At 39.0% G+C, this 139,532-nt stretch overlaps 2 protein-coding genes across 5 annotated transcripts; both read left to right on the top strand.

Annotated features, from left to right (window-relative positions):
- The first annotated feature begins 3,308 nt into the window (after window positions 1–3,308).
- LOC306983575 (alpha-2-macroglobulin-like) lies at window positions 3,309–15,930 on the top strand. Its single transcript, XM_079584094.1, has 34 exons — window positions 3,309–3,691; window positions 4,983–5,166; window positions 5,233–5,389; window positions 5,481–5,533; window positions 5,694–5,714; window positions 5,794–5,959; window positions 6,031–6,115; window positions 6,182–6,296; window positions 6,380–6,500; window positions 7,346–7,455; window positions 7,530–7,700; window positions 7,790–8,017; window positions 8,094–8,306; window positions 8,384–8,533; window positions 8,778–8,909; window positions 9,001–9,079; window positions 9,280–9,439; window positions 9,585–9,810; window positions 9,902–10,025; window positions 10,098–10,219; window positions 10,300–10,351; window positions 10,714–10,797; window positions 10,887–11,063; window positions 11,766–11,841; window positions 11,925–12,081; window positions 12,168–12,242; window positions 12,318–12,480; window positions 12,559–12,737; window positions 13,570–13,791; window positions 13,878–13,999; window positions 14,160–14,241; window positions 14,328–14,411; window positions 15,643–15,748; window positions 15,834–15,930. The coding sequence occupies exons 1-34, from the start codon at window positions 3,612–3,614 to the stop codon at window positions 15,875–15,877; spliced, it is 4,320 nt and encodes a 1,439-aa protein (XP_079440220.1). The 5' UTR covers window positions 3,309–3,611; the 3' UTR covers window positions 15,878–15,930.
- Window positions 15,931–35,108: 19,178 nt separating this feature from the next.
- Window positions 35,109–139,189, top strand: gphnb (gephyrin b). 4 transcript variants are annotated; one of them, XM_079584716.1, is made up of 24 exons: window positions 35,109–35,256; window positions 78,092–78,170; window positions 85,401–85,458; window positions 85,617–85,709; window positions 87,377–87,471; window positions 88,259–88,325; window positions 90,937–91,209; window positions 94,404–94,538; window positions 111,000–111,074; window positions 118,090–118,152; window positions 121,712–121,754; window positions 123,851–123,988; window positions 126,166–126,258; window positions 129,200–129,255; window positions 129,343–129,462; window positions 130,390–130,448; window positions 130,519–130,672; window positions 131,492–131,613; window positions 132,814–132,901; window positions 133,403–133,476; window positions 134,701–134,765; window positions 134,902–135,005; window positions 135,644–135,740; window positions 138,654–139,189. In XM_079584716.1, the coding sequence occupies exons 1-24, from the start codon at window positions 35,193–35,195 to the stop codon at window positions 138,785–138,787; spliced, it is 2,349 nt and encodes a 782-aa protein (XP_079440842.1). In that variant the 5' UTR covers window positions 35,109–35,192; the 3' UTR covers window positions 138,788–139,189. The 4 variants fall into 4 exon arrangements, with proteins under 4 accessions (XP_079440842.1, XP_079440841.1, XP_079440844.1 ...); XM_079584715.1 differs by having other exon boundaries at window positions 134,701–134,774; window positions 138,654–138,965; XM_079584718.1 differs by lacking the exons at window positions 111,000–111,074; window positions 118,090–118,152.
- Window positions 139,190–139,532: the final 343 nt, after the last annotated feature.

Below are 139,532 nucleotides of genomic sequence, written 5' to 3'. Positions count from 1 at the left end.
ACACAGTTTCTGCAGATTTGTCCATAATGTGAATCTCTCGTTCCTCCACATCTCAAAGCGGATCTACTGGACTGAGATCTGGAGACTGTGGATGGACATGATCAGCAACAATACTCAGGTCGGCTGTGGCGTTTAAACTACACACTAAGAGTCCCGAAGTGTGTCAATAAACACACATTACAGCATCAGCACCTGAACCGCTGATACAAGACAGACTCATCCATGCTTTCATGTTGTTTTCACCAAATTCTGACCCGAACATCTGAACGACGCAGAAATCCAGACTCATCAGACCAGGCAACGCTTCTCCAGTCTTCTATAGTCCAGTTTTAGAGAGTCTGTGAATTATAGCCTCAGTTTTCTGTTCTGAGCTGACAGGAGTGACACCGGTGTGTGTCTTCTGCTGCTGGAGATCTTCTGCTTCACGGTTGGACGTGTTCAGAGATGCTCTTCTGCAGACCTCGCTTGAGACGAGTGTTTATTGGGTTACTGTTGACTTTCTACCAGCTAAACCAGTCTGGCCGTTCTCCTCTCTGACCTCTGGTTTCTAATTTTCTGACCATCATGTAAACCCTACATTGTAAAAAAAAAATTTGCCCTGTTAAGCTAGATTTAGGCTACCTGTAGAATGCTGTAATTGTACAGTGTACCTACTGTAATCTGCAACAACAGTTTATTACTGTTAAAAAACATTATTATACACTGTACAGCCTATATTTTCTACAGCACAGTACTGTACTGTCAGGTGGTTGCCATTTTACTGTTATTTTAATGTTCCTAATGTAATCTCCATAAAACTATTTATTACTATAAAATGTATTAAAGTACGGTACTGTAATCACTGCTATTCTAAAATGAAAACGACTAAAAATTACTTGCAAACAAATGACTCCAACAAGAGATGTCTTTAAAACATTATGCTTATAATGTATCAAATGCATTCATTAAATAACGCTATTTCCACTTTACCAGTGACTTAACATGAGCACCTGGTTGTAGTGTTGGGTCCGAGTCCACCTTTGTCGAGTCCGAGTCGAGTCCAAGTCCTTAACAACCGAGTACAAGTCCAAGTCCGAGTCCAAAGAGGGTCGAGTCGGACTTGAGTCCGAGTCCTTAACATCCGAGTCCGAGTCGAGTCCGGCCGAGTCCACAAAGATTTAAATGATTTGAAATTGACCTTTCACAAAGACCCGCCCCTCTTGGTTACTGTTGCTACGTCCGACAAGCCATTCCTCTCTCACTCCACATGTTCTCGGTCGGAGCAAAGAGGACACTAACAATGTGCCAACAGACAGAGCAGGGTACTTTTGGTTTGAAATAAAGTCTCAGCTTTCAATTTTTTTAATTTTTATGAAATTCAAACGATAAATACTGTTTTGTGGTGCTTTAATGTGTAGGCCTCAGTTCAAGCAGCACGTGAACTGATAATCTCTTCTAGTTATAGCACAAATTTCTAAAAAAGAAATCAATACACACTATTTTTCAAGTTCAAGTCCACTGCCTTTAATCTACTAACTGATTTGGTTTGTTTGTCGAACAAAAATGGCGTGTATCTGCATTATAATTGGTCAGATCACCTGCCAATCAAATCCCGGCGAAAGGTCTCAACACTGAGCTCTTAAATTAATATTTTAAACCTTACAAAATGATTGCAATGTATAGTTACAGTCATACGTTTACCTATTGTACATCTTTTAGAATCTGCAAGGTTATGCTTAATAATGCAACACGATGCATTAAGAGCCAGGGGTAAACTTTTGAGCAAGATGATGATGTTTAAATTTTTCTTATTGTGTTGTACATGCTAATATCTTATTTAGCCTCTGAAGGGTTGGACTAAATTAATGAATGCATTTTTAAACAAATAAGACCAATTTACACCAATGATCCAGTTCAAAAGTTTACACAATTGGCTCTTAACGGATGCTTCCTTCTTGTGCATCACTAAATGTTTGCAGGGTTTGTAATAGTTGTGTATGAGTCCCTCAGTTGTCACCAGTGTGAAAGTATGGATCTTACAATCATAGTCACTGCTAGTAAGGAGTCAAATATGCAGAAGATGCTGGAAAAGCAAAGAATGTGCAGGAGCTGGATGATTTTTCCTCAACCATTAAAAAAAAAAGAAAAAGAAAAAAAAGTTGTGGATCATTCAGGTAATGACACAATATTAAAATCGAGCCTATGTAATTGGTCTTTATTTTGTGTTTGTATTTTATTTAGGCTATTAAACATCTGTCATGTGAAAAAGATTTTTCAGGGCAGTAGGCTACTAAATAGAAACAATGTGTATGATCCGTCTTATTAAAAAACATATAAAAATAACATTTTGGAGATTCTGCAAGGAGTATGTAAACTTATGACTAAAGTATAAATGCAACAAAAATGATAACATTATTAGACGCCAAAATGTTGCTATGGTTATCACGTTCTTATGTTGCTATGTGTCAAATCATCGCAATTTCATGACTCAAAGGACAAAAATTAAGTGGATTCAATCCCACATTTAAATGCAGTTATCACTCTTTATAATTTACAGTGTGAATGTAACCACTGCTCCTCTAGAAGTATGAAAAACAAAACTATTTAGATTGTCAACAGCGCTCCCTTTAAGCCATCACTTACCGCGTTCGGCACTCTCCCTAAAACTCTCGTCATAAACACTGACTGAAGTTGTCCGCACTGCACAGTGAATATCTTATTTATATTGCGTCTAGATCTCGAGAGACTTTGTTGTTTATGAGGGGATTTGCGAAAGGATAAAGCTCGTGCTGATTCTAAACATACATTTTGAGCGAATTATTCGCATGCGGACTCTAAAACGCCTCTGATTTGCCACTGATTTTATGCACTTAACTGTGATTGGCTACAATGCTCAACGCTGAAACAACGTTGTTTCGTTTCGTTTTTAAATAAAAAAAATTCACAAAATTTCGTTTTGTGTCATCCAGTGCCCGGACTCGACTGGACTCGGACATTTTTCCGAGTCTAAAATGTCCCGAGTCCGTGTCAAGTCCGAGTACAAATTCATTCGAGTGCGTGACAAGTCCGAGTCCATTCAAAATTGGACTCGAGACCGGACTCGAGTCCGAGTCCGAGTTCGAGTACCCCAACTCTACCTGGTTGTAGAACAATGCTGTGACTTCAGATGATTAAATAAAGCTCCATTAAAAGTCTATGAGGTTTTTTTTTATATAATGGTGTCCACATGAGCGTAGCCTTAGTAATCCTGACTACATTGATTCGCTTGCTCAGGTGTGTTTGATTAAGGTTGGAGAGGCAGGAGAGCCTTGTGGAAGAGTCTCGTATCTGGCGCGAGATTTTGTTGGCATTGTAAAAGCGTGTGTTTCACGACAGATGCGTGAGAGTTGGCAACCCTGTGGTTAATTAGCGATGCTCCGCCCTAAAGACGTTCCGATTGCCTGAAGATAAAGTGTTAAATCAACCTGGTGTGAATTATCAGGAGCGTCTCAATAACGCTGGTATCAGTGCAGCGGATTGAGAGGAACTGTAGAGTAGTTGGACTGCGTGGATCTTGACAGAAGTGTTGCAGGGTTTGTTTGTTTTTATAAAGAGACGCTCGATTTCTGTGTAGCATTGGATGATTGCTCTCCATGGCTGTGAGAGAGATTTGTGTTTGGAAAGGGCTCATTTTAGCCCTTTTCCTCTTTGCCGTTGATGGACAGAAAAGGCCGTAAGTATATGGGCTTTGAGGTGAACAGGGGCCTAATCTATGCTGATGCCGTTTTAAAGATGGCAAAATGAAGCACTAAAGCTTTGACCATATGGTAAAAGTTTACTAAACACGTTGTACTTTGTGGCCACCTAATGGTCAAATGATGAATATGACCCACCAAACTGCTGTTCATTGGCACTTAAAGTCCCCCTATAGTCAAAATTGGATCCTTTAAAACTCACTTTTGATCACCAAAATGACATTTAACCGTTTGTTTGTTTGTTTGTTTTTGTCATTGGAAAAAATGTATCCATTCCTTAAAATGGCTTGATTTTCACCAAAAGGGGACTTAAGGTTAACACTTCATTGACAGTAACACTTAAAAAAAAAAAAAGTTGTTGAAGTTTTTTTTTTTTTTTGTGCTGTTAGTTTCTTGTTTTCTCATCGTTTATGTATTTCTGAACAAAATGGCTGTCTTGTGCTCTTATTTTTGACCATGGCAGCCCAGTGTGGCAAAGTCTGTGGTTTTCCTGTGGGTTTTTCCTTCCCAAGGTTTGTCCCACCCAGAAAACCAACACAGTACAGTACGAACAAATTTGGCGCTCCAACACACCACCCCACCTGCCACCTCCAATCCACTCATTTTGGGCTATTTTTGATTGGCAATTGACCGTTCTCAAAAACCCGCCCCCCCCCTTAGTTACTGTCGCTATGTCCGACAAGCTACGCCGCTCTCACGCCACACCATGTTCTCACGCAGTGAAAAATACATTGCGGAGCAGAGAGGACACTGACAACACACTGACCGACAGGACAGACCAGTTTACTTCTCGGTTTCTTTTGATATTAAACAAAGTCTCACCTTTCAAATTTGGTCATTTTAAAAAATACATTTCAACAATAAATATTGTTCTGTGTGAGACAGATCGCTGTAGAGCCTCAGTTAAAGCTGCTCGTGAACTGATCATCTCTTCCGTCTAGTTCATTTATAGCATCAAATAAACATGAATGAACATAAGGAGGAATGTTTTTAACCGCGGAAAGGCATCTGTACACACTGTTTTTCAAGTTCAAATCCTCCCATGTTAATCTACTAACTCTCCTGACTGCTTTGTCGGACAAAATGGCGGATGGTGAAGTATGATTGGTCAGATCACCTGTCAATCAAGCTCCCTGCGAAGGGTCAATTAGGCTAGTTTTGATTAGCAATCCTGTGGCTGCCAGTTTCTGTGAATGTTCAACCAACTTGTACATGTTCTGCCCTGATTCCTTATGGTTTCTGAACCTAAACTTCATGATGTCAACACAGGTTATTCATGGTGATGTTCCCTGCAGTGATTGAGTCTGGATCAGACGCCAAACTATGCATAACTCTTCTGAAATCCCAAGAGAGTCTCACGATGACCGTTTCTCTGCTTGATGACACAACTGGGACAACTCAACTCGTGCAGCAGGTTTTTTCGAAGCCGTTTCACCGCTGCTTTGGTTTCCAGGTCAGTCATTAGTCGCATGTGGCTTTTTCGTCTGGTTTGGTGTATGTTAACGGAGTTTCTCTGCAGGCTCCTCAAGTAGATGGAGAATCGGTGCAGAAGCTAAAGGTGGAAGTTCAAGGGAGGGTCTTCAGAGCGACCGAAGAGAGGAAAGTCATGTTCAGACGTTACCTGCCTTTAACCTTCATCCAAACAGACAAACCCATCTACAATCCAGGACAAACGGGTGAGCTGTGAATGACCCTTGGTTGAATATTATAGAAAGTTATGATCGCCTTCAAGTGCATTAATGTGAGCGTTTATTGCTTTCTTTGTAGTGAATTTTAGAGTCGTCACCATGGATGCCAAACTTGTACCTCTTGATCAAATGGTAAGACCTGATCTGATCATTCACCATATTGGGTGATGTGACCATCAACAAATTGCAAATTTAATGCAGATTATTTCTACATGCAGAGTTTTGCACTTTGCTGCAAAAGTGTGTTTGTGCTTTTAAATGCCTAATATTCTGTCGTCTTTGTGTTTTACAGTACAATCTGGTGGTGGTGGAGGTGAGAATTTGCTCCGGTTCAAGTCTTTGAATGGAGCTGACGCAGCTTTTTGAGCTTTGTTTACTAATTGTTTTAATAGGACAATCATAATAACCGGATTGGTCAGTGGACAAACGTTTCCTCAACGGAGTGGATATTGCAACTTTCACACAAGTTAAACCCAGAGGCTCAGATAGGGATGTACACATTGAAAGCTTTTATTGGTGACGGAACAGTCTCCCAAGTTTTTGAGGTGAAAAAATATGGTAAGTCGTTGTGAAAGATGTGTAATTGTAGATCTGAGGACTTGATCTAAAGCGTTTTGTTTCTGGTTTAGTTTTGCCCAAGTTTGATGTGACCGTAAACACACCACAGACGTACAGCGTTGCAGATGTGGGTCTGAAAGTTGAGGCTTGTGCCAAGTGAGTGACGCATTTTATTTTCTTGCCTTGTGGTTGGTCAGTTCTTGATCTTGTGATGTTTTCCAGATACACACATGGCCAACCTGTGCTTGGTCAAGCGTTTGTGGAAGTATGCCGTGATCCTTTTCCATACTCTGTGGTTCCTGTGCCTACCCCTCCGTGTCTGAATCAAACCGCTAAGGTGTGTGGGTCCTGCCTTACAGCTAAGGGTTTTTCTTCTGCTTGGACTTGACTTAAATGTGCCTATCTCTGTTCTCTTACCAGATGAATGCCACGGGCTGTGCCTCCCTTACCTTAGATACATCAGCGTTTTTCAACCCCAAATTTGAGAAGGGTCTTCAAGATTTGTTTTTTGTTACTGTGAACGTCAGCGAGGTGGGAACAGGTGAGCTATTGGCTGGTCTGAACCAACGGCATGTTTCTGGAGGAAGTTGATTTGGTGCGTAATCGCACATCCCTATATATACTGATGGATAAAAATCTGAGGATCATCTGCATTTGTAATCAACCATCAAAAAAAAGAGGAAAATCCATCCCTAAACATGGCATTTTCTTTGGCTGTAAAAATTGAGCTATCATGTTGGCACTACATAGTCTATGCAACAGAAATGTTCTTTGTACAGATGCGAAGTCATGTCTCCAAGCAATCTCATCCCTTAAAAATGATCACCCAACACTTGTAATGATTCTTTCTAAACTGTCATCAATTTAATATCTGGTTTTGTTTGGTACCTGGACACTGTGGAATCAAAGAAAAGGACGCAAAAGAGGCGTTATCAGCAGCGTCAATTTGCACTACCTCCTATGGATCTAAAATGTCCATATGAATAACAAATGGTAAACAGAATGGACTTTATATACTATGAACAAACTTCATTACATCAGCCCCAATGTTGGAAGGAGTTTCTATCAAATCTCAAACCGATGGGACCAGATTGTTTATGCCGTTTGCAGAATTGGCCTTTCCAGGATTTTTAATACTAGAAGATCCACCAAAATGTTCTTTCAGTCAAAACTCTTTATCATTGAAGCATGTTTTATTAGATTGAGCTGGTTTTAAACCTGTGAGAAACCTTTTGAAGAAGTTTAACCAAAATAGTTTAATATAACAGCTGATATAGTTTTACCATATTTGTTTTATTTTTTTCTTGCCATGAAAATATCCACAGAAGCTGGCATGGTGTTAAAAACAAACAAAAATTATTCGGTTTGATGTTGTTTTTTCCCCAGATGTGGTTATGTCAAAATATGCAACCGTGTCCATTACATTTGAAATCGGCAAGGTCTCGTTTTTGGACCTCCCGGATAATTTTGAACGTGGATCAACGATTAATGCAAAGGCAAGTAAAAGTTCATCCATTGTCATAGAAGCCTTCTCATTGGTTCCCTTTCCTAACCTAATCTTTCCCAACAGGTCTCAGTGTCTCGTTTCGATGATACTCCAATTGCAAACAAAACGGTGTATCTCCTGGACAGTAACAGCTGGCCCAACAAACTGCTGTTGAATCTAACCACAAACCAAAACGGACTGGCCACGTTCTCCCTCAAAACCTCTAAACTGACTAAAGCTGCTCTATATCTGCTGGTACGATTTGCTCTTTTGTATTTTGTGAAATGAAGACACCTCTCTCTCTCTCGCTCTCGCATGCAATGACTCCATTCGTTGTTCCCCAGGCAAGTGCGACTCCAGCAGTTATTTATGGTTACAAATTGCCATACTTCACTATAGATACAAGGGTTGTTCAGCTTCTCCAACCTGTTTCTCCTGATATTCCATCAATTAGTCAACTGACTATAGTGAATCTTGAGCAGCCACTCAAATGTGGTGCTGCGTTCCCAGTGACGGTGAAATATTCTTTTGTTGGAGAGGCTGGTAGCTACAGCGCTGACATTATCTATATGGTAAGTGGAGATCCGTTTTGTAGTGATTTCGATGACTGCTGGTCGGTTTGTCCAGCACCTGTTTGTCTTCTGCCAGGTCTTGTCCAGAGGAGTGATTGTTCTCCATGGAAGTCTGAAGGTCACAGCAATGGCTGGTGATACAGTCACAAGTGGCTCCATGTCGTTCAAGCTGTCCGTCAATGTCAATATGGCTCCCGTGGTGCAGATTCTGGTCTACTGCGTTCTGCCCAGTGAGAATGTACTTGCTGTTAGTGAGTCTTTTGACACTGAAACGTGTTTAAAAAACCAGGTAGGTTGTCCACTAGCATCTTTTGGCTTCAAATGGGGAACAGTGTGTCATACAGCATGTGTTGGTCCTTGTTCCAGGTGTCTCTGCAATTCTCTCCTGCTACGGCTGTTCCTAGAGAGGGAAATGTTTTGACGGTCTCTGCTCAAGCAGGATCCCTGTGTGGCCTCAGCATTGTAGATCAAAGCATCTGGATCTCGGATCCCGGAAGACGTCTGAGTCCTAAAATGGTATCCATGTTGATTTAAATGCTTGTTAGACTAGATTGACATTTATGTCCAGATTTATAATTTGAGTGTAATGCTGATGAATCAATTTGACAAACGTATGCTATTATGATTATTGCAGTTTTAGTGTACGTTTAACACCCAACATTATAAACTCTGTGACATAACATACCAAACATAAATGCATTTAGTTCAAGAATTTTCCAAAAACAAGCGACACACCAACTCTATTGTTTCATGGTCCCAGGTGTTTGACTTGCTCCCGGTGAGATTGCTATCAGGTTACCCAAACAGCGTTGAGGATGAACCAGGGTGTGTAGGTGTTCGACCATTAGTCCGCCGAGATACTCCTATAGATATTGCCTATGCAGCCTTCAAGGTAGAAAACCATTCATTACCATCTAGTCACTGAATAATATGGAGTCATTGACTTTACATCTGTCTTGTGTTTTGACTTGTTACTCTGACAGAGCGTGGGAATGAAGATCGCAACAAATCTCGCTTTACAAACCCTTTTTTGCCAGCAGTTTCATCCCATCATCTCTGAAAGTAGGTCTATGTGGATGAAATGAACACATTCTCCATGATGTGGTGAACTTTCCTTGAGTTATGGGAGGTTATTCATCTGTGTATTGGCATTGGGTGTTTTTAATCTTATTTTTATAAATGCAAAAAGAGGGGCGATTGAGATCCTTGGTACTAAAGTGCATGCAGAAAGCAAGAACTAGTCTTTTCTTGTCTTATTTCAGCAACCTTACCTGCTCCTTTACCCATTAAAACAACTGATGTGGTTAACTTGGCTACTGCTGCCGCTCCTCCAGAAGCAGAAAATGCTGGAAAGCACTCTTTTAAAGTGACCGTCAGGAGTTACTTTCCAGAAACATGGCTCTGGCAGCTTGCTCAAGTGGGGTTAGTGAAGCATCTTGCAATAATAAATAATAATTTGTTACATTTATAGAGCGCTTTTCTGGGTACTCAAAGCACTTCACATGGGAATCTCCTCCAGTTTTTACTTCTCCAGTTCTCATTATTTCTCTCTTCTGCTGTCCTTCAGAGACACTGGCTCCATTAAAGTTCCTCTCAAGGTTCCCGACACCATCACCACATGGGAGACGGAGGCGCTTTGCCTGTCCTCCAATGGTTTTGGTCTGGCCCCTCCTGCTGTCCTGACGGTCTTCCAGCCCTTCTTCCTGGAGCTCTCCCTGCCACACTCCATTGTCCGTGGGGAGTCTTTTAATCTGAAGGCCACGGTCTACAACTCTCTGTCCAAGTGCATCATGGTGTGTCATTGTTTATTTTCCTTCATACAATGGATCTGTATAGAAAAGTTCCCATGTCTTTGCTCTATATGCCCTGATGTTTCATTGGCAGGTTAAAGTAACTCCAGCTTCATCCACGGCCTTCACTCTTAAGCCTCTTACTGATCCGTATTTGTCCTGTCTCTGTGCCAATGAGAGAAAGTCCTTTAAATGGGTTCTCACAGCTTCTGTTCTCGGTCAGTTTTGGACTGTCTATCTCTAAATTGACTGTATAGTAGGTGTTGCTCATTTTCTGTCTGTCACTTCAGGAGCTGTCAATGTGACTGTCAATGCTTCAGCTGAAGCGTCCCGGACTCGATGTGGCACTGAGGTCGTGACAGTACCGACGAGAGGACGCATTGATGTAGTTTCTCGAAGTCTACTTGTCCTGGTGAGTGTTAACCAGTCTTCTGGAGTTTGATCATGGAGCTCATGCTGCTTTACTGATGTGGTGTTTTATTGCTTTTATAGCCCGAAGGACTTGAAAAGACAAACACCCAGAGTTGGTTACGGTGTCCAAAGGGTTTGTTTGCACTCAATGGCCCGGTTTCACAGAAAGGGCTTAAATTAAGCCAGGATTAGGCCTTAATTCAATTAATTCAATTCACATTTATTAGGACGTTTAGGTTACATTTATAAACATGCCTTAGAAAAAAAAAAACATTACTGATGTGCATCTTGAGACAAAACAATGGCACTGACTTAATTTTAAGATATGTCAGTGCAAATTGCTTTCAGTTAATGCGCCTCAAGCTTGCTTTTTAGTCTGGGACTAGGCTTAAGCTGTGTTTGTGAAACTAGGGGTATGATCCCCTAACACATTCTCCCCGTGCAGCCAAGCAATAGCCTAGCGCTCAATGCTGATCCATTCTGTTCTGTCCCAAGGAAACGTTCTTTCTGAAGACGTGACTCTGACGTTTCCAAAAAACGTGGTTCAGGAATCAGCCAGATGCTCAGTTTCACTTCTTGGTAAAGTATTTCATGGAGTAGAAACAGACAGGTGATGTTTGGCAGAATAACTTTGTTTCTGATGTGGGTTTATGCTTGACCTCTCGTAGGGGACATAATGGGTCGTGCGCTGAAGAATCTGGATAGGTTGTTACAGATGCCATCTGGCTGTGGAGAACAGAATATGATCATTCTTGCTCCCAATATTTACATCCTGCTGTACCTGGAAGTCACAGGGCAACTCACGGCAGCCATCCGAGAGACCGCTACGGGCTACCTTCAGAGCGGTATGGGTGACCAAATCCACTAAATATGGGTGCTTCTCATTTCTTATTTGGGCATCCTCGTTTCCTTTTACTCCCTTTCTTTCCTCGCGTCTCAGCTCCACCCCCTGTAGGATACGAGGAAAGGCTGCAGGGAAAGAAAATGAGGATGGAGGAATCAAAGGAAAGCTTATTTGTATATTGGAATATTCTTTATCTCTCGAGCGTCACTTCAACGCGTCATCAGCTGTGCTCAAAGTATCTGCCCATATGTTGTTAATGTTTGGTTATTTAAGAAATTCATAAATAATAAAGATAAAGCAGGATGCCCTGTTAATATACGAGTGATTTATGGTTTATTTAAACTGCAAAAGTAAAGCATACATTTAAATTATTGTGACCGATGGGAAGGGAGAGGAGAATTTATACGTGCGTCCGGTTTCTCGACAAGACTTCTGCATAGGATAAACCTGTGCATCTTTGCTCATGACTCCTCTGGACGCTTCCTCACCGTGCAATTAGAGAATTGAGATGTCATTCAATATGGCTGAATTCGATTGCTTTCTGGGTCACAGGCTGGAGGAGCGAGGAAACAAGGAAGCATTCATTTTAATATTGAGAAGCACCCTACGTAGTAGACTAAGTTCCTGGTCTAGTCCTGCTCTTCCCTTTTGAGTCAGGAACTTCCTTCCTGACCAATTTACATGTGGCTTTTGACTTGATTAGGATACCAAGGACAACTGAACTACAGACATAACGATGGTTCATACAGCACATTTGGTTATGATGAATCGAATGCATGGTGAGTTTCACACTGTTCTACTGTGGTGTATAATCTGTTGTGGCACTAGCAGTTTGTAAGTTTAGTTTGTACTCCACTGCCAGGTTGACCGCCTATGTCCTGAGGTCCTTTGGTCTAGCGAGGCAATTTATTTCCATTGATCCACATGTCCTGCAGAGTGCAAAGGATTGGTTGACCAGAAAGCAGGGTTCAGATGGCTGTTTCATGCAGAAGGGAACTCTGTACCACAACGACATGAAGGTGCATTACATTTTTCTTAAAATGCGCTCTAACCAATAGACTTGGTGTGACCGTTCTTCTAAATCAAATGTGCTGGTGTGATTTAGGGTGGAGTTAGTGACGGCGTGACCATGACTGCCTACATTGTTTCATCGCTGCTTGAACTAGGCGTCCCTGTCAAGGTAAAAGCGGGAGTTGTATGAGCTTATTGGAGATGACCTTGTTCTGGGTGTCTGATATATGCTTTAATTTTTCAGAATCCGGTCATTACCAAAGCTCTGTCGTGCTTGAGGCCTGTTGTTGGGAACCTGGGAAACACTTACACCATGGCTTTGCTGGCCTACACCTTCAGTCTGGCTGGAGAGACCACCACTCGATCACAGCTTTTTACTGCCTTGAACAACCGTGCCATTTCTAATGGTGAGCTTTACCAGCCTCTTGAGATGTTGGCACATCAGGTTTTTTGGCATCCACATAAACCCTGCGTCTCATCCTAAGGCACTAAGCTCCATTGGTCTCAGACGACATCTGGTGATACTCTGGCGGTGGAGATCAGCTCGTACGTGCTGCTAGCGGTTCTCAATGTAAAGCCGAAGCCTGCTCTGGGCTATGCTAACCGTATTGTCAACTGGCTGGTGGCCCAGCAGAATCCATATGGAGGCTTTTCCTCCACCCAGGTGCCTCTACCAAACATGAGTGCAATCACTTGGGCTGTGTCCACCAAAGCGTTTTTTCAATGATTTCAATGGGAGTGTCGCTTTGTTTTTTTAAACGCCACGAGCGTAACGAGGTGCTGGATGTTTTTTTTTCACGCTGAGCGCTTGTCATTTTTTACACGTCGCTGAGAGTTGAAGAATGTTCAACTTTGGGTAAAACGCAGCGCTTATCAGTGTCACGTTTTACCCAACTGTCCAATCACAGTGGAGGACAGGCGGGACTAATACCATACCGACCAACTGTTACAACATTCGTTCTGTACAACGACATCAACCAGCAGAGCTAACCGAACAAAAACGGTGCCACGGATATTCTGTATCATAGCAACGTAGCGTCTCAACTGAAAAAACGCTGCGCTGCCAAAACGCTGTCAAGCGCCCACAGCTAGGTGTTTTCAGCTGGCTAAAAACGCTTTGGTGACACACGGCCTTAGGCTAAGTTCAGACTGTCGGTCCAAATCCGATTTTTGTGCATATCTGATTGAAATCCGATTTAGCAAGTGTGAACAGCAGAAAAATCACATGAGAATTTTTACAAATCAGTTTCAGTCTGACTCTTTTTTTTCTTTTTCTTTTTTTTTTAAAGCATATTCCTACCAATGCAACGGCATTGCCATAGAAACCAATGCAGCTATTCTGAAAAAATTGAAAGAGTTGCATGGACCCAAAAATCGGATCTGAACCGTTGCTATACTGTGTAGACGTCTAATTTGACTGGATTCCAATCAGATTTGGACTAACAGTGTGAACGTAGCCTTCTAGAGTGGAGTTGTTAATCTGATGCTTGTTTTAGGACACGGTGGTGGCTCTTCATGCCCTATCTGTGTACGCTACGCAAGTGTTCAGCTTGAAAGGCTCCAGCACTGTTACCGTACAGTCCTCAGTGGTAGGAGGAGACTCTTATAGCTTTAGCGTGAATCAAGACAACAAGCTGATGTTTCAGGAGAAGCCGCTGAAGAACGTTCCTGGCAAATATAGTGTTAAAGCCACAGGATCCACTTGTGTGTCTGTGCAGGTCTGTATATTCACCCCATCTATTCCTGTTTCTGTTGTGCACGTCCTAATTCTCCTTGTTTTGTTTGCTCTGCACTCATACTGTAGGTTGCGTGTTTCTACAACATCCCAACACCCATTGATGCCAACGGGACGCTGAGCGTTGAGGCGAAGGTGACTGGAGACTGCAAACCGCTAGGAGCCAATCTCATGTTGAACTTCACAGTGAAGTAAGAATAGCTTTGGCTTTGTGGCATTATTTTCCTGTTATCACTGTAAAGCTGCATTGAAACAATCTGTATTGTAAAAAGCGCTATATAAATAAAGGTGACAGCTCATGCTTTCTTGATCCTGTTGATTAAACCTACATTTCTCATCGCACTCATTCAGATACAACGGCGCAAAAGCAAGCACTAACATGGTTCTAGTGGACATTAAGCTCTTGTCTGGCTTCACGGCAGATACGTCACCGGTACGCACGCAGATTAAGATGATTTAGAAAGTCTCAAGATGCTTCAGATGTAATTGTGTTTGTAAACGATGGTCTCTCGCCCTCAGCTTGGTTCTCCACCCCACTCGTTCGCCCGGTTAGTGGAGCGGGTTGATTCTGGAGATGATCGTGTCCTGGTGTATCTGAAAGAGGTGAGACTGGGAATATTCACTAGCTGCCATCTTCATGAGTGCTTTACAGCTAGTCTCTCCCCTGTGAAGGCCTCCTTCCCTTCACAGATAAAACGTTGTCGGGATGATTTCGGCTCACGTGGCTACGCGCAAGCGATTAAATTCTGTATTATAAATGTTTCAAGGCTTGTACCTTGGAACTTTTTTGGTTTGCGTTCTCGAGACACCAGGCAGTGTTTTGTGCAAATGAGTGACCGGATCACATTAAAGGGATAGTTCGGCCAAAAATTATATTAAACCCATGATTTACTCACCCTCCCGTGAACGTGTGTCGACTGTTGAAGGAAGCCCGTTATTTTCATTTATAAAGTTTTAAATGTATATTTTTATGACAAACCCGCACGGATTACCCTCAGAAGGCCTTCGGTTATCCCCCTGGAGCCGGATGGGTTACTTTTGTGAAGGATGCATGCTCATTTTGGGGACTTGAAGGAGGTGGACCCCATAACTTGACATTATAACCACTGAAAGATCTAAGACATTTTCTAAAATAACTGAAAATGTGTTTGTCTGAAAAATGATTGACATATTCATCTCGAACGGCTTGAGGGTGAGTAAATCATGGGTTTAATATAATTTTTGGCCGGACTATCCCTTTAAGGGTTTTCTGTTAGAACGGTGTCGTGTAAGCGGCCCTTAAGTTAATAACTAATGATCGTTGCAACGGAAGTGAATCAATCAAAAACTAACTTTAGCTGGACAATAACTTTATTCTAGAGCTGATGTAAAGCCAAAACCATCACTGTTACTGTAATCTCCTTATCACTGTAAAGCTGCTTTGAAATAATCTTGTTAAAAGCGCTGTATAAAAGGTGACTTGACTGTATACAAGTGAATCTCGAAAAATTTGAATATTGTGCAAAAGTTAATTTATTTCAGTAATTCAACTTAAAAGGTGAAACGAAGATATTATATAGACTCATAACAAATAAAGGCTTGATATATCTCACTTTGCATGTAATAAGTTTGATTATGGCTTATGAAAACCTCAAAATTAGAATATTGTGAAAAGGTTTTCATAAGCTGTAAGCCATAATTATCAAAATTATAACAAATAAAGGCTTGAAATATCTCACTTTACATGGAATGAGTCTATATAATGTATTAGTTTCACCTTTAAGTTGAATTGCTAAATTTTTGCACAATATTAATTTTCACCTGTATGTGCTGCTGTTCATGCTTTGTCTCACAGGTTCCCAAAGGCGTCCCCATGAGTTACACTCTGCAGCTGAAACAAGTTCATGCGGTGGAAAATCTCAAGCCAGCGGTCATCAACGTTTATGACTACTATCAGACAAGTACACTTTCATCATCCTAATCTTGCTTCGCTCTGCTGTGTTCTCTGTTGAACCTGATCCAGCTCATTTACTGTTCCTCTTTCAGGTGATTCGTTTGAGACCACATACACGTCCCCCTGCATGCTTTGAATCAGAACCGGCTACAGGACACACGACTTGAATAAAACTGCTTTTATACTATCAGTCCATTTGTTGCCTCCCTCTTGTTCCTCATCTGAGATGTTTGTTTGAATTAGGAAGTTGCAGCGTTCATGAGTTTCTACTTGGACTGTGACTTCAAATCCTTATAACATGCTCACTCAGGCAGTGGCTTTTATATATATATATATATATATATATATATATATATATATATGAGACCCTTGACCACAAAACCAGTCACAAGGGTCAATTTTATGAAATTGAGATTTATACATCAATGGAAAGCTTATTTAATCAGCTTTGAGATGATGTATGGTTTGTTAGGATAGGACAATATTCAAGTATATTATTTAGAATATTCAAATATGGTCGAGATACAACTATTGAAAATCTGGAATCTGAGGGTGCAAAAAAATCGAAACATTGACATGTTTTACAAGTTGCCCAGTTCGTATGAATGACCTTCCCCCTGACCCCGCCCCTAAACCTAACCATCACTGGGGTTTAGACGAATCGTACAAATTAGTCGTGAGATACATTTGTCGATCTTCTGAAAGATTTTAACTCTTCGGATCTGAGAACCGGGCACAAAAGCAGTGGAGGAGAAAAGGGGCATATGAGGAAACACTCAAAAAAATAAGCTGTTGAACGAACTTAATTCAATTGAGAAACTTTTCCACGAAATTGAATGTTTTCTTCAACTAAATCGAATTTGTTTGAAATGATTTGTTGTAATCTTGTTGTATGAACTTAAATTCATTTAGTCACTCCTGCTAGATAGTTTAGTCAGGTTAGTTTTTGTCCTGCCTAAAATCACCAACATTATAATTTTAGCTAATTTGACTCTACAGTCACTTCTTCTAATGCTAGATGTTAGTGTTCTATTTAATAAAAAACCTTTTTTACAGAGTAATATTAAATATTGCAGTTCTGCGAGTGAGGTTTTATGTAAATGAAGTGTGCACTGAGCGCCCATGCACACCCTACACACACTCGCCACTCTTCTGCAAAATGGTAACCACACAATTCAAAAACATTACAGAAAGTCCTTTAAGTTTCTAACATACCTGAACATTAAACGCTAACATTAACTAACAACATCTTTCCATTCACTGAAAAACACATAAAATAACACTTTAATCCCTGAATTTATGCAGTCCCTTGCAAAGCATGCTGGGAACTACAGATCCACCGCCCAGTTAGATGACAACAAAAATGGTTAATGTAGTTTTCACACAAATTAATTAAATAAACTTCCGTTTTAAATATATTAGGTTGATTGAACACAATTAAATTAAGTTGTGACAAAATATTAAACAATCATGTTACTTTTGCTTATTTTAATTAGTTAAATTTAACAAGAGGCCAAAATTAATTTTTTGAGTGAAGGCAGGGTTGATGGAGAGAGTGTGCAGAAACGCCTCAGCGCAGCCGGAGACACGCAGGGGCCTCAGGGGCCCCACTCAACGGCTCTTAACATGCAGCAGGCATACTTCTGAACGCAGAACAACCTTATCGTGGCACACAGGGTCATGTGAAGAGTGTGTGTGCATATTTATGTGCTGCATGTCATGTGTGTGTATGTGCGCTTGTCTTTTCTCTTCGTCTTAACCGGACTGAATGACAGCAAATGGGATGCAGAATTTTAATTGCCGGTACTCGCTTTCTGAGACCCCTTAATTAAAGGCCAGTTTGAGGGTCAATGCTTGCTTTATGGATCGGGTTATAATAAGGTTTAGGGTAAGGGTTGTGATGGATTAGGGTAAGGAAAAAGACAAGGTAAGGAGCTAGAGATTGCATTGTTAATGAATGTCCTCACAAAGATGTACAAGAATGAGTGTGTGCGTGTACTAAAACAAATATATACACACACACTCAATATATCATTTTAATGTGTTTCTTTTATATTGATTAAATCATGGACTATACAAATTAACTTTATTGGATGGGCAATGCAATGTTCAAATTCCCAAATGAACGCAAATAGGATACAGTTTAAAACAATGTGATGCTATAAACAAAATCTGTTGGTGGTTAATTGTTTTGACAGTATTGAATTTATTTTACATAAATATGTTTAATCAGTTTATATATATTTATATATATATATATATATTAACTCTTTTATGTAATTATGTTTATGTATGCGTGTCGGATTAATGCAACTCGGACTGCGACTTCTTCAGTAATTCAGTCATTTCTTCTTCCTGTCATTCCAGTTCAATTTCCTGTGTGTTGCAGTCAATTCAGTTCAAATTCAAACTAATGAATTTGCCCAACCCTGAAAAGTAATTCTGTTCTCTCTCCCTTTGAGTTTAGTAGAATCCCAAAGACACTTTCTCATTAGTCGTCTCACTGTCTCTCTCTTTGCAGTAAGTCTGTCATCAAAGTGCAGCACACATCCCACACCAGCTGTAGATCTCCCACACACACACACACACACACACACACACACACTACTGCAACACAAAATTATTAAATATGGGGTTCATATGATAGCTGTGTGGGGGACACACTGACATTTGTCAATATTAACTGATAATCTTGCCTTCGCAGTAGCTCACGAGTCACGAATCTCATTTTTGCTTCCACACATGACATGCAGCCGGTGACATTAAACCTCCATAGCCCTGGAATAAAGCACACCAGGCATAGGGACTACTATTAAGATAATTGTATGATACTTTTTTGGTGCTTTTCTGCATCATTTTCATTACACGGAAAAGAGCTGTGTGAATTTTGCCTGACACTTCTTTCAAAAAATTATTTGAGAGAGCTAAAAATTTTGTTGCTTGCTCTGTGTCATTTCTTTAAAATTAACCAATTAATCACAATTCTTGAACATTTTGGGTTACACTTTATTTTAAGATGATGTAGTCATAGTGTACTAACTCAAATAAGTACTGAGTAATATGAATTAACTATAGAGTTATGGTTAGGGTTTGGTAGTTACTTGTAATTATGCATAATTTACTGTAATTGCTATAGTAAGTATGTAGTAACATGTAACTATGGCACCTTAAAATATAGTGTTGTTACCACATTTTGTCACAAATACAAAGTTCTGTCAGAGAATGTCTAATAAGGGGAGAAGGTTCACTCTCGCTACACTTCCGGCTTCTGACTGGTTGCAGTTCCACTCTGATTCCACATGAGGGCGCTCACAGGACGAGTGCAGAATGAATGGAGGTCTATGGAGCTATACCCCTCAAAATCCACTTTTCTCAAGATATAATTTTTGTCTAGTAATTTGAATGTTGTATTCGAAAGGAGATGCAAAGAAATTGCACATTGCTGGGTGTTAGATTTTTTAGAGTCACTTATTTGCTTTAAAAAGTCTTTCAAAATGTCAATGACGTCATACACATCGTACGACCAGAGATACTGCTTTACGGCAATCCTTCAGTCACTGTGGTGCTTTCGCGCTCTGCACTTTATTTTCTCTCGAGGCATCGACAGCACAGCTGACACAGGTAAACACACGTGCTAGAAGAGTTTCTGCTAGAATACATTCTGTTCCCGCTTCGGATGCCATGATGCCATCAAGCGGTATCTCTGGTCGTAACCAGTCCTTCACTGACCAATCAGCGTTCATTAGCAGAATGCTAGTGTGTTATGGGCAACAACAACTCAACCTGTAAGAAATCGAAAGGACATAAGCACTCGTTCATTCAATTTTCGACCTATAACCCATGTTGAACTTGCCAAACCTACAATCAAATCTGAGATTTCTCAACGGCAATCGGCTGAAAGGGACAAATTTAGCCGTCTAGCCCCATAGACTCCCATTCATTTTGCACTCGGGTGATCGCCCCCAGTGGAACTCTGGTGGAACTACAACCAAAATTCGGTACAATAGGACTGGTGAACAGGCTCTCCGTAGACGGGCTCTGGTTCTGTCATGAAACTCTAGATGGTGCAGACTGATTGGTCCTTAACTCAATCTGCTTGCAATCACATCATTCTCTATAGGCACAGCTGATTGGTTCCTGCTGTATCAGTAGCCAATGAGCTGCTCAGCCTACTTGGTCAGCATTTGCTGTAGCTGTTTCCGCGCTTTCAGAAACCCTCCTCCTTCCCCAGCTCCACCTGTATAGATCTGCTACTGGTAATGCATGTGTGTCGTGTGAGGCTGGCACACTATCAAGGACACTAAAGACTGCAGCCTCTAGCACACTTCTTGAGGCCAGTGGAGTGAGGTTTACTCACACAGCTCGTACTAGCTGGCCTCACACACTTCAAGATCTCGCCGGAAGTAGTAAGTCATCCGGGTGCTTTTAGGCCGACTCTTTTATGAGTGCTGTGAATTCGGTCATACTCTTAGTCTTGACACATAGTGTTGTTCACCTACTAGGATGTGATTTTTCTATGCAGTCATAATCTGAAGAATAAATGGAGTTCTGTCTGTGTTTTTGAGAAAACTTTTTAGTGTTTAATGCTCTGATTTAAAACAGTTTCTGTTATGTTGGAGTTTTGAGGGTTTCCATTGTGGAGAAGAGTGGAGATTGTGTTTAGGTTCAGGAAGCAGAGAGAAGCTGTATGATATTACACTAAACGCAATTACAGTAAAAATACCAGTGGAGTGACCAGTTTATTTCTACAATTTTATCAGCCTTCCACATTATATATTGTTAAATGTAATTACATTTATCTTGCAAGCAGTTGCTCTGGTCCACTAGTTAGCTTAGCTATTGGGCCGCTCTGATGATTGTTGAATTTATTATGTTTAGGATTCTGATACACAAAACTTTTGAATACAGTTTCGTTTAATGTTAAGAAGACTAATTTTCCAGAAAAGGCAAAAAGTTTTTGAAGTTTTCAGTGCATGTGTGTGTGGTAAAAGGACACGAGCTGTTGAAGCTCCGCCCCCTGTGCCGGGAGCAGCAGCTCATTTGCATTTAAAGGGACAGACACAAAACAGTGCGTTTTTGATCAACCTCAAAAAAGTGACAATTTTAACATGCTATATAAAAATATCTGTGGGGTATTTTGAGCTAAAACTTCACATACACACTCTGGGGACATCAGAGACTTATTTTACATCTTGTGAAAAGGGCATTATATCACCGCTTTAATGTTAAGAAACCCCATTTTCCAGTACATGGAACCACCATCCACAGTCAAATGAGTTCAGCCAAAAAGTATGTTTTCACATATAATGGAAGAAGGAAAGTCACCTGGGTCTGGAACAACACAAGGGTAGCTAAAAAAATATATATTTTTTTATGAACTAACCATTTGATATGTATTAAGCAAAGCTTGAATCATTTGCTGCTGCTCAGATCCTCTGGCCATGAGCGTTTGAACCGCAGAGCTGCAGTAATTCTGCTGAAGTTACACTTTTACTGCTGAGTAAAACTTCCCCTCATCCTCTCTCATGACCTTATTACAACTGCACACGAGTCCGACTCTCACACACTGGGGTTTGAGATGCTCGTCAATGCATTCAACTTCTATTCCTTGATGCTAATTCATTCTGCGCATGTGTTGTGGAGGAGCTGATGAGTTTGCTGATGTTAATTGTGTGTGTGTGTGTGTGTGTGTGTGTGTGTGTGTGTGTGTGTGTGTGTGTGTGTGTGTGTGTGTGTGTGTGTGTGTGTGTGTGTGCGTTCGAGAGAGTTCCACATGTAATACAAGCTATTACATGCAAACATGTCAGCCAATCACAGCAGTGGGCGTGTACACTGAAGCCTCACACAGACACGCCCCTTAAAACAGAGCGTTCAAATCAAAGGATAAAATCGGGCTTGGAAAAATCCCTTTTATTTCTAAATTATGACAATTTTTGATTACATTATAAGGGCACCCCAGGCAACATTATAAAATAATAAAACAATCCAGTTCATGACCCCTTTTTAATGATGTTGCTTAATGAAATGAAGCACTTGCTAAACTATTGCTAAGATGGTCAGTGTTGTTTCAAGTGTTTGATGAACATGTCTGATTATTTAGAAAAGCATAATTTAAAGTATCATTCATGTCAGAGACGAGTTGTTGAGCACGCTAAAGTGGTTTGTTCAAATCACTTTTGCAATGTTTTATTTACAGCAAGGAAACAATTCCTAAGGGAGATTGAGTTTGAGAACAGCGCCACCTACTGGTGAAAAGTTATATATTAATGATAAATCCACTCTTGACCTTTGAACTGATTGTTATAGAATCATAGTTCTGCTGTCTTCTTCATGCTTAATGTCGTGTACCATATTCATTTCTATAAAAAAGCTAATTTTGCAATTATTCAGCTCAGGGTTTCATAATTGGGGTCATTGTTGGAACTGAATATTGTCATTCATGTCACAGAGACAGACTTTGGCATTAAGTTGATTTTGCAGCTTTCAGTAGCTTTATGCGACCGTTTTCATATCATAAAACTTTTATATTGTTAGTTATATATCACATAGATGAACACATACTGGACTGACGCATCTGGGTTATTTGATTATCCATAGATAATGTTTTAGAAACATCATGAGAGTATCAAATATGAACATCAGACTTTTAAGGAAGGTTTATTTATTAATCATCTCTCAATCATCATTCCATTGCATTATCTGTTTTCAAACTAGTCGAGTTAAGTCACCTTTTATTCAAATAGCCTAGCACTTTAAGCAATTGTTTCAAAGCAGCTTTGCAGCGATAACAAGAAAATGATGCATTTTGTCACCAGATAACGTTGAACATTCCCTATAGTGAAAATACAATTTATACTAGTATACAACAAATCCATTAACATACTGATATATCGTTTGAGACTTACTGATAGTAATAATTCAACTTTATTTGGAGTACTTCTTTATTGCACAATGCATATTTTATATTCTTTAAATGCACAATATTTAAAATATATCTAAAGTATACTTGCAATAGTTCCACTTTATTTCAAATAGCTATACTTCAGTGTATCTTCAGTTGCACTTCAGCATTTCTGGGTAACTAAAGTGCATTGAGTACAAAACTAGTTGTTCCAATTTAGCTGGCTTTAAGTATATGTAAATGTATTTGTAGTATACTTAGCATAAAATAAATGTATTTCAAATACATTTTAGTGTATTTATGTTTCACTAGGGTTATTATCGAGTCATACGCTAGACGCATTATGATACGAAAACATTAATACTGCAAAATTAACTTAATGGCAAAAAGTCTCTGTGACATGAATGACAATATTCAAACTCACATGTAGTTCCAACATGAACCCCAATTATCAATCCCTGAGCTGAATAATGAATGATACAAATAATCAGAAGACAGCAGAACTAAGCATTTAAACATAATCATATAAGACATATTATTAGTGACAACTGATATTAATATGCATTATATGTAAAGTAGTCTGCTATACTGTTCTAAAGATCTCGTTGATTTACATCGCAACCAAAGTGCAAATGTTTTTGCTTAGTTTGGACTCCTGAAAAAAAGTATGAGATGAGCTCCATTTTCTCACACTATATCATATGAGCCATACATGATATATCAAATACTATATGATGCTCAAAAGAGTATCATACTACTTGTCTAAAGCTTCTTTTATTTTTGTCTAAAACTTAAAAAAAAAAAAAATCGTAATATTATTCCGTATGTCTTTCCAGGTTTGGGGTTGATATCTCACTATAGAGGGGCTTCAGGTTGGCATGCTCATTTTTTTCTGAATGAGTCTTCTACTATTGCGTGACGGTCTCGATTAGTCATCCTTCCACTCCACTGGATCCTCCGTACCTCAGTCTGATCCCCGCGGCACACGATGATGAAGACGGCCGTGTAAAGGGTCATCGCTGAGGCACACAGAACTGACCGCAGAAAACACAAACGGAGACTGACCAGTGACTACGCTTTCAGAAATGATACAAGCATATCACACTAGATTATATTAAAGTCACCATGAAATCAAAATTGACCATTCTTATTTTTTCTATGAAATATTGCATCATAAACTATTTATTCCATGCATCCCTATGTTTGTTTGTTTTTAATTCATGTGCTCGCATGGTGACTTAAATAGTTTGAAATGGTGCTTGCAAACATGTGCCAATATTTGCTAAACCGTTGCTGAGATGTTGTTGGGTCGTCGATCATGTAGAAAATCGTGATTATTCATGTCAGGAATGAGTTGAACACTAACGTTTATTTCTCAGGGGTTTGATCAAATCAATAACCCTACACTGTAAAAAATTTGGCTGCGATTAGTTATAACAACTTAAAATTTGTTGAGTTAACTTAAATATCCAACTAAACTAAAGTTAACTAAACTTAAAGGGCACCTATTATGACATTTAAAATGTTCCTAATGTTGTTTAGGGAGTCCCCAACAACAGTTTTACATGCATGCAATGACAAAAAACACTTTTGTTGTCGTATAATATGCATTTATTTTTACCTGATTTGCTCACCGACTCCCAAATGATTCGTTCAACGACTCGTTTTTCCAAACCCCTCCTTTGCGCGACGCTAATCTGCGATTGGTCAGATGACCCAGCAGTGTTTACAGAGATAATACTTATTGTTTAACACGGAGTACAATGATGCTTTTATCAATTAAATTGTGTTATAATAATGATTATAGTCCACTGCTTTGTAGTTTGTAGTAAAAAACTAAAAATAAGATAAAGAATTTAATGTTATGTTAGCGAGCATAGCCCAGAGTTCATATTGTAAAAGCACAATCAGTCTTTATTTGCGTTAGCCCGATGCATAAACATAAAGTTTTTACAAAAATAAAAGAAATAAAATGTAGTTACGTTACTACGAGGTATTACTCTATTCTTTAAGACAACTCCGAAAACAACGACAAACACTTCACATCTCAATACAATTGCCATTGAAGACCTAGAAGCTAAACGGTGCTTACACAACAAACAAAATAATTATTAAGCATGCTACATAAAACATAAAAGCAACAATTATTAATAACACTTACAGGTTGTGATACGGAGGAGGAAGCTGATGCAAATACACTTGGAACTGAACCTTCCTTCAATATCAGCCGGCTCGCGAATCCAAGTTTGATTGCATTTAAAAAGCAATCGTCTTCAAAATGGCGTGAGCAAAGCACAAGGCTCGGACTATACTTCTGTGGTATAGTTGTATATATGAATTGTAGCCACTTAGTCTTCAAATGCTCCTCCTTGGGCAGATGAAAAAAGTTTGCTTTTGAGTCGCACTTCAGAACACAGCGTCTCGTCGCCATGATGTTTTCCTGCTGGCCTTGGAGCGCAATAAGTGGGCGTATCGTATTCAAATAACTTGACAAGTTGACGTCATCTAGTCAGAGAAAAAGCTTCGGTCTTCTAACGATTCATAAAAATGACTCAGAGTCGACTCTTACTTTTGAAAGACAATAACTTTATATACGGTGCACTTTCATATTTCAAACTTTGCAGGATGTTTTTGTTCACTTAGATCTATGTTACACACTACATGAAAGGTAAATTTCAAAATTCCATAATACTGTAGGTGCCCTTTAATGTTTTAAAGCGGCACTCGGTAACTCTAGCCAGCGCTTTGCTGATGTTCTCAACGAGCTCCCCCTACAGCTGCGGTGCGTATATTTTTCACAGATCACTGTCGTAAAGTCACTTGCGGCGCGCCGGCGCACTCCTCCCCCTTTCTACGGCTGCTCATGTGCTTTTGTTATGGTCGGAGCCGGTGTGGTGAACAAATGAGTCCCAGACGCACCAACTTTATCGTGTGGAGCATGTCTACCGAGGTGGGTAATACATCATACACAGTATCATTTAACATTGACATGTACATTTTGTATTCCGTAAAGCAGTTTGTGTTTCTCGCTCTTTCTCGCTCGTTCTCGCTTCTCACGAGACTTCCTATTTTCAACTTACCGGGACATTAGTCCCAATGTTGCAAGGCTGGTTTTCCGCCTGGGAACGCTGGGGGGAGCGGGGAAAGTAACCATTCTCACCAGAACAGATTATTTAACCATCCAAATAATTTCTAAACGGATTTATTAAGTTGAAAAGGTTACCAAGTGCACCTTTAAGTCAAGCATGAACACATACTTTTTAAAGTTGAAACAATGTTGGATTTTAAGTTGTGATAAATAATTGCAGCAATTTTTTTTACAGTGTAGTTTCGAGTCTCAAAAAAGAAAAAGCGTAAACGCTGTAAAAAAAAAAAAATTCAAAGTAAACAATTGGAGTTTTACAAGAAAATACAATTTTAGTCTTTCTCTTAAAAAAAAAAAATGCACGTGTTACTTTTCTAAAAGAAAATTAGTCTATTTCCAACACCATTTTTTTCCCCAGTGTACATGATTTTGCAGTGATTTAGAGATGCATTTCTGAAAGTATAATGCGTTAGACCAAACATAATTCCAGTACTAAACATCCCGGGGCGGTTTGCAGGAGATGATTCGGTGAGCTGTCCGTGACTCAATGTTGGATCGCTTGAGTAATGAACTGATGGCTAATGTGCTCTTCCCGTGTCTTTTTATTCCCTGGCCTCGTTGTGTAACGTTTCATGTGCTCATGATGTCCAGTAAAACTGGGATCTAGTGTTGTTCAGATGGAGATGGAGGTCAGATCACATGCAAACCTTCTCTCAGAGCTTGTCTCTTCTCGTATGTTGCTCTTCATCTTCTTCTTCTTTTAGTTTCTTTGCTGGTTACAGACCATCAGTGCATTCTGCCTCTTACAATATTGGAGTGTGTAAAATTATGGCTTTATTGATCTCTACTCGGGGTGGTTGATTATGATTTCACTTTTCTAACTGTAGTTAGTGTGTAATGTTGCTGTTTGATCATAAACAACATCTGCAAAGTTACAACGCTCAAAGTTCAAAGCAAAGGAAGATATTTGCTTTTAAAGAAATTGCTTTAAGAACTACAACAAACGGCTGGTAGAGACTACACGACATTCTCCCGGGTTAGTGACATCACCAACCCTAAAATTTACATAAAGCCCGCCCCCAGAACACAATTTATAGGTTATGGTGACAGAATATGCTAATCAATGACTAGAAGATAACTACACATACGCTTCATAAATTCATCAACTAATCATTCAGAAATGTCCTGTTCTTCTACATGTTGTCAATTCTTCTTCTTGAGTCTCTCCATCATTGTCTGACTCCGGTTTGAACATAAAAGGCTGAAAGTTTTTGAACTTTTCAGTGCATGTGTGTGTGTGTGTGAGGTAATGAACGAGCTCTTGAAGCTCCGCCCCCTGTGCCGGGAGCAGCAGCTCATTTGCATTTAAAGGGACAGACACAAAACGGTGTGTTTTTGCTCTCCCTCAAAAAGTGACAATTTTAACATGATATATAAAAATATCTGTGGGGTATTTTGAGCTAAAACTTCACATACACACTCTGGGGACATCAGAGACTTATTTTACATCGTAAGGGCATTATACCCCCCCTTTAAGAAGAACAGCAGCTTAGAAAAACAATGCCTCAACAACTTCCAATTGATTGTAAGACCTTTGTCATTTCATTCCAGATTTGATAAAACATGTTCTTTTCTTTCTTCCCTATAATTTTTATGCTTTCTTCACATTTGCATACATCGCATTTATCTGTATTTGACTTATTCCTGTGAAATATGTTGTTTAGTCTTGTGCAATCTTTTTAACTTTTTTTATTTTATTATCTGTATCCCAAATCTTTTCCTCATCTGTTGCTCTTAATTAATGACTTGCCTTTGTTTTCCCAATGGGAATCTCTAGTATGTTGTCATTGTGTTTCAAAGCTGCGGTTTGCTTTCTTAGCTCTTCTGGCTTCATCTCTTCTCTTCTGATCGGGTCTGTTTACTCTTCGTAATGTTTCGTTCAGTCAGCATATGTAGAAATATCATGGGTTGTATATGCTTAGCATCACTTCTACAGAATCTGAGTGTAAAATCTGTAGGTTTAAAGCGTCTTAAATCAATTACACGGCTGAACAGAACGCCCTGCGGTGATTTGATGTTCCACGTCATTTCTTCTGTTTTTTCCCCTCCTTCCTCTTTGCTCAGCGAAAGCAAATAACACTGCTCTACACACACAGGGTGAAGTCTGCAAGGTGTGTGTCTTGTTTGACTCGTTCTCCACCGCTGGACAGTGAGTCAAAGCTGGATTCATTCAGAACAGAAGTCTTGGAATCAGATGTAATGGATATGATGCTCTCTTCCTCCAGGCCATTTTCTGTGCTGGTGGACAATGAGAATGAAATGGATCTGGCTCAACTCAGCTCAGCTCAGCAATAAACCCGAATAAGTTGGCAAAACTCAAAAAATGTAAGGCCAATTTGAAGAAATTCAAAGTTTAAGTAAGCAGAACTGGCAGATATTTATTTTGTACTTAAACATTTCAAGTTAAGAGCAATTAAAATGTATGAGTACACCAATTCATACATTTAACTTCAACTTTCATGTAATCTCAATGTGAACACTTAGTATAATCTTAGCTATCTTTAACAAGCTAGTTTGCTAACATACTTTTTTGTTAACATGTAGCAATAATATGTTATACATAACCACTTGCTGTATGAGTGCATCAATATAAAGGTAATATTTGCTCTCAAATTAAACTCATGCACACTCGTCACCATGATGGTAACTATCCTAAAACCAACATTAGCAGAAATTCTTCTTAATTAGCATTACAAAACATTAATCACTACTAAATCTCCCACTTAACATTAATCTTGCACACACAAAAAAACATTATATTACACTTATTTTTAGCATTTACTCTCCCTTTGGAGTGCCATCGGCAAAGTATGCTGGGAAATAGACATCCCAGCCGTTTCAGTGAAACTTAAGTTCGTCTAAATTAATAGAAATAATTTCATAAAACTCAAAACAATGAAACAGTTCAGCTTACTTAAAATATATCAGTTCTGTGAACTTGAAAAGAAAAAGAAAGTGCGAAATACTCCTAAAAGTTTAAACATTTTCAAAGGCATTATGAATTGATTTCTGAATAGTGCATGTTAAATTTTGTGGTAACACTTGTCTTTACAACAAGGTTTCATTAGTTAACTTCAGTTAACATGAACTATGAATGAACAATACTTAACGGCATTTATTAATCTATAGTTAATGTTAATTTCAACATTTAATGCATTATTAAAGTGTGTTCACGGTGGTTTCTAGGTGGTTGTTCTGGGTGTTTTGAGGTGGTTGAAGTCATTAAAAGAGAGGACATCTGTTCTCAACAAACCATGCAATATGAGGTATTATTAATCTCTGTACACATGCAAGAAACTCTAAACATGTAAGTAATTTTTGTTTAAAACAGTAACACAGAGAATGAGGAATAGGTATAGGTATTTCTGCCTTAGCCAACACTGAAAAGCACTTGGTTGATGATGAGAGACATTCAGGGAGCTCAACTTTTTGTAAGCATAAGCAAATGATTAGAGCTGTCATGACCTATTCAGTTCAGTGTATTAAATCTACCTGTTAGCGCCCCCTGCTGGTAACACTTAACAATGCTGCTTACATGCCACTAAGGACATTTCTCTTTGAATTCATTGCAAGTTTTTCATAAAAGTGTCAGAATCTCAGATGCAGCCTCCAGTCTGTGAGCATGGCGTACTTGATTTGCTTTATGGTCAGACGGAAGGTTCAAAGGTTCAGAGATGCAGAACTGAAATAATGAGGCTGGTGCCCATCTGCTCACTTTGAACGTGAACGATCCACAGAAAATGCTTCCCATGAACGAACTGCTGGAAAAAAAAATCCAACAGACTTACCGTACATTGAAGGAAGGACCCGAGCCAGCTGACACTTTCACTTCAGGCAGAGAGAACCATTTAGAACACATTAGAAACTCCTTAGCGACACCCTAGCAACCACCCATAACTTCTGTCATATATAGAGCTTATGTAGCTCCGCCCCCTTTCAGCTCTGTGCTCGTTGAGTTCTGTCTTCCGGTTTATATTTCCACAGCATGAAGGTAAAATCGTACTAATGAAATTTTAAAATCTCCCTGGTCTATATATTTGTCATGCAAACATCACAATGCTCTTGATAATCTTCAATAACTCTACAATAAGTAAATCCACCACCTAATTACTCTCTTCGACAGTGATGCCATAGAAATATAAACGGAAGTTCAAACTCAAATTCTGAAAATGGCTGCGCGCTTGTTTCTATTGATGCATATATTGATAGATTATCATCAATCTATTATTAACATCATAACAATTTATTGTTTCCCTGGTGCATAAGGTCTGTAGAACCGTTTTAAGATTACATCATGAAATCATATTGATTATATGATTGTTTTAATTTTGTATACATTTTGTTTTAATAAATGTTTTAAACAGCTCATAAACATACTTTATCACTAGAAAAATGGCTTGTTAAACATGAAAGTATTATGAATTCATTTAAGACATTTCTCCTTATATAGAACATTTTCTAAGAAATCTAAGGTTATTTATAGAATCTAATTTTTCTAAAGACACATATCAATGCAATGTGCTAATTGTATTTATTTATTTATTTGACATGGACATACAATTACATTGGACGAACCATATGCATTTGTTTAAGTTTTTTAGCATAGGGCCTACATGCTAATTTTCAACACCTGTCCACGGGAGGCTTTTGGAATAACACACACACACACACACACACACACACAATAAGCACCCAGAACAGCTCAGAAATGCACAGTAATGGCTGTTTCTCAGTAAAGTGTTGCATTGTAACGTTGTCTTTAGTGTCTGTGTGTTGGTCAGTGAACGCAGCGTCCCAGTTCCCAGCGTAAAATCTGCTCATGAATAATGAATCTTGGCACAGGAAGAAGAGATTCGCTCTCTCGTTTTTTTTCCATGAGAATAAACAAGAGGAATTACACACCACAGAAGCGTGATGTCGCGCTATAAATAGAAACGTGGCTTCTGCTTCGGGCTGTGATTGTATGAACAGGTCAGAGCTGCTATCATCTGCAGAATCACAGACTTACGACTGCCTGCATGCGTCTCAAAGCGAATGCATATAAACACGCCAGACATCGGTTGTGACCCGAGTGGGGATTGACTCATCATTGTTCTGAGATGCTCTGTGAGTCCAGGAAAGGAATCGATAGATCTCTTCATGAGTTAATGTAGAATATAGCCCACACATGCATTACTAGTGTGGCATTCAGCCAGACTACAGGTGTGTGTGTGTGTGTGTGTGTGTGTGTGTGTGTGTGTGTGTGTGTGTGTGTGTGTGTGTGTGTGTGTGTGTGTGTGGCCCCCGCATTACCATCCAGTGATGCCGTCCATTTACTCTCGAGAGCCAGTGATTCATTTCTACCGTCATGTTTCTTGTTAATATATCTGAGCAGAGCCGGTGTTGTTTCTGTGGGGCCTCTGACTTACTTAGTTGTGGACACTTAAAGAGGTGGTTGATTATGATTTCACTTTTCTAACTGTAGTTAGTGTGTAATGTTGCTGTTTGATCATAAACAACATCTGCAACGTTACAACGCTCAAAGTTCAAAGCAAAGGGAGATATTTGCTTTTTAAGGACTACAACAAACGGCTGGTAGAGACGACATTCCTCCCGGGTTAGTGACATCATCACCAACCCTAGAATTTACATAAACCCCGCCCCCTGAACACGATTTATAGATTATCATGACATAATATGATAATCTCTAAAAAATGCTGGGTTGTTTCAACCCAATTTTGGGTCAAATATGAACAAACCCAAACGATGGGTTAAAAATGTCATTTAAAAATGTAACCCAACGGCTGGGTTTGTCCATATTTGACCCAAAATTTGGTTGAAACAACCCAGCATTTTTTTAGAATGTAGAAGATAACATAAGCTTAATAAATTCATCAACTAACCATTCAGAAATGTCCTGTTGCTTCTACATGTTGTCACTTCTTCTTGAGTCTCTCCATTATTGTCTGACTCCGGTTTGAATATAAAAGGCTAAAAGTTTTTGAAATTTCCAGTGTATGTGTGTGTGAGGTAATCAGAGCACACACACACACACACACACACACACACACAAAAGCTCTTGAAACTCCGCCCCCTGTGCCGGGAGCAGCAGCTCATTTGCATTTAAAGGGACAGACACAAAACGGTGCGTTTTTGCTTACCCTCAAAAAGTGACGATTTTAACATGCTATATAAAAATATCTGTGGGGTATTTTGAGCTAAAACTTCACACACACACTCTGGGGACATCAGAGACTTATTTTACATCTTGTGAAAAGGGCATTATACCACCCCTTTAATATTCAACAATATTATTGATCTGACTGCGCTGACACTATCGGATGAGAGCTGACCTGAGCTGGACGATGACATCACTGTTTTCTGCAGCGCGGCTTTATAGCGGAATTGAACTCGTTTAATAATTGATGATCTTTGCAACGGAACTGAATCAACACTGAACTGACCTCTGAACAACGCCACTAATGTCTTTTTCTGAACTCCGTTTGCATCATTGAATCATTATGTTCCTATTTATCACTCTAAAGTTGCTTTGAAACAATCTGTATTCTGTAAAGCGCTATAGACATAAAGACTTATAATCGCCAGAGAATACCACCTTTCGTCACCATTATAAAAACAGTTTAAATCCGTGTTAAAGAGGACACTGTGGGATTCTCTGAACCGTTTGAGCAATCGAATGCAATAGAAGCTTTATTTATACCTATGAGTGATGGGGAAGTTGCAGTGTTGACATTTACAGCTGGAAATGTACAGTATTATTTTGTAAAGTCAGCATTTTTGGACATTTCAAAAGTATAACGACTCTATTTACTTTGTTAAAGGGGTTGATTATGATTTCACTTTTCTAACTGTAGTTAGTGTGTAATGTTGCTGTTTGATCATAAACAACATCTGCAAAGTTACAACGCTCAAAGTTCAAAGCAAAGGGAGATATTTGCTTTTAAAGGAATCGTTTTTTAAGAACTACAACAAACGGCTGGTAGAGACTACACGACATTCCTCCCGGGTTAGTGACATCACCAACCCTAAAATTGACATAAACCCCGCCCCCGGAACACGATTTATAGATTATCATGACAGAATAAGCGAATCAATGACTAGAAGATAACTACACATAAGCTTCATAAATTCATCAACTAACCATTCAGAAATTAGTTTTCTTCTTCTTGAGTCTCTCCATCTTTCTGACTCCAGTTTGAACATAAAAGGCTGAAAGTTTGTGAAATTTTCATTGTGTGTCTGTGTGACGCAAAAGGACACGAGCTCTTGAAGCTCCGCCCCCTGTGCCGGAGCAGCAGCTCATTTGCATTTAAAGGGACAGACACAAAAACGGTGCATTTTTGCTCTCCCTCAAAAAGTGACAATTTTAACATGCTATATAAAAATATTTGAGCTAAAACTTCACATACACACTTTGGGGACATCAGAGGCTTATTTTATCTTATGAAAAGGGCATTATACCACCCCTTTAAAGCAAATATTTACTTGTTTTCTTGTTGAATATGTGGTGAGCAGGAACCAAGGAGTATTTGGCAAGACTAGACCAAACAATTCAAACAAGCTCGGGTGTTTTATAAGGAGAAAGTCACTCTGTGAATCTGATACTAATATCCATTATAGTGTGAGTTAGAAACACAAGTCTGTTTGACAGAAAGGTTGGGAAACACGAGTAGTGTTATTAACTAATATAATAATATAATACACTGCACGATCTTGACCAAAATCTATGCAGCTCTTGATGGAAATAAATGTTGTGATGTTAAGAGGTGCATCAGTTTTTGGTCCAGATCTTGTGTTGTCAATGCAAGAGTCCAGCTCTCTGTAAAGTCTCCTCCAGCACGTCACACACACTTTCACTGAGTTTAAGATCTGGACTCAGAGGAGCCGATTCATGTGTGCAAATCATATTCTCTCTCACAACCATTCTTTCACAATCTGAGTCTGATGAATCTTGACATATGAATCCTGGAATACGGTCATGATGTTCTTCATACATGTTTGTTTAAGAAATGAAAAGCTACACACTCCATCAGTTAGGGTTAGAAGAACTGTTGCCAAACATATAACATTATAGAAACATAATAATCACTGCAATAATGATCCAGTCATAGACTCTTAAACATTTGCTTATTTAAATCCAAAACAGTGACTTAATGTATAATAACATAACACAATAAATTGTCACAGTCTCACTTTTTAGTTTGGACTTTGTTTTTAGTTTGCACCGTTTTCCACTGTTGAGTTAGTTGTCATTTAGTTGAGGTGTGAGTTAATTATCCTAATTTGCTGTGTTTACTGAAGTCCTCTGTGTGTTTATGTGCTGTCGGGTCTCGTCTGGGATGTGTGTGTAAGCCGTTCTCTCTGTTTAGCTTTATCTGTGGATTTATTAAAGACTATTACAATGTAACAGCACAGTTCTGTGACAGTAATGTAATTAATCATTTACAAAAGTTAAATAAAAAGTAGTAATTATAAAGAGTAATTTATGGTAGCATTTTACAACAAGGTTCTATTTGTTAGAATTTGTTAATGTTCAATATTTCTTCACACATTATTAAAATCAAGTGGACCTGAGCTGACATGAACTAATAATGAACAGTTGTGTTTTTTGTTAACTAACTTTAACAACGATTAATAAAAAATAAAAACCTGTAACAAATTGGACTTTATTTTAATGTGTTACCAAATTTTACCATTTAAAAAGTTTACGGTCATTAACGTTTTTTTATTATTATTATTTTTTATAAAAGAAGTCACTTATCACAAAGGCTGTATTTAATTGATTGAAAATACCTTATTATTGTGAAACACAGTTTAAATTACAATTTAAAGTAACTGTTTTCTATTATAATATATAGGCCCATGTTAAACTGTAATTTATTCCTGTGATCAAAGCTGAATTTCCAGCATCATATATATATATATATATATATAGGCTATATATCAATGTTGAAAACAGTTTTTTTAATTTCAGTTATTTATTTTGGAAATTGTGACACGTTTTTTAATTATTATTCGATGAATGGATAGTTCACAGAAACATAATTTATTTTTAATAGAAATCGTTTGTAAAACATTAAACATTAAAACAGGCTAAATGTCTTTACTGTCACTTTTGATCAATTTAATCCATCCTTCTAAATAAAAGTATTAAAACGTCTTACTGACCACAAATGTAAATTAACTTAGTTTGCATAATTACAGCGTGTTTTACAGAAACTCTGAAAATGTAAATCCCTAAAAAACATTTGTTTGTTTTTTGCTGATTTGCCGGTGAGATATGAGCGCTGAATCTTCGCTCTGCTGCTCTAGCCTGCGCGCTTCCCTCATTCCCCCTCCAGAGTTCGATGCGCTCGGCTCTCGGCTCTGCCTGGAGTTCTCAGTGCGGCGACAGCGGTGCTGAATATGGCGTCAGACGGGATGATTTTAACAAACCACGACCACCAAATCCGGGTCGGCGTCTTGACAGGTAAAGAATCCTTTATATCATCGTGTGGTTTATTTTGGGGGGAAACGGCTGTGTATTTCCAGCTGTTTGCCAGCGGTGCCTCTCCTTCCCAAGTGTGTGTGTGTGTGTGTGTGTGTGTGTGTGTGTGTTTGCGTGTTTCTCTGCTGGTCAACGGTGATTTAATGCCCTTTCCCCCTCTTTGCCAGAGATTAATTTACCTGCCAACCCCTGCACGATACAGCAGCACAGCTTCTGGTTAATCTGTATCTTTGATGCCATTGTGAAATTTCACAGGAGATTGTAGATTTATGTGCTGAATTCTTCATTTTCGCTTGTTAAACCTTTAAAAAGAGTCAATATTCACACCACAGCGTTTCACGAGCACGTTTAACTCAGTGAATGATGCATTATTTGTACCTGGCCGTATAGGCATCGGTGATAAAGATGTGATTTACTGTCAGGGACAGTGGATGCAGTGGGCTGATATTAGTAAGGATGGCTGTGAATCGTGGGCAGAATGCTGGTTTCCTCTCTGCATGACAGTCTTGTTAATGCAAACATGCATTCGCCGGTGATTTCCATTCGGGGTTTTTTTTTCTGTGATGCTAGTCTATGACGACTGAAATGTTCTAGCAAAGGCTTTATAATATGCGATTAATCTCCTTCCTGTGTCAAAAATGGAAGGAAATCAAATGCAGCCACCGAGTTACTGAACGATGGCATTTTTTGCTTGAAATCTCCCGAATTGGCAGGATAATACAGCTTTAGGAAGGGGGGGGGGGGGGGGGGGGACGTGAAGGCCACGGATTTTCGTGTGATGTGATAACCCTCTCATGGAAATCCGCTGCTGAAGGTGGTAATGTGCAGAGATGGAGAGAGAGAGAGAGAGAGAGAGAGAGAGAGAGAGAGAGAGAGAGAGAGAGAGAGAGAGAGGAGCTCCATCCAGCACTGAGGGAAACCCCGCTTCACCTCCCCCCTCCTCACTACTGTAGAGCGGGGAAACCAGCAGCGTCCGTCCTCGGTTCTGAAACACCGCGGCCGCTCGATGAACGCTGTCCGCGGTTCTGAAACACACCGCGGCCGCTCGATGAACGCTGTCCGCGGTTCTGAAACACACCGCGGCCGCTCGATGAACGCTGTCCGCGGTTCTGAAACACACCGCGGCCGCTCCATGAACGCTGTCCGCGGTTCTGAAACACACCGCGGCCGCTCGATGAACGCTGTCCGCGGTTCTGAAACACACAGCGGCCGCTCGATGAACGCTGTCCGCGGTTCTGAAACACACCGCGGCCGCTCCATGAACGCTGTCCGCGGTTCTGAATCAGGCGACAGTCACTTCTCACGGGGGTATTTCCCTACATGTTCTGCTCTGTAAAGATGCTTTTAGTTACGGCTGTGGACATTGAGAGGGGACGCGTCCCCCCAGTATTCAGATTAGTGGTCAATGATATTGATTCATAAATTATTGTATTTGGTCCCCACATGTAATTACAGCCTTGCTTTTATCTGTACATTTATTACAGGGAATGTCCCATGGGAGTAACCTGGGGATATTTATTCTGCTCAGTTGCACAATGCATCAAACCTAGGTGGGTTTGAATCTAGAAGCTATTGGTTAACCATGCCAAATATTTAACTACTATTCTAGAGGAAATTTACAGGGTAGTCAGGGCTACTGGGGTATTGGTTTGTATGTTCTTTTATCACACTCTTTTATCCAGGTATGTAGAGGAGGACATGCTCTAAGTGTTTAGATTAGTGGTGAACTGATATGGGGTTTTCAGTGGTTGATTCTTAAAATCATGACATTAAGCCCCATATGTTTACATTAAGTTACTTATAGCAAGGACATGAAGTAACCTCAGGATACATACGATACCGGATTGTCGGGTTCAAACATACAACCATTTGGTATCCAGGCCAGGTATTTCATGTATTTTCAAGGGAAACAAGGCTTCTGGTGTATTGGCCTACATTGTTCAGAACTATCTCGTTTATCAGATGCTTTTATCAGTACATGTATTACACTTTCGGTCCCTATATTGTAACCTGAGGGTAAGAGTCTTGCACAAGGGCACAATGGTGATAGTCATAGATCGAGCCTTTTGGGGCTCAGACATGCAACCTTTTGGCTACCAAGCCTGATGATATTGGGGTATTTTCTTTATTGCTCAGCCATTTATCGGTGCACTTTACTAGGAGAGCCCCCCTGGAGTAACCTCAGGTTAAAGTATCCTGCTCAGTGGCACAGTGGTGATAGTTCACATGCACCTTCTAACCACCAGGTTACAGCACCACTGGTGTATTGCCCTGCATTGTCACATGCTTTCAATTTGATTTCCGTGTCGGCATGGATATCCAACACCCTTGAAGCCTCTAGCTTATATCACCACGCATTGTCAGTCAATGCAGGCCAGCAGACACGTACACGAACACGCAATCATTACGCTTGTCATGCGTCAGATTACTTTTGTGACCCCCTCTACACAAGGATGACATTTGAACAGGAAGCTTGCCAATATTTGTCTTGGTAACAAATGTACCATTTCCACTTCTACTAGTGACCCTCTCTCTCTTCCTCTGTATCTCAGAAGGCCTGTGTGTTGAGGGAAATGAAGACAGGAAGGTAAAAAGGAAGAGGAGAGAGATATCACAGTCTGTGTGTGTCATCTGACCTTTCAGAAATCTCTCTCTCCTTGCCGTTGCTCTTCCCTCTTGTGCAGCTGTGGGATTTCACGTTGTTGAAAAGTGATTTCCTTTCGTATCTCTATCTCGCCGGTCACATCTGAGACTCTCACGTACAGGTCGTTGAAGTATCTATATTATCAACAATGTAAAGATGAATGTCTATCTGGGATCAGAGTTGAAACTGTTGACCTTTGACACCAGTCCATGTTGTTACTTCAGTCTTGTGTGCCTGTGCTTGACTAATCATCCAATGACGGAAGGCCTCGTCCACATCTGCTCCATCTTCCCCGATGACAGCAGGGTCATGTGACCAGACCTGTCCCCTTCTCTGGGGTTGAGAGGAGCTTTGGTTGGCATAGCAACACTGTGGAGGTTTTAGGAACCTGACAAGCATACAACACCTCAAGATGTAGGGTGGGGTCATAGTTTCATAGTTTCACACCCGGACACCAGAGAGAGCTGTTGTTGGAGACGTTTAACTTTTTGTTCACTTGAATTGCATATATTTTATGAGGACAGAATTTGACATGTTTTCTTAAGGACTATATTATCAAACTCATTTTATCTAGTGTTATGTTAGTATTATTTATATACTGTTATAGTGTTTATTAATATTTAGTTAGTTTTAATGTGCTTTTTTCATTTTCAAGTTTTTATATTTAAATTTAGCTTTCCGTTCAAAATTTTCAGTTTTAGTAATTTTAGAATTTTATTTGCAATAGGCATGTTTCTAATTTTCCTTCTTTTTTATAGTTTTAGTAAACAATATCAACACTGGTTCCATCGACGGTTTGATTTGTCTAAATCACGCAGTACATGGAAAACGAATCTACAGGATCAAAATGTAAATTAGCATGTCATTAGGTAAGAGATTTGATTTGCTGCAATTAAGGATTACATGATTAATAAATCCAACCGAAAGGGTTCTAGTCTATTCTTACCAGTAGTTTAGGTCTTGTTTCAGGAGCTGTAAAGGTTTTGAAATATTTAGTCCCCCCCACCTTTCAGCACTGTGTCTTCAAAAGTTTTTTTTTTTTTTTTTTTGCATCCTCACCTTGGTGAGTACTAACCTAAAAATAAACCCGGTGTGACCTTGAGAAGAACCGCCATCTTCCTGTCACTTCTACAAAACATGAGTTACTATTAAGGGGACCAAGGAAAGTAGTTCAGCTCAGATAGATAGATAGATAGATAGATAGATAGATAGATAGATAGATAGATAGATAGATAGATAGATAGATAGATAGATAGATAGATAGATAGATAGATAGATAGATAGATAGATAGATAGATAGATAGATAGATAGATAGATAGATTGAGAGATAGATAGATAGATTGATTGATTGATTGATTAATTCCTCTTCCTGCATGTTGTGTCCAATTCGATTCAAATTCATACCCATAACTTGAAAAGGAGTCTGATTGTTCAATTTAAAATTTCACACAACCTTATATTTTTCACCAGTCAGTTGATAAAATGTGCGATAAATCGCTGTGACAGTGACAGAGCGCTTCTGCTTTCATTTGACACAGTGCTGTCATTACTTTCAACTCGTCACGCTGCTCGTATGCCTCATTAGTGAAGCGCATTGTGTTGTTGTCTAATTGTTGTTATCTGATGTGTGTGTGTGTGTGTGTGTGTGTGTGTGTTGTTGTCTAATTGTTGTTATCTGCTGTGTGTGCGTGAGTATGAGTGTGAATGAGTGTGTGAGCGTCCTTGTGTGTGTGTGTGTGTGTGTGTGTGTGTGTGTGAGAGAGAGTGTGTGTGTGTATATGTGTGTGTGAAAGAGTGTGTGTGCGCGTGTGTGTGTGTGTGTGTGTGCGTGCGTGCATGTGTGATTGTGTGTGAGAGTGTGTGTGTGTGTGTGTGTGTATGTGAGTGAGAGTGTGTGAGTGAGAGTGTGTGCGTGTAAGAGAAAGTGTGTGTGTGTGTGTGTGTGTGTGAGAGTGTGCGTGCGTGTGTGTGTGTGTGTGTGTGTGTGTGTGTGTGTGTGTGTGTGTGTGTGTGTGTGTGTGTGTGTGTGTGTGTGTGTGTGTGTGTGTGTGTGTGTGTGAGAGTGTGCGCGCGTGTGTGTGTGTGTGTGTGTGAGAGTGTGCGCGCGTGTGTGTGTGTGTGTGTGTGTGTGTGTGTGTGTGTGTGTGTGTGTGTGTGTGTGTGTGTGTGTGTGTGTGTGTGTGTGCGTGTGTGTGTGTGTGTGTGAGAGTGTGCGCGCATGTGTGTGTGTGTGTGTGTGTGTAAATTGACCTGGCAGGGATAAGAGATTGCGAGTCAATCTTTTCGGCAGCAATGCAGTGGTTAGTGTTATCAACACAAATGAAACCAGCTTTATGTCTTCACCCCGGCAACTCTGGTAAAGGCTTCCTTTAGTTTGCTTTTTACCCTAGAGCTGTGAGTGTATAGATCCACATCACCTTTCTGCACGTCGCTGCGCTGGATTCTGTCTGAACTTGTTTCCTTCCACAGCAGGACCATTGAAATTCAGTCACTGAACTGCCAATGAGGAAACTCTCTGCGGCAGACAGCACATCTCTCTCTCTCTCTCTCTCTCTCTCTCTCTCTCTCTCTCTCTCTCTCTCTCTCTCTCTATCTCTCGCTCCTTAGATCTAGTGAGTCTGGATTGTGTGGGCGGCGTTCCAATCTCACACGTGTATCACAGAGACATGCATCGGCCACATTTACACGAGCGGCTAAATTTAGACGCCTGATAAAGTCATAAATAGGAATAAGATACAGTACAATCCACACTGGTCATTTAGCACGACCGATTGAGTATGTGTATCTTTCTAAAACCCTTTTTCAACACATCATATAATCATCATATCATATAATAATCATTATATCATATCATATAATGCCTGGAGAGAGCTAACCGTTAACGTTAGCGTTAGTCAATCGACTGAATGTAAATGTCATGTGACTAATGACTCTGTTTGCATTGTTACATGAATTCCATTTGTGGATTAAAAATAGCAATATTGCATTCAAACTCAGATGCTATTCTAAATCAATAAAGAGGAATAAAGTAACCGTGTGCAGATGTTTTCTGGTTTTTCATCTGGATGTGTGTGCATTTTATCCTCTTTACCAATGACACAAGTATACAACGTCATGCAACACTTCCTTATGAATTGTGGTCTGACACATTATGTAATGCAATAACGCACGAGTGTTTGCATTCACGTGCATCTGTACTTGACCTTGTTTTGTTTCATAATTGATGAACTTTGCAACATTATTGACCTGAACTGAATCTAAATCGAGCTGAATAATGCCACTATATAGAGCTGCTTTACAGCTGAAATTGAATTTGTTTCAAAATTGATGAATTTCGCAACATCGACATGTGTTATTGAAATTAATAATGACAATATTGTCTTCCATTGAGCTGCTTTACCGCTGAAGTTTAAAGTGTTTCATAATTGATTTATTTTGCAACATTTACACCTGTGTATGACCGTGAAGCTGCTCTGAAACATCTGTGTTGTATAAAGGGAATATGTAAACACACATGACTTGAGTTGACGGCACAGACCGGAAGTACACACGTGTGTTGTTGTGTAGTCGACTCGTCTTCTAGGAGACTGGGACTTTATTATCAGACAAAATAAAATCAAGAGAGTCTCATCTGGACAATCTTTACGCTTTAGTGCTCCATTTAAACGTGTGTGTGTGTGTGTGTGTGTGTGTGTGTGTGTGTGTGTGTGTGTGTGTGTGTGTGTGTGTGTGTGTGTGTGTGTGTGAGCGTGCATGTGTCTGTGTCTGTGTGTGTGTGTGTGTGTGAGCATGTGTGTGAGCATGTGTGTGTGTGTGTGTGTGTGTGTGAGCATGTGTGTGAGCGTGTGTGTGTGTGTGTGTGTGTGTGTGTGTGTGTGTGTGTGTGTGTGTGTGTGTGTGTGTGTGAGCGTGTGTGAATGCAAAAGGAATTAGTGTGTGTGTGTGTGTGTGTGTGAGAGAGAGAGTGTGTGAATGCAAAAGGAATTAATGTGTGAGTGTAGGGCTGGGCGATATGGCCCAAAAAAAATATCACGATATTTTTTTTATATCAGTCGATATCGATAATTATCGATAAATGTCAAATCTTTATTTATTTCAAGTTTAAAGACAGATTTTTACTCCTAAGTGAAAGCTGTAGAAACCAGAGCGTTGTGTTTTTAAACTAGGCTACTCTTTATTGTCAGAACATATCATGACAAACTCTTGCCAAACAAGTGAACATTTCACAAATCCGAGGTAGAACATTCAAACATTTGTCATTTTTCCTTAACAAAATAAATATCTTTATTTCAGTAGTATTAGCTTGAGTTAGGATGCAGATTTAACTATATACAATTTATGTTCATTAACAAAAACAGTAACATCTTATTCTTTAGTTTTATTTAAATTAACCATTGGTCATCCAGCATCATGCATTTAGATCATGATAACCACAGATAAAATGTAACTTTATGGTTTCTATGGTATTTATGAAAACCAGTAGCCTAAATACATTATTAAAAACTGTAATTATATTCCATTAGTCCTTTAATATATTGTCTACATTAATAATATTATACAATTCAATATATATATACGCACGCACATTTCATGGTGCAGTTAGCAGCTAATATTATTACTAGGCTAACGTTACAGTAACGTTAAATCCGTGGTGAATGATGGGAATGTGTAGACGGAGAAGCTTCCGACTGTATTGTTGCGCACAGTGTTTCTCATGTTCGTCAGCGCTGTTTCATCTGCCTTTAAACTGGTTTAAATCACTGAGACATTTGTGTTCCTCGCTGAATTTAAGCGCTTCTCACTGGATCTCGAGACCGAGAGCGATCAGAGTAAACGCGTTTGCTCTAGTGAGCTCGCGCTGCGCTGCCGTTTGGACTTTGAGCCGAGCGGATAAACGGTCCGTGTGGCGCGCGCGGTTCAAATGAGATTCGTTCCGCTTTTGGCGCAAAAACATTATCGAACATTTATCGAACTCTTGATATCGTTTTATCGAGAAAAATTATATCGCGATAATTATCGTTATCGTTTTATCGCCCAGCCCTATGTGAGTGTGTGTGTGTGAGAGTGTGTGAATGCAAAAGGAATTAGTGTGTGTGTGTGTGTGTGTGTGAGAGTGTGTGAATGCAAAAGGAATTAATGTGTGAGTGTGTGTGTGAGTTTGTGTGTGAGAGTGTGTGAATGCAAAAGGAATTAGTGTGTGTGTGTGTGTGTGTGTGTGTGTGTGTGTGTGTGAGAGTGTGTGAATGCAAAAGGAATTAATGTTTGAGTGTGTGTGTGAGTGAGTGTGTGAGAGTGTGTGAATGCAAAAGGAATTAATGTGTGAGTGTGTGTTTGTGAGTGTGTGAATGCAAAAGGAATTAGTGTGTGTGTGTGTGTGTGTGTGTGTGTGTGTGTGTGTGTGTGAGAGAGAGAGTGTGTGAATGCAAAAGGAATTAATGTGTGAGTGTGTGTGTGAGTGAGTGTGTGAGAGTGTGTGAATGCAAAAGGAATTAATGTGTGAGTGTGTGTGTGAGTGAGAGTGTGTGAATGCAAAAGGAATTAGTGTGTGTGTGTGTGTGTGTGTGTGTGTGTGTGTGTGTGTGTGTGTGTGTGTGTGTGTGTGTGTGTGTGTGTGAGAGAGAGAGAGTGTGTGAATGCAAAAGGAATTAATGTGTGAGTGTGTGTGTGAGTGAGTGTGTGAGAGTGTGTGAATGCAAAAGGAATTAGTGTGTGTGTATGTGTGTGTGTGTGTGTGTGTGTGTGTGTGTGTGTGTGTGTGTGTGTGTGTGTGTGTGTGTGTGTGTGAGAGTGTGTGAATGCAAAAGGAATTAATGTGTGAGTGTGTGTGTGAGTTTGTGTGTGAGAGTGTGTGAATGCAAAAGGAATTAGTGTGTGTGTGTGTGTGAGTGTGTGAGAGTGTGTTAATGCAAAAGGAATTAATGTGTGTGTGTGTGAGTGAATGCAAAAGGAGTGTGTGTGTGTGTGTGTGTGTGTGAGTGAATGCAAAAGGAGTGTGTTTGTGTGTGTGTGTGTGTGAGAGTGTGTGTGTGTGTGTGTGTGTGTGTGTGTGTGTGTGTGTGTGTGTGTGTGTGTGTGTGTGTGTGTGTGTGTGTGTGTGTGTGTGTGTGTGTGTGTGTGTGTGTGTGTGTGTGTGTGTGAATGCAAAAGGAGTTAATGCATCTAAAAAATGAAAACCATTTGAACCTCAAATCCTCCGCCATAATTTCACATATAAACACACAAGTGAACCATCATGTACTCCACACACTCTGACACACTGACCTTTCCAATGGGTTTGGGATCAAGTTCATCTCTTCACACACAGCGAGTTATTGTGTTTGAAAGGGGAAAAAACCCTGACGGCGTCTGTCTCTGCCGAGTTTAAATGGAAAATGGAGCTTTCTGCAATCCTAAAGTCAACATGAAGTCAAAATCGACCCTAATTATTTTAAATTAATCATTGCAGTGCATGCTATTCTTAAAAGAAAAGAAAAAAAAATATTTGTAATCTTTCATCAGAATGTAATAATTCCACTGTGAACACGTTCGGATATGTAACACATTGCTAATGGACAAAACCAAGTCTTAATCCGTTTTTCCATTGTTTCTCTCAGAAGTGTCACGTTATGAAAGTAAAATGTGTTGTGAATGTTTCATGTTTCCTCTGGACTCATTAAGCGCCGCTGTAACACGCGTGATCGACAGTAAAAAGGAACGGCTGTCAAACGGATGGTGAACATGAGCTTGTGTGTGTTAAGATTAATAGATTGTGACGTAACATGTCATGATACTTTGTAAGAGAGCGGCTTTCGTGTGTGTTTTAAGCTTTATAGGCCTGTAAAAAGACTCGTCCGTCACACTTATAAAATGTCAGAATGCCATTGCATCATAAAAAATTATGAAAAAATAATCTGTTTGAAATGATAAAACAATAGTATAGCAGCCAAACGTGATGTCCGGCTTGACACCTTCACCCTTCATTTAAATATTATGAAAAATTGTTTGAAGATTTTGTAAGCATAGTTGTGCAATTGTTTTGTTTGTGAGAACGCAATGAAATTCTGCCAACATAATTTTTGGCCAGGCTGTCAGACAAAAAAATTATGAACATGCAAAATCACGAGAGAACCAACTAAATATTAATAACTGATTATGTAGTAGTCTTTTTCCTTTAAGCTTTTTGTTTTGCTATGCATTTTTTAAATAAAACCAGTCACACTTTAGATTAGGGTCCAGTTCTCACTATTAACTATGACGTTTGCCTCAATAAACTCATAATCACTGCTTATTAATAGTTAGTAAGGTATTGGGTATGATTAAGGGATGTAGAATATGGTCATGCAGAATAAGGCATTAATATGTGCTTAATAAGTACTAATAAAACTCTTTATTTTAGGATTGCTTACCTGAACTTGATTTTATGTGTTTATTTATTTTATTTTATTTTTTATTGTATCTTCATTGTGTTTATTCAATTGTTGTTATGCTTGTATGTAAAGCGCTTTGAGAAAGCTACTTTTAAAGGCGCTATACAAAATAAATATATTATTAATAAACAGCCAATATCCTAGTAATATATACCGGTGAAACTGGAAATGACTCGATTATGGCTTACAGCTTATGAAAACCTTTTGCACAATATTTTTATTTAGAATTTGGGGCTTTTATAAGCTGTAAGCCATAATCATTAAAATTATAACAAATAAAGGCTTGAAATATCTCATCTAGTATATAATATACTAGTTTCATCTTTTAAGTTGAATTACTGAAATAAATGAACTTTTGGACGATATTATCATTTTCCCGAGTTTCATCTGTACATTACCTGCTGATAATCAACTAGTTAATAGTGAGAATTCGACCCTAAATTGAAGTGTTCCCATAAAACCTGTAGCTGTAGTTTGCCTTTTTTGCCAAATTATTTTGTCAGATAAATACCGTTACCAAGTTTAGGCCTTGTCCACACTAATACATTTTCGTTTAAAAGACGCGTATTTTTCTCTGCGGTTTGGCCGTCCGTCCACAATGACTGAGATGGTGTTTTTAGCATTGAAACGAGGTGGACACTGTAATGACTGGTCCACTGAAGGCAAGTTGAGGTGAGAACTCAAACGCAATTTATTTACAAAAAACCCCCACAATAATACATCAAACAAAAACATGGCAAAACATTAAAAATCTGACCAAAAACACGAACATAGACTTAGGCTACGTTTACACGTGGACGGCTATTTTCATAAACGGACATTTCATCCCTCTCCGTTTTCAAAAATAACATTGTGCACGCCTGTCAGTTTTCAGAAAAGTGTTCGTTTACCCGTGTATATATGCCGTCAAGAGCACCCTGTAGGTGGCAGTGTAACGAGAAGCTCAAGCCCGCGTAAGCCAATCAGAATCCCCAAAATAGTCACATGCTGTGACGTCGGCTGCCTAAAACTCAGTTCCCTATCAAGGCTACGGAACTTCGACATTACGGATGTCGTATATGGGAACTCCTCTCCTCCTTCACTTCCGCTGAAATCTTATAGGCTAACGCCAGCAAAGCTGGCCAATTGACGCAAATATGCAAATACTGAAACACCGTTGCAGTTATAATGCAAGTGCAGCGTCAATTACATCAGAATCTCTCTCTTCACGCTCAAATCGTGTGCTAGAAAGCTGATACTACAACTCTTGGATTATTCGCCGTCGTTGAAGTTGCACCGGAGATACTTGCACTGTCTCCCGCATCCGATGGCAACTACTTGCAACCTGTGCTCGGGCCCCATCGCCCCCCCCGACACGCACCTGTTTTGCGTCGCGTACATGGGGCTGGCCCATGCTGAGTCCGCCCTCAAGGACGGAGGGTCCTGCGACCTCTGCGCGGATATGTCTCTTCGAGCCCTCAAAGCCAGGAGGGAGGAAGCTCGCGCAGCAGCGGGGATTGGACCTGCCGCCGCCCCCGAGCCGCTGGTAGGCCCCCCCAACCGCAGAGTCGAGGTCCGTCCCCCGGTGAGCTTCTCCGACCCCACCTTTCAACCCCCTCGCGAGGTTGCTGACTTCGTGTCCTTCGGGGCGAGCGAGGAAGACGACTCCATGTCTCTGTCAGCCTCCGAGAACGACTGGGGTGCGGAGCAGGCCGCCCCGCTGGCGGCCGCGGAGCAAGACACCCCGACGGACCTGCAGGACGAGCTCTTCCGTATCCTCTCGAAGGCCGTCGAGGAACTGGACCTCTCGTGGAAAGCTCCCGATGAACCTTCGAAGAGCAAACTGGATACGTGGTTCCTCCAATCGAGCCGCCGTCAGGCCGCTTCGAAAAGAGGAACACCGTTTTTCCCTGACGTGCATGAGCACGTGGTGAAATCGTGGGTGGCCCCGCAATCGGCGCGCACCCTCACTTCCACCCAGGCCATGTTTGCCCCCGTGGATGAGGCGGGGGACCACGGCTACCTCCGCATCCCCCCCGTCGAGGAGACCGTCGCCGCACACCTCTGCCCGTCGGCTCCCGCCCTGGGCTCGGACCGCAGCCTGCCGTCCCGAGCCTGCAGATTTACGGCCCACCAGGCTGACAAGGCCTACGGTGCCGCGGGGGAGGCGGTATCTGCGCTGCATGCCATGGCCGTTCTCCAAGTGCTGCAGGCTAAACAGCTGAAGTCTCTGGATGACGCCGCCTCTATTGACGCTGACGCCATCCGGGATCTCCGTTCGGCCACGGACCTTCGCGCTCCTGTCCACGAAGCGCTCGGCTCAGGCGATTGGCCGTTCGATGGGTTTCCTGGTGGTCCTCCACAGACACCTGTGGCTCACCCTGTCGGACGTCCAGGAGGCCGACAGGAAGACACTGCTGAATGCACCGATCTCCCCTGCAGGCCTGTTCGGAGACGTCGTGGAGAAGGTCACCGATCGTTACTCCGAGACGCAGAAGAAGGCAAAGGCTATGAGCCACGTGATTCCTCGGAGGGCGCCGCCGCAGCCGCAGCCGCAGCAGCTTCGCTCTCGTTCGTCTTCAGCTTCGGGCCGCCAACCCCAGGCTGCGGCCAGACAACAGACAGCGCCCCGCCCGAGACCGGATGCCCGTAGAGGCCGTAGCGGCCAGTGGCAGGGTAGCAAGAGGCAGAGGAGCCCGCGTAGAAAGCCCACCGCGTCCCCTGCGAGGCCCAAGCAGTCGTCCTGACCGCTCGGGCAAGAGGAGAAGAGAGCGCCAGGTCGGCCCCGCGTCCGAGCGGCGCGCTCTATTGCACTTGGTCCCTCAGCGTTCTGCGAGCGACGCGTGCAGTTGTGTTGTGAATGTTGTCAATGTTTCAGAAATAAAGCAAATCAATACTTCACAAACAGAGCTTTTTTTTTTTTTTTTTTCTCCTCTTGTACCAAACACTGTGTTACCCGCCCTGCCTTCGAGCAGCGCAGAGTCACGGTCAATAACTATTCCCAGCACTCACATAGCGGCGATGACCGCAGGTTTAGATCAGCCCACGCTCAGTCGTTTTCAGGCAGCGTGGGAAGCTATTCCGGGAATCTCGCCGTGGGTGTTGAATATAATTCGGCACGGGTACACACTTCAGTTCAAACGCAGACCACCCCGCTTCCGCGGCGTAATTCAGTCATTAACTTTGCCCCAAAACGCTCATGTGCTGAGGCAAGAAGTGTGCAGCTTGCTCGAAAAGAAGGCTATAGAACCAGTTCCCCCCGAGCGAGCAGGAGAGCGGGTTCTACAGCCGCTACTTTGTGCCGAAGAAGGGCCGCCCCATTCTGGATCTGAGACCTGTCAACAGAGCACTTCACAAGCGCGCCTTCAGGATGACTACACTGAAGCAAATCCTGGCGCAAATTCGCCCCGGGGATTGGTTCGCTTCGGTGGATTTAAAGGACGCTTACTTTCATATCCAGATAGTAAAGCGTCACAGACGATTCCTGAGGTTTGCGCGCGTCCCCCCGAGTGCGTGGTATTCTGGCCACAAGCGCATTATGGTCACCCGCGGATGCGCCCGCGCCCTGGCCCCGTGGAGGAACCCAGATCTCTTCAACTCAGGGGTCCCTATGGGCATAGTGACGCGGCGAGTGGAGGTCCTGACGGACGCTCCATCAACCGGATGGGGAGCGGTCTGCTTGGGCAAAGAGAAGCAGACTGAGTGGCACATAAATCGTTTGGAACTAGAAGCGGTCTCTCTAGCTCTCAAAGCCTTCCGGTCTCGGCTGGAGCAGCAGCATGTGTTGATTTGGACCGACAACACTTCCGTGGTCTCGTACATAAATCGCCAACATTCCAGAGCCCTATTCAGGCAGGCGGAATCCCTTCTGCTGTGGGGGGACCGGTTTTTCCTCTCGGTGAGAGCGCCGCACATCCCCGGTGTTCTAAATCGCGGGGCGGATATGCTCTCGAGAAGCGGGATTCCCCAAGGGGAGTGGAGGCTTCACCCCGGGATGGTTCAGCTGAAAAATATGAAATCGTTTCGGCAGAGCGGAGGTCGACCTCTTTGCGACGAGCGAGAACGCGCATTGTCAGATGTTCTTCTCGCTGTCCCGTTCCCCCCGGGAGGTGGACGCGCTGACTGCGCGATGACCGAGAGTCTATCTCTATGCTTTTCCTCCGGTGAAATTTTGCCCATGGTGTTGTGCAAAATCAGGGAGGAGAAGGCGTAGGTGACTCTGGTAGCCCCGAACTGGCCGAATCAACCCTGGTTCGCGGATTTGGTAGAGTTACTAGCAGGGCAGCCATGGGAGATCCCGCTCAGGAAGGACCTTCTGTCTCAGGCGAGCGGTACGATCTGCCATCCCAGGCCCGGGCTGTGGAGCCTCCATGTGTGGCCGCTGCAGGGTCGCTGAGCGGGCGGGACGTGCTGCACTCGCGAGTTTTGAATACCATCGCGGAGGCTCGAGCTCCGTCCACCAGGCGCCTGTATGCTCTGAAGTGGGGTGTGTTCTCAAAATGGTGTCAGGATATCGGTATAGACCCAGCGAACTGTTCTGTGTCGGATATTCTACGCTTCCTTCAGTACAGGATGGATGAAGGGAGCCTACCATCCACTCTGAAGGTATATGTGGCCGCTATTGCCGCGTTTCACCCCCCTGTTGACGGACAGTCTATCGGTAGACATGCGTCGGTGACACGGTTCCTCAAGGGAGCTAGGAGATTATGCCCTGAACGGCCGCCTTCGGTGCCGCCATGGGATTTAGCTTTGGTCTTGGAGGCTTTGTCACGACCGCCTTTCTAGCCCTTAGCCTCGATTGCCATTAAGGAAAGCTATCGGTTAAAACGGCACTGCTTCTCGCTCTCGCTTCGGCGAAGCGGGTTGGGGATTTACAGGCTTTCTCTGTAAGTGAAGATTGTATTCGCTTTGGACCGGGAAACTGTAATGTAACTCTCAGACCGAGGCCGGGTTACGTTCCTACGTTCCTGTTTGTGTGCTTAGTGGGTGCAACAAGGGACGGGGGGTCTCTAAACAGAGGCTTGCTCACTGGATTGTGGACGCTATTGTTTTGGCTTATGATTGCCGGGGGCAGGAATGCCCCCTTAACGTGAAAGCCCATTCGAACCAGGGTGATCGCTTCCTCATGGGCATGAACTAAGGGTATGTCTATCCAGGATTTATGCCTTGCAGCTGGCTGGTCTTCTCAGAACACGTTTGCCAGGATTTGCCCTCTGTAGCGTCTCGGATGTTTTTGGTGAGTTGATTTTATATAGCATTGTGAGCTGCTCTGCGCTTTGCTCATGAGTTGTTCTATGTGCTATTGTGTATGTTTTGCAGTTGTCACCGCTATGCGTTGATTCTATTACTGTTGTTGCCCTGTTGCTCGACAGTGCAAACTTACCCAGTTAAGTTGCTCGGGATATGCAAATTCTGGCAGTGTTTTTGTGAGCTTGTGATTGGTCTCTTTGGACCAATCAGAGGTTTGAGGTTCACTATTGGTCAATCTCGGCCTATCAGATGCTCGCATACTGGGGGGGCGGTCTTGGTATTGGGTCTGTTGTTCTGTTGTAGTGGTCGCTATGCTACCACGGCGGGATTTTATACAGTTCCCATATACGACATCCGTAATGTCGAAGTTCCGTAGCCTTGATAGGGAACGTCTCCGGTTACTTTCGTAACCTCGGTTCCCTGAAAGGCAAGGAACGAGACATTACGCTCGCCGCCGTGTTCGCTATTGATTTTAGCGTTTGTTCGATTCTGATGTAATTGACGCTGCACTTGCATTATAACTGCAACGGTGTTTCAGTATTTGCATATTTGCGTCAATTGCTGGCGTTAGCCTATAAGATTTCAGCGGAAGTGAAGGAGGAGAGGAGTTCCCATATACGACATCCGTAATGTCTCGTTCCTTGCCTTTCAGGGAACCGAGGTTACGAAAGTAACCGGAGACGTTTTTCTCAGTTTACATACAAACAAAGTTTTCCAAAATTTCCACTCTGGCCGCAGTTTTTAGAAAGAATCGTTTTCAGAGGCAAATTCTCCGTTTGCATGCAGTGTGGACTGTGAAAACGAAGGTATTTGAAAACGATGACCCATAAATATTAATGTTTATAGCAGTATTATGCCTGTTATGTGCTATTCACTTTCACATAGTTGCTAAAATATGTTACTTTGCACACTCTTCATGTCACAGTCCTGCAAAGATGACAGAAAATGTACTCACGTTTGCTGTCCTGTGAATACACGTGTTTTAGACCAAACATATAGTGTGTGTGAGTGTGACCTGGACGATCAGTGAATGCTGAGATACTTCGATAACTTGATTATGTCTTGTTCTGTATCATCTCAGCGAGCTTTATGAGGTTTCACGCATGCGCTTGTTGAATTGAGCGTTTTCCGACGTCTCAGTGTGGATGAGAAACTTCTGGGAAACTCTTGAAAGAGCTTGTGTGGACGTAGAGCGTTTTGAAATGAAAACTTTTTCAAATCTATCCGGATTAATGTAGACGTACGTAGCCTTAGTGTTTTGTTCTTCCCCTCAAACATGTACTTGTAAGGTCATAAAAACACTTCAGGACATCACTGTTGGCCACTCCTGTAGAACAGACATCTCCAAAACACCAGCTAATGCAACATTAAGACTTAATAAAATGAAAAGAAGAGTATTAAAAGTTAGCGACGAGAAAGATCCTGCAGCTTTTGAGACACTTTATTTCATATTTTGTATCTAATGCAATTACATTCAGACTGAGTGTGTGTGTGTGTGTGTGTGTGTGTGTGTGTGTGTGTGTGTGTGTGTGTGTGTGTGTGTGTGTGTGCGCGTGCGTGCGAGTAAGAGTGTGTGTGAGAGAGTGTGTGTGTGTGTGTGTGTGTGTGTGTGTGTGTGTGCGTGAGTGAGTGAGATTGAGAGTGTGTGCGCGTGCGTGCAAGTTTGTGTGAGTGTGTGTGTGTGTATGTGTGTGTGTGTGTGTGTGAGTGAGTGAGATTGAGTGTGTGCACGTGCGTGCAAGTTTGTGTGAGAGTGCGTGCGAGTGTGTGAGTGCGTGCGAGTGTGTGAGTGAGAGTGTGTGTATGAGTGTGTGTGTGTGTTGATGAGTCACGTTTCTCTTTAATTAAGGATGTGGGGATTAATAAAGTCGTCAGTGACCGGCCCACTCACACACTCTCTTTCTCCCACTTCATGGGTTTCATCACATCACGATTCATGAAGTTGTGTGAGAAACCGCATCAGTAACACTTTAATAATAAGATCTCAATTGTAAACATGAACTAACAATGAGCAAAACATTCTTACAGCATTTATTGACCTTTGTTAATGTTAGTTAATAAAAATGTTTTTGTTCATGTTAGTTCACAGTGCATGTTAACAGATACAACTTTTGATCTCAATAATGTATTAGTAAATGTTGAGATTGATATGAACTAAGATTAATAAATGCTGTAGAAGTATTGTTCATTGTTTCATGTTAACTAATGAAGTTAACTAATAATAGGTGCACAGGAATAATCCTTCCTAAAACGCATTAAACTTTCGTTTACAAAGACGTGAAACTCACCGAGTGGTCAGGGGTGTTCACTGATATGCTCACACAAAAATCGCTGCAAAAGATGCTTTCCAACAGGTTTTTTCGTAATTTTTGTCCATCTCCATTGACTTGTTTTGGATGTGCTGTGAGGTACGGTATTACAAAAACTACAATAAAACCTGTTGGAAAGCATCTTTTGCAGCGATTTTTGTGTGAGCATATCAGTGAACACCCCTGACCACTCGGAGTTTCACGTCTTTGTAAACGAAAGTTTAATGCGTTTTAGGAAAGATTGTTCCAGTGCACCTATGGATGGATATATAGATGGATGGATGGATGGATGGATGGATGGATGGATGGATGGATGGATGGATAGATATGGATGGATGGATATATAGATGGATGGATGGATAGATATATAGATGGATGGATGGATGGATGGATGGATGGATGGATGGATAGATATGGATGGATGGATATATAGATGGATGGATGGATAGATATATAGATGGATGGATGGATGGATGGATGGATGGATGGATGGATGGATGGATGGATGGATGGATGGATAGATAGATATGGATGGATGGATATATAGATGGATGGATGGATAGATATATAGATGGATGGATGGATGGATATATAGATGGATGGATGGATGGATAGATATATAGATGGATGGATATATAGATGGATGTATGGATGGATGGATAGATATATAGATGGATGGATATATAGATGGATGGATAGATATATAGATGGATATATAGATGATGGATGGATGGATGGATGGATATATAGATGGATGGATATATAGATGATGGATGGATGGATGGATATATAGATGGATGGATATATAGATGATGGATGGATGGATGGATGGATATATAGATGGATGGATGGATAGATATATAGATGGATGGATGGATGGATATATAGATGGATGGATGGATGGATAGATATATAGATGGATGGATATATAGATGGATGGATATATAGATGGATGGATAGATATATAGATGGATGGATGGATATATAGATGGATGGATGGATATATAGATGATGGATGGATGGATGGATGGATATATAGATGGATGGATATATAGATGATGGATGGATGGATGGATATATAGATGGATGGATGGATAGATATATAGATGGATGGATGGATGGATATATAGATGGATGGATGGATATATAGATGGATGGATGGATATATAGATGGATGGATGGATGGATATATAGATGGATGGATATATAGATGGATGGATGGATATATAGATGGATGGATGGATATATATATAGATGGATGGATGGATATATAGATGGATGGATGGATATATAGATAGATGGATGGATATATAGAAGGATGGATGGATAGATATATAGATGGATGGATGGATATATAGATGGATGGATATAGATGGATAGATATATAGATGGATGGATGGATATATAGATGGATGGATGGATGGATATATAGATGGATGGATGGATAGATATATGGATGGATGGATATGAAGATGGATGGATGGATAGATAGATAGATAGATATATAGATGGATGGATGGATATATAGATGGATGGATATATAGATGGATGGATATAGATGGATGGATATATAGATGGATGGATATAGATGGATGGATGGATAGATAGATATATAGATGGATGGATGGATGGATATATAGATGGATGGATATAGATGGATGGATATATAGATGGATGGATAGATGGATATATAGATGGATATAGATGGATATATAGATGGATATATAGATATGGATGGATGGATGGATGGATGGATGGATATATAGATGGATGGATGGATAGATATATGGATGGATGGATGGATATGAAGATGGATGGATAGATAGATATATAGATGGATGGATGGATATATAGATGGATGGATGGATATATAGATGGATGGATGGATATATAGATGGATGGATATATAGATGGATGGATGGATATATAGATGGATGGATGGATATATAGATGGATGGATATATAGATGGATATAGATGGATATATAGATGGATATAGATGGATGGATATAGATGGATATATAGATGGATATAGATGGATGGATATAGATGGATGGATAGATGGATATATAGATGGATATAGATGGATATATAGATCGATATATAGATGGATGGATGGATATATAGATGGATGGATGGATAGATATATGGATGGATGGATATGAAGATGGATGGATGGATAGATAGATATATAGATGGATGGATATATAGATGGATGGATGGATATATAGATGGATGGATATATAGATGGATGGATATAGATGGATGGATATATAGATGGATGGATATAGATGGATGGATGGATAGATAGATATATAGATGGATGGATGGATGGATATATAGATGGATGGATATAGATGGATGGATATATAGATGGATGGATATAGATGGATGGATATATAGATGGATGGATATAGATGGATGGATGGATAGATGGATATATAGATGGATGGATATAGATGGATGGATGGTTGGATAGATATATAGATGGATGGATGGATGGATATATAGATGGATGGATGGATGGATATATAGATGGATGGATGGATAGATATATAGATGGATGGATGGATGGATATATAGATGGATGGATATAGATGGATGGATGGGTGGATATATAGATGGATGGATGGATAGATATATAGATGGATGGATGGATGGATATATAGATGGATGGATATATAGATGGATGGATGGGTGGATATATAGATGGATGGATGGGTGGATAGACAGACATAAAGAACAGAATGAATGTGTTGTGTTAAACTTCTTTAAATTATATTTCAGTAAACACCTCTTCCAAAATCGCAGAACCGTCAAGAATGCGTTCAGCTCATATCTAAAAATAAAATAAAAAATCAGATTGAAACAGAAAATGTTTTAATAAAGAAAATGAAACCAGTTTGTATATTGTCTGCATGACAATCCTGCGCACACTGATCTCAGCAAGCGTTCAGCTCCTCTATAAACACCGCAGACGTGTTCTCTCCTTGTTGACTGACGTGGGAAAAGAGTAAATTAGGTTTTGGAGGCTTCAATCCTCTTCCCTGCCTAAATTTACCCTTCCTTCTCTGATGGCTTGTCGGTTCCTCACGAACACCCACTCCAGTGCGCCGGATTCTTCTCTGCTCGTGTAAAAGCGAGTGCTTTAAATAATGGAGGACGGTGCTTTTGTGGGCCACATGTGTGTAATGGCAGGGGTGAATAATTCAGCCTGTCCTGTTCACTTGCACCAGCATGAGAGAAGACACTCAGATCATGCAGATGCTAATGTGAGTCTCTGGCACCAGGTGTGTGGCCCTCGGGGGCCGACCCGAGGTCAGGGCTTTCAGGACGGAGAGCAGTGAAGCAGAACTGAGAGGAGAACATGTCTTCTCTTTAGCTGACACAAAGGCTTTGGCTTTGCCTTTATGAGTTATAGGGCCCTATCTTGCACCCAGCGCAATTGACTTTGAACACCGACGCATGTATCATTCCTATTTTGCACCCGCGCACAGCGGACTTTTCCCTCCACAGACGCACGTCGGTAAATTAGGGAATGAACTTGCGCTCGCGGGGGCGGTTCAGCGCAAAGAGGAGGCGTGTTCCGGCGCAAAACTTCAATGGTGCTATTTTCCAGTTTTAGAAAGCAATTGCGCCATTGATCAGGAAAAAAACAGTCTAAAGACAGTGGCGCGTTGCGCGTTAGTGATATGGTATTTTAAGGGCGCGTGCTTGGCCATAATGTTAACCCGCATCCACTTTGATTCTCTAATATAAACAGATGCAGCAGTTTTCATTTTTGCAAATCATACATTATTACAAGGAAAAATATTAACACACGAGGGAAATCATTGTTGTGTCCGTGAAGATGTGAAAAAGATCTATCTAGATAAAAAAATAAAAAAATCTAGATTAGGCTACACATTTACTACCCAAATTATACGCCTGTTTAACCTAATTTGGGTGGGTTTCTCCCATCATCCCCATTGTCACTTCTCTGTGTTTTACGGCCCTGACGAGAACGTCGGTTTCCTCGGCTGTGAATCGCTTCTGGCGTGCGCCGGCAAATCCACCGTTATAGCAATCCGCCGTGGAACAAGCGCGCCAGCTCTTAAAGGGAATGTGAGAGGACGCTCTGATTGGTTTATTTCACGTTACGCCCAAACCACACCTATGAATAATGAAGCTACTTCAGACCAACCCCTTTTAGATTTGCGTCGGGCGCAAGAGTCATTTATCCGCCGGGAAAATAGCAACAGCGCCGGGATCCGCCCACAAAGTTACTTGCGCTTTGCACTTTGACACTTGCGTTTCAGATCGTTAAAATAGGGCCCATAGTGTGTAATATTGGGAAATCCTGCTTAGATGTTCAAATGTGCTGGAGGGCCGGGATTTAAAGGGACAGTTCACCTAAAAATGTTGCTCCACCAAACCTGACTTTCTTTCTTTAGTAGTTCAGCAATTGTTTGTAGTTATTAAATCTCATTATTACTTTTGCATGCTAAAACTTGCCATAACCTTATCAATCATGTGACATGCAAAAACCAATGCCGTTTACGCTGTTGGTGTCACATGATACATTTTGATACAATATACAGTACAACAAAAAATTATATTATATTATGTGAAATATTATTGCAATTTAAAATGACTGTTTCCTATGTGAACATATTGTAAACTGCAATTTATTCCTGTGATCAAAGTTGAATTTTCAGCATCATTACTCCAGTCTTCAGTGTCACATGATCCTTCAGAAATCATTCTAATATGATGATTTGCTGCTCAAGAAACATTTCTGATTATTATCAATGTTGAAAACAGTTGTGCTGTTTCTATTTTTTTTGTGTGTGTGGAAACTGTGATTAAAAAAAATCTTTGATGAACAGAAATCAAAATACAGGATTTATTTGAAATAGAATCATTGTGTAACATAATAAGTGTCTTTACTGTCAGTTGTGATCAATTGAATGCATCCTTGCTGAATATAAGTATTAATTTCTTTAAAAAAAAAAGAAGACAACCTTACTGGTCCCAAAGTTTTGCACATGTTTTGTGCATTTATCATGTGACCAAACCCTAAGAAAACGGTAACGGCAAAGCACATGTGAACATCCCGATGAGAATTTAGGAGAGTGAGAAATAGTAGTGATGATACTTGCCTAAGCAAACAGCACCAAATATTGTAAATGTCACAGCAAAGCAAAGCATGGAAATACAGAGAAAATCTTAGAAAAGGCGGATCTTAAAAGGAAGCAGGATGAAAAGAGAGTGAGAGGATGAAACGGGAAGCAGAGGATCTGCAGTGTTGTAGTCGTAACACTGAAGCTGTGCAGTAATTGCTGATGTGGTCCAGAGAATTGAATGCGATGAAGGCAGATGCTAACAGACAGATTCATTACAGCTGTGCCCAGAGCAGAGAGACAGGCAGAGAGACAGACAGGCAGAGAGAGAGACAGGCAGACAGACAGACAAACAGACAGACAGAGAGATGGAGAGAGAGAGAGACAGACAGACAGAGAGATGGAGAGAGAGACAGACAGACAGAGAGACGGAGAGAGAGACAGACAGACAGAGAGATGGAGAGAGAGACAGACAGACAGAGAGATGGAGAGAGAGACAGACAGACAGAGACAGGCAGAGAGACAGACAGACAGACATACATAGAGAAAGGCAGAGAGACAGACAGACAGACATAGAGACAGGCAGAGAGACAGACAGGCAGAGAGACAGACAGACATAGAGACAGACAGGCAGAGAGGCAGAGAGGCAGACAGACATAGAGACAAGACAGACAGACAGACAGACAGATATAGAGACAGGGAGAGAGACAGGCAGAGAGACAGACAGACAGACAGAGAGAGAGAGAGAGAAAGGCAGAGAGACAGACAGAAAGAGAGAGATGGGTGAGTCTTGGGAAATCAGAGAGAGAGAGAGAGAGAGAGAGAGAGAGAGAGAGAGAGAGAGAGAGAGAGAGAGGGTTAAGGGGAGTCTCTCTGTCAGGGGAAATAAGTGCACTGCAGAGTCAGGAAACTCCAGCAATGAGCAGCATGTTTGAAATCACAGCAGTGCTGCAGTACTGAGAGCACAGGGTCTTCCCTTACTGCAGTGCATACTAACAACCACACACACGACTCCAACACCACTGCATACTAACAACAACCACACACACCACTGCAACACAGCCCACCGCTGCATACTAACAATAACCACACAGGACTGCAACACAGCCCACCGCTGCATACTAACAACAACCACACACACCACTGCAACACAGCCCACCGCTGCATACTAACAACAACCACACACACCACTGCAACACAGCCCACCGCTGCATACTAACAACAACCAAACACGACTCCAACACAGCCCACCGCTGCATACTAACAACAACCACACAGGACTGCAACACAGCCCACCGCTGCATACTAACAACAACCACACACACCACTGCAACACAGCCCACCACTGCATACTAACAACAACCACACACACAACTCCAACACAGCCCACCGCTGCATACTAACAACAACCACACAGGACTGCAACACGGCCCACCGCTGCATACTAACAACAACCACACACACGACTGCAACACAGCCCACCGCTGCATACTAACAACAACCACACACACAACTCCAACACAGCCCACCACTGCATACTAACAACAACCACACAGGACTGTAACACAGCCCACCGCTGCATACTAACAACCACACACACGACTCCAACACAGCCCACCACTGCATACAAACAACAACCACACACACGACTGCAACACAGCCCACCGCTGCATACTAACAACAACCACACAGGACTGCAACACAGCCCACCGCTGCATACTAACAACAACCACACACGACTCCAACACAGCCCACTGCTGCATACTAACAACAACCACACAGGACTGCAACACAGCCCACCGCTGCATACTAACAACAACCACACACACAACTCCAACACAGCCCACCACTGCATACTAACAACAACCACACACGACTCCAACACAGCCCACCGCTACATACTAACAACAACCACACACAACTGCAACACAGCCCACCGCTGCATACTAACAACAACCACACACACCACTGCAACACAGCCCACCACTGCATACTAACAACAACCACACACACCACTGCAACACAGCCCACCGCTGCATACTAACAACAACCACACACACAACTCCAACACAGCCCACTGCTGCATACTAACAACAACCACACACGACTCCAACACAGCCCACCGCTGCATACTAACAACAACCACACACACAACTCCAACACAGCATACTAACAACAACCACACATGACTGCAACACAGCCCACCGCTGCATACTAACAACAACCACACACGACTCCAACACAGCATACTAACAACAACCACACATGACTGCAACACAGCCCACCGCTGCATACTAACAACAACCACACACGACTCCAACACAGCATACTAACAACAACCACACATGACTGCAACACAGCCCACCGCTGCATACTAACAACAACCACACAGGACTGCAACACAGCCCACTGCTGCATACTAACAACAACCACACACACAACTCCAACACAGCCCACCGCTGCATACTAACAACAACCAGACACACACGACTCCAACACAGCCCACCGCTGCATACTAACAACAACCAGACACACACGACTCCAACAAAGCCCACCGCTGCATACTAACAACAACCACACACACAACTCCAACACAGCATACTAACAACAACCACACATGACTGCAACACAGCCCACCGCTGCATACTAACAACAACCACACACACAACTCCAACACAGCATACTAACAACAACCACACATGACTGCAACACAGCCCACCGCTGCATACTAACAACAACCACACACACAACTCCAACACAGCATACTAACAACAACCACACATGACTGCAACACAGCCCACCGCTGCATACTAACAACAACCACACACACAACTCCAACACAGCATACTAACAACAACCACACAGGACTGCAACACAGCCCACCGCTGCATACTAACAACAACCAGACACACACAACTCCAACACAGCCCACCGCTGCATACTAACAACAACCACACAGGACTGCAACACAGCCCACCGCTGCATACTAACAACAACCAGACACACACAACTCCAACACAGCCCACCGCTGCATACTAACAACAACCAGACACACACAACTCCAACACAGCCCACCACTGCATACTAACAACCACACACACGACTCCAACACAGCCCACCGCTGCATACTAACAACAACCAGACACACACAACTCCAACACAGCCCACCGCTGCATACTAACAACAACCAGACACACACAACTCCAACACAGCCCACCACTGCATACTAACAACCACACACACGACTCCAACACAGCCCACCGCTGCATACTAACAACAACCAGACACACACGACTCCAACACAGCCCACCACTGCATACTAACAACCACACACACGACTCCAACACAGCCCACCGCTGCATACTAACAACAACCACACACATGACTGCAACACAGCCCACCACTGCATACAACAACCACACACGACTCCAACACAGCCCACTGCTGCATACTAACAACAACCACACAGGACTCCAATACAGCCCACCGCTGCATACTAACAACAACCAGACACACACGACTCCAACACAGCCCACCGCTGCATACTAACAATAACCAGACACACACAACTCCAACACAGCCCACCGCTGCATACTAACAACAACCAGACACACACGACTCCAACACAGCCCACCACTGCATACTAACAATAACCACACAGACAACTCCAACACAGCCCACCACTGCATACTAACAATAACCACACACACAACTCCAACACAGCCTACCACTGCATACTAACAACAACCACACACACAACTCCAACACAGCCCACCGCTGCATACTAACAACAACCACACACATGACTGCAACACAGCCCACCACTGCATACTAACAACAACCACACACACAACTCCAACACAGCCCACCGCTGCATAATAACAATAACCACACACGACTCCAACACAGCCCACTGCTGCATACTAACAACAACCACACACATGACTGCAACACAGCCCACCGCTGCATACTAACAACAACCAGACACACACAACTCCAACACAGCCCACTGCTGCATACTAACAACAACCACACACACAACTCCAACACAGCCTACCACTGCATACTAACAACAACCACACACACAACTCCAACACAGCCCACCGCTGCATACTAACAACAACCACACACATGACTGCAACACAGCCCACCACTGCATACTAACAACAACCACACACACAACTCCAACACAGCCCACCGCTGCATAATAACAATAACCACACACACAACTCCAACACAGCCCACCACTGCATACTAACAACAACCACACACAGGTCTGCAATACTACACATCATCTGCAATACTAACACAAACAGAAAGCACTGTGGGATCAAGCATAGTGTTGCTTATTAATGGTATCACATGTACCATACTAAACAACAAAATCATTCTATACTAAAAACAATCACATACACTACCACTCAAAAGTTACACTAATTACATTTATAATGTTTTTCCTGATTTGTATATCAAATAAATGTTGTTCTTTTGAACTTTCTATTCATCGAAGAAACACGGTTTCCTTCGAAATATGAAGCTGCACAACTATTTTCAACATTGATAATAATCAGAAATGTTTCTTGAGCAGCAAATCATCATATTAGAATGATTTCTGAAGACTGGAGTAATGATGCTGAAAATTCAGCTTCGATCTGGAATACATAACATTTTAACATATATTCACATAGAAAACAGATATTCTAAATTGTAATAATATTTTACAATATTACTGTTTTTACTGTATTTTTGGTCAATTAAATGCAGGCTTAGTGAGCAGATGAGATTTTTTTGGAAAAACATTTAAAAAATCTTCCTGACCCCAAATGTTTGAATGGTATTGTTAGCATCACTGCACTAAGCAATAGCACTAGACAAGGATTGTAAGATTCTAGTTTTTATCTGATTATACCATGAAGGAAAAACATTCTCCAAATGCTAAATCGGGTCTCGAGCTGTCATAATCCAAAATAACTAAAAAGTATCATAAATATGCACCATATGACTTTGGCACAATATTTCAAGCCTTCTGAAATCTTTGAAGTTCGATGATCACAGTTCCTTTTATTTCATTTCATTTTCACAGAAGAAAGAACGTCATATGATGTCAGAATGTTTATTTTGGGGTGAACTGTATCTTTAATGCTGTGAAAGAGACATTAAATGAGGTTCAGTGATGTCTGTAACATCTGGATGTGCATTTGTGTTGATGGTAAGGGCTCCACGTGTTTATTTGATCTCAGCCCACATGTTTCTCAACCTTTATAACTCTACATCACTCCAGAACAGTGGCTTTAAGACTGACCTTTGACCCTGAAGTACATCACCCCAACAGCAGGAGATATCTTGTACTGTACTGTACTAAAAGCACTACTTATAGCATTTGCAGTGGCTTCCTCCATCAACGTCTCTCATTGAAATCTGATGAAATTCATAAGGATATGTGATGGAAAACTGCCCTGAAGAGGGCCGTTGGGTAGATTTTAATTTTCATATGCCTGTGTGGGTGTAAACACTTATGCTGGCAGTGTGTGTCTATGTAATGTGGTTTAAATACGCAAGAGGCAGGCAACATTATTACTTGTGCTAAAAGTTAGTGTTAGTGATATGAGCAAACCCCTAATGTCATTAGTGCTGGAGACCGTTGGGGTAACGCATTACAAGTAACGTGCATTATAATCAGATTACTTTTAAATTACAGATTACAAAATATCTGAGTTCCTTTTTCAAATAATGCAAGTTACTTTCTTTTCCCATTTATTGACTGACAGCTCCTGTCCCCATGTTGAGAGGAATCATGTAAATCATGTAAGAGGCGTTGTGTGGTAACATGATGGTTATTGTAGTTCTAGACTAAATGTGAGCATTTACTCATCTCACATGCACATGCAGTATCCCTCAAAATGAAAAAAATTAAAGAAAAAAAAACCCGGTAAAATACAAATTCAGAACATTACGCAAACCTGCACTAATGTTATATATAACACAAATATACATTATGTATTTAATCTCACTTTATTAACCAATGTCTTTGAAGTTCCAAAGCACAAAGTCCCTCCAGCGGGAGTTCGTCTCTATATCAGTGTCAGTGTTTCTGAACTCCTGAAACGCCTCCATTGTAGTCTTGAGTTTCTTCCGGGAACAAACACGTCACAATATTCCTCATTTAAAAAATTAATATGCAGAATAAAGGGGCGGGGCCTGGTTGAGTTAGTTAGCAGTGTGTTGAAACTGGCGGTAAGGGGCGGGACATTTCCCAAACACGCTCGAAGCGCTTGACCAATCACAACACACTGATCCAGCCGACCAATCAGGGCACAGTGTGCTGTTCAGAAGGAGGGGTTCACACATGCGCACTCTTCAAAAACTACACTTTAAATCTCTTGACAAACTGAAAGATGTAAATGACATTTGTATGTATTCTAAATAAAAGATACAGGTTGTACTGAATGTCATCTTGCTTATTTTGCTCAAGATAAGTCCACATGTCATGCAAACAAGATACTCTGCTTCTAACCAGGTTGAGAGCTATAGTTTCAACCACTCAACTTTGCGATGCTGTTTTGCGAATGTTCGTTAGGACGATGGTTTCGGGAGACACAGACTTGATCTATCCTGATAACAACAAAACTTGCGACCATAGTTGGCTTACGATGCTTTCGGTAAACAGAGCGTTACTGACAGACTGGGAAGAGAGGAGTTGCAACATTGTGAAACGTGGGAAAATAATGTGTTTTTGAACATGCAAGCATAAAAACTTATTTCAGTAGAGCCTAAAAACAAAATCAAGACTTTGTAAAAGGGCACAATAGGTCCCCTTTAAATGCCCTTGATGTGACATATAAATTTTTTAAAGTACAAATATTCTATCTACCGGTAGTCTCAGTTAATATGGGGTTATAAAAGCTGCATGCACAGTTATCTATCAAATTTTATGTTGTCACACCACAGGACATTACCATAAAACATTTCACGTCAACTACCCATTTACACTATATGACACACAGTTTTTACACAGCAAAAAAACAAAAAACAAACATGCAGCCCATGTAGCTTTAATCAAAGTTATTTGTTAGCAAACTATTTGAATGGTGTGTTTATTCCTCAGTAGTTTATAAGCACAGGCGTGCTGCTTATGATTGTGTGTTTAGAAAGAGTGTTTTTGGGTGTGTGTTTGATAGCTGCTGCGATCCCTCTGCGGACCCCATCGCTGCTGCTCTCAGAATGAACAAGGTTGCTAAGATACGCTGGGCTTATATTAGATTATCTTATCTGCTGTTACTATATTTTCCCCAGCACCGTGAAACCTTTATTAATTTGGAAATTTACCCAGCTGCGGAATTAAGAAGCTGCTATGTGTACAACAACTCACTCTCTCTCTCTCTCTCACACACTCTCTCTCTCTCTCTCTCTCTCTCTCTCTCTCTCTCTCTCTCTCTCTCTCTCTGCTGGACTGCTGGGAGCTTCATCCAGAACTCCCTCAGGTTTAATGTCGGCCCCTCCTTTGTACAAAGGCTGGGTTGATAAACAGCAGTAAGCCGCTGTAATCTACATCCCAGGGGCCTCTGGATCATTTGATACCCCACTAACCAATAAGACATGCAAGCAAACAAAGCAGTGATGTCATCTCCTGCAGAAGCCATTGGTGGAGAGCTGAGGCCGTAAGCCTTGTGTTAATTACATTGAGCTGCCGTCCGTGCCATCGCTGTCTGACAGGGTGCTATGGGGCACTTCTTTTCCTTTATTCTGAACGAGGGGAACAAAACCTTGGAAAATGGTCCCGAAGGTATAAATATTCTCTCGTAATTAATGCACAGGTGGCCATGTTAATGTATTTTATCTGAAAATATGATAATTACACAGCTCCTACATCCGTGATCTGAAATATTATTCAGATTACTCTTTTAAAGTAAATTTAGGGGCGGGAATCTTATGGACAAAACCTTGGAAAATGGTCCCGAAGGTATAAACATTTCCCTCACAATTAATGCACAGGTGGCCATGTTAATGTATTTTATCTGAGAATATGACGGCATTGTGCATACACCTCCTAGATCCGTGATCTGAAATATTATTCCGATTACTGTTGTAAAGTAAATTTAACAAATGTAATAGTTAATGTAATACCACAGTAACTGTACTACATTTTTATAGTGTTTTAGGGGTGGGAATCTTTCGGTACGATTCGATTGAAAGCGATTTTTGAGGTCATGATTCGATTAAATTAGTCAATATAGTTTTTATTAATCAATAGAAAACAATTGATTCAAATGTTAGTGGCATTATAACAAAGTGGAAGTAATTGGGAACAACAGCAGCTCAGCCGAGAAGTAGTATCACAGAGCAGGGTCAGCGCATGCTGAGGCACACAGTAGGCAGAAGTCACCAACTTTCTGCAGAGACAATAGATACAGCAAGAACAGTGCTAGAGAGCTTCATGGAATGGGTTTCCATGGCCAAGCAGCTACATCCAAGCCTTATATCACCAAGTGCAATGCAAAGCGTGGGATGCAGTGGTGTAAAGTCTGGGATGCAGTGATGTAAAGCGTGGGAAACAGTGGTGTAAAGTCTGGGATGCAATGGCGTAAAGCATGGGATGCAGTGGTGTAAAGCGTGGGAAACAGTGGTGTAAAGTCTGGGATGCAATGGCGTAAAGCATGGGATGCAGTGGTGTAAAGCGTGGGATGCAGTGGTGTAAAGCGTGGGATGCAGTGGTGTAAAGCGTGAGATGCAGTGGTGTAAAGTGTGGGATGCAGTGGTGTAAAGCGTGGGATGCAGTGGTGTAAAGCGTGAGATGCAGTGGTGTAAAGCGTGGGATGCAGTGGTGTAAAGTGTGGGATGCAGTGGTGTAAAGCGTGGGATGCAGTGGTGTAAAGCGTGGGATGCAGTGGTGTAAAGCGTGAGATGCAGTGGTGTAAAGTCTGGGATGCAGTGGTGTAAAGCGTGGGATGCAGTGGTGTAAAGTGTGGGATACAGTGGTGTAAAGTGTGGGATACAGTGGTGTAAAGTGTGGGATGCAGTGGTGTAAAGTCTGGGATGCAGTGGTGTAAAGTGTGGGATGCAGTGGTGTAAAGTCTGGGATGCAGTGGTGTAAAGTCTGGGATGCAGTGGTGTAAAGTGTGGGATGCAGTGGTGTAAAGTGTGGGATGCAGTGGTGTAAAGTGTGGGATGCAGTGGTGTAAAGTGTGGGATGCAGTGGTGTAAAGTGTGGGATGCAGTGGTGTAAAGTGTGGGATGCAGTGGTGTAAAGTGTGAGATGCAGTGGTGTAAAGCGTGGGATGCAGTGGTGTAAAGCGTGGGATGCAGTGGTGTAAAGCGTGGGATGCAGTGGTGTAAAGTGTGGGATGCAGTGGTGTAAAGCGTGGGATGCAGTGGTGTAAAGTGTGGGATGCAGTAGTGTAAAGTGTGAGATGCAGTGGTGTAAAGCGTGAGATGCAGTGGTGTAAAGCGTGGGATGCAGTGGTGTAAAGCGTGGGATGCAGTGGTGTAAAGCGTGGGATGCAGTGGTGTAAAGCGTGAGATGCAGTGGTGTAAAGTGTGGGATGCAGTGGTGTAAAGTGTGGGATGCAGTGGTGTAAAGTGTGGGATGCAGTGGTGTAAAGTGTGAGATGCAGTGGTGTAAAGTGTGGGATGCAGTGGTGTAAAGTGTGGGATGCAGTGGTGTAAAGCGTGGGATGCAGTGGTGTAAAGCGTGGGATGCAGTGGTGTAAAGTGTGGGATGCAGTGGTGTAAAGTGTGGGATGCAGTGGTGTAAAGCGTGGGATGCAGTGGTGTAAAGCGTGGGATGCAGTGGTGTAAAGCGTGGGATGCAGTGGTGTAAAGCGTGGGATGCAGTGGTGTAAAGCGTGGGATGCAGTGGTGTAAAGTGTGGGATGCAGTGGTGTAAAGTGTGGGATGCAGTGGTGTAAAGCGTGGGATGCAGTGGTGTAAAGCGTGGGATGCAGTGGTGTAAAGCGTGGGATGCAGTGGTGTAAAGCGTGGGATGCAGTGGTGTAAAGTGTGGGATGCAGTGGTGTAAAGTGTGGGATGCAGTGGTGTAAAGTGTGAGATGCAGTGGTGTAAAGTGTGGGATGCAGTGGTGTAAAGTGTGGGATGCAGTGGTGCAAAGCGTGGGATGCAGTGGTGTAAAGCGTGGGATGCAGTGGTGTAAAGTGTGGGATGCAGTGATGTAAAGTGTGAGATGCAGTGGTGTAAAGCGTGGGATGCAGTGGTGTAAAGTGTGGGATGCAGTGGTGTAAAGTGTGGGATGCAGTGGTGTAAAGTGTGGGATGCAGTGGTGTAAAGCGTGGGATGCTGTGGTGTAAAGCGTGGGATGCAGTGGTGTAAAACGTGAGATGCAGTGGTGTAAAGCGTGGGATGCAGTGGTGTAAAGCGTGGGATGCAGTGGTGTAAAGCGTGAGATGCAGTGGTGTAAAGTCTGGGATGCAGTGGTGTAAAGCGTGGGATGCAGTGGTGTAAAGTGTGGGATGCAGTGGTGTAAAGTCTGGGATGCAGTGGTGTAAAGTCTGGGATGCAGTGGTGTAAAGTGTGGGATGCAGTGGTGTAAAGTCTGGGATGCAGTGGTGTAAAGTCTGGGATGCAGTGGTGTAAAGTGTGGGATGCAGTGGTGTAAAGTGTGGAATGCAGTGGTGTAAAGTGTGGGATGCAGTGGTGTAAAGTGTGGGATGCAGTGGTGTAAAGCGTGGGATGCAGTGATGTAAAGTGTGAGATGCAGTGGTGTAAAGAGTGGGATGCAGTGGTGTAAAGCGTGGGATGCAGTGGTGTAAAGCGTGGGATGCAGTGGTGTAAAGCGTGGGATGCAGTGGTGTAAAGTGTGGGATGCAGTGGTGTAAAGTGTGGGATGCAGTGGTGTAAAGTGTGAGATGCAGTGGTGTAAAGCGTGGGATGCAGTGGTGTAAAGCGTGGGATGCAGTGGTGTAAAGCGTGGGATGCAGTGGTGTAAAGCGTGGGATGCAGTGGTGTAAAGCGTGGGATGCAGTGGTGTAAAGTGTGGGATGCAGTAGTGTAAAGTGTGAGATGCAGTGGTGTAAAGCGTGGGATGCAGTGGTGTAAAGCGTGGGATGCAGTGGTGTAAAGCGTGAGATGCAGTGGTGTAAAGCGTGGGATGCAGTGGTGTAAAGCGTGGGATGCAGTGGTGTAAAGTGTGGGATGCAGTGGTGTAAAGTGTGGGATGCAGTGGTGTAAAGCGTGGGATGCAGTGGTGTAAAGCGTGGGATGCAGTGGTGTAAAGTGTGAGATGCAGTGGTGTAAAGTGTGGGATGCAGTGGTGTAAAGTGTGGGATGCAGTGGTGTAAAGCGTGGGATGCAGTGGTGTAAAGTGTGGGATGCAGTGGTGTAAAGTGTGGGATGCAGTGGTGTAAAGTGTGGGAATGCAGTGTTGTAAAGTGTGGGATGCAGTGGTGTAAAGTGTGGGATGCAGTGGTGTAAAGTGTGGGATGCAGTGGTGTAAAGTGTGGGATGCAGTGGTGTAAAGTGTGGGAATGCAGTGTTGTAAAGTGTGGGATGCAGTGGTGTAAAGCGTGGGATGCAGTGGTGTAAAGTGTGGGATGCAGTGGTGTAAAGTGTGGGATGCAGTGGTGTAAAGCGTGGGATGCAGTGGTGTAAAGTGTGGGATGCAGTGGTGTAAAGTGTGGGAATGCAGTGTTGTAAAGTGTGGGATGCAGTGGTGTAAAGTGTGGGATGCAGTGGTGTAAAGTGTGGGATGCAGTGGTGTAAAGTGTGGGATGCAGTGGTGTAAAGTGTGGGAATGCAGTGTTGTAAAGTGTGGGATGCAGTGGTGTAAAGCGTGGGATGCAGTGGTGTAAAGTGTGGGATGCAGTGGTGTAAAGTGTGGGATGCAGTGGTGTAAAGTGTGGGATGCAGTGGTGTAAAGTGTGGGATGCAGTGGTGTAAAGTGTGGGAATGCAGTGTTGTAAAGTGTGGGATGCAGTGGTGTAAAGTGTGGGATGCAGTGGTGTAAAGTGTGGGATGCAGTGGTGTAAAGTGTGGGAATGCAGTGTTGTAAAGTGTGGGATGCAGTGGTGTAAAGCGTGGGATGCAGTGGTGTAAAGTGTGGGATGCAGTGGTGTAAAGTGTGGGATGCAGTGGTGTAAAGTGTGGGATGCAGTGGTGTAAAGCGTGGGATGCTGTGGTGAAGACAGATGCATGCATAAAAATGCCTATAGCGTGATCAGTTTGCATAGTGAAGAAATAGTATGCGTAGTATCAGCCAATATCATGGTAACCTTTTCGGTCTTCATGACGCTGCTATAAAATATCACTATTATCCTATGGATTGTTCATGCAGTGTACAGTATTTGGTCGAGAACAAAAGGATGTAAGAACTTCATTTGGGATTCTGTCACCTTGTAACTGCAGAGAGAAAGTCATTGTTCGTACATTTCCTCGTTGTTTCCTGTTCTCCCGCAGGATTACTTGTCATTGGGGTCTTTTGCGGGGGCATTTGAATAATATGCTTTCTTGCTCTGGGTTCAGCATTGATTAATTAATCCATTCCTAATTATCTCATTGAGAGGTTCGATCGGCTCATTTCCTGTTGGCTTTGGTCTTGTTTGCTGATCATGTTTACCTCACCTGAGAGCATCTGAACGCTGCGACTCCTGAAGGAAACATGAGAACTAACGAGACGTGACCTTGTGAAAAATTAGCATAATGCAATTAACAGCAGTCTGACATAATACTTGCAAACAAACATTTGCTTATTTCTGACATGACAGACAGATTCAAGGTGTTTGTCTAAGCAAAACCTGCTGTCATGATGTGGGTGTCACTGATGGTTTTAGCTTGTGGTTCTAGGTGTTTATTGTCATAAGAGTATAAATATGAGAAATACTAGTAATTAAGGTTGCATGATGAATCAAAGTAAAACAGAAACCTGAGAAGCTTTAAGGGCTCCCTGCTAATTTCCATCAAAATAAAAGTTTGATGGTTTAATGTTTGAAAATTAAGGATTTAAGACATAATATCAATTGTACATAAAATATGATTATTACATTTTTCTTAAATACTAGATTGTCTTCCTTTACAATGAAATATTACAATAGACATATTTCTCATTTTGTTCTTATTTAGTATATACATATACATAGCAATACTAGTAATTTGAATTATTATTATCATTATTGGCATAACAATAAAAAAACATTATTGTTATTATTATTATTATTATTGGTATAATGACAATTAATAATGTAATGTAATAATTATTTTATTTTTTCTTATTGGAATTATTATTGTTATTATTAATATTATTAAAAAGTCTTATTCTTATTATTATTGCTATAATAACAATAAAAATATTCTTATTATGATGATTATTATAATTGGTATAATGATAGTAATAATAATAATATTGATTATTTTTCTTATTGGAATTATTGTTATTCTTATTATTATAAAAAGGGTTTGTTATTATTATGATTATCATTATGATTATTATTATTGGTATAATAATATAAAATATTATTATTATTGGTATTATAATAATGATAATAAAAGTGTAGTATTATTATTATTGGTATAATAACTTTTTTATTTTTTATTATTGTTGTTGTTGGTGGTGGTATAATAATAATAATTATTATTATTATTATTATTAATAATTTATTTTAGTCATACTGATCTATAATCACAAAAGTTTGGTGCAATTGTGTAGACATTTTTACCAATATTTTTTTAAAATCACAATTAGATTTCCCCCCAAAATCGAGCAGCCCTAGAAATAACGATGCTTGACTTGACAGACAACATTAATGAATATTGTGTTATTCAAAACAGATTCAAATTTCTTCAGCTTGCATGTTCTCCTGCTAGAGGCAATACAGTAAATATGTTTTGGACTAGCATACTACTCATGCTATTAATGCATTATGTAGTGTGTGTAATGTGTGAAATTGCACTTTTCAGGCTCCAGTCGTGTTATCAGTGTGCATGTGATGTGTTAAGTGTACTTACTATGAAGTACTGCACTGTGTCCTCATTCAGACTGATAACAGCAGCTCTCCCCGATCAGGGCAGCTGAGGGTCAGGTCAAAGGTCAGGCGCTCCATCGCGTCCCTGTTGCAGTACAGATGGAGAAGCAGCAGGAATGTGTTTGGCATCGGGCCGCTGGACCTGTTCCCTGTCCTGGAGCCATTCTCGGTCTTAACTAAACCCAGACCAGCATGCTCTGATTACTAATTTGACATTTAGCGGATGCTTTTTGTTCAAAGAAACTTAAACCCTGTCCCAACCTTCGTCTGTTCACATTAAAAGTAGAAAAGCTGTGCTATGGCTAGAGATGCTAACCCCTACAGACTGTTTTTGTACTACCGTTTAAAATGTGGGGTCGATAGATTTTTTTTAAGACATCAAAAATACAGTAAAAATCATGAAATATTATTACTATTTAAAATAACTGTTTTCTGTGTAAATATATTGTCAATGTAATTTATTCCTGTGATCAAAGCTGTATTTTCAGTATCATTACAAATATCATTACACATATTTGATGCTCAAGAAATATTTCTGATTATTATCAATGTTTAAAACAGTTGAGCTGCTTTATATTTTTGTGGAAACCGTGATACAATCAAAAGTTTAAAAGAACAGCATTTATTTTAAATATAATCTTAAAAAGCATTATAAATGTAATTAGTGTCACTTTTGATCAATTTACAGAAAAAAAGATAAATAAATCTTACTGACCCCACATTTTTGAATGATAGTATTAATTTCAACACTCAAAATACAAAGTAAAAATTAAGAAAGTGTATTACCTGCTAATCTTTGATAAAAAACGCGTTTGGGTTTCATTGGCAAACATAAATGGACTGGAGCATATTTCTCATAGACAGTAAAAGAAAGATATTTCTGGATGCCCTGCAGTTTTTAAATATTTCCGGTTGAAACAGGAAGTTGGGTTTTTATATTTTTTCAATCGATGATCAGAACATTGTTTTTGCGCCTCCCCCATCCAATAAAGCTTTGTGCTTCGTTACTTTTGATATGAAACAAAGTCTCAGATTTCAAATTATGTCCATTTTAATAGGAAATTCAAACAATAGCCTAAATACTGTTTTGGCGCTCTTTAAAGTGAAAGCTCGCTGTTGCCGCCTCAGATGAAGAGAATCAGCCAAACGGATCTTCTTCAGCTATAGCATGAAATAAGCATGATTGAACATAAGGTATGTTAAAAGATACAGTACAACTTACATAAATCCATATCGTGTCTCATGTGATCGCTTAATCAGTGTCTCAACGCGGAAAGACGTCAATAAAACATTGATGTCACGTAAGTTAACGTCACATTTACCTCAGAAAAGCCATTCATTTAATGTTAATTTCATTCCAACATTTAACGAATTGGAGTAGAAACATAATTATGTAATTATAAGTTAATATTATAACTTTATTAGTCTATTATAAAAATCTTCCTTGTGTGTAATTTGTGTTTACAAATCAGTTAAGCATAGCCTTCAATATTATAGTAAATAATGTAACGTTAGTACCAACTGACTCCCTAGTTTTTTTCCTTGAGAAAATGTGCCATACTTTAGGCCTACATGATATATATACAAAATAATCGATATCGAATCGAATTTGTGTCAATACCCAGCTCTCCTTAGTGAAAAAAACTATACCAAAATGTATTTAAAATACATTTATTTAATATTAACTATTGTACAAATCGATTAACATATTTACTGACATAAATATTATAATTAAACTTTATTTGGAGTATTTCTTTACTGCACAATGCACACTTCTTAATATTAAGCCTAAAATGTGTTTTAATAGTCTATCATTAGTAAGGATAAGTATGAGCTCTGTATGATATCAGTCTTTAAAAGCAAGATATTTAAAGTGTCGTTGTCATAAACTGTTCTGAGACACAAAGGTTGAGGATCCAAATGCAGTTTATTTGAGTAATCCAGAATCGTGGTCATCAAGCACAGGAAGGCAGTCCAAACAAACGGGCTGGGGTCAGACACAAAAAGGAATCCAAGAAACAGCCCAAGAACCAAGAGACAATGAAACCAGGGAGACTGCTCAGAAATGCAGTAAACAACACTAAACAAGACTTCACAGGCAATGACAGAAAGAACCAGGTTCGTATAAGGTGAGCAAACAAGAAGATGAGACACAGGTGAAAACAATGAGTCAAGTCAAGTCATCTTCATTTATATAGCGCTTTTAACAATGTAGATTGTTTCAAAGCTGCTTTACAGAGATAAACGTATAATTTAAGGTAACAGAGATTGTTTTGGCTTTATAGCGGTTATTAAATAATGTTATTTTCCAGCTAAAGTTAGTTTTGATTGATTCACTTCCGTCGAAAGGATAATTTGGTATTAAATTAGGGGCCGCTAAGACGACACCGTTCTCTCTACACAGACTTTAAACGCGAACCTGTGAGAAATACTGATGGCGCTCACGTGCGCATCAAGAATTAATTCTATAGTTATGTGCGTTTGAATAAATTTGCGCATGTTTGTAATTCTCTACAAAACAAGCCTAAACAAACAACTTGTCCTGCCTATAAATTTGATACAGAAATTTATTTTATTTTATCACTATGGGGTAGATTTTCCACAATGCTTTATCTGTAGAGTGATAAAGGGATCCTCCATAGGGAGAGTTGGCACTTCAGCACTGGGTTGAGTGCTGATGATGAGTCCAGGTAGAGAATTATGGGAGATGTAGGCTAGTCTGTTGTCAAGTGCCCTCTGGTGGCTCTCGGTGGCACTCCAGCTGGTGATCTTAACAAGAGTAGGCTAGTACATAAAGTATATTTGCAATAGTTCCACTTTAGAACAATCAAATATAGGCCTACTTCAGTATATCTTTAGTTGACCTCAGCACTATTTCAGGATTAAAAGTACAAACTTTTTTGTTCCAATTTAGCAGACTTTATATAAATTTAGTATACCAAAAAGCACCATTGAAGGGTATTTATATTAAGCACATAAATATGTAAATGTATTTACTTAGCATAAAATAAACGTATTTCAAATACATTTTGGTATATTTATTTTTCACTAGGGCTACAAGTTAGTTTTTCGTGTTCTGACGTCACGCCTGCAAGCACTCTTGTTTGTTTTGTACGCTAAACAGTTTTGGTGCTGTGTTGGGAGTCCGAAATGGGCTCAAAGCTACTACCAGACATGTCAATTTTCACTTCCTGAAGACTTTAAGGTAACACTTTATTTTACAGTGTCCTTGTTACATATGTTACATGTACTTACCATAGTAATAACAGTAAATTATGCATAATTACATGCAACTAACCCTCAACCAAACCCTAATCCTACCCTAACCCTATAGTAAGTAGACTAAGTACATAATATCACTCAGTACTTAATTATATAATTACACTGTAACAATGGCACCTTAAAATAAAGTGCAACCGACTTTAAATATCTCAACTATTGTGTAGTAGGATATATCTGGTATAGAAACCATGACTGTGTAAATCAGATATCCATCAGCTTTCCTATCCACCTTTTTCCTGGTTAGCGAATTTACCCATGACGCATAGCGGATTTGAACCGGAAGCCGGTTGTCCTTTTCCGGTTCGAAGCTTGTGTACGTTTGATAACTTGTAGCTTACTAGCTTGTTTGCTGTAAATGCCGGTGTTTCTCCATGGATGAAGCACAGATGGACAAAAAACGGAGGTGGATTCACACCAGGGATGTTTTAACTAGTCGCGACGACAGTACCGTAACAGTCCCTCATCCATCCCTTATGACGGAGTGGCTAGATGACATGAAGCAATGGCCCGATGTTAGCTACATCGACGTTGTTAATTACCTTTTATTTTCTGAAGGGGTTGATGGCGAAGAATTGCGGAATTACAAAAGCACAGAAGCATATACTTACTTGCACAGTAACAAAATAGGTACAGTATTGTTGAAGAAGCACAGCGGCTTTATATTTTTGAAAGCAGCAGTAGAGCCCAGTCAGAGTGTCAATAATGCTAAACATACAGCATGGGTAATGCTGAGGGAAAATGGAGTCATTGAGACAGTCGGGTGCTCTTGTATTGCCGGGTTAGGGAAGTCATGTAGCCATGCAGCAGCTATTCTATGGAAGGTAAAAATAATCTACATATGCACAGCACTTGTAATATACTTTTACACTTGTAATTTAATAAACTGCTTTCATGCTAACATGCTTACTGTCTTTGTTAATAGCAATGTTAAACATACACAAACATACACTCTCTTTGGAGGGTTTTTTAGTTTCAAAGCTGCAAGCCACGCTGTTTTACGTTCCTCATTCCTTGGCATGGAGTGCAAAGCATAGGGCGATGGACACGGACACTTTCTTCGAAGTTGCTGATGTTCGAAGCAAGACGTTTCCAACAAAATATTCAATTTTCTTGAATTGTTATGGCAGCCAACAACGGCACAAGTTGATCCTGAGCTCATGTTAACAACATTTAAACAACTTATTCTGATATTAATGGCACTAACAACTTAGTTTGTTTTCAAGTTCGAACGCTAGCACGTAGAGGTTAGCCGCTGAACAGGAAACACAATACCGGAAAGCGGAAGTAGGTAATCGCCCATTGGTTGCTGGAGAAAGAGGTGGATACGCTGGATCGGCCAACAAAAGCAGAAACATGTTCTCCCTCTTCTTCCGTATCTTGTCTTTCTCTATCTCGCACTGGCTGCATTTACATCCCTTTGAAGCCTGATTCCAGTGCAGATCATCATCTTCCTCAGCGTCTTTATCTGTCTCTCCTGATCTCGTGTTTGAACTCGTCTCTTTAGCTCAGCGTGCCGCTGTATCGTGATGAAGGGTGCACGATACTCTTTGCTCCAGGTGGATTCTTTTAAACCCAACATGAAACCAAACTTGACTTCATCTTTCTTTCTTCATTCATTCACATTACTGGTCTTATTGTGAAGGATTCAGTGCGTGTTGTCAGTGCCGAAGAAGATAAACATCATGTTGTTGACCATATGTCTCATTCAGGGTCTGTGGGCTGATTGAATGAAACTGATCACATGTGTACTTCGAGCTGTTACACAAAAACCAAAATAGCTTTTCCCTGTGTATGTTTCCTTTCTCTTGATCTCCTCTTTCATCATGTGTTACCTCTCGAGGGACTGGCCTGATTCTGAGAGCTCTCTCACCCTATAACACGCTTTTCATTTTGCTAGTGTCATATATTGACAGTAAACACAATGATGACTCATGGATGCTCACTGGCATTGGATACAAAAAATAGAATTAAATAAAATTCATGTAGACACACATGCAATTAATTCTATTTTATTTATTTAGTTTGTATCCTCCATAGTAAATAGTCAAATAAATCTCTGTAAGATATTTAATTGCTTAATAATAAATAAATAAAAATCATCACATTCACAATGCAATTTCTATTTTATTTTATTTTATCCCCAAAATTGTTCATCACTTCATTTTACAAGTTTTACCAATCTTAGAGAAGTCAGAGAAATTGATAAAATGTTTCCGAGTGCGATATCACTTCAAGATTGTGTTAATGTGTAATGTTTTATTTTATTATTTTTGGGGGATGGGAGGGGGATTAATCTACACATGAAAATCTGATTAATCTGAAATAAATCTCTGTAAAACGTTTTTAATTGATTGAATGAACCCGCATTCACAATGTATGTAATTTCTGTAATAATACATATTCATTTACATTTTATGGTTTTATTTGATTTCATTTTTATCATTTAAAAAAATTATACATTTAAATGTATTATAGAAGATGAAGATAGATATAGAAGATCATTTTCATTTTACTACTTTTACCAATCTTATGAAGTCTGGGAAATTAAATCTTAAAAAGATTGAATTAATCATTTTAATGAATCATTAATCATTTAATTTCTATTCAATATATATCTAGCTTTAAAATATTTTGTTGGTTATTATAAATGTATGTTTTTGAGTGAGATATCCATTTAATAACTATAATAACAATATAATAAAAGTGTTCATTTCTTTAAAAAGTCTCACTGGCCCGAGGGTTTGAATGGTAGTGAACAGACCTCATGTTTAGTGGATCTGCTCATTGAATGAACAATATTATGAACTGTACCGTTTTTTAAACAGCATGCATAACCTTCTCTTCTCTCATCTCATGTATCTCTCTGTTTGTGTTGCAGTAAGTGACAGCTGCTTTCGCAATCTCGCTGAGGACCGCAGCGGGGTCAACCTCAAAGATCTTGTTCACGACCCTTCCTTGTGAGTGACCACCACAAAATACACACACACACATTTTTACTTAAAGGAGTAGTTCACTTTCAAATAAAAATGTCCTGATATTTTACTCACCCCCCTGTCTTCCAAGATGTCCATGTCTTTCTTTCTTCAGTCGGAAAAAAATTAAGGTTTTTGATGAAAACATTGCAGGATTTTTCTCCATATAATGGACTTCAATGGCAACCAACTGTTAGAAGGTCCAAATGTGAGTTTCAGTGCAGCTTCAAAGTCTCGACACGATCCCAGCCGAGGAATAAGAGTCTTATCCAGCCAAACCATCCGTCATTTTCTAAACAAACAAAAAAATATATATACTTTTTAACCACAAATGCCCGTCTTGCACCATCTCAAAGATGCGCCACATATTACGTCATCACGTTGGAAAGGTCACGCAAGACGTGTTTACAAAGCGAACGAACAAACACTAATACACGTACCAATAATGATATGCACACGTAAGGACCATTTTAAACAATAAACTGACACAAATACATATATATATATGTCATTCAACATACATGATGTATGCGTGGCATGACGTAATGTGTGGCGCATCTCAGAGATGGTGCAAGGCGGGCATTTGTGGTTGAAAAGTATATAATTTTTATTTATTTTTAGAAAATGGCCGATCGTTTCGCTAGATAAGACTCTTATTCCTCGGCTGGGATCGTGTCGAGACTTTGAAGCTGCACTGAAACTCACATTTGGACCTTCAAACCGTTGGTTGCCATTGAAGTCCATTATATGGAGAAAAATCCTGCAATGTTTTCCTCAAAAACCTTCATTTCTTTTCGACTGAAGAAAGAAAGACTTGGACATCTTGGATGACGTGGGGGTGAGTAAAATTTCAGGAAATTTTCATTTGAAACTGAACTAATCCTTTAATGCATGTCCCTTGATGCTTTTCGAGTTATGTAAATCTTGCTATTCGAATATTTGTATTACTGTAACGTGCTGAACAGGCTTCAGTGGCCTGTTAGCTTCACTGCTCACATAATGAGACGTTCATGTCATGCTAATCACTTGATGCTCGTCAGGAGTTCAGGCTGTTAAACATGCAGAACATGTGCTTGCGTTGAACCCTTGATGGATATTAATGTCAGAACGACTCAATGTCACACTGCGCTGTAATGGAGTGTCATTGTACATGAATGAAATGTGCGTGATGCATATCAAACAGTGCAAATACACAGAAAATCACTTTATCTTATTATACTTTATATCAACTCTTTCCCTCTATTGACGGAAATTTCAGGCTTTCCGTGTTTTCGCGGTAGGGGGCGCTATTACACATATCGTTAAAAGAGTGCAAAATCTCCTGATCAAAACACAGGCGAAGAAGAAGGAGAAACAAGCGATATTATTATATGTAAGCAGATGCACATGTAAAATAACGTGATTATTAACATTAAATGAAATGTCATACGGCTTCAGAACGACATGAGGGTGAGTAAATGACAGAATTTTTTTTTTTTTGTTGGAGCAAACTATCCCTTTAAGAAAACTGGCACCCTGAAAACACTGTGCTTCCCTTGTAATGAATTCAGGAGGAAGTGTTTGGATGAGCTGTCAGGTGAAATATAAACCCAGGTGGTTTAGCGGAGAGCGAGATGACAGACTGACAGATGAAGCGGATGTGTGTTAAGTGTGAACGCTGCAGGAGAGACGGCTATCAGACGGGGACGGGTCCTGTTGTCCTCACGTGACTGCGGTTCCAACTAATTGGTGGCACTAAAAATAGCCGGTGAATAAATCAGATCGGTGGCGTGTGGCTCGTCTTACACTAACCCTGGCTTGTTAGAGAGAGTTCAGCTGACCTTGGGCATGCTTTGAGGAAATTAATCTCACTTTTCATCTAAAAATCCAAAGACAAAAATTTGAAATCATATTTTTCATAATGAAATTGAAATTAAGACCAATAAGATATTTTGCAGTTATTACAATTAAGCAAAAAAAAAAAAAAAATTCACATATTTTTGTTAATGAAATTGCTCAAACATTGTTTAATTAAGCGCATATTTTATTACATTTTTATAATAGTAATATTTTTATTTATTACTGAAATTTTAAAACATGATTTTCACTCTCTATAATTAAACACATTTTTTATTAAATTCTCAAAAGAATAATCTTTTTGTTTCTTTATGAAATTGCTCAAACATGTTTTGCACTTATTGTATAATAGTGCACATTCACAGTGCACAAAAAAGTACATTTTTATAATAATATTTTTTTATTAATGAAATATTAATCATGGTTTGCACTTATCGTGTAATTAAGCACATTTTATAAAAACAATTATAGTAATATTTCTGTTTATTAATGAAATTTTAAACATGATTTTCACTCTCCCTATAATTAAATGTGTTTAAACACATTTTTATGATTTGTGTATAATAGTAATATTTTTGTTTCTTAATGAAATGTTGAATTTCTCAAACATGGTTTGCATTTATTGTATAATAAGCCATTTTTTTCTTACAATTTTCTAATAGTTAATATTTTTGTCTCTTAATAAAAATGTTAAACATGATTTGACTAAAATGATTTTCTCTCTCCCTATAATTAAACATATTTTTTTATGAAATTCTCAAAATATTCATCTTTTTGTTTCTTAATGAAATTGCTCAAACATGTTTTACACTTAGCTATTGTAGAACAGTGCACATTTCTATTACATAATATAATAAAACATTTTTTTACATGTTTATAATAGTAATATTAGTTTATTAGTGAAATGTTAAATTGCATTTCCTGTATAATTAAGCCACATTTTCCTACATGTTTATTATAAGTAATATTTGAGTTTATTAATGAAAGGTTAAACTGCTCAAACGTGGTGGTCCCTCATGGTATGCAGCGACTCATCCATACTTCAGATGTTCAGTGCTGTAAGCATGCGAGTGTTTTCAGGTAGGGTCCCAGCGTCCTCCAGCAGTGCTTTAAAGTGCGCCGAAAGCCATCATTCTGCACAAAGGTGCTCCATTATTAATGAAATCACAGCAGCAGATGGCCTTGGTTTGGGAGCTCATCCAGAAGTAAAGCTGGGTCACAGATGTGTGCGACGGGATGCGTTCTCCTCCTCTGGCACACGCTCTCTGTCTTTCTTTATTCATACCCTGAGGAAGGCGGCGAGGCCAGGAATGATGTTTTTAAGTGTGGCAGGGTCCATATGACAGCAGGGTTCGATTAAACAGTCATAACTCTTCCATTAGACAGAGAAAGACGCGGCCAACGATTCTGGCAGAGAAAAGTGCAACTGTTTAACTGTGCCAGAAATATCGCTGGATTCCTGTCGGCAAGGGAGGATGTCAGTACCTCGAAATGTTTTAGAGCTTTTGTTTTTTTCATTAGATGCACTTTTTCTTGGCATTTCTATAAATGGACTTATTAACATGTAGCATGTTGTTGCAATCCCGCTGGTCACAATGGTAAGATGCCTGTGTTCGCAATATCACACTATCATACTTACCAATTTGTAAATCACTAATTGGAAAAAAGTCATGGATTTGTCATTTATTGGTCTAAAAGTATGGGAACCCTGCTTCTAGTACTGGTAAATAGCACTAAGAGCTGTATATAGTATAAGATTTGTTAATGTTTTTGAAAGAAGTCTCACCAAGGCTGCAGTTAGTTGATCAAAAATACAGTAAAAATTGTAAAATATTATTACTATTTATTATAACTGTTTTCTCTTATATTGTAAAATGTAATTTATGTATTTGATACAAAGCTGAATTTTCAGCATCATTACTCCAGTCTTCTTCAGTGTCACATGATCCGTCAGAAATCAGTCTAAAATCAATACACATTTTTTTTCAGGATTCTTTGATGAATTGAAAGTTCAAAAGAACAGCATTTATTTTGAAATGTAATCTTTTGCAACATTATAAATGTCTTTACTGTTACTTTTGATTAATTTAACACATCCTTGCTGAACAAAACTTCTCTTTAAAAAAATGCACTGACCCAAACCTTTTGAACTGTAGTGTATATAACAGAAATAGTATATATATATATATAAATAAAAAAATGATGCTATTCTCAAGTCATCCACTGTGAAATACCGTATCCCATAATGCAGTTCCATTGACTGTGTCTGCCACTGCCACACATTTTAGAATCTCCTTCTTGACTCATTATTCGTTGAGACTGACAAAAGTTGACATTTTTAAATAAATTGGACTAAAAATGCACATTTTTACATACTTTTTTTTTTTAATAGTTGATAGTATGCAGTGTATAGCGTGCAGTATGTGGTTTTCCATTAAAACCTCTTTCTCTTCCTCTGTAGTTCGGTTTCCTCCTCACTTCCTCCGCTCATCTCTATTGCCTCTAGAAACTCTGGAAACGTTTTTAGTTCCATAATATTTAATTTTTAGGCCAGCACACCCCAGTAAAAAATGATTTAATTACTCTGACACTTTAACGGGTTTGTTCACCCAATAATGAAAATTCTGTCATTAATTACTGACCCTCATGTCGTTCCAAACCCGTACGACTTTCGTTCATCTTCAGGAACACAAATGAAGATCTTTTTGATGAAATCTGAGAGTTTATGTCCCTCCATTGACAGATACACAACTACCACTGATGCTTCAAAAAGTTCATAAAGAGATCGTAAAACTAATCCATATGAATTGAGCAGTTTAGTCAACATTTTCTGAAGAGACACGATCGCTTTATATGATGAACAGAATAAATTTAGACTTTTATTCGCATATTTTTTTTATATGTGTTACGCAGCAGCACGCTTGAGCTTCTCAAGAGCCAATGAGGTTCAGTCTCGTGTTACGCATCACGCTTGAGCTTCTCAAGAGCCAATGAGGTTCAGTCTCGTGTTACGCATCACGCTTGAGCTTCTCAAGAGCCAATGAGGTTCAGTCTCGTGTTACGCATCACATTTGAGCTTCTGCAAGAACCAATGAGGTTCAGTCTCGTGTTACGCATCACGTTTGAGATTCTGCAAGAACCAATGAGGTTCAGTCTCGTGTTACGCATCACATTTGAGCTTCTGTAAGAACCAATGAGGTTCAGTCTCGTGTTACGCATCACGTTTGAGCTTCTGTAAGAACCAATGAGGTTCAGTCTGGTGTTACGCATCACGTTTGAGCTTCTGCAAGAGCCAATGAGGTTCAGTCTCGTGTTACGCATCACGTTTGAGCTTCTGTAAGAACCAATGAGGTTCAGTCTCGTGTTACGCATCACGTTTGAGCTTCTGCAAGAGCCAATGAGGTTCAGTCTCGTGTTACGCATCACGTTTGAGCTTCTGTAAGAACCAATGAGGTTCAGTCTCGTGTTACGCATCACGTTTGAGCTTCTGCAAGAACCAATGAGGTTCAGTCTCGTGTTACGCATCACATTTGAGCTTCTGCAAGAACCAATGAGGTTCAGTCTCGTGTTACGCATCACGTTTGAGCTTCTGCAAGAACCAATGAGGTTCAGTCTCGTGTTACGCATCACATTTGAGCTTCTGCAAGAACCAATGAGGTTCAGTCTCGTGTTACGCATCACGTTTGAGCTTCTGCAAGAGCCAATGAGGTTCAGTCTCGTGTTACGCATCACGTTTGAGCTTCTGTAAGAACCAATGAGGTTCAGTCTCGTGTTACGCATCACGTTTGAGCTTCTGCAAGAACCAATGAGGTTCATTCTGGTGTTAAGCATCACGTTTGAGCTTCTGCAAGAGCCAATGAGGTTCAGTCTCGTGTTACGCATCACGTTTGAGCTTCTGCAAGAGCCAATGAGGTTCAGTCTCGTGTTACGCATCACGTTTGAGCTTCTGTAAGAACCAATGAGGTTCATTCTGGTGTTACGCATCACGTTTGAGCTTCTGCAAGAGCCAATGAGGTTCAGTCTCGTGTTACGCATCACGTTTGAGCTTCTGCAAGAGCCAATGAGGTTCAGTCTCGTGTTACGCATCACGTTTGAGCTTCTCAAGAGCCAATGAGGTTCAGTCTCGTGTTACGCATCACGTTTGAGCTTCTGTAAGAACCAATGAGGTTCAGTCTCGTGTTACGCAGCACGTTTGCCAAGATGTGTTTTTCTCCTTTTTGGAGCCTGAAAAGTTTGCATGAAATGTGAGTGAGTAGATGATGACATTTATATTTATTTTAGGGTGAACTATTCTGTACATTTAAAGAGAGAGAGAGATGCAGAAATGAAAGCACAGGTATCTCAGTTTGAGCAGAATAAACCTCAGGCACGTTCTGTTGTTCATAAACAAGTTTTCCACACGTTCAGGACAGGCGCACTCACTGAGCCCAACCGTGTGTCTAAAGTCTAGCATCACAAATATTCTGAAACACACACACACACACACACACACACAGAGAGAGAGAGAGAGAGAGAGAGTCCCTGCCACCAGAGGCTGTAGTCTGGAGTGGTTTCCTTGGAAACAGAAGAAAAGATCCGAAGTTATTTGCTATCAGTATAATGTTATTTATGCAAAGAGTGAAGCCAATAACACTCGAGGGTTGCTGTGTTTTACCTGACAGGTGTGACTGTTGCTCTGCATAGTGAAGAGTAAAGTATGTTTTACAGAATAAACCACGTCATATATATATTAAATGGAAATAAAATGTGTTTGTGAAAATGGGATTTTTGAGAACATTAAATATAATTTTTTTTAAACTTTTTATAAACATGGAATAAAAACTTTCAAATTGATATAGATAATCATAATGTCCTACATTTATTAATATATTTTCATTTTAGTTAAAGTTAAGCTAAAGTTTTGTACAAAAAAAATGTGTGCGCGTGCGTGCGTGCGTGCGTGCGTGTGTGTGTGTGTGTGTGTGTGTGTGTGTGTGTGTGTGTGTGTGTGTGTGTGTGTGTGTGTGTGTGTGTGTGTGTGTGTGTGTGTGTAACTGCAATCACAAGGAAACATGATGCTATAGTTTCCTAAAAATAACATGCACACAAAAGGGGGAGAAGGAAAAAGAGACCTTACATAAGACCTGTCTGCTGCTCTACACCTTCTGCCTCAAGTGCTTTTCTCCTGTTCTCTCCCGCTCTCTCTCTCTCTCTCTCTCTCTCTTTCACACACCCCCCCCCCCCCCCCCCCTCTCTCTCTCTCTCTGTTTGTCCTAATTCTTGATTTGGCCACAGGATGGTGCCATGCAATAAAATATGGGCTTGATAGGCTTCTACAAACACATCACCTTCATGGCCCTGTAGATCTAGTTCTTCTCATACTCTGATCTTGGTTTGCAGGCTTGGAGGAACCATCTCGGCTTACAAAATCGTTCCCGATGAAATTGATGAAATCAAGGTATGTATTTTTAAAGAAATTAATAATAAATTGATCAAAAGTGACAGTAAAGACGTGTATAAATGCTGTTCTAAAAGCCTATATGAACTTTCTATTGATGTGCCAATGCACTGTAAATGTGTGTGTATATTGATGTTTGTTTCTTTTGTCTGGTTCAGGAGACGCTTGTCGACTGGTGTGATGAGAAAGAGTTAAACCTGATTTTGACCACAGGTGGCACAGGCTTCGCTCCACGAGATGTCACACCTGAGGTGTGTGTGTGTGTGTGCGCGCATGTGTGTGTGCGTGCGTGTGTGTGGAGAGTCAAATGTGTGTTCCTGCCTTAGATATTCCCTTACAGACCTGAATAGTGTTGTCAAAGTACCGGTACTTTGGTACCAAGTCGGTACTGAAAATGTGATGATACAAGCATTTCTATAGTAGCTGGTATATTCGGTACCCACTAATAGGCTGCTTTTTTACTATGAGCACTGTAGCCGATATATACCACGATATATATAGTTTATGTGTATATTAAACTGCAAAAAACTATTTAAATATTAACCCTGCATGTTCTGCTTGTCTCTGTGTGAATGAATGGCGCAGACGCGCAGATTCATTTACCTCACACACACACACACACACATTAAAGCACGGGTGACGCTCGCGCTGTTTTCAGTCTCTGCTGCCTCACGATATGATGACATGATGAAATTCATCTCCAGGGCCACTCTGAGAGTCACTTCATGAGCATTTTACCATTTCATTTGAGAAAAACTATCGTCATATTATACACACACAGAAACTCAAAGGTCTTCACGGCAACCCGTAAAAATAAAAGTTTGGTTTAACTTGAAGAAATTGACAGAAATAATTATATTAGGCGACTGTACAGTAGATTTAGCTATGTCTCCATGTATCAAAAATACTACTACTAATAATAATAATGTGTGCATAGAAGGTTGCTTATTTTTAAGCAAAATAATGCTTATTTTTATTTATCGTCATAAATAATAAAGTCATTGAATTGAATTGAATATTTTTTTCAAATTGTTAAATAAAATTGAAAAATAGTTCCAACAGATTTTGCTGTGGTATCGAAATTGGTACCAAGCAAGAACCGTAACATTTTAATGACATCCCTAGACCTGAATAACACACACTCCAAAGCTGTGATCACGAGCCAAAATGAACCAACTACCATCACAAGAGCACTTCCAGCGCTCACACTGGTCTAGATCAGATCTCTCTCAGATCCTGATCTCAGCTCATCTCCTCTTTATTGATGTGACCTGTGACTGTATTCTCGTCAGCGATGCTGACCAAAGGTCCTGAGATGAGCTCTGATCTGTTACACCAGTTACAGGCTCGGTGGGGGACAGACAGATGGATGGATGGATAGATAGATAGACAGATGATAGATAGATAGATAGATAGATAGATAGATAGACCGATAGATAGATAGATAGATAGATAGATAGATAGATAGATAGATAGATAGATAGATAGATAGATAGATAGATAGATAGATAGATAGATAGATAGATAGATAGATAGATAGACCGATAGATAGATAGATAGATAGACCGATAGATAGATAGACCGATAGATAGATAGATAGATAGATAGATAGATAGATAGATAGATAGATAGATAGATAGATAGATAGATAGATAGATAGATAGATAGATAGATAGATAGATAGATAGTAAATGTTTCTGTCTGTCATTCCAATTCAAATTTAACTTAATGTGTGTTGTGACCAATTCAGAACATGATGATCGGATTTTATTCAAGTCTTTTCCAGTTCTGCTGTCATTTTTTTAAACTAGAGCGATGCCAAATAGAAGCACTTTCACCAGTAGTTCACCAGATTTTGGACCACACACTGTATTTCTCTGCAAAAGGAGACTCTGAGACTCTTTCTTCTCTACTCCAGGCCACTAAAGAGGTGATCGAGCGGGAAGCTCCAGGGATGTCTCTGGCCATGCTGATGGGATCTCTGAATGTGACTCCTCTGGGAATGCTCTCCAGGTCTGGCTTCAACACGTCCAAAACATTCACAGGATCATCTTTGACATTCATTCATAATTATACTTGTCAGGATATTCAGAGAAAAACTGATCCCAGATCAGCCTCTCAATCAAAAACATGGACTTATTGGCTCATGCACGGTACAGAAATACAACAGCTCATTTTCAGAATATAATAATAATACAAATGCCTGAATACTATATATTCAGAATATACAGTTGTTATTAATACACAATTACTGAACAATTAATAATAATACTAACATTTAAACACAACTGTTCAAATGCCAGTACGTTTTTTTTTATGTTTTCGAAGTTTCTTCTGCTTGCCAAAAATACAGTAAAATCAGTAAAATTGCAAAATATTATTACAATTTAAAATAACTATTTTCTATGTGAATATATTGTAAACTGTAATTTATTCCTGTGATCAAAGCTGAATTTTCAGCATCATTACTCCAGTCTTGTGTCACATGATCCTTCAGAAATCAGTATAATATGATGATTTTCTGCTCAAGAAACATTTCTGATTATTATCAATATTGAAAACAGCTGATTCATATTTTTGTGGAAACTATGATAAAAAAAAAAATTATGAATCCAGTAAAAAAAAAATAACAGCATTTACTTGAAATAGAATATTTTGCAACATTATTAATGTCTTTACTGTTACTTATAATATAATCAATTCAATGCATCCTTGCTGAATAAAATATTAATTTCTTTGAGCAAAAATACTGTGTATATATGAGAATGAATAATCAGTTTCTTCTGAATTGTGTGCACAGACCCGTGTGTGGTATCCGAGGGAAAACTCTCATCATAAATTTGCCGGGCAGTAAAAAAGGTTCACAGGTAAGAATATTTTTTTCTTTCACTAAGAGTGTGGTTCATAATATAGACATATGTCTCAATACTGGTCTAGTTCTTAATGAAAAGTGTGTACTCCACTAGCAAAGTCGAAACTGCTTGTGGTCTCAATAAAATATAGGCCTACGTTAATGGGTGCTGGAAATAGAGATAAACATGAATAATTATAGAGCCTCTTTTGGATCATTCCAGAATAGTTTAAGGCTTATATCTTTTTCATTGCTTGTCCAATTTATGAGAAACCGCGGAGATTAATAAAATAAAAAATAAAGTTAGCTGTAAATCACCTATAATATAATAAAAGAAGAAGAAGAATACTGGTTTATCCCATAAAAAAATGTACTTCCATGGTTGATGTCCAAAAACAAAAAAGTGAGTGTGTCAATTCAAAACATATCACACACATTTTCATTATTATTATTAAAAATGTCAATAATCCATATTCACCTTCCAGACATCACTTCCAAAATATTAAGTCTGTTTAAAAATACAACCTTTAATATTCGACAGGCAATTTTCTACCCATTTCATTTCACAAATTTGCTTCCATAAATTCAGTGGTTCAAATTCGGCAGAATATTCAACATTGCACATCCGGGAACTGCAGGAATAGCAGTAGAGTACCGATGCATAATCTCCATCTGCTGTTAGTTGAGTCACCAGCAGGGGGTGCAAGCGGGTGATGACGGCGACCAAAGCAACGGGTAGAGAGAGTCATTCATTCTCAAACTGAATTACAGCACTAAAATTCAAGGACTGTTAATGCAATGAAATTAGTGCCATTCAACATGCTTTTTTGCTTCAAATACATTTTGTCGTTATCTTTCTTCCATAGCGCAGCTCAAACAAACCTTTCAGAGTTTCTGCCATTCTGGATCGCAGAAGAATATGACGCAGGAGAAGAAAGTTCAACACTCTTACTTCAGCAATAAAAACAACTAAAAAGAAACATAAATGTGATGTTCATCTAAAGTAATTTTTGCTTATTAGTATAGTTGGATTGGATCATTGAAGGACAGCTGCAAAGACATTGGTTAATAAAGTGACATTAAATACATAAAGAATACATAATAGAGTGGATTTAAAACTTTTACTTCGTGTGTACAAATCTTTAAATGGTATGGCTCTACCCTACCTGTCTGTCCTATTGACTGAGCACCATCCAATTAGATCACTCCGGTCATCCAATCAGAGACTCTTGTTCATCCCTAACTGTGCGTTCACACCGGACGCGAATAGCGCATCAAATTCACGCCTGCCGCGTCTAGTTTGACGCTTGAACATTTTGAATGCATTCGCGCGTCCAAAGCGAAATGGACGCGCGTTAAAAGCAAGCGTTTGGAGCGAAATTGATGCGCGTCCGAAGCAAAATCCGCCTCTTCTGGGAGAGGCAAGTGCTAGGCGGTGAAATTTAAAAGTACTACTGTTATTGTGTCACGAAATGTAGTTTTAAGAGTTGTTCAGTCGAGAATGTAGTTGTTTAAAGCTCAAATCTGTGGTTTATTTATAAAGATAGCGCCTATTTAAAAAAATGTACGCAGAAGTTCAGATTTTTCATCATTCGCGCTTAACGCGCCAGACGCTGCGCAAACTTGACTCATTCGCACCGCAGGAATTTTTACGCGCGTAACGCGTCTTTGCATTGACTTAACATTGAAATAACTCGGGCCTGACCTGCTATTCGCGTCCGGTGTGAACGCACCATAAGTCAAGATTTAAGTGTAGGGGGGACCGTGCCTTTTCTGTAGTTGCCCCCAGACTATGGAATGACTTCCCCATATCGATTAGACTGGCCTCATTTTAAATCTAAGTTAAAAACATTTTTGTTTAATAAAGTATTTAATACATGTTGAAGCACCCTTCCTTTGTACTTTCATTGTTATTTTAAAAATGTTGAAGCGCTTATTTTATGTTATTTTACTTTATATATATATATATATATATATATATTAGTTTTTTTGTACTGTGTTGTATTGTTGTTAGTTTTTGTGTTTTTAATTGTGCTATATAAATAAATTGCCATTGCCATACAGTATATTTGTGTAATTTAACATAATTAATATTCTTAGGTGCTGTATACCAGCATTTAGCCAACTACTGAATATGAACTATAGGGGAGACTAGTTGACTGTTTTTCTATGGCTATTTCCACATTAATCTGGATATATTTGAGTAAACGGATCTGCTCGTGCGCGAGGTTAAAGCGCAAGCAGACCATCTACGGGACAAAGTGTACACCCGTTGTGGACCCGCCTATAGGCACACATTACAAATGTGCTCTTTAAATAACAAAAAAATATTGCGCTATAGACTTTAGACCAGGTTTCAGTTGGTCAATGGCTCAGTCTATTTCAGTTCCTCAAAATAGCAACGCACCAACAATGCTCCCGAACACACCTCGTTCTCAGACCAGCAGCCCATGGGTGCGCAAATGGGGGCAAATGCATTTGCTATTTTAACAACGTGGCGCAGGACGTGAAAAGGAAAACTGCGTCAGGCTGAAACTAGCAAAACACACTTGCGTCGCGAGTGTTTGATAAGGCCCTAGCACGGAAATGCACTTTGTTTTATTTTTCTTTCCGTGTGTGCCTTTCAGGAATGCTTCCAGTTCATCCTTCCCGCTCTCCCGCACGCCATCGACCTGCTCCGAGAAGCCGTGGTCAAAGTGAAGGAGGTGCCGAATGAGCTGGAGGACCTGCCCTCGCCACCCCCGCCTCTGTCCCCGCTGCCCGGCAGCAGCCCGCACCGGCAGACCGAGGACAAGGGCGTTCAGTGTGAGGATGAGGAGGAGGAGAAGAAGGACAGCGGTGTGGCCTCCACTGAGGACAGCTCCTCCTCGCACATCACCGCTGCCTCCATTGCTGCCAAGGTAATCCTGTGTGCATTTAGGATGTTTTACATAGGGGCGCACGATATATCGGCCACCATATCAGTATCGGCCGATATAAGTTCATTTTTAATGTTAACGGTATCGACAAGATAAGAAAATTTGATCGATATATAGTGTTGTCAAAGGTACTGACTTTGGTACCAAGTCGATGCTGAAATTTAAAAAATGTGACACTTTGAGCGCCGTTGAGCGGAATCGTAAACACCTCTGATTGGCCATTGTGCTCAAACGCTCATCAAATATGTCTGTGATTGGGGTAAATGTACATCAATGACGCTCTTCAGCGAGCGCTTACACAGATACACACGCGAGCGTTTGAAAGCAAGCGTCGAGCAGCGGATCGGTCCTGCTTGTGCTTTCAAAACACTTCGGTGTGCTCTCAAACACTTCCGTGCATTGATCATTGTAGCCAATCACAGACATATCCGATGAGCTTGTGAACACAATGGCCAATCAGAGGCGTTTATGATTCCTCTCATAGCATCAAATTTTTTACATTTCAGTACCGACTTGGTACCAAAGTCAGTACTTTTGACAACACTATAATGTAGTTTTACATAGGGAAGGGATGCACAATATATCGGCCACCATATCAGTATCGGCCAAAATATGTTCATTTTTAATGTTATCATTTTCGGCCCGATAAGAAATTTTGATCGATATATTAAAGCCTATAAATAATGGATTATTTCCTTCAGATGCGCATTCAGATCTCAAAATTATCAAAACGTTGGATTTAGATTTATCGGCCAATATATCGGTTATCGGTTTGCAAACATAAAGAATTATCGGCCAAAATGTTTGTATCGGTGCATCCCTAGTTTTACTTAAAGGTGCTGTATGGAGTTTTTCTACTAAAATGAATCCTTTTTATTACCTGTGTGTGAAGGGGTTGTAATCTCATAATAAAATTATGCACTTAGCGGGTTTTGCTATTACCTCTGAAAGCAAGTATTCCTATTTCTATGTGATGCTCCGGGTCGGATTTGCCGCAAAATCCAGTGACGTGACTGAGACCTGCATGCGCGCTCCCGAGCGTCTCGCCTCTCGCCTCGTCTACTGACTTTGCACTCAACAGCGACGACACTGCAACTTTATGACATGGAGTCTGCTAACACTAGGAAACGACTAGCACAACACAGACTCCAACACAAACTCCACATAATAATAAAAAATAAAAGAAAGCACGCGCACTCGCTTGTAAACGTATTGGTTGCAATCTGAAACATCACCGCTAGATGCCGCTGAAAACTCCATACAGCACCTTTAAATGAGTTATGCTATGCAAATATAGAGACAAACATAAATTACTTAATTGGGGAAATTTATGGAACTTATGGGAGGTTGCCCCGTGAGTTAGTCCTCCTGTCCTGTCCGATTTTAGGGAAAAATCGGGTCTATTGGAAACGTGCAATAGATTTCTTAGGCGCGCCGAAAGAACACCACAGGCACAGTGTAATCACCATGGGAAAATCTCAGAGTAAAACTGGGAGCTGTGAAAAATATGATACATATTATTTAATTTAGTTCCTTTTAAATTTATTTTAGTTCCTTTTATAACTGTCATCTTTATATCTCTTTTAATTCCTTGTATAACTGTTTTCATTTTCCTTGCTTTTATTTTGTGATTATTTAAATTAATTTCTGTGTAAAGCACTTTGAATTACCATAGTGTATGAAATGTGCTATATAAATAAATTTGCCTTGCATTGCCTATTTCTCACATGACTCTGCTGGACATTTGCAGGTTTTCCATTTGTCTTCATTCCCATCATGAAACTGTGTCATCTTCATGTGTGCTGCAGCGTCCTCAGGTGTGAGTGAATGTCGTACATCATCTTCATATCATTTGTTTGATTGTTGTGCACCTCGTTTGTCATGTCATTCATAGCCTGACGGACAGATAACTCAACCAATCATGCTTCAATCTGCGTCTCAATTTGCATACTTACACTATTCTTGTAACAAGTACTTTAAAAAATACTTTAAAAAAAATAAAAGTACTTATTGAAGAAAAAAATTAGTATGGAAGTCAATGGCTACCATCAACTGTCTGGTTACCAAAATTCTTCAATGTAATCCTAATTTATTGTTTTTTGACTCTTAATTCCAAGTTATTTGCAAATAAATGAAAATGTATTATAATTCAAATTTATATTAAATCCAAATTGATTTTTGACCCACTTAAGTACATCCTTATACGTCATTTCATAATTAATTCTATTGTCATTTCATAATTGATGTTGTCTAATTATTTCTATTCTATTGAAATGTGGTTAAATCATACTGACAAATGCCAGCTAAAATTGTATTAAATTTAATTCTATTAAATCATGTATGTCATGTATTTAAGTATATTTGTAATTACACATTTGTAATGATGAAGTTGTAATTTAGTACATTTAAAATATATTTCATTTAAATGTCGTATTGAATAGCACACTGCAGTTTAAATTATAACCAAGCGCTTTACATGTTTAGTATGTTAATAATTTAAAATGTACTTTAAAGTAAAACTTTTAATTTGGCATTATTGCAAAGTGCTTTTTTTTTTTAAGTACCTTAAGTGTGTTTACATTACAAGTGCACATTTAATTCGCTTAAGTGCAAAGAAACGGCGAGATGCTAATTTAATTAAAGTATTTTCTTGCTAAATGTACTCTAAAGATCTTTTTTATTTACAACTTCCAAAAAAACATTTTTACTGTGTGTTAACGTTAACGTCTAGCTAAATGTATTACCTCAACATTCATTATTACTTTTAGGTTCATACATTTAAAAACTCGATTGTCATATTCAGCTTCACATTCCACACAATTTTCTACTTAAAACAAAAAAAATTGATGGGAAACTGTCACAATCTCCTCTTATTTCATGTAGCAATAGGTTTTGGGTGATATAAGGCCTAAAAATATCAAACATGCTTCAAAATCCACTGAAAATACTGTCATCCATGAACTTTTGGGCATTTTTTTCAGTGTATGGAATGCATTAACATACTATGTGATTAGAAACCTGACAAAAACATGTTCCAGGTTCTGTTTCACCACAAGTTTAAAATAAATAAATACTTTCAAATGCAAACTTTTGACTTTTCACATTTGCATAATGCACAAAGAGTAAGTGAACAAATGTTTAGAGGTCTATAATGAACATCCTTCTTCGTGTCTTAGATTCCTGACTCCATCATCTCACGGGGCGTCCAGGTCCTTCCCCGTGACACGGCATCTTTGAGCACCACGCCGTCCGAGTCGCCGCGAGCCCAGGCTACCTCTCGCCTCTCCACAGCTTCCTGTCCCACACCCAAGGTGAGAGCGCATCACTTCCTGTTTCCTGTCCCCGCACTGTTCGCTTCCTGTCTGCCTCCCCACCTCGCTCACCCTGCTGCCCAACTCCACACTCACCTCACCCCAAAACTCCTCACATGCTCCGAGCTGTCAGAGTCCCATCTGTGTGTGGATTTCACAGGTTTCATATTTAGGATATCGTAAAATTATATGGAAGCTTGTTTCTACCACGGAATAAAAAATAATACAGGTAATTGTGACTTTTTATCTCTGAATTCAGACTTTTTTCTCGCAATTTTGAGTTTATATCTCACAATACAGTACAACAGTGAGGTTCTGGAAGTAAAAACTACATTACCCATGATGCTGTGCAGTAAATTCCACCAATCAGAGAGTCGCCACACGCAAAATGTAAGCCATTTAGCTCCGCCCACTCCCATGAAGCACTTCAAATGACATAATCAAGTCGTTCTCAAAATACTTCAATATTTCTATATATAAGTATATGTTTGTTTTGCAATAGACTTAAAATATATATTGTTTTATGTGTATAATCAGCATTTTTAAATGAGTAATTTTATATTTCTTTACCGTTTTTAATTTGGTTATTCAGTTGCCAATTTTGCAGTTTGTAATGTTATGATTATGAAAGCTGGTTGGCTTGGTTCATGGTCAAAGACTAAATTGTAAGATATAAACTTGCAATTGCGTGGGAAAAAGCCGCAATTACCTTTTTACATTTTTTATTCTGTAATATATATGCTATGAGGTTGCAGAATGCAGAATGTCGAAACTGGTCTTTTCCAAACTCGGATCTATCAAGTATTATGAAAGTAGCTCATATGACTTGTGTGCTTTTCCCCCAAGTCTTACAATAGCTTAAGACCGGAAGTGAAGGTACAATTAATGGAAAATCTTTTTGGATGTAGTACTTTTATGTTGCTTTGTTGTCCTTTTTGGTGAAGTATTCCTTTAAAGCTGTGATATAAGCCCTAAAAACATAAAACATATCCATACAATTTTAAAACACACTTTATATATATATATTTATATAAATTTCTTGCTCAGAATTTTCTACCTGATAAAATATTTTACAGCTTGGCATTCATTTTAGAAATTCCCATGACAAGATTTTACAGTAACACATTATTTTACAGTGTCATTGTTACATGTAGTTAGGCTACTATAATAATAACCAGGGGTGTATACTTAGTGTAACAAAGACACCTTAAAATAAAGTGTAACCGATTTGATCAATTCACATGACTCTTCCAGGTCTAGAAATCACACTTGTAAAATTAGACTTCCTCATATATCCAGTTTTTTAAAGAACCCTGGTTCTTCCAAAATAAAAAAAAGTTGTTGAGGGGGGCAAACTAAAATAAATAAGTTGTTTTTACTTATTTTAATGCTTGTTTTGTCTGATTTTAAGTCACAAGTTTGCTGAGAATCAATACTTAAAAGTGATAAACTTGTGATAAATAGTCGGAATTACATGACATCTGTTTATAAACATATGCACTCTGACTTACATTTATCCAGGGTTTGTGAATCTGAAAAGAAATAATAATAATTCAAGGCCCTGGAAAGTCTTTGAAAATAAATATGCATAGATACGGGTCCTTGAAAGTGCTTGAATTTATTTTGTGCAAGAAGTTTTCAGGGAAAAAATTAATATTTCTGCTAATAGTTCCTATATATACTAGCTTGCTTGATTTTAGTTAGTTATGTGCATTTAGGCGTTACGTTAAGTGTTTCCCGCGTGAGGAACTTTGAACCATGACGTTCACACACACAAAACTGTAACAATGTAACACGATGTAACCTTGCTCTCCCTTGAAATGTGTCCCCACATTAAGTCCTTGAATTTGAGGGTATTGGACCTGGAAAGTCTTTGAAAGGTCCTTGAATTTGAAGTAAACCAAGGTGTGGGAACCCTGTTTATCACATATGCATGTATGCATTTGGCAGATGCTTTTATCCAAAAAGTTGTGCCGTACATTGCATTTGAGCTGGAAATTTATTTGTTCAATTCATACATCCCCTAAGAATCGAACCCATGATCTTGGTGTTGCTAGCGCCATGCTCTTCTGTGTGAGCTGCAGAAATATGACTAGCTGTCCCCGACCCATCTGGCTCGAGACTCTCACCCGAGCCGGGCGATGAACACTCGTTCGTCAGCTCATATGTCACAATCATTTCTCGCCCTGCTGTGTGGATATGGACGGTTGTCATGGGAGCGGGCGTTGCCATGGAGACTGTGCTATGCTCATATGAGCGAGAGAGTTTGTGTACAGGTATCAGTTTGGACGGAGATGCAAAATTCCCTTGCAAAATGTCATTGCAAAACTGTGTGACGATGTTCATGCTGCTCTTTTCTATAAAGTGAATGCATATCGTAAACGCAGGCTGTCGAGCTCCAACAACTACAAATGCAGTCCATATGTCTTCTGTGCCAAAGGCTTCTGGAGCCATTCGATAGCTTTCTGTCACAAACAGACAAAAAATTATAGTAGCTAATAAAAAATATAGTGCCTCACACACCCAAATCATTCATTCAACCTCCCTCAGGCTTACAACACAACAAATTAATTTATTATTATATATAAATCACCATCATTTAAGTGATTTATAGCCATCCTGATCACAAGCATACTGAGAGACTCTCTTTCTGTCTCTCGATGTCACTTCCTGTCTTCTGTTCTCTCACACACACACACACACACACACACACACACACACACACACACACACACACACACACACACACACACACACACACACACAGACAGATGATGATATGGCTGTGGCAGTTCTCCACACGCGTTATATAACACAGTTACATAACAGTGAGCCACTAACACATATACCAGTTCCTGTGACTATCTGCAAATGCAATTCTGCATCTAATTATAATGCACAAGTAATTATGCTGGATGATTGTTGCTCATCGTTCAGAATATATTGATTTAAACCCTCTGTCCTTTTATTTCAGCAAGGATGCATTAACTTGACAGTAAAAAAATATCAGTAAAGGCATTATAGACATCAGAGAATGTTTTCTGCAAAGCTGCTTTGAAACAATGTGTATTGTGAAAGCTATACAATAAATTTGGCTTGATGCAACGCTTTCCAACATTAATAATAATCAGAAATGTTTCTTGAGCAGAAAATCATCATATTATACTGATTTCTGAAGGATCATGTGACACTGAAGACTGGAGTATTGATGCTGAAAATTCAGCTTTGATCACAGGAATAAATTACATTTGACTATATATTATATTCACAGAGAAAACCCCCATTTAGAATTTGAATAATATTTCACAATATTGCTGTTTTTACAGTAGTTTTGGTCAAATAAATGCAGCCTTGGTGAGCTTTCAAAAAAATGTCTAATAAAAAACCTTTTGAATGGTAGTTTAATTAAACTTTAAGCTGTGCAAAGATTACACTGTTGTAATTACACTGATGTAATGCTTTACTTTAGTGCTATTAATTATTATTTTTTAAATCAGATTCAAATATTGCAGCCGTGCAATAGCCAAAAATGCTCCATTTATATTGGTTTGCTCTGTGTTCAACTGTGTCTAATGTTTGAGAAGTCAAAACCTTAATGTGAAGGAAGGAATCTACTGTGTGTGTGTGTTTGTGTGTGTGTGTGTGTGTGTGTGTGCGCGTGCGTGCGTGCGTGCGTGCGTGCGTGTTTATTTGTACGGGAAATGAGACAAAATACTGAGGAAGAACATCATATTTTGCAGTGGATGAATGTGAAGCTCAGGGTCTGCTTCACTCCACATGGACTTTGTTTAGCTGTAGTTTAGGAGCGTTATGTGTCTGTGCGCCATAAAGTTTTAGATGATGTTTTAGATGATGCCTGATTTGTTGGGATATGATCTTGTGAACAGAAATAGTTTTCTAGTTTCTGCACTCTTATTACACGGCTCTGTGGAATACTTGATTCTGATTGGTCAATCGTGCCATCCAGCGGTGTATTATTCCCAGATAACCACCGCTGAAAACAGAAACACAGGCTCATCCGGGTCAGCAGTGCTAATGCTAATGCTATACGCTTGCTTGAAAAGTTTTTTCTTCGTGGAAATTTTTGCGTTTGGTGAGCTAATAAAATATTAAAACTCAGTCGAATCAATATTTTGTGTACAGTTATTTAATTATGCCATCTAGTATCGTGGACTCGCGCTCTCTTGTTTCATACAAGCGCAGCGGCGGCCATTTTGTGTCTATTGTTTTGTACACTGTTGGATTATGAGATACAAACAGGTACGATTTTAAAACGGTTTAATCAATATCTCTAATCCTCATAATGATTTATGTGGTGAAATGCTGTAATAAGTGATATGAATGACTGTATACCGTATCTCTTTAATGTCCGTCTAGTTTGAACTTGTCTCTGCAACGGCTCTCTCCGCAGAAGCTTTGCGTTTAAAGACCTAATAAAATATTTAGACTCAGATCAATATTTTGTGTCTAATTATTTCCTTAAGCGTGATAATGTACATCCAGCCTGTGGTTCTGCCACATAAGTAAATAATTAGACATTATCCCTTACTTATAAGATACTAGTTGCTTTGAAAGAGACTTCCTTAAAAAAAAATATTTAGGCCTAAGTTTATGATTTACATATTTGAAATGCATATAACATTTCCACCTATTTGGATTACACAGTGTTTACATAAACTAATAAACTTAATGTGATGTACATATCTCAGTCATACATAAATGAAACATGGAAGACACGGGTAAAATTTCTGCTCTCAAAAAAATCACGGTTTATTTGTTTGCATCTATTTGATTTCATTTAAATAATCACATCAAAATACATTTTTCAAATTGCTTTCTATCAGCATAAATCTGTTCATCGTGAAAATGTACCTGTTTATTTTTTGTATGACTGACAAATTTGCATCACATTAAAGTTTATTAGTTTATACACTAAAACTGTGAAATTAAAATGGATGGAATTTTAATATGCATTTCAAATACTTAAATCTTCAATTTAGGGTAAGATATCAGTGCATGTTTCTACGGAGCCCCTAAAGGGACATGGTGAGGGAAAAAATTAAATGACAGGAAAAATAAGTCGTCAATGTATTTGCGCGTTACACACGAGGCGGAACGCAAAAGCATTAACAAATATCCTACATCTCATATTGTTTTCCTTCACCATGTCCCTTTAGAGGCTCCGTATCTTTCTGTTTTGGTCTATTCTTACAGACATATCTGTAATTTTTTGTAATTCTGAAAATGAAATGGTTCTTTTTATCCATTTGATGCATAATGCACCAAAGCACTTGTGAAAATTACAAGCTCCTCCAGTCATAATTTTGATCAGTTTTACTGGGAAGTGTTTAAAAGGTTGATGTTATGAGCACTTCTAAGGATTTGCCAGGTTATGTTCAAAGTTTTGATTTGAAGTAATTTCTTCTGTGTTTTCTGTGCAGACGTTTATGTACACGTTGCACTTTACTAGTATATTGTCTATTATTATAATCCATTTCATATTAATGACACTCAAACACAAGACAAACTGTGGTTGGTTTATATGGTCTCTTCAAGTCCTGATGAATTCCATAAAGTTTCAGTTGTTGTGCATTTGCATACACTACTTGTAAGTTAGTAGGCCGTGTGTGTGTGTGTGTGTGTGTGTGTGTGTGTGTGTGTGTGTGTGTGTGTGTGTGTGTGTCTCATTCTCCATTTGTTCGGTTTTTTTCTACTTTAGGTTGTAAATTTTGCCTACTCTTTTCTTCTCTCTCTCTCTCTCTCTCTCTCTCTCTCTCTCTCTCTCTCTCTCTCTCTCTCCCCTCCTCCTCCTCTTTCCATCCATATGTGTGTGTACACTTCCTCTCTGTGTCAGTGTGTGTGTGAGAGAGATCTCAGTCTTCATGTAGATGATGGTAAGTCTTCACTCTTCCTCTGGCATTTTATGTTTTTTGGTCAGAAGACACGTGTGTTTAGTATTATAATCCATTTGATAGTTTAATAATCCGTCAAATAGTGTTTAAATCTCGGTGCTGGTATGTGTGAGTGGTTTTTTTTGCATGTGTGTGTATTTTACTATATTTGCTAGAAAATGTAATAGAAAAAATTACTGACATTTGAATGATATAAAAAAAACTTGTTGCTAGAGGTCTGCATTCATCAGTCCATCTTCTATCTTCTTGTGTTATGTTTATTGGTGATATGATATATAGAGATTTAACATTTTGCTTAATAATTAGTCATGAGTATTTGCTCTTAGCAATGCAATATTGTCCAGTTGTGTGTAAATATTAATATATTTTGTTCATTGTATCATACCTATTTAATATTCATGCCACAGTTTGCGATGTACATCAGAAGATCTGATCATGTGTTCTTTCAGATGTTTGGCAGAATTATATGAGTATGTTTGATAACTCCCTAAAGCTGTTTTTAAAATGTTGTCTGCCAAAAATCTTGAGTAAGATAATAACTTGATGTTTTTTTTAGATGCTTTGAGACTAGCAAATGCCTGCAGTGTGTTGGCTAAAATGTATTATAGATTGTCAGAGTAATTTTTTATAATATATTTTATATTATGGTTAGGATTTATATATATATATATATATAGGTGCTCAGCTGGAATTTATCATTACAAAACATTGCCACAGTTTTACCACAGTGCTAGTTTGATGATATTGAGATTATAGACTGTAACTCAATCAGCTGATAGTGATCTTTTTTTTTTTAGCCCAATCCTGAAAGGAGAGGTTTGCTCTTTACTGATTTCTTTAAGATCTTTAAAGAGAAATGGGCGTTTTAAAATATGCACCAGCACTGCAATCTGAAGCATTGTGTATTATGAACGGACATGAATGCTGTAAAGTTGCTCTAGTGCATCGTAATGTCCACAGATGCTCAGATGAAGCTTGTAGTTGCGGATTCGAATAGCTGCAGTACAGAAGGACCTACTAAAGCATTATTAAATAGCAGTCTCAAGCAGATTGTTAGCCGCCCTCGCTCCCTTCAGAGGGGTCAAATCTGAGTCTCGCACTGAACCGGTCATTTTATTAAAATTAAAATTGTGTTATCATTTACTCACCCTCGTGTGCACTCAAAAAAAAATATTTAACCCTAAAAAATGTTTCAGTTTCATAATTTTTTTTATTATACAAACATTCCTTACATCAGGTGGCTACACAATAAAACAAACAGACAAACAAAATTGGAAAAATAAAAGAAAAAAGACATGACTGAGTAAAAATATTACAGCAACTATGATGCACCAACACAATCTGCAAATTTGCCCATCAAATTATCGTAGTAAATAACTCCCACATGCTCAAAAAAGCATGCTCTTTCCTTTCCTTAATAAACCCTACATTTAAGATTTATCTATATTAATTGCATATACATTCTCCATCCATGTGGATTACAGATTTTTAATCAGTGGTGGACAGTAACTAAGTATTTTCATGAAAGCCCCATGAGGAGAGAATGACAGCACAGTAATGGCATCGACAGTTTTATTTCGCTCTCATTGAGTTAAAAGCATCAAAGCTTCCCACAAATGCATGCTGCAGTTCCCCATTACACACAACACAATATACACATGCTTGTATAAGCTCACCGTACATTACACAAATACATGCATACCCTGTGACCGCTATAATTAAATGCACAGCCATTCGCATTTGTACTCTGCAATCTAAAATATAATATGTGAATGCACTATTGCATCTTTATTATAACTTTAGCAGTGTTTTTAAAAGCCCGTTGATTGGTTGGAGTTTGTGGTGAAGACTCAGGATCTATTGAAGAGAACTTGTGCGACACGGAAACTCTTACAAAGCAAAAACAAACGTTCATTTTGACCCGTTACTGCATCTCTCACTTACTTAAAAGAAAATCCACACTTGCCGTCATGAATAATTGAGCGAAGCGTCTTCTCATTGGATAAGGACACACAGTCTTGTGAATAATTATGAGTCATCAATGACTCACCGATGAGTCATCAATGTACTATGCACAAGAAAACATCACTAAGAAGAATTTAAACCCGGAAGATGAAAATAGCGCAAAAAAATTTAACAGATGGTAACATTGTCTTCTAGGATGTTCAACACACATAAAATCTCAGAAAATTTAGTTTAGTAAAATTTAGTAAGAAGACAGTCTACTAATACTCTAATGACTGCTAGTCGATGTAGTTGCAAAGTTAGAGCGTCTAAAGTGGACTTTCGAAATAAAGTGTTACCGAATATGCTTATATTTCAACCTGTAAAATATCAAAAATATTTCTGAAAAGTATCATTTCAGTCTTTTAGTATTTAGTTTGCCCAACATTTGTGTGTGCTATGTAGTTTGATGCTTATTAGAGTATTTAAACTGACGTCATGAGAAAATGTATTTAACAAGGTGGCCATTTTGTATGAATTTATACAATGGTAATTTTACGAAATTTGTGTGGTTCGTAATTTCGTACAAAAGTTCTAAAGGTCTAAACCTAACCGCCACTGAAGCATAAGCAGATCATACGAAAGCATGCAAATGAGATTGTACGGATTTATATGAATTAGTCACCAATTCAGCAAAACGTAAAATAGCTACGAATCATGTTGGCAACTTTTTAATCAGTCGGGTTTGATTTCATTAATGATTATTTGTGTTAAATTGACTAGAGAAAACCTAGGCAATTTAAAAACTATAGCTTTTCTGAGGACATTGCATATTTGAAGCAGTGTGCTGTACGCTGCGGTAAAAGTTTGTGTGTGTGTGTGTGCGTGCTCTTGTGATTTATGAGGACACAAATCTGTATAATGACGTGTATTACACTGGTGTTACAGCTTAAACGTGATTTATGAGGACATTTAATGAGTCCTCATAATTCAAATAGCTTAAAAAACATTAAAAAAAACAATGTTTTATTAAAAATGCAGAATATTTCCTGTGATGTTTAGGTTTAGGGATAGAATATACAGTTTGTATATAAAAACCACTACGCCTATGGAATGTCCTCACAAGGATAGGAAAACTGTGTGTGTGTGTGTGTGTGTGTGTGTGTGTGTGTGTGTGTGTGTGTGTGTGTGTGTGTGTGTGTGTGTGTGTGTGTGTGTGTGTGTGTGTGTGTGTGTGTGTGTGTGTGTGTGTGTGTGTGTGTGTGTGTGTGTGTGTGTGTGTGTGTCGATAAATAACATCTAGTGCCTTGAGTTTCACATGAACATCTAACTCGGGTGGGCTGCAGCCTAGAAGATATATTACTCCGTTCCTGGACCACAAGGACACCTTGCATGCATGAACGTATAAGATGCAGTGCTGATTTTATGCCAAAGGTGACGCAATAAGTACCGAATAATTCTTGTCAGCGCTGGCTGGATTTTATAGGTGCTGTATGTAATGTTTTTGACTGTACTAAAGCATAAAATACCATATGTTTGCAGAGATTTAGAAGTTCACATACTTGTTACACTGAAAAACTTTGCGACAGCCAATATATATACATAAAACACTATATCGAGTCCAACCTTTTGTTTTACTCGCATGTTTCACAGGAGTGCGTTCTGGCGGGAAAGTGACGTCAATGCATACCCACTATTTACCCAATTCATAGTTTTGCACTTTCCGTCATTGCACGGCAGTTATTTTTACCAGGTTCGTAGTATGTGCTAATGTTGTAAGACAGTGATATTAAAAGACCAAATTCAATATGCACCTTATTGATGATATGTACTGTACATGCATGCAAATGAACACAGAATATAAATGCAACACAAGGTTTCTCGTTTTTTCCATTGAAAACCATAATAAAGAAAACGAGTTGTGTTCTGGGCTCATCTGCTCATCTGAATATAGTATGCATCATTAAAAAGATTCGTTTTTTTTTTTTTTTATATCACTGTTTTACTACATTAAGGCACTTTAAGGGTGGGTTGCACCAATAAGGATTAAGCAGCTGCATCGTCTGGCTATGCTGCTCGATCAGGTCTTTCTGCTTTGCAGTTTATACAGACAGTTGACATTTTACACGTTTACTTTCTTTATCGGCAAGGGCTGCTATTAGAGAGAGAGAGAGAGTTTCAGGTGGTCAATAAAAAGAAATGGAATATGAACATTGTTGCTGTTTAATTGAATCCATCATGGTGGAGAAAATTAATCGTAGACGGAGGCTTGATCAGTGTTAAACTTTCCTTAATTTAATCCTTATTGGTGCAAGTGTTTCTCACGTTAAGCGTTTTAGTACGTTCCACTGTTTTATGGATCACAAGTGCCGAAAACATAGCCTGGTTCTACCAGACTCTCGTACGTTTCATTTGTACACTACAGAGAGTCTGGCCTCTCTCCATTGACAAGCGTTAACTTCCTTGAAGAGAGAGTCCTCTGTTGAAGTTTAAAACTATTGGATCTGCCCAGAGCCACTCAGGATCTGCCATAACCAATCGCTAACGTTTGGTCGTGAAGTATGTCATGCGCCTGAACCGGCCGTAAACACGTATCCGAATGATCAGAGGATTGTGTTTAGAATAAGATCTGTCAACGAGAGCTGCAGGTTTTGTTCTTCGAATTTAAGAATTCACGGAACAATTACAATATTTGACACTAAGGACAGTGATAATGTATTCAGTCGAAGCTGGGTCTAATCATTAAAGGGGGGGTACAATGGTGTTTCATGTATTCAGAGTTGTTTACAGTGTTAAAGAGATGGATTCTCGTGCTAATAATGGCCAAAGTTTGAAAAGTTATTTTGAACGAATAACAGAGAATTTTTGTGCTGAAAATCATACTTCCGGGTTGCAACACGTTTCGGCTGGTTTTTTTCTATCGTAGATCTAATGACGTAGACCAGAGTGGAACTCCTTATATGAGCATTGCTCTCGGAAAAGCGCGTTCACGCACACGTCGACCAGAGGAGAGAAAGACCCTCTTATATACTGTCTATGGAAAGACCCAAGCGCATATCGACGCGCTACTACCGGAAATCATCATCATCAGCGCTAAATAGGAATGGTTGATGTCAAGAATGTCTCCAAAAAAGTGTGTTTTGGGATGTGAGGGAAAGTTTACCTTGTTCAGCTTCCCAAAGAACCCAGTGTTACTGGAACAGTGGATGCAGTTTGTATTTCCGGGACAGCAAAGGAGTGTGGCAAGTGCGGTTTTGTGTTCTGGTCATTTCAGTGACGAATGTTTTATTAACAAGGTCGTCGCTGGATTTGCAAACCGGTTGCAATTAAAACATGGCGCGGTTCCAGTGATAAAACACCCCATTCATGTAAGTACAACGGTATCACGCGCTCCCGCTTGACTCTATAGCTCCGCCCACGCCCAGAATCAAGGACCTCGGCTTTTTCCGGATCGAATCGGAAAGCTGTATTTTTATTTTATAAATATGATGAAACTAAAGACTTTTTGGAGATATGAAGGACGCACTATTACTCTATAGGTACTCAAGATTAACATGAGATTGACTGAAACTAAGTATTTTACCCCCCCTTTAACAATACGCCGATGCGCTCGGTTCGGATCTGCCGCAAATGCTAGTGTAGTGATCAGTGATCGCTCGCATCTTTCTCCGCTGCCATTACTGAACTACAACTCAAACTAACGTTCTCAGCCACTCCCTCTGTTCGCTGATTGGACCGGTGAAATTTTGATTTCAGAAAACCCAAGAATACACCACAATCCCAGACCTAGTACTGAAGGAAAATGAAAATTGAGCGGAAGTACGTAGGAGGGCGGAGCCAGGCTACCGAAAACATGCATCTTGTTCACATATTTTTGTTTTTGAGATGGAAAATTGTATAGACCAATTTCGAGCCGACGTCACAGTTACGTCAGGGCGCTTGCTGGAGTGAAAACTGGAGGCGGCCAATACAAACCAGCACAGATTCAGCTACATAATAAGGAGCTTAAATTTGTATTATTATTATTAAATGTCATCTTGTTGTGTTGTTGGGTGCAAGAATCAATGAAAAATGAAAATGCTGTATCAGGAATTTATTTTTTTCCAGAAAATATTCAAATCATTCAAATTTCACCGTAATGTCACTCTTTACATTGCCGTCTTCTTGGCGCTGGTACCACACGAGTCTTGTACGTGACCATTCACCACATCTAAAGATTTATATGCCCTCCGTTTCTCTTTACGCTCAGTTTCTCTATCGGGTAGGTGTAGATTAACTTTTGCAAATACAACCGGACAGTGAGTGTCCGTGCACATTAAGAAAAAAATCAGATTTTCTCCAGTCATTGTTTAAAAAACAAGCTAAAAAAACGTGCAAACTAACGTTAGTGAAGGGATTGCAGACATGGAAGCCAGCAAACAAACTGGTTCAGAGATCGCAGATTCTACCGGACCTAAAAAGCATCGGCATTCACCTAAAAATCTCTATTACCACAGGCAACTTTCAACCACTAGCTGCAGTCTTCAGTGTCACATGATCCTTCAGAAATCATTCTAATATGCTGATTTGCTGCTCAAGGAACATTTCTTATTAATATTATCAATGTTAATATTTTTCCAGAAACCGTGATACATTTTTTTCAGGATTCTTTTATGACAAGAACGTTCAAATACTAATTTTAAATCTTTTGTAACATTATAAATGTCGTTACTGTCACTTTTGATGCATTTAATGCATCCTTGTTGAAAGCAATCAAGTAATCAAGTAATAATTTATAAAAAAGAAAAGAAAAACGTTTTGATGTGTATATTGAGTTTATTTTTCCATAAATCTTTACTCACATTGACATCAGTGTAGTTGTTTTGAGAAATGAGTTGTTCAGTAACAGGATCATGGTAGTTTGGGTTATAGTTAGTGTGTTTTACTGGCATAGCAATGTGTTAAACGCTTCACCCATCTTTTCATCTGTGCCGTGTTTGCGTGTGTGCTTGTCCGTATGTGTTGTAAATCCAATATAAATTGGATTTAATGTGACCACATTTTTATCCCCGCAAGCCAACATCAAAATGCGATCACGAATGATTGCAAAAGAAACCCAGATGAACTTGCATTCAAAAACGTCACGTACAAATCCCAGATCAGAAGCACTGTCCTGCCCGAAACATGCAAATACGCAAGTGTAAACGCTGTGTTTGCGTAGTTTCTGGTCTTTATCTCCACATCTGCTCTTTTTAAATGTCTTCTGTTCCCAGCTGCTTTGGCTTGCTGTCCTCCGGGCCAGCAGGGGGCGCAGTGTCTGTCTCAGCTTGGCTTTGCTGGCTCTTATATTTAATTGTCTTCTCTTTTCCCCTTCTCATGGCACCCAGGCGCGGCTCCCCTCCTCTTCATCCACCCTAAGCATTGCTGAGGTATTCCTGCATGCATCTCGGGCCAGATCAGCAACAGCTCTCCTCCACCTCCACATGTTGTCATGTGACACGTTACGTCCTGCCCATGATGAATGTTGCTTGAATCCCTTCCTGTCTTGTCATGCATGCGTTTATCTCAAGTGCAACTGAGAAGAAATGACTTGCTGTCATTTTTATGACAAATTTAGATGTTTGTCTTGGAGATTTTTTGTTGTTGTTGTTGTTGTTTTAAGTGTTTTTGACATTGGTTTATCCATCATTTTTTCTTTTAATGCATTTTTAATGTTATTTTCCCTCATTCATGAAACGCTTTAGTGAATATATGGCTGAGGGGTTATTGTTACCAGTGACTGAAGCCAATTAATTTATAATAATTTAGGATGATGGTTGGCCTTTTTGAGAAAATCATAAATACAATCTCTATGGCAATGTGAAGTACATTGTATTTGCTAACACTTAACTGTATTATTTATATATCGACAATAAATCGGCCTAGATTTTCGATATTGACAAGTGAAAAACCTGTATCAATCGACAACTAGTCGTTCCCTACGTAAAACACACAATATACTCTAAAAGTGCAGCTTTTAATTTATCTTTTAACAGTATTTTAGACATATTGGGAATAATCGCGATTAATCGGATCCAAAATAAAAGTTTGTGTTTACATAATAAATGTGTGTATACTGTGTATTATTATTTTGTATATATAAATACACACACGTTCATATATATATATTCAAGAAAAATGTGTTATTTATATATAAAATATTTATCATTTATATATAATATAAATTATATATAAATCTAAATACAGTATATACATGCAAATATTTCTTAAATATATACAAGCATGTGTGTGTATTTAAATATATAAAATAATTATACACAGTACACACACATTTATTATGTAAACACAAACTTTTATTTTGGATCCGATTAATCGCGATTAATCGTTTATATACTACATTGAGATGTTTTATTTCATATTTAGTTATTTAGTAATCAGTAAATTATTTATACATTTTAAAAAAATTAGTGTGGCAGCATTTAAAATATTTAAAATTGTAATTTTTTTCTTTTTTTTATTAAAAACAAAAAATGTACTGGCAAAATGATAATTTTTTGTCACTGTATTCCGGATATCAAAAAAAATAGAAGTAGCTATTTATACATTTTTATTAGCTTGACAGTAGCTCAGCTGTTAAAAATGTTGTTGTCTTTTTTCCAGTAACAAATTAATTTTAATGGCTATTTTTTTATTGGACAGATTGTAGTGCAGATATCTATGGATGCTTGTTTTTTTTTTTTTTTTTTTTTTTTTTTTTTCTCAACATTGCAAGTTTATATAAAAAAGTCAGATTTGCAATTGCGAGGGGAAAAGTCAGAATTGTGAGATAAAAAGTCGCAATTACCTTATTATTTTTTATTCAGTGGCGGAAACAAGCTTCCATAGACATCATAAAAAAACTTTTTTCTTTTAGTAAACTACATTTAATTTACTAATCCAGCTGATTTATTCAATGTATTTGTATCTCAACTTTTGGGAGTCAGTAAAACAAAACAAAAAACAAAACAAAAAGCCCATGCACAAAAAGGAAACAAAACATAATGACTTGGGATTTTTAGTAGGTATTTTTATTGATTCTTTACTAATGTGACAGTATCTCAGTCTTTTTCCATTAACAAATTCATTTGGTTTTTTATTAAAAAAATGAAAAAAGTCTCTCAATATTGTCTTAGAGAGAGATAAATATCATGCAATGCAGTTATAGTTCACTGACTAATGTTTGTTAGTTGCTCGTAATGTAGCCGACTGCTCATACGGGCAATTATTATTTCCTTTATTTTAAGCAGGAGAATCACATTGAGATATTACTATCTCTTCTTCCAGGGAGACCTGGTCAAGACGGCAGCACATAACGTTTCACACAGGAGAATCACAAAATGACAACACACACATTTAAGAACTAAATATATTGGTGACACTTTATTTTACAGTGTCCTTGTTACATATGTTACATGTTAGAGCTGTAAACGATTAATCGCGATTAATCGAATCCAAAATAAAAGTTTGTGTTTGCATAATATGTGTGTGTGTATTGTGTATAATTATTTTATATATATATATAAATACACACACATGCATATATTTAAGAAAAATGTGTTCTTTATATATAAAATTGTTCTATTTATATATAATATAAATCATATAAAAATATATATGCAGCATATAAATGCAAATATTTCTCAAATATGTACATGCATGTGTGTGTATTTATATATATGCAAAATTATTATACACAAACACACATATATTATGTAAACAAACTTTTATTTTGGATTCGATTAATCGCGATTAATCGTTTACAGCCCTATTACATGTACTTACCATAGTAATATCAGTAAATTATGCATAATTACATGCAACTAACCCACAACCAAATCCTAACCCTATAGTAAGTACATGTCGTTGATTAATATTACTCAGTACTTAAATATATAGTAACAATGACACCTTAAAATAAAGTGTAACCATTATATAGTAGCAAATCAAGTGTCCTTTAGACGTCCCAAGAGACGTTTAAAAGTGCTCAGGGTTGGAAGTGCATCTAGTTTTAAGTGTATTTTGCAACGAGCATAAAAAGAAAAAGCACCGTTACCAGATTCTGACAATGCACTTGGGACTTATATTTGGAATATGAGTTAAATAGTGCCGTGCGATAACTATTCGTGTAATAAATTAAAAGATTTGATATACAATCTGATCAGCTTGTCTTTGAGAGTGCCATTCACCACGGGAGTGATTTCTCCTGCTCCACGATTTCTTTTCTGTTGGTTTGTTCCTATTTATCACTCACAATTTACAGCATTAGATCAGCTGAGTTGTTTTTACCAAGGCGGTGAGTTTTCATTCTGTTCAGCTGCTCATGTTTTCCATCGCGGCGGTGCACATCATTGCAGTGTGTTTTTATTACTGTGCGTCTTGTTGGAGAGAGTTAGTGTATCTGTGAGTGTGTTTGTGTCCGTGTTTGTGGCAGAGCATGCTCATAAATGTGTTTGATAGAATGCGGATTGATTCTGTATCTGTGCCTGTTGGATATGGAGAGGTTTGTGTGTGTGTGTGTGTGCGTGTGGGGGAAAGATAGGAGTGTGTGTGTGTTTAGGGTGAGTGACTATCCTGTGGCTTCCTCCAGGCGTCACGACGAGAGTTCAGAGCACACCTGGATGAGGTCATCACACTCAAGTCAAGGTACTCTACCTTGGACCAGGTAAAGAGCTCATCTTTAATCATAGCGAGACAAACTTAGCATGTAAACAACACAGACGGCTCATAAAGCGTATTTTTCGTCTAGAAAAAGACTCAAAAAAATACTTTTTTGAGGTTAAAAATATAACAAAGATTATTTGAGTATGTTTTTTCTAAATTTATTTGCAATTGTTTCAAAGTAAAATCTACACCAGTGTTAGTTTTGTACATAAATCAGCTACGGTAACATTATCCATTGTTTATGAAAATAACAACAGTTTTCAGTCGGTAAAAATATTTATAATACTAGTTACTCTGTAAAACACAGATTAGACGCCTATAGTTTTAGTCTGTACTGAGATGGTTTGCTATTTAGTACACAGTTATTTAGTAATCAATGTAAAATTCAATTCATAAAAAATATTAGCTGTCAGTCTATACATACTTATAGTCATGTTCCTGTAACAAATTGATTTTATTAAATGTTTATTAAAAACAAAAATTCCGATGTATTAACACTTGTTTTGTCCGATTATATTCTGGTTATCATAAAAAAAAAGTTTGGTACAGCTTTTAAAATATATACAAATTAAATAGTATATATATTTATATAAATATTTGTTTTGTTTTTTTGCTTAACCATAAAACACAACTTAAAATGACATAAGTTTGCAAAATTCATATATAAAAAAAAAAGCATATATATACGTACCATTACTTACCATCATTAATCGTTTATATACTACATTGAGATGTTTTATTTCATATTTAGTTATCAGTAAATAATTTTTACATTTTTGTAAAAAATTTATTAGTGTGGCAGTTATTAAAATATTTAAAATTGTAATGTTTTTCCAGTAAGATTTTTTATTATTATTATTATGAAAAAAAAAAATGTAATGGCAAAATAATTTTTTTTGTCACTGTTTTTCGAATATCAAAAAATAGAAGTAGCTATATATACATTTTTATTAGCATGACAATAGCTCAGCTGTTAAAAATGTTTGTTGTCTTTTTTCCAGTAAAAAAAAAAATTATTTTTCATTAAAAACAAAAAAAATAATTAATGGCAAACATTTTTTATTGGACAGATTGTAGTGCAGATATCTATCTTAATACAAATTAAATAGTATATATATTTATATAATTTTTTTTTTTTTTTTTGCTAAACCACAAAACACAACTTAAAATGACATAAGTTAGCAAAATTCCTTTAAGCATATATATATATATATATATATATATACGTACCATTATTTACCATCATAACTACCATAGTTACTACAGTTAATGTGCAACTAATCTTTTACAAATAGAAAATAGAAGCAACTGCATTGAGTTTTGTGTGACAGTCTTTTTCTACTTCAAAATGTCATGCTTAATTCAATGCGTTACTTGCCGTTTCTTTGTAATTATTTTGCGAAATTAACTTCAAATTAAATCCTACACCAAAGTTTTGCTGAGCAATAGAAGATTTTTGCCATTAAAGTCACTGTATTATTATGTTTAAAGAAGATTTAGTGTGCATGATTTTACAGTAGAAACGATGGTATTTTAGTGTTAAGATAAAGCGAAGCCTTTTTTGGCACAGAGCATGGCCATATGCTATATTATGGCATGAATATTTTCACTTTTATATGATCTTTTAGCAGACGCTTTAATCAAGTGAATAAGTGACTTAATTAAAACAACTAAAGTTAAATTGCTCTGACACACTCATTCACTGCCATTCGTTCTCTTTTTGTTTTACTCATGTGTGATGTCGTTTGTGTCAAGGATCTAACAGTGTGTTTGCAGCTGTGTATGTGTGTGTTGGAGAGACTTTAATGTGTGTGTGTGTGTGTGTGTGTGTGTGTGTGCGTGCATAGCATTGTATTAGTCAAACTTGTTGTGTAACTTCCCTTAAAACATTGAGAATAATGCAGTGGAAAAATTCTCTTATGCCTGGTTCAGGTTTACAAAAAAATTTTTGTCTGTTACGATCGTCACTGTGTCAGATTACGCGATTTTGACTCCTTAAATCTTGTCGTGTCGTGGATAGGGCTGTCACTTTTGTGAAAAAATCCTGTTCGATTTTTGAGACATAAGTGTTCATTGAGTCGATTGTAAAATCAATTTTCCATTTCTAAAGACGTTTCCATTTTCCAACCAGATATAGGTAAATCCACGGACAACTAACAGGCATTAGGACGAGCGTAAAGAGGGCGCTTGAGATGCGCACAAGTCAGCAATATTTCTGATGATTTATTGGCGTGAAGTTTCGTGCACAATGACAAACAGGAGTGCAACATTCAGGGATTGAAATTAACACCCGCCAATCCGCCAAATGCGGGTAAAAATGAACTTTGGTGGGTAACGCTGTCAAATCACGAGCCAATTTGGCGTGTTTCTATGTTTACTCACTTTGCTGGGGAAGTTCGTGTAGCCAAATCTACACGGATTTAGCGCAAATATGCAACTCGTGAGTCATCATGATATATTAAATACAGCGTATTGCGCAGAATCTGCACATTTCTGGCTTACTTGAACACACACGTCACTAAGCAACAAACAACGGTGCGCTTGCTCACTTGCATTGAAGTAATAGCGAATATTAAAAAGCATTTGGTTAACAGAAAAGACATTGTTATTTTCCAACATCCTACATGTTCTGTGTATTGTATTGATCTGTCCACCTAACACAACTTTTTTGGTAAAAAAAAAAAAAAAAAGCCCTTTAAAATCGATTCCCTATTTTCATTTTCGAATCCTGGGTTGGTTGGTCCGATCGATTGTGCAATCAATCGATTTTCGAACGTAAAGTGACAGCCCTAGTCGTGGACAAGAAACATGTCAGACTACCCGTTGCTTTCCGACCAGTCACTGCGAGCCGTCTCACACACACACACATTCACTCGCACACATGTATAGCTTACACACACACTCACACACACACTCGCTCACTCACTCGCGCACACACATTCATTCTCACTCACTCACTCGCACACACACACACACACACACACACACACACACTCGCTCACTCACTCACTCGGGCACACACACTCACTCGGGCACACACACTCACTCGCGCGCACACACACACACACACACTCACTCTCGCTCACTCACTCACTCGGGCACACACACTCACTCGGGCACACACACTCATTCGCGCACACACATTCACTCTCACTCACTCACTCGCACACACACACACACACACACACACTCACTCTCGCTCACTCACTCACTCGGGCACACACACTCACTCGGGCACACACACTCACTCGCGCGCACACACACACACACACACTCACTCTCGCTCACTCACTCACTCGGGCACACTCACTCGCGCACACTCACTTACTCTCTCGCTCACTCACTCGCGCACACACACTCACTCACTCTCGCACACACACTCACTCGCGCACACTCACTTACTCTCTCGCTCACTCACTCGCGCACACACACTCACTCACTCGCGCACACACACTCACTCACTCGCGCACACACACTCACTCACTCTCGCACACACACTCACTCACTCTCGCACACACACTCACTCGCGCACACTCACTTACTCTCTCGCTCACTCACTCTCGCACACACTCACTCACTCGCGCACACACACTCACTCACTCTCGCACACACACTCACTCACTCTCGCACACACACTCACTCGCGCACACTCACTTACTCTCTCGCTCACTCACTCTCGCACACACTCACTCACTCGCGCACACACACTCACTCACTCGCGCACACACACTCACTCACTCTCGCACACACACTCACTCGCGCACACACACTCACTCATTCGTACACACTCACTCTCACTCACACTTGACGGATCCTGTCGTGGAGGACCAGAAAAAAACATGTTTTTATGGCGATGTCGTGAAGCATTGCAGACGTCCACTATGGTTTGTCGGTTGTCGTCCACTATGACACACTATACGAGATTAAACGATCGAATCTTGCGTCCCGACGCCCGTTGTAGTTTACGAATCCCCACGACACCCTACGTCAAACGGATCGTACCAAAATCATGCTAAAATCGTGTAACCGGACCAGGCATAAGTCAAACTTGTTGTGTAACTTCCCTCAAAACATTGAGAATAAAGCAGCGGATAGATCCTCTTAAGCTACACTTAAAACGGCAGTTATCGACATTGATAAAAATGGCATCAATTACATCTTTACACCAGTAGGTGGCGACAAGTGACTGTTAAAACTTTTTTTCATTGGATCATTCATTAAAGAGATTCGTTCAAAAATGGTAATTCATCCAGTAATGAAACAAATGAAGTATTTATGAGTGAGTCATTGAATCATTCACTCAAGCCGAGTTTAAATAATTCAGATTAATTAAACATTTTAAATAGACTGCAGCAATTAACATTTTATCAAAACCTCTAGTAAATTGCGCTATTTTGTTCAGTTGTCTGTTCAGAATCTGGGAGAATCACGATCTCTGTGTGTGTGTGTGTGTGTGTGTGTGTGTGTGTGTGTGTGTGTGTGTGTGTGTGTGTGTGTGTGTGTGTGTGTGTGTGTGTGTGTGTGTGTGTGTGTGTGTGTGTGTGTGTGTGTGTGTGTGTGTGTTTCCTATGATGCACTTCAGGAGTGTGTTGAGTTCAGCTTCACAGTTAGTGCAGATTGTAAAAATGACAAGAGCTCCTGTCCTGCTTCAACCCCGTCACTGTCTTAATTAAGACAGTACAAACTCCATCATATGGTTTGGTCTTCTAACTGACATCAGTAGGATACCTAAACCCATCACTAATACTAACTAACCCACACACACACTCCAGTTTTATTACGTATACTCTCTCTTAAAAATAAAGCTTCTAAAAGGTTTTTTTTTTTTGCCATTGAAGAACTATTTTTGGAGAACAGTTCCTAAAATAACCTTTTTTTTTATTATTATAATCTAAAGTACCTTTTTCCACTATAAATAACCTTTTGTGGAATGGAAAAGATCCATGGATGTTAAAGGTTCTTCATAGAATAATCGATCCCAATAAGAACCTTCATTTTTAAGAGTGTTTATAACAAAAATGAAAACACTTGTCATGTTTATTTTTTGTGAATATCTGTATTCACACCACTTCCATTCACCAAAACAGGTGTCAGACACAATTAATTCATAGATTAAACATTTAAAGTCATGAAATTAGCAAGAATTAGATGGTAAATTTAATGTGGTAAAATAAAAATATGGTTTTAATTTAAACACCTGTTTCAAAAGCTCTTCTTTTCTGCTCAGAATCACAATCTGATCATTCGAAAATACAAAAACAACATTAGCTGAAAGATGATTTATTAGATGTGACATCACAAGGAAATATCTATATTTCTTGTAAATGTCTTTACAAATTAGGTATTAATTAGCCACATCTAAGATATTTTATGAGGGATAATGAACTGATATCCCAGTGATTTTACAGTTGTTGTTTTTATTGTTTTGTTTTTCAGTGCATCTTAATTTTTCTTATTTTATTCACTCAGAAATACATTGCAATAATTAAAATGGGTGTTGCATGACATTTGATGTTGACTTTGAAGTGTTTTTGTGTGACTGGCTATATAGTTCCCTAAAGCTTAAGTGTCTGTGTGTGTTTAACGTGTATTATTCTTGGCGATTTATGTAATTTGTATGAAATGTTCATTAGCATCCTTTTTAGTTCTTCAGACACCTGAAGGATAAAGGGGTCATATGATGCTTTTAAATATTTTCCTTTAGTGTGTAATGTGTCTGTATGTAGGAAATTTACTAAATATCTTCATGGAACATGATCTTTACTTAATATCCTCATGATTTTTGGCATAAAAGAAAAATGGATAATTTTGACCCATACAATGTATAGTTGGCTATTGCCACAGATATACCCGTGCGACTCCAGACTGGGTTTGTGGTCCAGGGTCACATATGAGATTTGCAAAGTAACAAAGCTCCTAGTCTCGTAAAATGGGGGTTTATTCCATCTAAAGTTGGTTTTGATCGTTCGGCTTAATCGTCTGCTTTTTAGTATCCGACTCTGGCTCAAACTGATACGGTAAAATTACAACATTATTATTATTATTATTAACTTTGTTTACAATGGCTTTAGAAGCCAAAGGATGTTACATTTCAGACACAGGCTTGAGGTGTTCGGCCAATCACAACGCACTGTGTCAGCTGGCCAATCAGAGCACTCTGAGCTTTACAGAAGGAGGGGCTTTATAGAAATCAGACAGGAGTGTGTTTCCCGTACAACGGTGTGACTCGCTGCTTAACTACCATAGTACGATACATCGATGACGAAATCAACTATACTCACGACTGTTTCCAGAAAACATATTGTTGCAAATTGGTCGTTCAACCATGTTGGTTAATGATGTCACGCACGTGGTGGAGTAATAACTTATTTTAATGAATCTGTTTGAGATCGAATTAATGCTAGATGTTTTACTATAAATTGCAGACATGGCATCTGAGGACTATTTCTCATTTTTCTCAGTTATTTTGCTTTATTTCCAGATTCAATCATAGACTCGTTCTTACGCACTAGAGCTCGCTCACACATGCGCACTCTTCAAAAACTACTCTTTAAATCTCTTGACAAACTAAAAGACGTAAATGACATTTGTATGTATTATAAATAAAAGATACAGGTTGTACTGAATGTCAGCTTGCTTATTTTGCTCAAGATAAGGATTTATTGAGTCCACATGTCATGCAACTACTCTTCTAACCACAGGTTGACGCTGTCGTTCCAAACACACACTCTGCGATGCTGTTTGCGAATACCGACAGGACTTGTGAACACTAACGATGCTTTCGGGAAACACTGACTGGGATTAGAGGAGCTGCAATAACGTACAATATGTGAATATTAAAGCATGTTAACCTATTCTACTTTTAAAATAGCTTCATACGACCCCTTTAATTGTGCCTTCTGTCTGTGTGTGTGTGTGTGTGTATCTTTGAGTTGCCTGATGCCGCTGTCAGTTTTCAGTGGGATTGTTTCTTGTGTTGCTTGTAACTGATGGACTGATGACTTTATCTCCGTAAGCTCCAGTGTAGGTTGGAGGTGCTTAAAGACGATCGCCGAGGCCATAGGACCTTCAGTTCTCGAGTAACTATCCCAGAACCATCAACAAACTCTCTCTCTCTGCCTTCTTTTTTTGCTCGCCACTTCTTTGTGTCTTTCTTTTAAGCATTTCCTAATCCTATTTTTCTTTTTGTATATTTTTAACATATGGGTAGAATGAGTTTGACTAGTTAACATGAACTAACAGCATGTATTAATCTTAGTAAATATACATTTTAACATGTACAAATATTTTATTAAAGGATTAGTTCACTTTCATATAATGTTGCTGATAATTTACTCACCCCGATATCATCCAAGATGTCCATGTCTTTCTTTCTTCAGTCGAAAAGAAATTAAGGTTTTTGAGGAAAACATTCCAGGATTTTTCTCCATATAATGGACTTCAATGGCAACCAAATATCCCAATGTTCAAAAGAAGTTTCAAATGTTCGTCTCAATGCAGCTTCAAAGTCTCGACACGATCCCAGTCGAGAAATAAGAGTCTTATCTAGCGAAACGATCGTCCATTTTCTAAAATAAAAATATATACTTTTTAACCACAAATGCCCATCTTGTACCATCTCTGAGATGCGTAGTATTACAATTATAACAAAAATTAAAACACTTGTCATGTTTCTTTTTTGTGAATATCTGTATTTACACCACTTCCATTCACCAAAACAGGTGTCAGACACAATTAATTCCTAGATTAAACATTTAAAGTCATGAAATTTCTAAGAATAAGATCGTAAATTTAATGTGATAGAAAAAATATATAATTTTTAACACGTTTCAAAAGCTTTTTTTTCTGCTAAGAATCACAATACTGATCATTCGATAATAAAAAATAAAAACATTAGCGAAGTTTTCGCCCTTCCCTACCTTTTTGAACCGGAGTACACAGACAACTAACTTAGACAGATGACGTGACGCGTGACCTTTCCAACGTGATGACGCAATGCGTGACGCATCTCGGAGATGGTGCACGACGGGCATTTGTGGTTAAAAAGTATATTTAAAAAAATTTGGGGGAGAAAACAACCGATCATTTCGCTAGATAAGACCCTTATTTCTCGTCTGGGATCGTGTCGAGACTTTGAAGCTGCATTGAGACGAACAAATGAAGATTCTTTGAACATTGGGATATTTGGTTACCATTGAAGTCCATTATATGGAGAAAAATCCTGGAATGTTTTCCTCAAAAACCTTCATTTCTTTTCAACTGAAGAAAGAAAGACATGGACATCTTGGATGACGTGGGAGTGAGTAAATTATCAGGACATTTTTATTTTAAAGTGAACTAATCCTTTAAAAACAAAAGTTGTATGTTAACATGAACTAACAATGAACAGTTAACAAAGATTAACAACTAAAAATGGTAACACTTTACAATAAAGTTAATTACTTAACAATCAACTACCTTACATCTAAGAGTGAACAATACTTCTACAGGATTTATTAATCTTAGTTAATATTAATTTCAACATTTGCTAATACATTATTAAAATCAAAGGTTGTATTTTGTTAACATTAATGTGAAGTAACATGTACAGTTGTATTTTTATTAACTAACATGAACAAAGATGAATAAATACTGTAACAAAAATATTGCTCCTTGTTAGTTCATGTTAGTAAATACATTAACTAATGTTAAACTAATTATCGTAAAGTGTTACCGTAAAAAAAATTACCATAAAAGTTACCAATAAAGGTACCATAAAATGGTGATTTTAGCCTGAAAACTGCCAATTATTCTACAGCATGTATAATATTAATTTCAGCATTTATTAATAATATTATTAAAATCAAAAGTTGTATGTTAACACGAACTAACAGTTGAATCGTATTAACTAACATTAACAACTGAGACCTTATAGTAAAAATTTACCATAAAAGTTATATATATATAGCATGAAATACCACCATGTTAGTATCATAATGTTTTTATTTTATTGATTTTAGCCTGAAAAGTGCCTATTATTGAACCTCCATAATGCACAGCCACAAACAATGAGTCAGATTACTGGAGTCCCTGGACATTTCTGCTTGTTTGTTCACTTTTCTTCAGAAGCTATAGTGTTCTGTGAGTTTTGCTGAGATCATCATCTTGTTTGATTTATTATCCCTGTGCTGCTCGCTGCGTTTTTGCTCTTTCAGCTGTTCTGTGTGTGTGTGTGTGTGTGTGTGTGTCTCTCACATGTTTCATGAGCTGTGTGGCGTCCCGGCTCTCACGCTCTCGTAACTGTCGTTCTCTCCTCCTCCGGGTCTTCTCTTGATGCCGTGTCTGCTTCTCCTCGGGCAGCCGTAGTTCTCCGGGAACGCTCGACTCTATCATCCTCTCGCTGTAGAGCACTAGACAGTCTATGAGATCTTTCCTGACACTGATTATAGGGTGCTTTTCACAAGTACAGTCATCTCACAAACTCCAGGAACTATCACTTCAGTCCGGAAGAGACGCGCAACACGTTGAGGTTACAGAGAGGATGATGTTTTTAAAAGAGAAGAAAGTGTGAATGAAAGGAGAAAGGAAATAAGACACATCAGTTGTGTTCCCTTTTTTGACTCCATTATAAAGAACCCTTTATGCCAAAAATGTCTTAAATGATTGCATAATACTTTCAAGTTTGAGTTATTTCCATTTTTCTCCTGTGATAAAGTATGTTTAATGTTTAAAATTGAATTAGAATTAAAAAATTTAACCAAATTTGAATTCCATTAAACGATCCCATGATGGGAACCTCTAAAATGTTCTGTATATGAAGTGCATGAAATATGGAATTTACAGATTTTTTTTTAATGGGAATAATGTAGATTCAGTCTTTTTTGAAATCAGATGAAGTTGTATGTCATTACGTCTCTGATCTCTAATATTTCTTCTGAATCTCACCATAACATTTATAGGTTTGGGGTCAGTAAGTTTTAAAGAAAAGTTTTAAAGAAATTGTTTTATTCAGCAAGGATGCATTAAATTGATCAAAATGAGCAGTAAAGATTTTATAATGTTACAAATATATGCTGTTTGACATTTCTATTCATTAAATCATTAATCTTCTGAATTCTATTCGAAATCCTGAGTTTCCACCAAAAAAAAAATAATGTTTTCAACATTGATAATAATCATAAATGTTATTCATCATAGCAAATCATCATATTATACTTATTTCTGAAGGATCATGTGACACTGATGACTGGAGTAATGATGCTGAAAATTCAGCTTTGATCACAGGAATAAATTACACTTTAATATATATTCACATAGAAAACAGTTATTTTAAATTGTAATAATATTTCATAATTTTTACTGCATTTTTTATCAAATAAATGCAGAAGTGAGCAGAAGAGACTTCTTTCAAAAACATCTTACCGACCCCAAACCTTTAAACAGTGATGTTGCTCTGTCTGTTTCTCCTCATTACATCCCAGAATTCTCAGCTTCATGTTTGTCTCCAAGTTTCATAATGATTCGACAGCACCATGACATTACTTATACTGTTTTCTGGGAGGTTGTATAGCTAACATCTCATAAAAGCTCCATGAAAACACAAATAAATTAAATATTAACTTTCTTTCCTGTCTTTCTTTCCTTCTTCTCTTTCTTCAGGTGCAGTCACGATGCAGCAGCAAAGAAAATATCTTGCGAGCAAGTATGTCTAAAAAAAAAAATGTGTTTCTTCTGCGTGTGATTTTAAAATACTCAGTGTCACTGCAAAAGCCTGCTTTTCCATTACTTTTTCCAGTGTTTTAGTCATCTAGCCTGATAAATATGCCAATATTTTGTATCAGCAGTTAATTTGCTCGATTGGAATCACAAGACAGACTTTTGACACACTCAAAAAAATTATATGTTGGCTTTAATTAACTTTTTTATGTCAACAGGTCACACATAACTGGATTATGTTAAACAAACATAATTAGTTCATGTAACTTCAACATCATGGAATTAAGTAATTTTAAGCGACCCAATTTAAGTAATCTCAAAGTGAATTTTTTAAGGTTTCCTGACATGATTCAAGTGTTTTTTATTTTCATTCAGCCATTAATATTTAATTTTTTTAGTGACACATGGTTAAATTGATAGACTATAGCTAGCTATTTGCTAGCAGAAGCACATTAGCATCTTAAATGCTAAGATTTACATGCTCCTTCAACCAAAGCAGTCGTTATTAACCAAATCGGTCTTCTCATTTTCTCAAAAAAAACATAAAATAACACTTAATTTTAACATTTATTTTCTCTTAATTCAACCATATGCAAAGCATGCTGGGAACTAACAAGCACCGCCCAGTTTCAGTTAATGCAACACAAATCATTCATGTAATCCAACACAAACGGATTAAGTAAACTTAAATTTTACATATATTTAAGCAGATTGAACACAATCAAATTAAGTTAGGGCAAAATGGTGTCGCACTATAGCGCCACCCTCTGGATGTAAGAATATTTTACTTTACATAAATGGGTTGTGTTTAGACAATGCGTTAGGACTTTGTATTGTTAAGTTGAGACATAGTTACTTGGACCTTAATAGAAAAAAAACATTTCAAATCAACAAACACAATTATTACAAGTAAACTAATTATAAATGTATTATGTAAAGTGCACAACCTTCCTTGTTCATTTTTTGAGTGCAGCATAAATCTTTTTTCTTTATGCGTAAACAAATGATAATACTGGGACTAAACAGAAAACAAGAGATCATCTAAAAAAAATTTTAACAGATTTATTTATTTATTATTATTATTGGAGGTGAGGCTATTTATACTAAGTGCAAATAGCAACAACAACAAAACTATTTGGTTTCCACTAAGTGTAAATAATAGTTAGATGTTTAGACTTTAGCAGTTAGTCTTTAATTAATCTTAAATTAATTAACCTCAGCGTATTTTAGTACAATGTTCTAGTACAAGTACGAGCTGTAAATAAAACAGATTTTTGTAGTACATTTTACAAGTCTTTCTACTTCAAAATTTCATGTTTAATTCAATGTGCCTCTTACAATTTTTTATACATTTAATAGCAATTTCTGTGTGAAAATTGTTTCTACACCTTCAATTATTTTTAGTGTACATTATAAAACAGTATACAATAATAATATCTAGGGCTGTCAAAAGATTAATTGCGATTAATCGCATCCAAAATAAAAGTTTGTGTTTGCATAATATATGTGTGTGTAGCCTACTGTGTATAATTATTATGTATAAATACACACACACATTCATGTATATATTTAAGAAATATTTGCATTTATATACTGTATATACATTTATATAATTTATATTATATATAAATATTTTATATATAAATATAACCAATTTTTCTTAAATATATACATGATTGTGTGTATTTTTATATATATAAATAATTATACACAGTACACACACATATATTATGTAAACACAAACTTTTATTTTGGATGCGATTAATCGCGATTAATCTTTTGACAGCCCTAATAATAATAATTCAGTGTTTATAATTATATTTATTAAAATGGACAGGCTATTTACATTTAGATAGATAAAATAGATTAGATTAAAAAGATATATTAAATAGACTGTAAATAGTATGTAAAAGAAACATACATTAATTTTCCGTGTTTTCTTTGTGTTATTTATTATCATTTATGCATCAGTACAGCCTCTTTATCTAGATATCAGCATCAGACACTAGAAACCCCATCAGATGAGCATTATTTGTGTGTGTGTACAGTATGACGCGTTTAGGATTGCGTGTGTATTTGTAGGTCATAGTGCGGTGGACATCACCAAAGTGGCTCGGAGACACCGTATGTCTCCATTTCCTCTCACCTCGATGGATAAAGCCTTCATCACTGTGCTGGAGATGACCGCAGTTCTGGGCACTGAGATCATTAACTACAGAGGTACACACACACACACACCAGGGTTGTTCAGATGGATTTACCGTATGTATTTCTCCTAACAAAAAAAAAGCACCTCCATGGTATTATATTATCTGATGCAGTCACTTTACCAAGGTGCACCAAAGTATCTTTTGTGAGTCTAATCTTTTTTTCTCTGATCACTTTTTTCGTGATTTTTATTAAACATGTTTTATGGCTGTTGAAAGTGAATCTTACTGTACGTTCACACCGCCGGCGGCGAGAGCGTCAAATTGGCCGGAAGCCATTCATTTTCAATGAGAGCCGGCGGCGACCTCCGGCGAGGGCGGCGCGTCTTGGACGGCGAGAGCGGCGAGAAGAGTTGAAATTTGTCAACTTTATGGTAATAAGCTATGACGCGGTTCGGCGGCAACCAATCGGAATGTAGAAGTCCTCCGCCTGAGAGGAGACCAGAGAACACAATCCTGTAAACTTTGGTTCCGACCACATTAGTTCCTAAGCAAAATGGAGGAAAAGTTAATTATTTCTGTTGCGGGTTTCCCGTTATTGTACGACGTGTCCCTGTTTACATACAGGGACATTAATAAAAAGAATGACGAATGGAAAAAGGTGTCTGAAATTGTTGGTGTTTTGTTACTTTCACATTTAAAAGATTTGAATAGGTTAACTTATACCCTACGTGTGGCCAGTCTGCATAAAATAGGATACTGATTTATGTTCAGTTCTTATTTGCTTTGCGGCTCCTTTAAATAAAGTTTTTTTTAAAATCACGCATTCTAAAATCTACGTCAGAGCGCCAGAGAGTCCCCGAATCTCACGGCGTCGATGACAGGGCGGCGAGAACGAATTTTTCCGCTCTCGCCGGCGGCGGTGTGAACGTACAGTTACAGTATGTGCCGTATATCATATCTGTGTGTGTTAATCTGTTGTGATATTGATCCTTCTGTAATCTGATTGTAATCTGTAATCTGTAATCTGTGTGTGTGTGTGTGTGTGTGTGTGTGTGTGTGTGTGTGTGTGTGTGTGTGTGTGTGTGGGCTTGGTTTATTATGCATTGTGGGAACCGAATGTCCCCACAAGGATAGTAAAACCTGAGATCACCTCCATTGTGGGGACCAGCCAGCGGTCCCCATGAGGGGAATGGGTTAATAAACATACTAAATTATATATTTTTGAAAATGTAAAAATGCAGAATGTCTCCTGTGATGGTTGGGTTTAGGGATAGGGGCAGTGTAAGGGGATAGAATATACAGTTTGTACAGTATAAAAACCATTACGCCTATGGAATGTCCCCACAAGGATAGAAATGAAAGCTTGTGTGTGTGTGTGTGTGTGTGTGTGTGTGTGTGTGTGTGTGTGTGTGTGTGTGTGTGTGTGTGTGTGTGTGTGTGTGTGTGTGTGTGTGTGTGTATTATATTATATTATATTATACCGTGTCCTGAGATGGTCTCAGTTCCCTTCACAGAGCGTTTCGAGAGAGATTAGTCGCTACACTTAAAAAGTAAAATGAATAAAAAACACTTGAAACTTTACCTGTAAAAATGCTACAAATAAAAACCTGTTAATAAAACACCAAGTTCCCTTACTATGTATGTTGGAAAAACTATAATAGATCTACTTTAAGTAATTTTACAGTAAAATGCTGTTAAACACAAACTTTGGAAGTAAAAATAAACAGTCATCTTCAAATTTAGATAATAAAAAAACAACATAAACTGATATTCCCACAATTCCCCGCGTGACACTTTACATTTGATGGTATTTTGTTGAAACAACTATGGCTCTCTGGAAAAACTGATTGGTTAATTGTGTATTTGATTCTGCAACCAAACCTTAGTTTAGAAACACACTAAAATGTTTAGTTGACAGTTTTCACATGCAGGATAAATGATTTTGCTAATCTCTCTAGTTTCATGTTTCCATCTGGTCGATTAGTAACACAAGACAGACTTTTGACGGCATAAAGTCTGGTGCATATTTTGTCTTTATGTGTGAACAAATGAATATAATGGGACAAAACGGAAATCAAGAGAAGCCAGCATCTAAAAACCACAATTAATTTTTTTTTATGTGTTTTATTTGTTTATCTTAGGGGGTTAAAAATGCGGTTGTCCCTTATGTATTTTTAAAAGGCCTGTTATGCATGCATATTTTTTGCAGATAAACACACTTAATCTTGCTCTGTGTTGTTCTTGTAGACGGCATGGGTCGAGTTCTGGCTCAGGACGTTTATGCCAAAGACAACCTGCCTCCGTTCCCAGCCTCTGTTAAAGATGGCTACGCTGTAAGAGGTGAGAACCCACATGACTGGATGAGTGAAAGTTTAACCAGCGGTCTGACGGTCCTGGTTAACTCGCGCTCTAGTGCTCGCGTCAGGACTGCGTATCGAAAGCATTACTCACGTCTGCTAGAGCGACGCTTGAGACGTCTCTCGGGGGAAGAATGTCAAATGCTTCATTCATTTCTCATGGACTTTGTGTTGGATGGGATTTTCCATCTTAAAGGGGTGGTTGATTATGATTTCACTTTTCTAACTGTAGTTAGTGTGTAATGTTGCTGTTTGAGCATAAACAACATCTGCAAAGTTACAACGCTCAAAGCAAACGGAGATATTTGCTTTTAAAGAAATTGTTTTTTAAGAACTACAACAAACGGCTGGTCAGGACTACATGACATTCCTCCCGGGTTAGTGACATCACCAACCCTAAAATTTACATAAACCCCGCCCCTGAACGCAATTTATAGATTATCATGACAGAATATGCTAATCAATGACTAGAAGATAACTACACATAAGCTTCATAAATTCATCAACTAACCATTCAGAAATGTCCTGTTCTTCTACATGTTGTCACTTCTTCTTGAGTCTCTCCATCATTGTCTGACTCCGGTTTGAACATAAAAGGCTGAAAGTTTTTGAAATGTTCAGTGCATGTGTGTGTGAGGTAAAAGGACACAAGTACTTGAAGCTCCGCCCCCTGTGCCGGGAGCAGCAGCTCATTTGCATTTAAAGGGACAGACACAAAACGGTGTGTTTTTGCTCACCCTCAAAAAGTGGCTATTTTAACATGATAAATAAACATATCTGTGGGGTATTTTGAGCTAAAACTTCACACACACACTCTGGGGACATCAGAGACTTATTTTACATCTTGTGAAAAGGGCACTATACCACCCCTTTAAAAATATCATAACTACTACTTTTTTGCATTAATTGCATATTTATGAGCTCATGAGAGAAGTTAGTGACGGTCTATAAACACATTTGTTTGATAGGCCATGTTATGGCAGCTTTCTGGCTCTTTACAGCATTAGGAAGATCATAAGTTGATATTCAGTTGCTGTCAAATCAATACTGACCCCATTTAGTTTATTTATACCCATTCCTGGTCTTACTGTGCATGTTTATTAGGGCTGCACGATACTGGGAAAAACTGACATTGCTATATTTTGCTTTTCTGTGATTATATATTGCGATATGAAAACTGTTTCAACAGATGACTTGAAGTTGGAGAGTAAAACTGCATAGAAAATAATAAACAAATTACAAGCATTAGATTAATAAAATGAGATACAAATTAAATAAACAGTGCTTTATGTTTTTCAGGTAAGTATTCAGGTACAGAATTTCAATAATCAAATGTAAAATAACATTGCATTGACTTCACTGTATACATTAAATATAATTAATCTTTGTTAAAACTACAAAAGGGATTTTCTCTTTGTATTTTGTTGTTTGATTAACATTAATGGCACAGACAGCGGCAGGTATCTTAGGCTACTGTCACTTTAAGAGCTAATGCACGGATCCAATATAACGATTCTTTCTCAATTGTTTACGTTCACGTAAGCCAAAAACCACTGGGTTTTTGAGGATACTCGATGAGAAGGGTATTTTAACATTATTTTGCATGTATGTGTCCTTCCAAGCACAGATAGAGGCGGAAGAGAACAGAATTTGGTGTTCAATTTCCGAAATGAGTTCTCTTTTGCGTCTCTGTGCTTTGATGGACCCCGTTGACTTCCATAGTAGGAAAAAAAATACTATGGAAATCAATGGGGTCCATCCACTGTCTGGCTACTGACATTCTTCAAAATATCTTCTTTTGTGTTCAACAGAAGAAAGAAACTCATACAGGTTTGAAACTACTTGAGGGAGAGTAAATTATGACAGAATTTTCCTTTTGAAGTGAATTATTGCTTTAATGCCTGATTCAGATTACTCATTTTTTTTGTCTGTTACGCGATTTTGACTCATAAGATCTTGTCGTGTCTTGTCGTGGACAAGAAACATGTCAGACTACACGTTGCTTTCCGACCAGTCACCGCGAGCCGTCTCACACGCACACATAGCCTACACACGCACTCACTCACTCACTCACTCACTCACTCACTCACTCACTCAGTCACACACACAAACACACTCACGCACACAAACAAACAAACTCACTCTCTCACACACACACTCTCACTCACTCACACAAACGCACTCACACTCTCACACACACACACTCTCGCTCACTCACTCACAACTGCACTCACTCACTCACACTCTCACACTCTCAGGTACACACACTCACTCTCACTCACTCACACACACAAACACACTAACTCACGCACACAAACAAACTCACTCACACACTCTCGCTCACTCACACACACAAACGCACTCACTCACACTCTCACGTACACTCACTCTCGCTCACTCACACACACTCACTCACTCACACACACAAACACACTCACTCACTCACGCACACTCACTCACTCACACACAAACACACTCACTCACGCACACAAACAAACTCACTCACTCTCACACACACTCTCGCTCACTCACTCACTCACTCACTCACTCACTCACTCACTCACTCACTCACTCACTCACTCACTCACACACACACACACACTCACTCACTCACTCACTTACTCTGGACGGGACCCGTCGTGGAGGACCGGAAAAAAATTAAACATGCTAGTCTTTTTGTCGCGAAGCATCGCAGACGCGGGTTGGTTGTTGCTCACTAAGACACACACTATACGAGATTAAACGATCGAATCTTGCGTCCCGACACCCCTTGTCGTTTACGAATCCCCACGACACCCTACGTCAAACGGATCGTGTCAAAATGATGCTAAAATCGTGTAATCTGAACCAGGCATAAGGTTTTATACAGAACTTTTTCTTCTGAGAGTGTGCGGTGTTATATATATGTCTCTGTGTGCCGACAGCGGCTGATGGTCCTGGTGACAGATTTATTATCGGCGAGTCTCAGGCCGGAGAGCAGGTGAGAAAACGTATCGAATGTTGGAGAAATCCACCTTCAAATGTGAGGAAAATGATCCATATGAACTGCTGTAACGTGTGTGTCCAGCCCACACACACCGTGATGCCGGGTCAGGTGATGCGGGTGACGACAGGCGCTCCTATTCCCTGCGGAGCGGATGCTGTGGTTCAAGTAGAAGACACTGAACTCCTGAGAGAGTCTGAAGACGTGAGTTACAGCCGGCTGATTCTTTTATAAAACATGATAATACATAATTTAAGCATTTTAATTTATTTATATATTACACTGCCTTTCAAAGTTTGGGGTCGGTTAGATTTTTTAATGTTTGAAAGTCTCTTCTGCTCACCAAGGCTGCATTAATTTGATCAAAAATACAGTAAAAAATAATGAAATATTATTACAATTTTAAATAACTGTTTTCTATGTGAATATATTGTGAAATGTAATTTATTCCTGTGATCAAATCTGAATTTTCAGCATCATTACTCCAGTCTTCAGTCACATGATCCTTCAGAAATCATTCTGATATGCAACATTTCTGATTATTATCAATGTTGAAAACAGTTGTGCTGCTTCGTATTTTTGTGGAAACCGTACTACTTGTATATGTAATGTACACACAGTTTGCTGAAATTAAATACAGTTAGAGTTTTACTCAAAATCTACCAAAATTATTCGAAAAGTCTGTCAAAAGTAATCTGTCATTTATTTCTTACGGATTTAAGAGGGGTTTTTTTTGTCTCTTCCAGGGTTATTATTATAACAAAAAACTATAAAACCATTTTGTTTCTTGAAATAAAATAAATGTTATCTGAAATAAAATAAAATATACAAAAACTTAAACTTATTTTATTTCAGCTAGCTCCCAAGGCAAAATTTCACAAAAATGTATAAACTATAACTATATAGACATATTAAAAAAAACATATATATATATATATATATATATATATATATATATATTTAAAGAAATATATTAAAATATGAAGAAAAAAAATTACTAAAACTTTAACTGAAATTAAAATTAAAATGGAAAATATTCAAATAAAATCGAATTCCAAATATGATTAAAAAGTATAATAGTATCTCAGATATAGTAAAATAACTCTGCTCCTGTTTAAACTCATCCCTCAGGGCACAGAAGAGCTGGAGGTGCGGATTCTGGTTCAAGCTCGTCCAGGTCAAGACATCAGGTGAGCACCGTTTCTCAGCGTGACTGTGTGTGTCTCACGTGTGTCTGACAGAGTGTGTCGTCCTCTGCAGGCCCATCGGTCATGACATCAAGCGTGGCGAATGCGTGTTGTCCAAAGGCACTCACATGGGCCCGTCTGAGATCGGGCTTCTGGCCACGGTGGGCGTCACGGAGGTGGAAGTGCAGAAGTTTCCCGTCGTGGCTGTGATGTCCACTGGGAACGAGGTGACGGGACACACACACACACTGCTCTTTACATCTCCATTGTTTTTTCTAGTCAGCAATGATATCAAATGTGACCCTTGACCACAAAACCAGTCACATGTCGCACGGGTGTATCTGTGGCAATAGCCAACAATACATTGTATGAGTCAAAATGATCGATTTTTCTTTTATGCCAAAAATCATGAGGATATTAAGGAAAGATCATGTTCTGTGAAGATATTTTATAAATTTCCTACCGTAAATATATATAAAAAATATTTTTGTGAGTGAATGCAACACAATCGTGAACATAAATGCACAACTTTAAAGGAGATTTTCTCAATGTTTAGATTTGTTTGCATCCTCAGATTCCAGATTTTCAATAGTTGTGTCTCGGCCAAATATTGTCCTATCCTAACAAACCACACATCAATGGAAAGATTATTTATTCAGCTTTCATATGATGCACAAATCTAAATTTCAAAAAAATTGACCGCTTGTGACTGGTTTTGTGGTCCAGGGTCACAAATGGGAAATTAAGCATCATTGTCCTTTTGATAATATATAGTCATAGGTATTAAAATGCATTCAATTAATTAAAAATAAACCTAACGGCTAACCCTCTGAATTTTAAAATGTTTCAAAACCAAGGATCAAAACAGTATGACGTAATAAAGCCTCGTTTGCTGACTTTGTGAGTTTGATAGAAGCTCCGAACCACTGATTCGGAACAAAAGATTTGTAAATGTTTTCTTTGGAATACATAAACGTTATAGTTATCATGCTTGGTGTGTACGGGCCTTTGTTGCTTACTTACCAAGCAGTAAACTGTCTTTTCAGCTGCTGAACCCAGAGGACGATTTACACCCCGGGAAGATCCGAGACTCTAATCGCTCCACGCTGCTGGCCACCATTCAGGAGCACGGATACCCCACCATCAACCTGGGCATCGTGGGAGACAAGTGAGCATCTTTCACCCTACCATACAGACATATCAATAATCGTGCGCCAGGTTTGAACTACATCAGTCAATCAATTCTTGATTTAATAAAACATTTAAATTTTTGCATGGGATGTTTTTGTTAGTTTGAGAACTAAGGAGAGTACAAACAAGAGTACATATAACCAGACGTGTCAGGGGTGTATAGAAAAATAATTTTCCAAATACATTTTGATGTCAGTTTTAAATAGTTTTTCCTCAACCATTTGACTTTATGAATATAATAATGGGCAAATATAATAATTAAATCAAATACTTGATTTTTATCACCGTCCAATGAGAAAAATTAAAACATCTTCCACATTAACTTTAAAGTCCCCATGAAATCAAAGGTTTAGTTTTTTATCTATAAGCTAGTGTGCTCCAAAACAATGACAAAATCCGCATTTAGAAGATATAAGCATTCAAATCTTAGTCTCTCACTTCCACAAAAATAGATAAATGATTTTGATGACATCACTCCGCACTTCAGCTTTTCATCCAATCAAATGCTCTATAGAATCTGAAGCTCCGCCCTTTACATTATAAATAGGAAGCTGCAGCTGAAATCGGTCACTTGTTCACACATGTACTGTTTTCTACATGATGCCGGCGCATAGTGCACTATATAGGGGTTAGGGAACGATTCAGACAGTGTAAATATGCTTTCCATGAAGTCTGGTTTCACGTTAGTGTTACAAGAACAGCCGCAGCTTCGGTCCAGAGACTCGATACACAGAGCGGATCATGTGATCAAGTCCCGCAGACCACAAAACGTATCGAACAGGTTTGAATTCTGCACAGATTGCTGTATTTTAAAGTGAAATGGAGGAGGATATGAGGAGAAACGATTAGAGTTTAGGAGGAAACTGCGGCTTTAATGAGTTCAACAGCTCTGGATGAGCTGTGATATAAACAAAACGCTATTGGCTACTCGATATGACCCGCCCTGTCTTCCTGTATCAGTGGAAATTATGCTAACCCATTGAACAATACTGCGCGTTTCAAGCCCTTTAAAAGAAGTGCTGACTTTAATTTTTGTGCCATCTAGTGGTCTAAAAGAGAATAAAGTCAATGCTCATTTTACCACGGTGTGCCCGTCGTATCCTATATATATTTTTTGTTTTGTTTTGTTTTTTGACATGTCATTTGTACTGGTAACTGTTACCTTGGTGTCCCACAGCCCTGATGACCTGTTGAATGCTCTGAATGAGGGAATCAGTCGTGCCGACGTCATCATCACCTCAGGGGGCGTGTCTATGGGGGAGAAGGTACAAGACGTTCATATGCTATCTATTTTGTTGGTTGCTTTATAAAGACAAAATCAACAGCTAAATGGTGTTTTTGTAATATTTGGTTTGATGATGTTCCAAATGCAGGAATGTCCTTGTTAAAGGAAAAACTGCAATTTTAGGAGGATGCATGGAAAAGCATAACACGTCGTCCGATGATGTGCAGACTTTGAGTTTGATTTAGTAATCACTGCTTTATACTGACATCTAGTGGCTGGATGCTAGTAAGACCCGCTGACCCCTTCAGATGAGATGTATCTCACTGAGATTTTCACATCAAAGAGTTTTACACCTAAAGAAATGAGGTGCCTTGTACTTTACATAATTACAGATCTGTTTAAAATGATGTACACTCACATTAGATGAGTGAATACTGTGTTTCTACAATCAGAAAACTTTATTTGTCACACAGCACAGTTTTTTGCAATTGGTCCAAGTTCACGGCATCATTAAGATCATTTTAAATGGATGTTTTCACAGGATTACCTGAAACAGGTACTTGATATCGATCTTCATGCTCAGATACACTTTGGACGTGTCTTCATGAAACCAGGGTGAGTCTTTGAAGAAACGGGTGACATCTGATGTAGAGATTGTACAAGTGATGTAGATTCAGGGTGTTTTCACACTTAGATCCTTGTTAAATGAAACAAACACTTTGACTGGATGGAAGTTGAATAGAAAAACTCCCAACAAGTAGACTTGCATGCCAGTCCGTTTATTTTATTTTATTTCATTTTATTTGTTTAGAAAAGTAATAGAAGAATAGAAATAATAATTAATTGAAATTAATCAAAAAATAAATATTAATATATTTTATTACTATCAAAAAATAAATATTGATATATTTTATTACTATCTACTTTAACTGGATCGAAATTGATTAGGAAAAACTCCAAGTAGACTTGGATGCCAGTCCGTTTATTTTATTTTATTTGTGTTAATTAAATTTTATTTTATTTTATTTGTTTAGAAAAGTAATGGAATAATATAAATAATAATTAATAGAAATTAATGCAAAATAAATATTAATATATTTTATTACTATCTACTTTAACTGTATCGAAATTGATTAGAAAAACTCCAACAAGTAGACTTGGATGCCATTTTATTATATTTGTATTTTATTATATTTGTTTAGAAAGTAATAGGAATAATAATTAATTGAAATTAATCCAAAAATAAATATTAATATTTTTTATTACTATTTTCTTTAACTGGATCTAAATTGATTAGGAAAAACTCCAAAAAGTAGACTTGGATGCCAGTCCGTTTAATCCATTTTTTTTTTTTTTTTTTTTTTTTTTTTGAAAAGTAATAGAATAATAGAAATAATCATAAAAAATAAACAATAATATAGTTTGTAAATATGTCGGAACTTCTTTACATGGATCGTGCATGTTTGCATAATGCTCAGAAAAGCCTGTATGTGTAGTTTACGATACCAAAAATACGTGTGCCATTATAGTTACACGTAATGAGCTAACAATGGTTGTATGTTTGTTTAATAACTGAAAATAAAGTTAAATAGAGTGCTTTGTATTCACAGTGCATATTTATAGGTGAACCCTATTTCACGACAGACTTAAAGCGAACTGTATTCAGACCATGTCTTAGTTCAGTTCAGCTTTGGAGCATTGAGAGCGATCTCATGCAGTATAATCTGGTGAACTGCTCTCAGCTTGAGATAAACCCAGTGTGAAAGCACCCTGATATTGAGTGTCAGGCTGTGAGAATCAGTCCACGCGGGTTTTGAGCTCTGGTTTGTCTTCCGTTAGTCTCCCCACAACATTTGCCACTCTTGATATGGACGGGTCTCGAAAACTTATCTTTGCTCTGCCAGGTAGGGACGGTGAGAGAGTTTATTGGTGTATTTTTCAAAAACACATACTAGTCTGTAATTTATCACAGATTTCACTATTTTTTGGTCTATTATGTTTCTTCAATTTAATGAGCACCGTTTCTCCCGTGCTTCACAGGTAATCCTGTGTCAGCGGTCGTAACATGTAACCTCTTCGTCATTCCTGCCTTGAGGAAGATGCAGGGAATCTTAGACCCGCGGCCCACCATAATAAAAGCCCGGGTAAGACCACCTTTGACTTTACAAGTACTAATAACACACAAATCTAACAAATGTAAAAAAAAAAAATAATAATTATCTTATTTAGATTCTCAACTATTTGTCCAAAACTTGCCCGAACTTTCCAAATTGAGTTATCTAAACAAACACGTTGAACTTTAAACAATGTTGTGCCAGTTCCCAGCATGCATTGCAGCTTGAAAAACATATCTGGTAACTAGGCTATTATTTTTAAAAATGATCATTGGTTTGCATTTACTGGCTTAATTTATGCTGCTGTCATATTACTGAATTAACATTTGAATTGGCATTATTACTTCAGTCTTCAGTGTCACATGATCCTTCAGAAATCATTCTAATATGATGATTTGCTGCTCAAGAAACATTTATGATTATTATCAATGTTGAAAACAGTTTTCATATTTCTGTGGAAACTGATACATTTTTTTTTTTTTTTACTTTCTTTGATCAATAGAAAGTTCAAAAGAGCATAGAAATCTTTTATAATATTATAAATGTCTTTACTGTTACTTCTTTCAAAAAAGTTATAGACCCTAAACTTGTGTCAGTGCATTAACTTTTAAACAGTAATTTCATTAATCTATTGACAAAAAAACTCAAATCTGCTTGATTGTTTGCAGTTGTCATGTGATGTGAAGCTGGATCCACGTCCTGAGTATCACCGCTGTATTTTGACGTGGCACCATCAGGAACCTCTGCCATGGGCACAGAGCACAGGTAACACATCTATTACCTCACATTTACTGACCTGCGTTATATAATATCTCTTTAAGCCCTATTCGGACGGTATTAACTCTACAGGGGTAGATGGAGTAATGTAATTTTACCACAGGACGTCTGTACTATCAATGGCCAATTCGCACGGGATACGATATCTCAGTAAAACTATCAGAAGTGGGAGAGTAACTCGATTTGCGTATCACTGTGCGTCGTCATGTGTGTATTACGCTGCTTCCTGATATCACGTGCGTAAAGGGCCCTATCAAAAAGCATGTGTTATTTGCTAGTTTCAGCCCGACACCGTTATCATTTTTACATTGTGCGCCACATTGTTTAAAAAGCAAATGCATTTGCGCCCATCTGTGCGCCCATGGGCTGCTGGTCTGAGAACGAGGTGTGTTCGGGAGCATTGTTGGTGCGTTGCTATTTTGAGGAACTGAAATAAACTGAGCCATTGACCAACTGAAAACTGGTCTAAAGTCAATGCCGCAATTTTTTTTTTGTTATTTAAAAGGGCGCATTGGTAATGTGAGCCTTTAGGCGGGTCCACAACATGCTTATTACACACACACTCTGCTTATTACACACACAGGGACACGCAGCAGCACACAAACATGCCAAATATTAACAATAAAGGGATTACAATGTAAAAGATTAATATTGTGTACATAAAGATATGGTGGAATCTAGTCCCGTAGATGGTCTGCTTGCGCTTTAACCTCAAGCACACACACACACACACACACACAGAGCTTTAATCTCGTGCACGAGCAGATCCGTTTCCTCGCTAGAGAAGCGTTCAGTTTTTCCACCTTCAAATTCCGCCATGTAAATATTGAATCGACCGCGGCGTGAGCGCAACTGGGAGATGAGACTGATTGGTTTATTGCACGTTACGCCCAAAACACTCCCATTACTCATTAAGAGAATAGGGACGACACTTTTAGACTATACGCCGGGTGCATCAATCATGTTTCCCGTCGTTAAACTAGCAAAAGTGGATTCGGAGTAAGTTTACTTGTGCCCTAGCCTGGCTAACGTCAGACCCAATTCTCGTTGAGACTTGGGTCTGGGAACCACATGTGCATTTTCTCGTATTTGAGGCGTGGTTTACGAATGCCCGGCGCCGTTTATTGGGTGCTAAGAATGTCTATCAAATGCGCCTGTACGCTCATAGCCAATCGTTTCCATTATACCAGATGACGTATGTAGAGCGACAGAAATTAGACAAGGAAGAAGACGATGGGTAAGATATTTTTGTGTAAACAATGACGTTCAGCGACTATTGCCGTTTGTGCAAGATAAACATGAGGGTCGAAGGTATATATGGATATAAACAAACTGCTTAGTTGTGTCGTATAGATGTCGTCATCGTCTTGCTGCTCCCTCCCGTTCTGTGATTGGTTCCCTAGATGAGGCGAAAATCTGGTCCATGGTATCCAGACTGCCTTTCAGCGTGAATAAAATCGCACACGGAACGCACATGTAGGAAACCTCATGAATTACGGCCGTTTCACATCGCAAGCGCGAGCAACGCGTGAGCAGTGCGTACTGTGGCATGCATGTTAATCAATGAGTGGATTCACACCGTGAGCAGGAGCGTCGCGTGAGCGGCAGTGAAGCACGGGTTTCGTTACGCTGCTCACGCTCAATTAAAGTGAAAGCACACTTTTGATGGACAAAATAAATATGATTTCACACAAAAAGTGCCTAAAATGCACATTATTTGCATGTCTAGTGTGTTTTAACAAGAACTGGAGTAGCTATGTCAGAAAATAAAATGAAGACTCAAAAATATAGATATATGAAATTTACCCATTTAAACTTGTTTTTATTATTCAGTTTGGGTAAAAGTATATGGTGTTTTATATAAAAAAATAAATAAATAAAAAATATTTGTGTGTGCTGTAAAGCGGTTAGAAAAAATAAGATCGGTATCGGCATCTCAAACTAAATGAAAAATCGGAATCGGCCTAGAAAATTGTAATCGGTGCATCTCTATAATCGTTCTGGGGTGTGTTTCGCAAGTTCCGTCGTTATCAGCATAGTTCAACGATTTGGTGTTTCCCGAAACCATCGTTCCAACGAACGTTCGCAAACAGCATCGCAAACTTGTGTGGTTGGAACGACAGCTCTCGAGCTGTGGTTAGAAGCATAGTTTCTAGTTTACATGAGATATATACTGAATAAATCCTTATCTTTAGCAAAATAAGCAAGCTGACATTTAGTACAACCCGTATTTTTTATTTAGAATACATACAAATATAATTTACGTCTTCTAGTTTGTCAAGAGATTTAAAGCACCGTTTTTGAAGACTGCGCATGTGCGAACGTGCTCAAATATGTAAGAACGAGACAAATATTGAGTCTGGTAATAAAGCAAAGTAACTGAGAAAAATTTGAAATGGTCTTCAGATGACATGTCTGTAACTTATATGACGGAATCTAGCGTTAATTCGATCTCAAACAGATTAATTAAAAAAAGTTATTAGTCCACCACGTGCGAGACTTCATAAACCAACGTGGTTGAACGATACTTTGCGAAATACGGTTTCGGGAAACAGTCGTGCCTAGCTAGTTGATTTCTCCAACGATGCATCGTACTATGGTAGTTAAGCAGCGAGCTATATAGTTGTACGGGAAACGCACCCCTGATTGGCTGGTATCAAACACCATCACATAATGTGATGTTAACAGATGTTTTATTTATTTATTTCTACATTTGCCGTAGTATTGTCGATGGGTTCAATAACACATCCTGCAAAAGGGGGGCCTTGGCCAGAACCTCGTGGTATTTGGGGGGCCTCGTCATGGAAAAGTTTGGGAACCCCTGCTTTAGACCACGAGCTTAGATCGTTAAAATAGGGGCCGAACTTTCAAACTTGTCTTCCTCTCTCTGTCTCTGTCCAGGGAACCAGGTTAGCAGCCGACTCATGAGCATGCGCAGCGCTAACGGACTCCTGATGCTACCTCCCAAAACCGAGCAATACGTGGAGCTGCACAAGGGCGAGGTGGTGGACGTGATGGTCATCGGCCGCCTATGATGACAGACACGGGCAGAAGGACCGAGAGTGACGGGTGGTTCACGGTGCATGTTCACATATCATTGACTGTAATATGCAACGGCACAGCTAGTTTTTATTGATTTGGATAACGCTGAAGTATAGTCAACATCTTGATCACAAAACTAGATACATATGAGAAAAAAAAATCTATTATTTCAAAGAAAGAAAAAATATAACTTTTAAATTATAAAATCTAATTATAAAAAGAGATTTATTCTGTATTATTATTATTATTATTGCATTTTTCTTGTCATTATTATTAATTATTATTATTATATTAAGGCAACTTTATTCTTTTCATTGCAGTTGCTTTGTGTGTTCAATGCTAGATCTTATAGCTGTAGCATTTTAATAGAAAACTGTAGGTGCCTGCCCGGAGATAAAAAAAGAAAAGAAAAAAAAGAATATTATTTCCCCGTTTTAACGTAAAAACAGACAAGTAAATGAAAAATGACTGCTTTTGTTTTTTTCGGACATGGGGAAGAACACAACAACTTGAAATCCGGACTCTGGAGGGTGGCACTTTTTGTCTTACGTGTCGCTGACGTGACACTTTTACTTTTCCTCCCATTAGTAGGCATCATTATGACACCACAAAGAGCTTTGCTTGTCGTTTATCTCGTGAGTCTTGTTTGTGTGCGCAGTGCCAAACGCGTGGGTGCACGAAGGCCGTGCCCGGGGGAACACGGGCCTGGTCACCCAATCCCTGAAGCTTCCTTATAAT

The sequence above is a fragment of the Phoxinus phoxinus genome (genome assembly GCF_949152265.1).
Source record: "Phoxinus phoxinus genome assembly, chromosome: 16".
NCBI lineage: Eukaryota > Metazoa > Chordata > Actinopteri > Cypriniformes > Leuciscidae > Phoxinus > Phoxinus phoxinus.
This window is presented reverse-complemented; position numbering and strand designations above follow the sequence as displayed.

Coding starts and splice junctions, on each gene's coding strand:
- LOC306983575 (XM_079584094.1), top strand. CDS start 3,612: ATGGCTGTGAGAGAGATTTGTGTTTGGAAAGGGCTCATTTTAGCCCTT. Junction 8,307..8,383: donor AAACGTGTTTAAAAAACCAG/GTAGGTTGTCCA, acceptor TCCTTGTTCCAG/GTGTCTCTGCAATTCTCTCC. Junction 10,026..10,097: donor TCTCACAGCTTCTGTTCTCG/GTCAGTTTTGGA, acceptor CTGTCACTTCAG/GAGCTGTCAATGTGACTGTC.
- gphnb (XM_079584715.1), top strand. CDS start 35,193: ATGGCGTCAGACGGGATGATTTTAACAAACCACGACCACCAAATCCGG. Junction 87,472..88,258: donor CCTCTGGGAATGCTCTCCAG/GTCTGGCTTCAA, acceptor TTGTGTGCACAG/ACCCGTGTGTGGTATCCGAG. Junction 118,153..121,711: donor ATAGGACCTTCAGTTCTCGA/GTAACTATCCCA, acceptor CTCTTTCTTCAG/GTGCAGTCACGATGCAGCAG.